The 144,179-nt window shown below is 37.1% G+C and overlaps 2 protein-coding genes and 1 long non-coding RNA gene across 3 annotated transcripts; 2 read left to right on the plus strand and 1 right to left on the minus strand.

Annotated features, from left to right (window-relative positions):
* Positions 1–1,392: 1,392 nt before the first annotated feature.
* On the minus strand, positions 1,393–4,702 carry LOC141362100 (uncharacterized). The gene is made up of 4 exons (XR_012368061.1): positions 4,173–4,702; positions 3,753–3,873; positions 3,563–3,632; positions 1,393–3,192 (listed from the first exon to the last, which is right to left on the minus strand). It is a non-coding gene; the product is annotated as an uncharacterized lncRNA (long non-coding RNA).
* Positions 4,703–21,906: 17,204 nt separating this feature from the next.
* On the plus strand, positions 21,907–23,602 carry LOC129426214 (monocyte chemotactic protein 1B). Its single transcript, XM_055182429.2, has 3 exons — positions 21,907–22,174; positions 22,300–22,414; positions 22,698–23,602. Exons 1-3 carry the CDS (start codon positions 22,105–22,107, stop codon positions 22,894–22,896), a joined length of 384 nt encoding a protein of 127 aa, XP_055038404.2. The 5' UTR covers positions 21,907–22,104; the 3' UTR covers positions 22,897–23,602.
* Positions 23,603–46,563: 22,961 nt separating this feature from the next.
* On the plus strand, positions 46,564–121,184 carry ek1 (eph-like kinase 1). Its single transcript, XM_073863695.1, has 17 exons — positions 46,564–46,813; positions 60,044–60,108; positions 61,726–62,395; positions 77,106–77,261; positions 78,203–78,556; positions 80,977–81,089; positions 83,217–83,379; positions 87,920–88,028; positions 98,423–98,490; positions 99,802–99,927; positions 100,461–100,646; positions 110,936–110,997; positions 113,926–114,134; positions 114,414–114,564; positions 115,445–115,638; positions 117,714–117,851; positions 119,652–121,184. The coding sequence occupies exons 1-17, from the start codon at positions 46,579–46,581 to the stop codon at positions 119,752–119,754; spliced, it is 3,102 nt and encodes a 1,033-aa protein (XP_073719796.1). The 5' UTR covers positions 46,564–46,578; the 3' UTR covers positions 119,755–121,184.
* The last annotated feature ends 22,995 nt before the right edge of the window (positions 121,185–144,179 follow it).

Here is a 144,179-nt window from a genome sequence, read left to right on the forward strand (position 1 = left end):
TGATTATTTTAGTGAGCATAAGCAATCAACATTATTATCCTAAACCTTTTTTGAGAAATCTTATAGATTGAATCAATGATATAAAGAGAATAATAATCGTCTTGATGGTACATTGTAACATTGTAGTACTGCAGTAACACAGAATGTTGGAACAGTAACTTTGGTTACCATGTCATATTTTTAATAAGAGCTAGATGGAGCACTATGCAATAAAATGTTTGCTGTTCTTTCAGAAAAAATTGAAATATAATTAAATGATTTTTTTTTGTATAATTTACAAAAATATTTTTTTACATTTTAAAACACTCAACCCACATTATTCCTTACATGCTGTTTATATAATGATGTGTCAAATATTCTGCATGAAAATGTGTTAATGATCGTATTTAACAAGACAACTGGTGTATGTCGACATCTGCTGGACATACTGGATTGGAGACCTTAGATATTGCTAGTACAAAGTGTGTGTGCCTGCATGCTTTAGAGGGAGAAGATAACATAGAAGTTTGGGGATACATTTGTCACATTATTTTATCTATAACACTGAAATTTTCAAAAGATATAGGATAAAAAGTAAATTCTGTTCTAAAATTTTTAAGATCAAAAGACTCGTGAAGGTATTAGGGTTAGCTAGTACTTGGCACTAATGGTCAAGTTATCGTTAACATTACTGTCTGGTAATAGCAGCGGTGACGTTGCTTGTGCTTCTATATCAGACTACCTGTAGGACCGCAAGCCCAGGTTTTCCCACGAACAGTTACTGTCCCGTTAGTCCCAATATTCCTTTGGATGGCTATTGCTTGACAAATCAGATTATTCATTATTCTTTTGACTTGGAGAGGCACAGTACCTGTGAGAAGGGCCGGAAAGCAAGATTTGATTTGATTTGAAAAACTTTTTTGATTTAATAAACTGATTTTGACATCAATACCAAATTTTGAGCAGATGTCATGTCAATGTAAATTAAGACTATTTAATATCTGCAGAAACTGGGCTGTCAAAATAAACGCGTTAATAACGCGTAAACGCAAATTCATTTTAACGGCACTAATTTTATTAACGCGCGATTAACGCAACACGCAATTTCTGTTTGACCCACAGCTGGATGAATTGAGACGCAGCAAGTGACCAGCGCTGTCTAGATGAGTTGGAGCTTTTCATAAAAATAAGAACATTAAGCTCTCGTCTAGCGAATCCAATGCTCTAAATAGTCGTTAAACATCTAAAATGCATATTTCTGCACGTGCAGTTTTCTTTATCTGCACGTTTTTTGTGAGGTGTACCGTCCCAAATCCATATAAAGCAAAGATGCGTCTTATTTCACTTTTTAGTTTCGTTTTTAAAGCATTCAGAAATTATAGAAAATAGACTGCAGGATTTTCTTGATGTTAAAATAATTATTAAGAGAGATAAAGTTCGGGACCTGATTGATGTTAAAAGAGTTATTAAGAGTGACAAGACTCAAAAGCGATGTCTGACGCAGACGTCTGAAGCGCATGCACACAAACGCGCGAGTGCGTGACCCTGATATATATAGACATCTAACACAAAATTACAGGTTTAAAATATCTGTTTTGACAAGAATTCACGCAGGCATGACCTATAATCTGTTATATCTGAAGTGAATGTTTGGTTAACTGTTAAGGAAAAGTATCTGTTGTGTCATTATATTAAACCCTTGCATTATCCATCTTAAAGTGGTCTGTCTCAATGTCAAAATTAAACAATAAAAGAAAAACATATATGTAACATATATTGATATTTTTTTGCTCTGCGTTAACATGTGTAGTTCTGTCATGCTTTGTCAGATTCCAACAATTGTTCCAATTGTTTTGAAGTTTCTTAATAGAGAATGTTAAAATATAAATAACACATTTTTGAAAATTTGCTCATTCCAACTCAATTTGCCAGCACAGGTCACAAATGATGCAGCAGCAAACAGAAATGGAGAAAGAACAAGGTCTTCTAAAGGAAAAAACATTTATAAAACTATGGCTGATGGTTGTGTTGAAAATGCATATAGCATATATATATGCATATAGCATATATATTATCCAAATCCATGCTGATTAGAGCATTAAAAACTTGAAAAATGTTACATTTAGGTAAATTTAGAACAGATAAAAATGTGCGATTAATCGTGAGTTAACTCATGAAATCATGCGATTAAATATTTTAATCTATTGACAGCCCTAGCAGAAACCCTTTAGGTTGTAAGCTAATATTTCATAATAAATGTCCACAGATCTATATACTGGAAAAAACATTTATGTTGTCCGATTACTGCATCCACTTGTGTCTGATTTTGATGTCAGATCAACCTCTGATTTTGATGTTGGGTGAATGTTGGATTTTTACATCAATATGTTGGGCAAATGTCAAGGTGAATTAAGACTATTTAAGACCTGAAAAAACCCTTTAGGTTTCTGAAACATCCTGTCAACATTTGATACACCATCAGTGCTGAATACAACATCACACACTGCAGTCCTTACACAAATGTACTAAGAAAATGGTTGTTGATAACAAACTACAGCTACAATAGTCAAAGGTTTTCACAAAAAGAACCTAAATAAACTTAATTTAAATTCCACATAAATCTAAACTCTTTAAAAATTCTTTTTTTAATCTTTCAAAATAAAAGTTGGGTTACAAGCTGATGCCAGTCGATGCAGACAGCAGAGAGAGAGCAAAAATTATGTTATCTTTCCAAAAAGGAATCTGAAACATATAATTTTCTGTTTTAAAAAAGAAAAATTTTATTGCATATCATATACCACACTATTTAGCAAGTCATAGCATATTGTTTCACCATAAATATCATATTAAATGTAATAAAATACTCAAATAAATAAATAAACAATTGCATGTTTTCGTTAAATAAAACTTCATCAATAAATCAAAATATATAAAAAAGGAATAAACAGATGTAAACTGCTCAGCATCTACAATAAGTGTGAAAGCAAAACATAGCTGGTTTCCTTTTTGCAACATATTTCAGTTGGCGTTTCCCCTGCAGTAAAGTCTTGTATGTTTACGGTTTGCTATATGTAATACAGGGTGTCTTGTTTAAATAATCGAGATCTTGCTGTTGTGGTTTGGTGAAGATTAAGTTCAGAAAGAAGAGCCGCATAATCCGTGCTGACATCAGGGTTTAAAGACTTTCCTTTTGTCGTGGCATATTAACTCTTTCTGTAGATTTAAAGAACAGAAGAAATTTATTGTAAATGTAATGTAGGTCCAATATTCATTAACATGTCTATATTTTCATTTGAACTTTAAAATATGTCCATATGTATACATCCTAAATTGTATACTCTTGAAGTGTTTTAAAGTTACACATTTTGCATACGCTTTATCTAAAGCTACTTACAAAGTATACATTTTCTGTCAGTATGTGTGTGCCCTGTGTTTAAAACCCATGACCTTTTATCCATATGTGTGTGTTTTCTGGGAATCAAACCCATGACCTTTGAGCTGTTAATGCAGTGTACATGAACACAAATATACTGTACATATTGTGCCCATTTATAAAGATTTTTATGAAAAAATAAATTCAAACCTTTTCCAGAAACTCATTGAGCCATGAAGCGTTTGGATCGATGCAGTACATCCTTCTATTGTCTGCTAATCTGTAGAGTACAATTTTTTTAGATTAAGTGTCATACTACATTTTGTACATGAAAGAGAGAGAAAGAAAAAGTTCAGAAGCACATGTATTTTCCTTTTTGAGATAAAGAGAAGAGACTTACATTACAGCTTCACGGCATTTCGGTGTTGCAGACACTAAGAAACACTTTGTGATATTGCTCTGAACAGGTTTCTTTCTGAGCACTTTACAACATATTGTTTTGATTGGGTCATGAGAAGTCACTGCAGAGCAAATCAAAAATACATCTGTTTGCCATTTGTCTTAAAATTAGTTGAATTAAATCTGAAATAATATTTTTCATTTGAATTGAACATCAAGTTTAAAAATGACACACTGCACAGTCTTTAAGTATTCTAGCAAATGCAATCTTGTATCCAGTGTGCACCGCCATATAAAAATGCCATTACAGTACATTATAAAATAGTTTACAGAAATACTGTAGGGTCCCCAGATCTGCTGGCCCAGTCCTCACCCCTCTACTGTATGTCTCTAGCAGTATATAATAGAGAAAAACACTCACCTCCCGATGTAAAAGCACAGACCAACATGACCAAACAAAAAAGAAACAAAATTTGATGAAATCCCAAAGACAGACGCATCTTTGCAGTAAAGTCCGAATGCTGTAAAAATCCTTAAATCGTATGCTGCTTGTCGACGTCTGTTGCTTTTTAAACGTTAATAAGAGGAAGCTTTCGCAACACCTTTGGTCATGCTTATGAATAAAGCGTTTGGAATAACTTACGCCATGATTAATCACTTTTCGATGACATGCACATTTTTTAGGTTGTTTATGAGTAATATTAAAGTGTGTTATTTTCACTGATCTATGTTTATGATGTGATGTTTGACAATTCTTCTGACGATGAAGCATTCACCTAAATGTAACAGAAGAAAAGGAAACTGTATTCAGTCATTTTGTTCTATAGATTACTTGAAAACATGCCTCTTTGACACGGGGTCCCATGGCGGTTCGTCAACCTGATCTCACAAATTTCCGTGGCATAGTCACGGAATTTTGTGCTCATTTTTCCGTGGCATTCTCACGGATCTCCGCATTTTTCCATGGCCCTGCTACGGACTGTCTTTTTCCGTGGCATTCTCACGGATTGGTTACTCAACTGTTTTGTCCTATTTTCTTACCATTTTTGCTTCGGTTTAGGGTTAGATTTACATGAAATGACATCCCAGCCCAAACCCAACTCTAACCCCAACACCAGGCAACAATTGTTTAAAGTTTAGAAAATATAAAATAATAAATCAGATAAAATAGTATAAACCAATATTTAAAGTGACATACTAACGCAAACACCAAATCTAACCCTAAACCGAAGTGAAAATGGTTTGAAAATAGGAAAAAGCAGTTGAGTAACCAATCCGTGAGAGTGCCACGGAAAAAGACAGTCCGTAGCAGGGCCACGGAAAAATGCGGAGATCCGTGAGAATGCCACGAAAAAATTAGCACAAAATTCCGTGACTATCCCACAGAACTTTGTGAGATCATGTTGCAACCTCGGTTCGTGGTGGTATAACCTGGTGTCCTTAAAAAATATGATTTTGAAGTCAAACAATATTTGATGAAATGAAATTAGGCATCAAACAAAAATGCATTAATAGGCTAATAATAAAAATAAAACTTTATAAAAATAAGGGTTCTTATTTTGAAAACTAATAATTAATTCAAGTCCCTGGTCCCCTTCTATCCATTAAGGGGTCCTTGGCCTAAAAAAGATTGAGTGCCTCTGCTTTAAATAATTCAGTAAAAAGTAAATGTTTAATATTAAACCCAGTAGTGAACATTTTTAATGGTGTCGTAATTTATGTTAAGCCATTTTTGTATGGATACATACATTTTGGCTACAAGAAAGCTTTTGAACTATGTCCTTTTTGACAACATGCCCCAATACCTTATATGGAACAAATGGTCACATGTAAGTAGTACCATACAAATAATAAAACAACAACATGTAATCAAATAAATGAGTGTATACATGGCAACCAGCCCTATAGTCTTCATTACACACTGTTACCTTATTTGGTTGTAAACGTGTTTGTAAGATTGCTAACATGTCTTGTCACATCCCCGTCAACTTCATGTATGGAACAAGAACCCATGACACATACAAAATTAGCCACAGGTGCAATATGTTCCAGGCATGAGTTATTTTTATGTCTAGTAATGGACCGTTATAGCTTTCGTGAGTTAGTCACAGCCAGGACAGGAAAACCCCATGGTCACATGACAATGTGTTGCAAGAAGTGTCATCACAGCTTTAACATATTTAAAATTGAGAAAGGCTTTATCTTTCATACCGAGACATAGACTGATAGGAGGTAACCCTCGAGTCACAATTAGCAATTACAACTCCCTCATTGTTTATAAAGGATTCATAAAAATACCAAATATATCCTCTTGCTCCGACGCTCTTAAAAATAAAGGTCTTGTGTGGTTTCATGAAGAACCGTTAACATCCAGAACCTTCCTGTTGCGCAAAATTTTCTTACAAAAAAAAAAAAGGGTTTCGAAGGGTGTACTCACATTATGCATACTATACCATACCCGAGTACGTTTGACCTCAAAGCACAGTATTGCTAGTGTGATCTCTCCGTACCAGTGGGCATATCCTTATTTTTAATAGTGTATAACACAAGATTATTTTCTTGTGTTGTATAATCAACAAACAAAAAATCCAATAAATAACTTCTAAATAAGTCTCCAACCTTTTTGTGAGCAAGGACTACCACAATTGATAAAAAAGCGGGCGATTTTTTATATAGTCTATACGCAAAACTTTTTTGTTTTACTTGTTGATTTTATATGATTTTATTTGATATCAAATAAGCTAATATAAAAAACGGGAAAAATAAAAATTATTTATTTATTTATTATTTAAAATTATCGCGATTAATTGCATACAAAATAAAAGTTTGTGTTTGCATATTTGTGTGTGTTGTGTGTAATTATATATATATATATATATATATATATATATATATATATATATATATATATATTAAAATCTAAATAAGTAAATATAAAAAAGCGAATAAAAAATTATATATATATGCAATTAATCACGATTAATCTTTTGACAGCCCTACAAAAAGTAATAAATACATTTTAAAATTGAGAAAGGCTTTATCTTTCATACCGAGACATAGACTGATAGGAGGTAACCCTCGAGTCACAATTAGCAATTACAACTCCCTCATTGTTTATAAATGATTAATAAAAATACCAAACATATCCTCTTGCTCCGACGCTCTTAAAAATAAAGGTCTTGTGTGGTTTCATGAAGAACCGTTAACATCCAGAACCTTCCTGTTGCGCAAAATTTTCTTACCAAAAAAAAAAAAGGGTTTCGAAGGGTGTACTCACATTATGCATACTATACCATACCCGATTACATTTGACCTCAAAGCACAGTATTGCTAGTGTGATCTCTCCGTACCAGTGGGCATATCCTTATTTTTAATAGTGTATAGCAAAAGATTATTTTCTTGTGTTGTATAATCAACAAACAAAAAATCAATAAATAACTTCTAAATAAGTCTCCAACCCTTTTGTGAGCAAGGGCTACCACAATTGATAAAACAGGGCGGGCGATTTTTTTATATAGTCTATACGCAAAACTTTTTTGTTTTACTTGTTGATTTTATATGATTTTATTTGATATCCAATAAGCTAATATAAAAAATCGCGAAAAATAAAAAGTATTTATTTATTTATTATTTATTTATTTATTATTAAAAATTATCGCGATTAATTGCATACAAAATAAAAGTTTGTGTTTGCATATTTGTGTGTGTTGTGTGTGTAATTATTAAGTATACATACATACATACATACATACATACATACATACATACATAAATACAATATATATTTTTAATTTATATATATATATATATATATATATATATATAATATATATTAAAATCTAAATAAATAAATATAAAAAAGCAAATAAAAAAATTATATATATATGCAATTAATCACGATTAATCTTTTGACAGCCCTACAAAAAGTAATAAATACATTTTAAAATTGAGGCTATTAATAAAATGTGCTTTTGCGGGCATCTCACAGACTCTCTGCAGGCACCATGTTGGAGATCACTGTTCTAAATAATAAGGGAATTTTGTCTCATTTTATGACACATCATCAATACTCTAAAAACGGATGTGTTAAAAACAACAATCAGTGATATTTTTAACACATTTTGGGTTGCTTTGACCACAACTTGTGTTGTCACTTTTATTTATTTTACCACTAAATCAACACAGAAAGTCACAAAATGTGTTAAAATGAAAAATAATGTGTTAAATAGCATAACACATTGCATAGGCGTCAGAAGAAAAAAATTGTGGGTGTGGTCCATAACATTTAATGGAGTAGATGCCCATTTCTTGTATTCTCGTGATGTTTAATTAAACAATTGTTTTTATAGCCTAAAGCTTAAAAGTTTACCTTGTTGTGTCACGGGAATAAAGCAGGCGAAAGTAGTAAAAACACGAAATGGACTTGAGTCAAATTTATGACATGGCTCACTCCGTAAAAAATAAAGATTAAGGGCTGCTCCTGGCTTATTTTAAACTTGCCTGTACATCTGCTACAGTATGCTTAAAAAAAGCAAAAATAACATAAAAATGATCACATAGTTCACATACCATAGTTGTGAACAGTACCTATTTCTAAAATTAAATAATTGTAACAATTTTTATTACTTTCTATGTTTTTTCTTGATGTCTCTGCAGTGCTTCTTGAAAAAAAAACAGATGATGGAAGATGTAGCCTAATGATTATAGTGTGAAGGGACACTGATATTTATCTTTTGTCTTCCTATTTATTGGAATTTCACAGTGTAAAGGTCAGTAGCAGTGGAAGTGGGTCACACTCTGGTTTACATATTTTATTCAGCTTTCTAAAGTGTTTAGTCATGTTGTTGTTGGGTAATATGCTACACCCTTAAGCCTGACGATAATGTCACATGGCCAAAAAAAGTGATGTTCTGGAAAAATAACATATCAGACTTTCTTAGTGAGTGACCCTTGTGTTTATCCGAGATGTAATGCTTCTTGGTAAACCAGCTGAAGTTTAGGTGATGCATGCAAAGATAGCAAGACAAGACAAGAAACCACAGCTCAGGAAGTCAACGCATTCAAAATGAAATCATTATAAATACTTTACTTACTTATAGGGCCCACACCCAATTTAACCTTATAGATATTTTTAAAGTGTTTTAAAGTGTTTGAACATTAGTCATCAGGTCTGTGAAAATAAATGTACGGTAACACTTTGTAAAAGCGTTGATTAGGTAACTAACAATGTTATTAACAATATTAGCGATTAACAGTGTTAGCAAAATACTTATTCAGCATGTTTGTGAATGTTATTTGATGCCAGTACAATTGTTCATGTCACTTCCTTGTGCATTAACCCATTTAAACATCAAACACATGTTACATGTGGCACAGCCAACGCATTTGAAAAGATTTTTAGATTAGTGGTTAGCACATCTACACCACAGATGAGACTGATGATAAGAAAACAGAAATATTCCTACATGAAAAAGACATGTCTAAACATGTAAATGGTGTGACTATGTATTCACAGGTTATATATTTTACTTTATTATTTTAGATTACCTAAAAGCTTTAGCAATCAACATTATAATCCTTTAATAATCATTACTATTATGACTCAATGGTTTAAAAAGAATAAGAAACAAAAAATTTTTTTTGTAATAACTGAAGAATACAGATCTCTATGTGAAACTAAAAAGACATCCACCTGTCGCATCATGCTGTGTTCATGTAAATGGATTTATTTGTATTGACCGTAGGTGGACGTAGTCTTAAATTTTGCATAGGCCTATGCTATACATTTAATCTGAGGCACCTTGTTCTTTATAAATATTTACCATATTTACTACAGTTACCAATAGAGTTATGGGTTCTTCAAATCGCATGTTTATTAGCTTGAATCTTTTTAATGAGTTGGGTAATACCAAGTTACTTCTATACAGTTTCAGTATTACAACGATGAATGTAGGCTACAGTAACCATGGTTACCATGTCACATGCACATACAGTAAGGGCTGTAAATGGAGCCTTATGAAATAAAATGTAGCTGTTCTTACATAAAAATACAATTAAATTATGTATTTTGCATAAGAAATACTTTTTGACATTAATATACAAAAATATTTTTTTAAATTTCAAAACACTCGACCCACATTATTCCTTAAAGGGCGTTTATGTTAGTATGTGTGAAATATTCTGCATGAAGGTGAATTAAGTCACGAACAAGAACATACTGTACTTTGTGACTATAAACTGTAATTTTTATCACTATGATGACAAATGTTCTCACCTTTAAAAAAATTGCTTTGCCAATTTTATAATTTGTGCAGAACGATGACCAAAATATTGAATGACTCAATATCGCCCCCTTATGGTCGTATTTACCAAGAAAACTGGTGTATGCCGCCATCTGCTGGAGACTCAGTGTCAGCATGAAAAATGAAAGCAAAAAATCTGTTATTTTTCACAGAATGTTCACAGAATGTGATTAAAAAAATGATGATTACAGCCACAGGGAAGCTAAACCTATAAATAAGTATATTGAATCTAATGAATATGTTAAATATTAGCTAACTTACAAAAAATCAAATCTACATTTTATAATTTGTCACCTTGTCATTTTTTAGTTTGATTAGTTTTTTGAGACTTTGTTTGTAACTGCTTATCTGATGATTTAGAAACAAACATGTTTTTTAAACAGTTTAGCTTTCTGTCTTATTCTGGAAGTAAGTCCTGCTTACTGCATATTGTGTTTTTTTCTGATAGATGTAGTTACTGTTGCTTTCGCATAATGACATATATACATCATAAATTATTATACATTTTGTTTTTTCCTTGCGGTCTGTGTAGAAGTGAGTCATGTGTGTCTTTAACATTTACATTTATTCAAAATTACAATGCAATAGCAGGTATACATTTTTTGTAAGTATGTGTGTTCATGACCTTTTATTGTGTTAACACAGTGCTTTACCGCTGAGCTACAGGAGTACATTAAGTGAGGATTGAGGGCTGTAAATGTTCCTGTGAGATTCAACAAAAGTAGATGTGGCTTTAAAGGGGCCTGCTTTTATCGCTGTGGGAAAAGGTTCTCATGTTTAAATTTAGTCAGTTCATACATTTGTGGTGAGCTACTGTATGAGGTATTACGCATCGAGCACACATGAGAGAAGGTTTTCAATGAGATGACGTTTTTTTCTGTTAGAGTGAATGAGTGTACAAGTCTGCAATGTGTGACGTGTATAGGCCTACATGTTAGAAACAGTTGGGGATTTAGATTTGGGAATCTGTTGATTTGTTTCTTTGGCCTCAAATTAATACATTGGATACTTCTGTTGCGATGCTGTATGTTTGATGTACTGAATCTACATCTACAGTATTTCTTTTTTCACTATACTTAAACAGTAGCAACCAGTCATCAAACAATCATCAATATATTTTAATTAATTACTATCAGATGTAAATGTGCATAAAAGAGTTGATACATTTTAGTGTAACTCCTCTGTGCTCACCACAGTCAGGTTTCAGAAGAGATGGGTTAGCTGACAGGATATCTTTGGTGAGAAAATATGGGGGCCCTCACAGTCAATCTGAATACTGTAGGTTGGTGGGCAATGTGTGTACATGGGTGTTTTCCATACAAAGTCGTTCTCATGGGGTCTCATCAAATTCATACTAGTACATTTTACTTCATTTCAGACAGTCCCAATTTACCTGTACCGGGTCGACCCTGTACCGGGTCGAGAATCAATTATCATGACTTAATATAAAATATTCCTTTAATTTTTAATGGTCATGGACCCAGTCCCACATTTGAGATACTGTTTGAAAGCTTAGAATCTCTACTTTCTGCAGATAGTAGAGATTCTGCAGAATATGCATCACTTTGAGATATATTTTACTGTAAGAAAGTTATTTACAGTTCATTTGCACTATCACACCCCCCCCCCCCCATATTTTTATAGCATTTAATATTTCATATTTTTCAAGTATGACAAACATGGGCAAGTCTTATATCAAATGAAAGCTCTCACTCTCGGGAATAAGTTCTTTTTTCTACATCGTTATTTTTTATCTATTTTCAACACATATTCAACAATCGTCGAATGAATAATGAGGTAAAAAATCTTTTGTAAACGTATGTGAAACTTGAGCGTGAACTGCCTCAGATATCACAGATAGCCATAAATGCCACACCATCTTTTATCTTAGGTCCTACTCTAAAAAATTAGTCCATTCACAGCATTTTCTTTGGTTGTGTGCATGAATAATCCTTTGCTATTTATTATATGTGCAAAACAAAAAAAACTTCAGTAAAATAAGAATAACTTTTGAAGAGATCATTCTTTTTTTGGGTGTTTAAGGTCTGCTGCTGGTAACAACCAGAACTGTCTGCAGTCTGCTAGAGCACCCAGAACCAGAGTTATTCACTTTCAAAGACAGTGTTTTCAACATAAAAAAAGACAATTTGGTGTTTCATCATATGAAAAACAACATAAATAACAATATTTGTCAAAAACAGCAGCTTTTTATGCAACATCAAAGGGTTTTCTGTAAAAATTATATAAAGATATTGCATTTATTCCACTGTATGTGCTTATGGGGACACTTCAAATATTTTTAGGCGGAAATGAAATACAAAAAGAGTATTATTTCTCCCTTCAGTTGGAATAGAATTACTTTTGCATAGATTATGATAGAGAAAAAAATCCTTTTTCCTCTGTAAGCTGACAATTGCTGGAATTAAACACACTGTAAAAAAAGTCCGTAAAAATTTCAATGTTATTGCAGCTGGGTTGCCGGTAATTTACCGTAGATTTACATTTATGTTATTTACTGGCAAGAGTTTGTTCAAAGTTAAATACATTTTAAACATTAACAAGTCTTTATCTTTACAGAATAAAACTATACAATAACAACCTCATGCAAAGCATTCTGGGAACCAGAAATCATCATCAACCTTTTTCAGTTTTTTGCCTTAGATTTTGTTTCCCAGAATGTTTTGCCTGATGCTGTTTTTTAGTTTTACTCTGTAAAGACAAAGACCTGTAAATGTTAAATGTTCATTTAACTTTGAACAAAATGTTGCCAGTAAATAACATAAATCCAAATCCACGGCAAACCACCGGCAACCCAGCCGCAATTTCTACGGATTTTTTTACAGTGCAAAACTGCGTGCAGGTTTTGTTACCACTCAGGGCCAGAGTTATACACTTTTAAATACATACATCAAAAAGTGCCTATTTATTTTTGTGCTTATTAGAGATCTGATGACACATACAACGATGTTTAGCACTTTCAACAGTGTTTTATGTAATTTCAAAGGGTTTCCTGTAAAATTATACCAAACTTTTGTATGTACACACCTCTGCATGTGGGTATGGGAAGCTTTTGAAATTGGGTAGGCCAAATTCAGGCGGAAATCCCTAAAATAGCCTCAGAGTGTAAGAAGTGTTCAACTTGTTATAAGTAGCATTAGATGAGAGTATTTCCTAAATCAGTGGTCTCAAACCCAAACTGGCTTTTTTATTGAGATGAGTGAGCTGCATACATTCTTTGGTCTTTTGCAATTTTTTTTGTCCTAATCTTAACCTCTGCATCCACACACTCTTGGGCACACATATTCTCTAGTTCTGCGTTGAGGGGTCTGTGTGTACTTGTATGCTTGTGCATGTGTGTGCGTATATAAGAGGAGGAGAAATATTGTGAAATATTAAGATCAGTCAGTGTCTATCAATGAAGCCCACTATCGGTCCTCTTGTGTGGCTTTAATCTTGATTTGTCTCAATGCAGGTGAGTCTCACATTGTTTTGTTTATATTCCTGATGCTTGGATAAAAGTTTTAATGTGCTTTAATACACATCGGAAGCATACATTCTGTAAAATATAATATTGTAAAGTTTGTTAAAAAATACAGTTTTTATTGACCACTGTTTGTTTTCTCACTGAAGAAAGTCAAGTTCCTATGAAAACAAAAGACATAATAATACCTGGATAATGGTGGATTATAGGATCCAGAAAGCCGGAATTTGCCCAATCAGTGCTATTTTGTAAGTTGAAGGTACAATTTGTAAGATATTTGCAGTAACATATCAAAAAAACCACAAGGCCAGTGTTTAAAAATTTATCCAGCTGATTACTTACAATATCTCTAAAATGAAGATTATGAGATTATAAAACAATTATGAGAAAATTGCCATTCTAAACAGAACATGGTGATCATAAAGGGATGGACATGGTCAGAAACAATGCTCTGGTAGGCTGTGGCATTTAAACGATGCCCAGTAAACTGTGCCAAGAAAACATCCCCCACACCATTGCATTAATGAGAAATTGAACAGGTGTTCCTAATAATCCTTTAGGTCAGTGTATGTCATTGTTATTATTTTGATTGTGTTTCCTCTGCGGATTCTACAAATTGCATCTTTAACAGATAATCAAACCTAACTATAAAACTAGTGCTCAGATCCTGGAGCTCTATCTTAAAGCAAAGTCACATCTAAACACTTTCCTCCTCTAATTGATTTTTTTCTACCTATCTGATTATTTTTTGTTTAATCTCTAGCTTGTTGAAAAGAAAGAAAAAGAAAATATGCTGATCCAGAGTCAGACGGCGTCAAAGGTGTTATGATAATAGTGGACACAAAAGAAAATACATAAAAATGGAACGTCAATGGTATTGTGTTAACCATAGTTTCTACAGAAAACAATTAGGATAAACTTAATATGAACCCACACAAACTTAATCTCCATTTACAGTTAGGCTATTATGAATATATCAGTTTCTATTATAAAAGTTTCCACTAGAGCCATTCAGGGTTCTAGTCTAAAGGGGGGCACACACCGGACGCGCAGCTCAGCGCCGTGCTGGGCTATTCTAAAAAAAAATCAAACAAATTGTTTTCTATGAGTATACGCACACCAGGTGTGCGCTGCCCGCGGCGCCCAGCTACGACTCAGGAAGTTGTTCAAATCCCTGTCGCGCCACAGACCACCACTCACATAGTTTAACATTAAATAACATCATATTTGTCCCAAATCCTTAGAGATTAACATTGGCGCTAACGTATATTTTGCATTTTAAAGTAGACGCTATCTGATTACCTCAGAGTTGTCCTAGACGCGACTCGACACAGCGCTGAGCTGCGCATCCAGTGTGCGACCCCCTTAACGCTGTAATGTATATAAAATATATAATGTTGTAGGTAACACAAAGAGACTTTTATAATTTTCAAATTTCAAATATATTATGGGGCAATGTGTTAATAAATTAATTTAGTTATTTTGATGTTTGGAGTGAATGGTCTTTCCCTCTGTCCTTGCCTTAACACATTAAACACTGTTCTATGCAAGTAAGACATTTTAAATTACAGTCGACAAACAGTTGGCATCTGCCATACTGATGCCATTGTGCAAGTTTTTTTATTATTATTATTTATAGACCGTGGATTAGCTATTTTAGTTCAAATCTCTCTGAGAGAGCCTTTTCTGTTGACTTAGGAAACCTTTCATCCTTTTCTGCTTTAATAAAGTGTGGGGTTCTGCAAGGGTCAATTTTGGGTCCAGTTTTAATTTCTATTTATGTGCTTCCTTTGGCTAGATTTGTCAGAAACATAATGTATGCTATCATCTTTATGCTAATGATACTCAGCTTTATTTGATAAATAAAAATGGGAGATAAATCGGCCTTACATGCTCTCTTTGATTGTATTAATGGTAGAAAGAAGTGGATGGCAGCTAATTTTCTTCACCTGGATGAATCCAAGACTGAAGTGATAGTGTCTTGGAATCTTGGAAAAAGTTTAAAGGTGCAGTGTGTACATTTTTGTGGCATCTAGTGGTGAGGTTGCGCATTGCAACCAACGGCTTAGAGCTTCTGTAGAAACATGGCGGCACAAAATGGTGACTTCCATGTAAGGGGACCTATGAAGATAAAAGACATCTCATTCTAAGGTAAAAAAAAAATAACGGTTCATAATGAAAGGTCTTTATACACCGGTCTTTAACACTGGTTTTATCATCCCTTCCAGTCAAATTTAGGACGCAATTGCTACTATTTCTTTTAAGGACCTAAATGGACTGGCACAAGGTTATATTAGTGATTTTCTTCAGCAATACTGTATACTTCTAGGCCTGTATGATCTAGACAAAGATTTCAACCAGTTCCCAAGTCTCGATTAAAATCCGAAGGAGAAAGGTCTTCTCAGTTGCAGCTTCTCATTTATGAAATAATTTACCTCTCCATGTCAGATCTTGTGCTACTATTGATGCATTTAAATTTCATTTAATGGCTTATTTATATTCTCTTGCATTTGGTGGAAACTAATTTCATCATGTTTTATACATGTTTTGATTATATTTGCCTATGTAAGGCTATGTATGTAAAGCACTTTGGTCAACATCTGTTGTTTTTAAAGGGACACCATGAAACTTTTGGCCACTAGGGGGTGCTAGACACGTATTTTTCACTTCTAGCGCCCCTAGAGCCCACAAGCACCGCAGCACTGTCGCAAAGGAAAGGAACTGGCCAACCTTAAAACTAAACTAAAAACTAAACATTTAAAATGCTTAACGATCAACATTTTGAGACAACAGGGAGAAACGCAGTCATGTTACAACTTTCTGATGAGGAACTCGTCGTGGCAGAAGCCATTTCTTAATCTGAAGGTTGCAGCCTCCGGATGTCGTATTTCTAAGCTGTATACGTCATCAAGACTGTCTTACTTCACAATATTAACAATTACAAAGTTGACTATTATACTTAGTTAATCGTAAATTTTTGCATTATGCTTATGACTTGCGAATGTAATGCTCAGTTTACCTTAATAACCCAGGCTTGATGACGTGTGCAGCCTGCATATTTGACCTCCGGAGGCTGCAGCCTTCCAATTGAGAAACGACCAGAAGTTTTTCCTTGCCTTTTTCCAAACAAATATTGTTGCATCCTCTCTCTCTCCCTCGCCACCAGGATTTTCCGCAATGGCGCTCGTTATTCCTCTTTTTTGTGTGAAAATCGCCCCAAATCCAAGTAAGCCGATGCGTTTAGGTCTGCCGCTTTGTAATACGTCACGCGAGTGACAGCGGAACGCAGCAAATGAGGAAGAGAGAAGAGAGAAACGCTCGGATCTGATTGGTGAATGAATAGGGTTTGGTTTTACACTGTGAGCAAGTTTGAGTGCTATAGCATCCTGGATTGTAATGTAAATATCATAGACACAGTAAAAAGAAAGGTAAATACGTGAACACAGCATCTGAATACAGGGAACTATATGCAATATAATCGCCGTAATTTATAAAGAACATCGCATTTATGTATGAATCAACAGTTTATATAAAAAATTGCCTTAAAGGGGAATCGAACCCAGGTCGCCCGTGTCATAGGTCCGTGACACTATAGACTGTGCCACAGAGTCACATAATAGAAACTGCTCTCTACACTCCTTAAGTAGCCTCCAGCAAAATTCACGTTAAAAACAAATTGTGTGGAGGAAGTGACGTATGCCGTAAAGCAGTCGAATTTTGTAGTTTTTTTTGTGCTCTGGTTACTACCAGAAACCCTAAGTTTTAAAATACGAGTAAAAGTGATACAGACCCCGTCAGGCTAGACATGTCATTCAACCTATTTAAAGTCAATGTACTATCACAAGGGTCTTGAAAATTTATTATGAAGGTTGAAAAATTACATGGTGTCACTTTAAATGTGCTACACTAAAAAATTTCCCCCTATTGAGTGTTTATAAAATTGCAAGTTGTGGTGGGCTATGAGTTATTGCACATCAAGCTTGTACGAAAGAAGGTTTTGATTGAGATGAGGTCTGCATCGATATTTCTTCTGCTGTGCATGGCAGCAATGCTGCCTGGCGATGTCCTCTGCCAAAGTAAGAAACTTTGCATTAATATTTTCATACTGATTTTCTTTTCTTCTCTTACTACTCTTTGAATAAAAAATATGATGTTATTTGAAATCGAATTCTTAATGAATGTTAACTGAAACTGTTATTTTGGTGTTTGTAGTGAATCCTTGTTCCTCCTGCCCTTGTTTAAAAACATCGAACACCGTTCTACGCAAGGAAAACATTTTAAGTTACAAGCGACAAACAAAATTGTTCTGCCGTGTTGATGCCATTGTGTAAGTTATGATATTTCATATATTTTTCTTAGTGAATTTTATTTTTATACTATAATCTGTACTGTACAGTATGCGTTGGTCTATGTCACTTTTATGTATTTACAGATTTATAATGGTTAAAAACAAAATTGTTTGTTCCAATCCACAAAATCCTTGGGTAAGAAATGCCATGGAATTTCTTGACAATAAGAAGGCAACTGAATCAACAGCATGTCCCAGATTAAAATTAAAAACAGCATCAACGCTGGATAAACAAAAGCCCTGGGTGAGAAATGCCACAGAATTTGTTGACAGTAAGAGAGCAACTGAATCGACAACACGTCCCAGATTAAAATTAGCATCAACGCTGGATACAAAATCACACTGGTTTACATCAGGCTGCATAAACGGCCACTTCACCTGAACTGTGCAAATTTGTTAATTTATAGTTTCACCCTGTGTTCTGTAAAGCTGTAATTTTGGATTACCTAACCTATTAAAACCATGAACAATTCATAGTAATTAAATAGATAAATTGGGTTAATTTTTAAGAGCACGTTTTTTCTTCTTCAGTTTTTTATTTATTAATAATTATGACAGGTACATTTTGAATGAAATCAACATCAGAATAAAATAAAATATATATAAATATATGAAAGTTATAAATATATGAACTGTGATTGTGCTTAGCATCAGGTCAACAGTTTATTAAATTATATATTGTATTAATGTTGGTTTATTGCTTGTTTCTTCTCTCTGGTAATGAATATGTTGTTCTTTAAGTTGGATTCAGAACAGCAGCAAGGAAAGCAAAAGACATCATAAGAACTTTACATAGAGCTCAATAAAGGTCAGGTGATTTCCCAAGAAGTCTAGACATGTGAACAGATGATACACTTGTATTATACTTGCTTCAAACTTGTCAAGTTAATCTGAAATAAAGCTCCTGATGATGTATAGTGAAAAATACCTTGCAGTCGTCATTATTGAAGAATACATCCCTTTCTTTATTATTGATAAACTATAAAACCAGTTTATTACTCAGACTGACCTAAAAAGTTAAGTTGTTGTATAATTGTATTTTAACATATTGTATTACATTAATTACTCCCACATAAAACTGTTCACCTATGGTGTATATTATTAAAAAATATTTTGTCTCTACATGGGAGTGATTTTTGTATATGTTTCTTTTGAATGTGCTGGTAAATATGTGCCAAATTACCACAGTTTAAATGTTATATTGAAATTTCAGTATTGAGACTTAAAAAACAGGCTAATTTAGTGTCCTTACATATATACAACAAAATATAAAGTGTGTCCTTACGTTTAAGTGCCATTAGTGTCAGCAAACAGAATTACAAGAAATCCTTTTTGTAATGTAGGTTACACTGCCTGCAACCAACACTCTAAAAACAAATGGTGCTAAATAGCACTAAAAGTGGTTCTTTGCTCATAATCATACAAGAACCATTTTTAGTGCCACATAGCACCAGTAAAGCACTGTGTAGAACCATATAGTGCTATATAGAACCATATGTGGTGCTATAGTGGTGCTATATGACCCCCGTACGTTTTTTCATAGGTGCTTCACTGGTGCTAAAAATGGTTCCTCTATGATTACCAGCCAAGAACCACTTTTAGTGCCATTTAGCACTGTTTGTTTTTAAAGTGTACATTAGGCAAATCCCTCTTACAAGACATAAGATCAAAACATACACAGTGAATTAAACTGTATTATTTTATCATTGACCATTTTTTTTACATTTAAAAATGTGGTCATTGAATGAATGATGATTAGATTTGTGCACTATTATGTCTGGATAGCAGCATCCATGAGTCCATTAGCGCCACCTAGTGATGTTTTATTTACCAAGTAGTTGGTGTATGTCGCCATCTTCTGGAGGCTCAGTGTCAGCATGGTGACATAACCTGTTGAAAACAATGAAACGTAATGAAAACAATGAAACGCAACATTTTCTGCCTGCTTTTGATTCATTCTTACAGTAGGTATAAATGTTTAATAGTAACAATTATAATCGTTAAGTATGAAATCAACACAATTTTATTTGAAATAATTTTAAAATTAATGTATTATATTAGGCTATACAATTTTAAATAACTACATAAAAAATTATCACACGACTAGTTTGGTGCACTAAACTAATAAAAATAAAATGGAATATAATTTATATAGTAAATAACATTTGGTTAAATAAGACATCAATAAACATGAAGCATTTTTGACACCTGCAGGCTTGGTTATTTTCAGTCCCCCTGACAATTAAATATTTGGACCTGTTGTAGTTTGAATATTTGGCAAAAATGAAATAGAAAATAAAGCTTTTTTCACTTTGATAAGCCAGGAACAACAGACAGGTGTCTTTAAGTTACTGTGTAGATGTTTTTCTAAAAGGTATGAGAAGTCCAAAACATCCTTCCTAATTCAATGAGTCAAGGTTATCTAGTTAACTGTTTGCACCTGCTGGCTGCATATTGCGTGTGTTGCTTCACAAGAATTTCCCTTGAATTGTCAATAAAGCATATCTATCTTTGGATCCATCAAACAAGCAATCGAAACCCCCGGAAATAACAGATCTGTGGTGGTGTTGAACTGTATCAGGCCTCACATCATTTCTACAGTTTAGATAATTGGTTGAATCATTGTTTGTTTGTTGCTTGTTTCTTCTGGTGATGAATATGTTGTTCTTACGGTTGTAGTCAGACGAACAGCAAGGAAAGGTTTCATAAAGGCCCATACAGCCCCCACCAGACATCGAGGGATCTTTACACAGGGCACAGTAAAAGTCATGTGATTTTGCAGTACACCACAATGACTTTCCCCAGCTTCTGTAGATGTGCATATGAAAAGATTTTTTTTAAGCTGTTAATGCACCCGCCTCACGCACTGCAGACTTGTAAGTGTTAGTGTGTTAAAAAAGGTGATGAACGAAAACAGAAAACACTTTTTATTCTGGATTAAAGGCCTTGTTGATGCATTATATAAGAAATGAAGGTCTAATAATGTTAGTGCATTTTAATGTTAAACTAAGAGGGTTTAGTTTTCTGGAGCTGATGCAACATTCAGAGGTGAAGGTGAACATTCATCATCACATTAATTATTTCCAAATAACCATCACATTAAATATTTCCAAATAACCTATCGCCTGGTTTGATTATTAGAAATTGTGTCCTTTGTACTTGGAAAAAGGCTGTAGGTTAAATACGTATTTCCCCCCACTTCACCGAATGACCACAATAAATTTTGTCACACAGCAGCCCCTCTCAAACGCTAACCACACCTTGCTACAGGAAACCAATGCTCACTTTCAGTATTAAAAGTCAAAATGAACACATAAAGACCACTTTTACAATGTTTACATGGTTACAGTATTGCTTTTAACTCTTTGTAACAATTATGTATTATCAATATGAAATCTTCTAAATTGTTTCTTTTAGACAGAAGTGAGATTTAATTGATGTTAAAGTAAATAAAGTCTTGTAGTCAAGATCCGGAGTCTCTAGAAAGAGATCTTAACCAAGTTTGAACCTTTGTCCCAATTAGCCTACATGCAAAATATTCAATTAAAAATCTATAAAGATTTTATACTACAGTTACTTCAAATATTTAAAAAAAATTAAATGTCAAATTATTTGATCCATACTATTTAACTTTATAATCTTAATTTATGTCAAAAATTGTTTTGTTATGGTCTATTTTTATTTAACATCTAAAAAAAAATGAATAGATGCATGCAATATGTTGAGTTTATCCACATTTATGCATTTGATAGACAATTTCATCCCAACTTACAGTGCATTTAAGATATGCATTTGATTCGTGAGTGTCTTTCTTAAATGCAATGCTTTACTAATGAGCCTCAAGAACAGAGCTAATTTATTCTATAATAAGGCTTTGTTTGTCCATTGTCATGTGTGAAGCTAATTTCTTATTCGTTTCACTGCACTGTGGTACATCTTGGTACTTTCCGTTGTATACGCCTATATTTAGAGTGACCTCATCCTCTCGATCAATAGTGGACCTTTAATCAAAATGATGTGTGTCTGTCGTTGATAGCGGAAGACTGTGAGATGGTGGTCGTGTAAGTAAGTGTAGACGTGGGGTGGCTATTGTTTCCATGCATACAGGTGACACTGCTGTGGGAGGAACTTCTGATGATTATTTTCCCCCTTGTGAGTGTTTATAAAAGTGCAAGTTGTGGTGGGCTATGAGGTATTACACATCAAGCTCGAAAGAGAGAAGATGAGGTCTGCGTCGATATTTCTTCTGCTGTGCATGGCAGCAATGCTGCTTGGCGATGCCAACTGCCAAAGTAAGAAGCTTTGCATTGATATTTTTATTACTGGTTTTCTTTTCTATTTTATTACTGTTTGAATTAATATTTGAAACTGATTTTTTAAGGACTTTTAACTAAAATTTTTATTTTGGTGTTTGTAGTGAATGCTCGTTCCTCCTGCCCTTGTCTTAAAACATCGAACACTGTTCTACGCAAGGAAAACATTTTAAGTTACAAGCGACAAACAGCAGGTGTCTGCCATATTGATGCCATTGCGTAAGTTATATATACCTTACAATATTTTTTGTTGTTGTAGACCTGGACTAGTCACAATCTGGGCAGATAAGTCTGCGTTCTTTTGGTCAAGCATTATGTTCAGTTTGATCATAATTTTGATACCAGAGCAGATTTCAAAACAATAAAGCACTTTGAGGATACTTCTGGAACCATATTAATGACTCACTGACTCAATAAATTAGTCAATTATTACATTTTGGTGCTATAATCTATACATTTTTTTTTCCTTCAATTATTAACTAATATTTTATTGTATTCACAGATTCACAACAGCGAAAAACAGAATAGTTTGCTCCAATCCACGAAAGCTTTGGGTGAGGAATGCCGTGGAATATTTGGACAACAAAAAGAAACCAGTTAAACCCACAGCACGTCCCGTAAACTCCACATCAACATTAAAAACAGCATTAGGGTTGAACACAGGATCACAAAGGAGTACAGCAAAGAATTGCAAGAATTGAGTCGTCTTACCTGAAATATGGATTTTTTTAACATATAGCATAAATAACATATTATTCGATATGATATATATATTGTGCTGGTGTTTAATGTATTTGCACTTGGTTAATTTAAATCATATTCATGAATGTATTTTCCCTTTTAGTTCTTTCAGTTCTTTTCTACATGTCAAATGTTATTAATAACTGATGAACATGTTTGTGGTGCATGGTGTCTGCAATAATAATGCAAAGTTATGTTATTTCATAATGCATTAATATATATATGCATTTATTGTAACATATATATTGTGCTGGTGCTTAATGTATTTGCACTTGGTTAATTTAGGCCATATACGTGAATGTATATTTTTATTTTACGCAAAAAAGTGAACACTCACAACCGGAGCAGTGGGCAGCTATATCTAGCACCCGTGGAGCAATTGGGGTTAAGATGCCTTGCTCGAGGGCATCTCAGTCGCACCCTGCCAGGTCTGAGACTTAAACCAGCAACTCTCAGGTTATAATCTGGACTTAATGCAATGTGCATTGAGCATGCCAGTAGATGTGTATTAGAAAATAAGATCAATTATTTTAAAAGAGTAAATGGATAACCCATAACTGGCTTTACAATACAATATAGTGTTCTTTCACAAACAACTTTGGCCTTGTTGTGTGTGTACAGTATGTGTTTTGTTTGGAGCTCATTCAATAAACGTTGTATACTCAAGCATCCTTTGTCGACAGTTTCTTTCTATAAGTGGACTACAACAGACACAATCGTTTTGAAGGACATTCAGGATGTCCTTATTTAAGAAAATGCTCTTTAAAGGGGACATTTCACAATACTTTTTTCTAATAAAACTTTGGTGTCCCCAGATGTATGTAAGTTTAAGCTCAAAATATGATATAGATAATTTATTATAACATGTTAAAATAGGTGTAAACAAAAATTAGCTGTTTTGGGTGTATCCTTTAACATGCAAATGAGTTGATCTCTACACTAAATGGAAGTGCCGTGGTTGGATAGCGCAGATTAAGGGGCGGTATTATTCCTTTCTGACATCACAAGGAGAGCCAAATTTCAAGAACCTATTTTTTCACATGCTTGTAGAGAGTGGTTTACCAAAACTAAGTTACCGAGTTGTACTTTTTCACCATTTCTAGGTTGATAGAAGCACTGGGGACCCCATTACAGCACTTAAACATGGAGTGTCATTCTGAGTTTAATGAGATGTCCTCTTTAAATAAAGTAAATTATGTGTTTAATGAGAGTTAGTTGACAACGGTTCAACATTTGACAGGACCCTTTATGAAGGTCATGTGTCATATTTTTTTATAGATATGTGAAGAGTTTCATTGCAAAACGAGATAACTCCGTTTTTTTTTTAATTTTTCAGAAATCTCGGTTTTTGGTTGTGCATTCCATTAATATCAATTCAACTACAGTTGGTTTGTTTTGATTTAAACCTTCATAACTTAAAAAATACAGCTAAGTAGCACCATAAAACAAAATAATAACATGATAACATAATAATAAACATGTGTTTGACAAAAATGTTAAAAACTGAGTTATCTCGTTTTGCAACGAAACTCATGTGGTGCCCTATACAGTATGTACCTTTAAGGTACTAACAGGCTTGACCATTGGTACAAATATGTAAACTTGTATTTAAAAAAAAAGTTTAAAACAGTACCTTTTCTGTCGCTGGTACCCTCAAAGGTTCCTTTTTGTACCTTAATGGGTACAACACATTAAAATGGTGTACAGGAAGGTACCTTTTAGGGGACAAAATTATACCACAAGGTCCTATTGTGTACCCTAAAGGAACCATTTTGTTGGTCATTCTACAAAAAAGGTGGAAATGCTTGTCCCTTGCTTTTGCAGACCCCTTAATCATTTAATTTGACCCAATAGTCCCATAATGATATATATTTAATAAATATAGACTGTCCTTAACATGATGAGAGAGTTTATTTATATAATTTTCTAATTTTTTTAAAAAAATGTCTGGTCCTGAAAATTGCCCTGTCCCTTTGATCATACATGGAAGTTGAACTGTGTACTTATTATTTAAAACCATGTTTTTTATAAAAACAAATCTAATTTACATGTACCTTTAACCCTGTATGAATTTACTACAACACTGAAATGGTAAAAAATACACTATTAATATGAATAATATCAAATAAATATTTGTCCCCCAAATTTATGTCATTGGTGTTACCCTACCCAAAGCACCTTTATTTTGAAACAATGCATCAGCTCTTTCAAGTTTTTCTTGGGTCAAGAGGTCAGTGAAAGAAATGCAGTGGAGGAAGGCAAAAAGTTTGTGAGATGTCTTACCTTATTTGTCTAAAATATCATGATATATCTAAGAATTTTGAGATAAGATTTTTTGGATGTCATTAGTGTTACTCTTTTTTATAGCTGGGAGTGTTAAGATCTTTACATAAAAATACATTATACTGAATAAATATGTGATTGTTACATCTCTGATGAAATAGCACATGGCTAATAGAAGCCATTTTGTTAAAATGTTTGTTTTTTCTGTAAATTGTCATTAGTGTTACCATCATTGGTGTTACCGTCATTGGTGTTACCGTCATTGGTGTTACCGTCTTCTCTATTGAGTACTTCCTAAGCACTATTCCCTTAACTGACCAACATAAAAACATACAAACAAAACAAGATGGAAAAAAATTTAAGTTTATAAGTTTTATCATATTCATTATCTATTATTATATTCTAATTTTGTCAGGTATCGAAGATACAACGTCATAGATTTTTTATTAAAATGTATTAAAAATTAAACATAGATTAAGCTCCCCGTTTTGCGGATTCGATTTGACAAGTTAATTAATGCTATTATAGAAGTTTTGGGTGTTTTGAAAGTTCATTTAAGCAGATTTCCATCACCCGAATTCCACCTTTTCTGTAGAATGACCCTTGTACCAGTTATGTTAGGGGTACAAAACATTGAACTGTAGGCTACCACACTAGGTCTTAGGTACAGTAATATATCCCAAAAGATACAACGTTATATTATATTAACAGAACCTTATGGGTTTTGTACAATTTTGTACATTTCTCTGTACCTTAGAAGTACTAATATATGAATGTTGGTGCAAACATGTACTTTTTGAAAAGGTACTGCCCCAGTGACAACTAAGGGACAATTTTTTTAACAGTTTATATCAATGGAAAGTCAAAGCAGACCACCAATAAAGAGATATTAAGTTTTCTGTTAGAGTGTGGGTTAGTGTACACTATGTGTGTGTGTGCGTCAGCATGTATACACACTTATGCTGTTAACCTAAGTGTGAACAACTGTGGGTTTAGGCGTATTAAACACCTCAATACTCTTTCCCTTTCATTCTACTGTTAATCCAACAGTTGCAACCAGAATTCACTTAAATAAATGAATGCATTTAAAATGTTTAAAATGCATTTCCAAAAATCAAATTCTAGCAGTAAATGCATAAAGAATTGAGCAACTCCTCTGCGAGGGCCCGTCCCCGTGTACGGTGCATGATGCTCTCCACAGTCAGGTTTCAGAAGAGGTGGGGTATGATGACAAGATGGCATTGGTGAGAACATGTGGGGGCCACTGAAAAGGTTGGTGGGCAATGTGTTACGTGAGTGTTTTCCATACAAAGTCATTGCTCATTGTGTCTCAAATGCAGTTGAACTTAATTACTTACAGTAGTGGTACATTTTAAAATTTGTGGTTAAACGCTTGCTCATTTGGAAGTGGCTTTAGCAAAAGCATTTTCGAAATGAACACATGTAAATTAAAGCATTATGTTAGCCTTTAGTCAAGTTAACAGTGTCTATTTGTGTATTTCTTTGCATGTATCTCTGTTTTACAACAGTATAAGGGCAAAAGTCAGTGAGGTTAATGAAAGCTAGGTCAGGTTTCTGTGGTCTGGGATGACGGTGACAAATCAAACCAGAAAAAATCTCTTGACATCATTCGTTTTTTTATCAGGCCTGATGATCTAACATATGTTTGCCTTGCTTTAACACATGTAGCCTAGTTTTTCATATTTTTAAAATAAAGCATTTTGTCTAAACACTACTGTTAGTTTAAAACACTTGAAAACATCTATACATCCAACCATAGCAAAATATATGATAAGAGATAAGAGATCTCTTGTTTGTTTGCTCGCTATAGTTGCAAGTACACAGTAAGAAAAACAGGGTCTGTGGGTCACTGGGGCAGCACCCTTTCAAAAAGTACCTAAAAAGTTCCTCATATTGGTACCAAAGAGTGCTAGTACCTCAAAGGTAAATAATGGTACCAGATCTGTACTTAAGTGGTACATATTAGGACATTTCTGACAGTGGGATCGCTTTTTTGTTCACTTTGTATTTCTAAAATAAATCAACACCAGAAACATTTTGGACCACATCCTCTTCTTTTATATCAAACACAGTCAAGGTAATATTGAGAAGCAAGGTATAATATTATCGGCAACAGTTTTTTATTTTTGTTCGCTTGGTTCGTATTTCTAAAATAAAGCAACACCAGAAACTTTTTGGACCACATCCTCTTCTTTTGTATCAAACACAGTCACGGTAATATTGAGGAACATCATGAAAAAGCAATAGATCATTAAAGAAGCACGCCCACATTTTGGGAATTAAGCTTATTCACCGTATCCCCCAGAGTTAGATAAGTCCATACATACCTTTCTCATCTCTGTGCGTGCTGTAACTCTGTCTGACGCAGCCCTTGCTAGCTTAGCTTAGCACAAAGAATGGAAGTGAATGGCTCCAGCTAGCATACTGCTCCCAATAAGTGACGAAATAACGCCAACATTTTCCTATTTATGTGTTGTGATTTGTATAGTCACACCGTGTAAAAACTTGGGCGGAGTGATGTGCACAACTCTGACCGAACTCTCGGCTCCTCACCAGGGGGCTTCTTGGGTGCTGCGAGCAAATCACTCCGCCAAAGTAGCAGTGCTTGGCCTTCTGAGAATATAGTTCCCAGTATGTATACTGTTAAAAGATGGCTGTGTCTCATATGAACTTGTTATTTGTACATGGTGTGAGTATAGAAATCACAACACATAAATAGGAAAATGTTATTTTGTCACTTATTGAGAGCAATATGCTAGCTGGAGCCATTTACTTCCAGTCTTTGTGCTAAGCTAAGCTAAGCTAGTGGGGGCTGTGTCAGACAGAGTTACAGGATGCACGAAGATGAGAAAGGTATGTATGGACTTATCTAACTCAGGGGGATACGGTGAATAAGCTAAAGTCTCAAAATGTAGGAGTGTTCCTACAAAATTATTACAAAATTATTTAATATAGTGTGTTTTGGTTCTTATTCTGCAGAATTTAATGGTGTTCTGTTGGTTCCCATTAACCAACATCCCACCAATATAACCCAACACATACCAGTAGAGACCAACATAATAATTTATAATTTCCATTACAACCATTTGCAAGGAATTAATGTACAGTACAGCATATTGAAGGTGTAGGGCCTAATGCTTTGTGTCTTCGGCCTTTGTGTAGAAGTTTTATGAGTCATTGACATCAGCCACAACACAAATTTAAATGCATGTACTCTTCCCCCATCTACAGTGCTGTTCTATAATTGGACGCGCATTCTTGCAATGCAACGAAATTCACGTCGATGCACCCACATTGCGGTGGGCTTCGGGGGTGGAGGACCACAGGCCGGGAGATGAATAGTGACGGCTTTTTCCGCTCATCAGATAGCTCGCCTCACTTTAAGACACACACATACTTTCTCCATTTTTGTGTTGAGGGTTGAGGGCTATGTGTGTGCGCACGTCAGAACAGAGGAAATGAAAGTGTGAAATATTTAGGTTGTGAAAGGAGTAGTTTTTAGTCAGTGTCTATCCGCTCGCTTCACACTTACAATGAAGCCGACGATCTGTCTTCCTTTCTGCGTGACGCTAATCCTGATTTGTCTACATGCAGGTGAGTCTAACTTTGTCCGCCTTGTGAGCTATTGATGTTGCCAGGTGTAAGTGTAAGAGGATAATACATTATTATTATTATTATTATTATTATTATATTACTATTCTTACTTTAATATTATTATTATTTTTATTATTATTGTTAAGGCACACAGACCTTAATCAGACCAGGAGTCAAAGTAAAAAAGTTATGTAAAGAAAATGTAAAATGAAGAAAAGTTGTTTGCAGTAAATAAGTCAACATGATTTATGCATAAATAATACTGTGACTTTTTTGAAACATTTTTTTAGTTTAAAAAAATACATAATTTTTTTTTCTTTTTGCCATGCAGTAACAAGCCAACATTCTTCAAGCTGCTGTTTAAAGACAAATAACAACAAAATACCCATGAGAAGAGTGAAGGATTATAGGATCCAGAAAGCAGGAATTTGCCAGATCGATGCCATTGTGTAAGTTAACAGATACTAACAGACATTATTGTAAAACTAGTGCTCAGATCCTGGAGCTCCGGATCTTAAAGTCATACAGAATGAAATGCTTCCCCTTTTAATCTTATGATTTCTTCATTTCTACCTTTCTCTTTCATTTTGTTTGGACTCTAGCTTGATTTCAATAAAGGGGAAAAAAATATGTTGTGATCCAGAGTCAGACTGTGCCAAAAATGGCATGAAGACGGTGGATAAAAGGAAAACTCGGACAACACAAAACCCAAAAGCCTCGCCGGACCAACGTCAGAAGAAAAATGGTAGAAAAGGCCGTAAACAGAGGAAAAACAAAAAGACATAAATAAAATAATATTTTTAAAGTATAGTTTGGTCTGTGTAGCTGGTTTATAATTGGACCTAAAATTATAATATTCTATATTAAATATTTAAAATATTGTTTTATGATAAAAGTTGCAGTTTTCTCCTTCCCTTATCTGAAATTAATATATTTTATGTTTTTTACATGTTTTCGGAATTAAGAGGTTGTTTCCCGGACAGAGTTTATCTTAATCCCAGACTAAAATGCATGTTTAAACTGCCTTAATTTAAAAACATCTTGCCATGTCTTAACATATATCAGTGCCATTGTTTTGTCTCAAGATGCACGGTTGTTTTTCATAAGTTATATTTGTAAATGTCCCATAACTAAGGCCTAGTCCTGGATTAATCTAAAATATGTTAGGGTAATATGCCACCTAGTGTTTTATGAAATGTCTTTTTTTTACGTATTGTATGTCATATATAATTATATTATAAGTTAATACATTTAATTTTGTGCAGAACTGTGCAGACACTTTGGTATTAAAAAAAATGTTTTACAAAGTCACGTTGTGTCGGGTCTGTTTTATGAACACCTGGGCAATACTTTTTAATTTAGGAGGACTCATTTAAAGCAGATAATGGATTATCTCTGGATCTCAATCGGCATTTCCGGCCTAAGACCTAAATAAGCAGAACAAAGTGCAGGGTTTGGACTGTTTATCAATCATATCTGAAAATGCTTTAATTTTGACCACTAGGAGGGGATATATGACAGAAAATTGACTCCCTTACCTAGTGTAATGCTATTTTATATCTCTTAACAGAGTCAAATCAAGATGTTTCTGTTTGGTACCACACTAATAGTTCATGATATTGATGAACATATTTTGTTGATTTTGTATGGCTAATAGATGTTTATAAAAAAGACTTTCATGACGGAGTGTAAACACATTTAGGATTGGGGAGTCAAAAGTCATAAGACCATTTAAAACTAAATATTGGGTCTTCATATCCCTGCACCAAGCCAGCCAGATCCTTTATAGTGTATAATGCATGCACTGTATCAGCAGCACTATCATATCCTATTTGACCGCAGTCAAGTAATACAGAAGTAATAAATGTGTTATAACAACTATTTCTTATGCTATGCAATAGCAACAATGTTATATAATGATTTAATGTTTGATTCAATTATGCCATAAAGTGTCAAAATAAAAGCCTTTATGTAACACATCCTTTCTCAAGTGGTTTCTGAGAAGACGTTATATTGAACAGGAAGTTAAAGCAACTCATGGTTTTTGTTTTGGTTTGTGGTGAGTTCTTTATGACTCAGGGCTATTGGCCTTTTGCTTTCCTGTCTGTCTCACTGTCTGCCTCCATCTCATGGTATATGTTCTTTAACCATTTGAAAGAAACTTGTATGGGTTTGGTATGGAAGCAGTGTGTGGAGCATTCACTGGTGTTTGGAGCGTGTGTGTGTGTGTGTGTGTGTGTGTGTGTGTGTGTGTGTGTGTGTGTGTGTGTGTGTGTGTACATTTATGTGTGTGCGTGTGTGAAGAAGGAAGGCTGGGTGAAATTAGACACCTGCTGCTTCACTGTGTTCTCGTCAGTGTGTGTATAATGCACTAGAAAACACACCTGCTCCCTGTCAGAGGGACAATATGGCCGCCACACTCAGAAATAAAGAAAGTGGATGGGCGATGGAGAGTTTACCATTGCAAGATTCTTTAACAATACCAGAAGGATTATACAGTACAAAACTTTTACTATAAGATCACTGTTATATATCTGTCTGTCAGTCTATCTGCCTAAAAAATGCTAGTTTTAGCGTTGGGTCATAAAGGGTCGAGCCAAGCAGTTGGGTTAAATTAACCCAGAAAATGTTTAGTGTTATGCTTTTTAAAGAATTAGTGCATTTTCTTAAAAAAATCCAAATCATTTACTCACCACCATGTCATCCAAAATGTTGATGTCTTTCTTTGTTCAGTTGAGAAGAAATTATGTTTTTTGAGGAAAATATTCCAGGATTTTTCTCACTTTAATGGACTTTAATGGACCCCAACACTTAACAGTTTTAATGCTGATTAAAATTAGAGTTTCAAAAGAGTCTAAATGATCCCAAACGAGACATAAGGGTCTTATCTAGCGAAACAATTGTCTTTTTGGCAATAAAAAAAGCCCTTTTAAGCCACAACTTCTCGCCTTCCTCCGGCTGTGTGACGCCCCAGCGCGACCTCACGTAATTGCGTAATAACATGGAAAAGTCACGTGTTACATATATGAAATGCACATTTGCATACCATTTTAAATCATAAACTGACACAAAGACATTAATTAGTATCATTCGACATACAACAACGTCGGAACGTTTCGATGCGTCATCCGTGCCTCTTGATGTGATGACGTATTACGCGAGGCTAGTCACACAGCCGGAGGAAGACGAGAAGTTGTGGTTATGAAGTGTATATTCATATTTTATTTTTCTTGCCAAAAATGATAATTGTTTCACTAGCTAAACACCTTATGCCTCGTTTGGGATTGTTTAGGGTCCTTTAAAACTGCAATTTTAAACTGCATTAAACCTGTTAAGTGTTGGGGTCCATTAAAGTCCATTAAAATGAAAAAAATCCTGGAATGTTTTCCTCAAAAAACATAATTTCTTCTCGACTGAACAAAGAAAGACATCAACATTTTGGATGACATGGTGGTGGGTATTTTTTTAAAGAAAATTCACTAATCCTTTAACACATTTTGTGTCATTTTGTGTTGATTTTGTGTTGAAATAAAACACAAGTTGTGTTAAAAGTAATAGTGATAGTGATGTGTGGATTACGGGGCAATTTATTTAGTGTGTTTACCTAAACTAACACTGATGTGTTGTTTTTGACACATCCGTTCAAAGAGTGTATCTGACCCAACAAACCCAGCATAGGTTAAAAACTGTTAAGCGTCGCTGTCCCGTATACGAGACACCTAAGTTTACTTCAATATTTTTAATGTAAATTTGAATCTATCACTACAAACTATATATCGTTGGAAAGGTCTAAGCCTCCAGAATAAACATTTCAACAGTGTTTTATAAAATAAATTATGTAGGGAGAGTAATTGATTCATTTATGAAGAGAGTGTGCCTCAAAACATTTATTTTCTGCTAAATGTCACTGTCCCACCAGCAGGACGACTAAATTTACTTCAATGTTTGCATATGAATTCTTATCTAATCATGACAAACGGTATATTGTTTGAAAGGTCCAAGAGTGTAGATTTAACTCAAAAGGGTGGGGTGACGCTTAAAAGGTTAAATTACATGTACACCCCAACGGTCTGGGTTGTCCCTTTTTGACCCAACGTTGGATTAAAAATAATCCAGCATTTTTAGAGCGTATCCATCCATCCATCCAGAGTTTGCGGTTATAAAACCCCATTTAACCACCACCATAAGGACATAGGTTGCCCTATTTGATATTTTAGACCCCAGAGAGATCATTGTCATTGAAGGTTATGAATACCAATCATTTATAGTAGATCAATACAGAGACCTTTCACACAGGCCAAAAGATGCAGTATAATCCAGTGCATATGATCTTCATCATTTTCTCCCAGCTCACTTAGGTAGAACATATAGATCTATGCATTTGTACCCCGGGAATGCCAAACCTATGCTTAAAGTGTATGCAAAAACAAAACTAGCTCAAAACCCCTAAAGTTTCCATTTCTTTGCCTAAACGGCTTCATTAGATGATGTTATACTTTAAGAGTCTCTCTGCTGCCATTGATTATGTTTTGGTATCCTTATCTTCTTTCTAAAACTCTTTTCCTAAGGCCAGCATTAAGAGGCTGCGCTGAAGAGATATAGGATAGAGTTTGCTTAAAGGATTTTCTGTGTTTTAAATAAAGAGGTTAACTGAGGTCAGAGGCATAAGGCCCAGCTGTGTGCCTCTGATTAGAAAACAGTCTATATGATGAGGATTTGGGGTTTGACCCGACTTCTATCCAGGGACCTGCTCTGTTTAGGAACCGAGGGCGTTAATAAAGTCAACATACGGCCAAAAAATAACATTGGCATCCCTGGAGAGGGAGTGGAGAGAATCCCAAATAATGTATGGTGAAGAGTTAAAGGGATAGTTCATTCAAAACCCCTCTGTTATCATTTATTTACCATCATATTATTCAAATCCTGTATGATTTTAATTCGACTGTAATACACCAAATAAGATGGATGCAATTTCTACACAGTGAAAGCAGATGGTGACTAGGCTGTCAAACTGTAAACAGGACAATAAAGCCCTATAATAAATCATACGAGTAGTCCATATGAGTGCCGTGCTATATTCCAAGCCATATGATAGATTTGTGTGCAGACCAGAGAGAGATTTATTAATATTTATACACTTTCATTGTATAAAATAAAAGGCAGCTTAGACATTCTGCTTTTAACTTCTTTGCGTTTCATGTGAAAAATTTAATTTATGGGTTTCAAAAGAAAAAATACACAAAAAATGCTAGGTTATTTTAATTCAACTCTGTCAAAAAGGGACAAACCTAGCTGTTGGGTTAAATTAACTCGTTGGGTTAAAATGTTTCGTTTGACCCAACAGCCCATCATTTTGCGTTGAAATAACCCAGCATACTGTAGGTTAAATTACAACCCAACAGGTTGGGTTTATCCCTTTTTTGACCCAAAGCTGGGTTGAAAATAACCCAGCAGAGCTGGATAAGTATACGTCAGGATATTTAAGCAGTAAAGATTGTATAAGTCAAAAACAAATACTTAAAAGACTACATTTACAGTATCCTACACTGTAAAAAATACTTTGCTGCCTTAAAATGCCTTAAAAAGTCATTTTAACTTATTTATTTATCTTGACTAGAGATGAGTTGTTATAACTACAGGTGAGTTGTTATAACTTATAAAATATAGTTGAAAAAAGTCAACTTCATTTTATAAGTTGTACCAACTCATCTCTTTTCAAGATAAATAATAGTAAGTTGACATGACTTGTCAATCTGAGTTGATTTAACAAAACATTTTAAGGCAGCAACGTTTTTTTTACAGTGTACATTTATGCATTTGGCATTTTCGCAACTTGCATTAAATATATACACTGTAAAAAATGCCCATTTCTGTCGAATATATTTTATGTTACTGTAACTTAAAAAAATTAAGTTAAACAATTTCAACGTGTTCCTTTAAGTTATGTCAACTTATCACAGGTCAAAACTTTGAATAATAGGTTGAATTGACTTGCAAAACCAAGTTGTTTTAACTTCATGCTGCATTTTTACAGTGTATGTTTTTCAGTAACATTTGTGTTTTCTGGGAATCAAAACCACAACCTTTGCCATGTCAGCGCAAAGCTCTACCAATTGAGTTACAGAGGAACAGTTAACACAAAACAGCAGCTGACGCAATATATCTAACTCTATTGCAGCAATAAAAAATTGGTGTTCACAACCCAGGCAGTACACAATTTTTAAAAATATCCCTCATTCTCCTGAGCATTTGAATCGCTGTAGTCCAGAAGCCTGTAGTTGCATAACACCAAAGGAAAACCCTGCATGCTGACCTACTTACAAAGATGGTTCGACTACAGCCAGTTTAATGTCTTTCCTCTCTGCGGCTGAACGCATATCTTATCTCTAAATATTGATTCAATTAGAGAGCAGCTGTTTGATAATGAGATCACAAATAATTGTAAAGACTAATCCATGCAGGAGCATTACGGATTGATTTGTGTTTGATCTATTTCTGTCTAGAAATGGAGAGAAGCAGGTTTGCGGTCTGTGCTCCTGACGGATGCAGAAACACGGCAAACCAGAGAGAAGACAACGTCAGTGTTGAAAAAAACACTCTCTCTAGATTATTATATAACCACACCAGAGGAGCGTTAGTCTTTTCTCTCGTCTGTGATCTCAAAGAGGCATCAAGTGCCCTCTGAAGTGTTGTAGAAGAAGATGTAGTTGGAGACATTACGAAATAAACAACTTTGACACTTTTCTGTTCTTCCAGGATTGTGCTTGTGTCTGAGGAAGTTGAACAGAAAGAAAAGAGTATAAATATATTCAGAAATTACTTAATGGACCATAATAAAGTGTTGAATTGTTTTCTTTTTGAAAAATAGCCTTAATATTCACAATACTTGTTTATAATACAGCAGTCGGTCATTTGTGTTGGTTGCTAAGACAAGCATGAGTATTTATTTTGCTTACACTCTAAAACGTCTGGGTTATTTTTAACCCATAATGGGTATATATTGAACCAAACACACACTCTAAAAAACGATTCGTTGGCTGAACAACCATAACTTATGAAAGTAATTGGATTAAACACAAAAAACTTAGTATTTATAACTTTTCAACCTCTACTTAACATATTTAGTATGTGTAACACAAAAATTTAAGTTACCAGGTGAACTTGAATGTATCCAAAAATAAAATGAAAAAACATAAGTAATGCTAACTACTTTAACAATTGCATCAAAATTAAGTAAATCTAGCATAACATTTTAAGTAACTATAGAGCCACGTGATTTCCCATGATGCCTTTCCAGCCAAAAATTATGACATCTGTCGTAGCCATTTTGTGAAGCACATGCCCTGTAAAAAAATCCAACTCATTTGTTGACTGGAGTTTTAAGTTTTTGTCCAATTTGTTTACCCAACTTGCCAAATTGAGTAATCTGAACAAGGTCTGAAAAGTTCCCAGCATGCATATGCTCTGTCAACCTGTTGACAGGTTGATGGCTGTAATTTCGTTGCACTTGTACAATGACAAATAAAGCTTCATTCATTCATTCATTCATGTTCACTTCTTTGGTTAATATTTACTAAAAAAGATGACTGTTTTAATGTTTGCTGGGTTTATTTATGTTGATATGTTGTTAATGTTAGTTATTTGTGGTATTTAGAGTTATTTTTAAAAAATTATGTTTGTTCATTGTTACCATGATTGAGAAGTGTGTGCTCAGTGTAGAGGGCAACACAGTGGGTTAGCACACATCTTTATTTCCTCACAGCAAAAAGGTCTGATTCAAGCAAGAGCTAAGTCAGACAAAGGCTTTGTTCAGGAGACCTTTCTGTGTACACTCCCACAGTCCAAAACATGCAGATTAGCTGAATTGGATATACTAAATTGCTCCAACTTCACTCTAAAATATGTGTTGGATTTACTCAAAATATATATGCACCATTTTTGCATAACACTTTTTAAGTAATCCCAACTTGGAATAATTTTACTTAAAATAAACAAGAAAATATGTGTTATATGAACTTAAATATTTGAGTTCATCAACATTCTTTACTTAAAAATGTAAGTACATAAAACACAGGTTTTCTTGTTAATTTTAAGTAAAACTATCAAAGTTGGGAATACTTAAAAAGTGTGATGCAAAAATGGTGCATATATATTTTAAGTAAATCCAACACATCATTTTTTAGAGTGCATGCTGGGTTAAAAATGACCCAATGTTGGGTTGTTGTTATGCAACCACGGGTTATAATAACTCAGAAGTTGCGTTAAAACAACTCAGCAATGGGTCAATTTTAACCCAGCGGTGTGTTCTGTCCAATATTTATACATGGCTTAAAAAAATAACCCAGCCGTTTTTACTTTACTAGTGTATACTTTAGGGGTCATACTTGTCTAAGCAATTAGATTCACACCTTTCAGCAGGCCAAAGGTAAAAATTTGTGAATTATTGTCATACAAACACATTTATATTAGTGCTGGGCAAAGATTAATTGCGATTAATTCCATACAAAATAAAAGTGATTTTTTTACATAAGATATACACTCACCTAAAGGATTATTAGGAACACCGGTTCAATTTCTCATTAATGCAATCATCTAATCAACCAATCACATGGCAGTTGCTTCAATGCATTTAGGGGTGTGGTCCTGGTCAAGACAATCTCCTGAACTCCAAACTAAATGTCAGAATAGGAAAGAAAGGTGATTTAAGCAATTTTGAGGGTGGCATGGTTGTTGGTGCCAAACGGGCCGGTCTGAGTATTTCACAATCTGCTCATTTACTGGGATTTTCATGCACAACCATTTCTAGGGTTTACAAAGAATGGTGTGAAACCGGAAAAACATCCAGTATGCGGCAGTCCTCTGGGCGAAAATGCCTTGTTGATGCTAGAGGACAGAAGAGAATGGGCCGATTGATTCAAGCTGATAGAAGACCAACTTTGACTGAAATAACCACTCGTTACAACCAAGGTATGCAGCAAAGCATTTGTGAAGCCACAACACGCACAACCTTGAGGCGGATGGGCTACTCATCTCCACTACAAATAGGAAAAAGAGGCTACAATTTGCACAAGCTCACCAAAGTTGTACAGTTGAAGACTGTAAAAATGTTGCCTGGTCTTATGAATCTCGATTTCTGTTGAGCCATTCAGATGGTAGATTCAGAATTTGGCGTAAACAGAATGAGAACATGGATCCATCATGCCTTGTTACCACTGTGCAGGCTGGTGGTGGTGGTGTACTGGTGTGGGGGATGTTTTGTGGCACACTTTAAGCCCCTTAGTGCCAATTGGGCATCGTTTAAATGCCACGGCCTACCTGAGCATTGTTTCTGACCATGTCCATCTCTTTATGACCACCACGTACCCATCCTCTGATGGCTACTTCCAGCAGGATAATGCACCATGTCACAAAGCTCGAATCATTTTCTTGAACATGAAAATGAGTTCACTGTACTAAAATGGCCCCCACAGTCACCAGATCTCAACCCAATAGAGCATCTTTGGGATGTGGTGGATGGGAGCTTTGTGACCTGGATGTGCATCCCACAAAACTCCACCAACTGCAAGATGCTATCCTATCAATATGGGCCAACGTTTCTTAAGAATGCTTTCAGCACATCGTTGAATCAATGCCAAGTAAAATTAAGGCAGTTCTGAAGGCGAAAGGGTTTTAGTATGGTGTTCCTAATAATCCTTTAGGTGAGTGTAAGTGTGTGCTGTGTGTTATTATTATGTATATATAAATACACACGCATTCATGTATGTATTTAAGAAACATTTACACACACACATATACATATATATATATGAAGAGTTTGGTTCCAAAACGCAATAAATCCATTTTGACAAATTTCGGTAAAAACGTGTTTTCTATACCAAGAAAGTGACAAAATGAAAACAACTATTTTCTGTTACAAACTTTCACATAGCATCTTTAGGTTATAAAAACATAAAAAATTCAAATCCATAACTTGATTTTCAAAGATTTATTATAAAAACGGATTCTTTTTTCCACAAAATGCAATAAATCCATGACAAGTTTTTATTAAAAATGCTATAAATCTATTGAATCAATCGCCTATATAAATGTGCATTCATCTTTGCCATGTTATATTCATTTAGTTGACTAGTTGTACACACTAATTAAAAATATAAACATTATTGTCATTAATCAAAACACTTACTTTGTGATATTAAGAAGTCATCGGTTATACTTGACGTCCTCGCTTAACGTTTTTCAAAGAGATCAGCTGTAAAATGTTTTGGTCCTGCTCGATTTTCGTTGACTTTGAGTAAAATTATGGAAAGTATTTCATAAGATCCCCTGGGGTCAATGTGTTATCATGACAGTAACTTGATGCTGTCAGCCCGGCCAAACAAGCACCGGTCTCCCGAGTTCCTCTGCGTAAATTATTACATGTTGATGGCTTACGTTTCTTTCCCGTCACAGAAAACCATCACAGGTTTATTAATGCTATTAAAGTATTATTTTGTTTTTGTTTGTTTGGTGATCACGAAGTACAAAGTAGATGAGGAAAACTAGGATTCCGTGTACTCAGCGCGCCGCCATTCTTTGTTTACATTGCGTGAGGTGCGCTGTAATCTGTGGAGGAGTGGATTTATGGCATTCTGTAGAAAAGGGGGAGTGGCGTTTATTGCATTTTGGGAAAAAAGGGAGAAAAGATGACAGAATAACACTGCGGAAATTGGATTTTGCATAAAATTAAGAATTTACTTTATAATACTGACCTGATATAATACTGATTCTGGCAGTAACTCATTTTTTTCAAAAATGGCGTTTATTGCGTTTTGGAACCAAACTCTTCATATATATATATATATATATATATATATATATATATATATATATATATATATATATATATATATATATATATATATATATATATATATATATATATATATATATATATACATTTTTATACATTCTATATTATATATAAACAAAAAAAATGGATATATAAATAAAAATGTTCTGAAATGTATGTGTTTGTGTTTAAATATACATAATTATTACACACAGCACAGACACATATATGATTAAAAAATTCACTGTATGCGATTAATCGTGATTAATCTTTGCACTAATTCATATACACAATTTACCTCCCCACAACCAACTTTTGAGATATGTACAAACTCACATCTTCTTTAGAAATCTAAATCAAGTTGTGGTGCTTTTATTAAAAACACTAAAGCTTATAGTACTAAAAGTCATTTAAAGCTGCCTTATAAACTAACTTATAAAAATGAAAAAAAAAAAGGATTTTTTTCTTTGAACTTGGTCTATAGACTGAACTTGCAGACTGTTTACTTGTTGTGTGGTGCCTACACAACAGAGCCATCTGGGACGGGTTAAGCGTGGGCCGTGCCACTTTGCAGAGATCCGATTCTGCCGGGCCCCACATACTGACCCTGGGGCTCCGTCTAGTAAAAGAGAGCATTGGCCTGTCTGCCACGGAGCGGAGGCCAGGTCCGCGATCCCTCCCTCCCCTCCAAACAGCAGGCATTGTGCACTTGCCTCTTCCCACACTCCTGTTCACCTCTGGTGGGTGGAGCCTAGGCCCCCGTCAATCAGCCAGCATGCGGTCGTCATACACCGCAAGCCAGCACAAAAGAGCTTTTTTCTTTTGGTTTGGTTTTGTGCCGTTTTACAAAAGTGTCTGGTGCAGAAAACAGACGGGGGTTCTCGTCTGTATGTGCAGGTTACTTAAAGTTGCCACGGTTTAATTTATGCAGTAAAGTTGCACTGAACATGCACTAAGCTACTTTAAATAAAAGGACTACTGGGTTGAAAACATCTAAAGCTTGTTTCGAATGTGTTGCAACAGAAAACAGAGTTAATCTTAAAGGCCAAAAACAAAGAATTTAGTGCAAGCAGGAAACTTGCTTGACTTACGATCGGTGGTTATGTTTATTTGTTTGCACTGGCTTTACCTGAGGCATTGTTGATGTTATATAGCTTTCTAAATGAGTGCCTGCTCACTGACACACAGGGACTAAATGAGCAAAATACAGGAAGCCTAAGGATAAGGGATTGTAATCACGTTTGTTGTTTCTTATGTTATTTTGGGGAGTCTTTGGCAGGACCATTCTTTAAAGTTAAGCACTTCTCCCTCACAAAACAGCAGAACTTAATTTTAACTTTTACATTTACTACAGAAGTATGCACTGAAATGTAATATTGTTGTTTACCAAATCTCCAAAAAATAAAATAAAAAATAATAATAATAGACTTTCAAACTGAATGCATTTGCTTTGGTTTTCCACTATTATATACACTCACCTAAAGGATTATTAGGAACACCATACTAATACTGTGTTTGACCCCCTTTCGCCTTCAGAACTGCCCTAATTCTACGTGACATTGATTTAACAAGGTCTTTATAAATGTTGGCCCATTTGATAGGATAGCATCTTGCAGTTGATGGAGATTTGTGGGATGCACATTCAGGGCACGAAGCTCCCGTTCCACCACATCCCAACGATGCTTTATTTGGTTGAGATCTGGTGACTGTGGGGGCCATTTTAGTACAGTGAACTCATTGTCATGTTCAAGAAACCAATTTGAAATGATTCAAGCTGTGTAACATGGTGCATTATCCTGTAGGAAGTAGACATCATGGGTACATGGTAGTCATAAAGGGATGGACCTTGTCAGAAACAATGCTCAGGTAGGCCGTGGCATTTAAACGATGCCCAATCGGCACTAAGGGGCCTAAAATGTGCCAAGAAAACATCCCCCACACCATTACACCACTGCATTAATGAGAAATTGAACAGGTGTTCCTAATAATCCTTTAGGTGAGTGTATATATGTATAACTTTGATCCTACTTTTCAGCCTGATCTCTTGGGAGAATTTGTACATATTTTACAAGTTGGCTAATTCGTATAAATTTGTATGAAGTGAATTGTACAAAAACGTATAATTATCAAACAAAAATGAAATCCCACCACTAACCACAACACCACAGGAGAGAAACCAAAACGTACAAAAATGTATGAGTGTGGTCGTACGAATTAATACAAATTAGCCACGTCCTAAAATGCGTGTGAAATGAGATTCATTGTATTTTATTTTTACTTTAAACATGCAATTTCATAATTTTCATTTCAATTTTCTGCTTCTAATTATGTCATTTTCAATCATTTCAATAATAACAGACACTTATTAAAAACGTCACTGAATCCAATTTATAGTCCAAGAAGCAGCATGGGTTACCAGCAGGAGGTTCGAAGCTTTTTGGAAGAGCTTACTCGACACAATTGAGCCGCTGCGACCCATTCATTGGTGTTTCTCTCTATATTAAACGCTCTTCCCATATGCGGCACCGGCAGGGTTCTAGAGATCCAGAGGGGCCGCTGCTCAAAGTTCAAGAGCTCAAACCCCCACCATGGTTACACATCCGTGATAGACAAATATAAAAGCATGTGGCTCTCAGCAGCAGTCGACACGATCATTGATGCTCTGTCTGGCCTCTGAGGCTTGCCAGCTACCCTCATTAGTCTCAGGCTATCTGCACTAACCAACGGGAGGTCTTAGGTTGAAGGTTGATATGTATTTGTCAGCCCTGTTACACCTGTCAAGTCCAGCCTGGTTCATTATTAAGACCAGGCATGGAGCTCATGGATTTAACCTTGCTTCTGGATTCACTGAGTGATGGATACAGACTCTCTCTCTTCTGCGCTGAATAATGAAATGGGGTTATGTTAGGGATGTGGTGCAGTTTGAGACATTGTGGTAGACCACAACTTCCCCAAATATGAAGTTTCAGCTGACAGGGCCACTGATGCATGCAGGTGAACGGGGTTAAAGGGGGTAATTTTAAAAATTCAGCAGGCACTTTGTTATTTACTAGTAGAGAGGACTGAATTTTAAATGAATGGTCTTTACTTCTATCCACTAGGGAACACAATCATACATGTTTACGTGAAAAAAAAGTCTTTATTTATCAAAATAAATTGAGATTTTAGTTGGTTTCTCACTTAAAGCTAAAGTATGGCTTCAAATGAGTATAAGAATGAATTTGGGTATGTACCATTTATAGATATGTACCTCTAAGGTACCAACCTTAGATGTACCAATATGTACCTTTTAGGTACAAAAGTGTTTCACTTTTTTTAAATGTTCATTTTTGAGGCATTAAAGAGCACCAATTGTCCGATTCACGATTTTTCTTTTCCATTTTCTTTTTTTCTTTTCCATTGGTGTGTGTATTGGTACATGTTAACGATATGCAAAAGGTACAAACCCCAAAGTAAACAATGACGCGAGTTATCGTCTCCAATGTAAATCTCTTTTCTTGGACTACAACAAACACATGGATTGTTAACTCCTGGGTCATTCTACAGAAAAGGTGGAATTCGGGTGATGGAAATCTGCTTAAATGAACTTCTTTCAAAACACCCAAAACTTCTATAATAGCATTAATTAACTTGTCAAATCTATGAATCCGCAAAACGGGGAGCTTAATCTATGTTTAATTCTTAATACATTTTAATAAATAATCCATAACGTTGTATCTTCAATATCTGACAAAATGAGAATATAATAATAGATAATGAATATGAGATATTTTTCCATCTTGTTTTGTTTGTATGCTTTTATGTTGGTCAGTTAAAGTATTAGTGCTTAGGAAGTACTCATTAGAGAAGACGGTAACACCAATGACGGTAACACTAATGACAATTTACAGAAAAAACAAACATTAACAAAATGGCTGCCATTAGCCATGTGCTATTTCATCAGAGATGTAACAATCACATATTTATTCAGTATAATGTATTTTTATGTAAAGATCTTAACACTCCCAGTTATAAAAAAGAGTAACACTAATGACATCCAAAAAAAACTTATCTTAAAATTCTTAGATATATCATGATATTTTAAACAAAAAAGGTAAGACATCTCACAAACCTTTTGACTTCCTCCACTGCACTTCTTCCACTGACCTCTTGCCCCAAGAAAAACTTCAAAGAGCTGATGCATTGTTTCAAAATAAAAGTCTTTGGGTAGGGTAACACCAATGACATAAATTTGGGGGACAAATATTTATTTGATATTATTCATATTAATAGTGTATTTTTACCATTTTAGTGTTGTAGTAAATTCATACAGGGTTAAAGGTACATGTAAATTAGATTTGTTTTATAAAAAACATGGTTTTAAATAATAAGTACACAGTTCAACTTCCATGTATGATCAAAGGGACAGGGCAATTGCCAGGACCAGACATTTAAAAAAAGTTTAAAAAAGGAATAAAAAGAAAATTACATAAATAAACTCTCTCAGCATGTTAAGGACAGTCTATATTTATTAAATATATATAATTATGGGATTATTAGGTCAAATAAAAAGATTAAGGGGTCTGCAAAAGCAAGGGACAAGGAGCAAGGAGCTACCCAGTCTCACAAAATTACGTACCTATAGGCATGTAATTTTTTTATTCTTTTTCGTGATACTGTCACGAATTTCCGCGTTTTTTGTGATCGTATCACAAATTTCTGTTTATGTGTCATTGTCATGTATTGGTTACTCAAATGCTTTTTCTTATTTTTAAACCATTTTCGCTTCGGTTTAGGGTTAGATTTGGTGTTTGCATTAGGATGTCACTTTAAGTATTGGTTTATACAATTTTTTCAGATTTTTTTAATATTTTCCAAATTTTAAACCATTGTCGTCTGGCATTAATGTTAGAGTTGATTTTGGGTAAGGACGTCATTTTATGTAAATCTAATCCTAAATCGAAGCGACAATGGTAAGAAAATAGGAAAAACAGTTGAGTAACCAATACATTACAATGACACATAAACAGAATTTCGTGATACGATCACGAAAAAACACGGAAATTCGTGGCAGTATCACGAAAAAGAATTAAAAAATTACGTGCCTATAGGTACGTAATTTCGTGAGACTGGGCTGTAAGAAGCGTCACATTTCCGGCTGACGTCAGAGATATTCAGGCCAATAACAATGTACAGATTAACTGGCCAATCAGGGACACAGAGCTTTTAAAATCTGTGCGTTTCAGTAAGATATTGAAATCTGTAGCTACAAAAATGTACGGTATGTGGAAAATATTGCGTTTTTTGAACCATAAACCACACTAACACATTGTATTATACCAAATACACAAATAACGTTGTTTGTTAGCAATGAAATAGGTGCTCTTTAAAACGTCCTATTTATGTGATTGCATAGGAGAAATTATATCTATCAACAATTGTGCTTTTGTGTCTCATGAAAGACAGAAAGTCCTTGAAATGACATTAGGGTGAGTAAATAATGACAGCATTTTCCTTTTTTGCCTTTAAGATTCAAGCAAAAGGAAAATATAAAGGTGTAGGAAGCTTTCCATTTGTTGCATTAAAATGTATATCCTTATAAATTATTCACTTTTACTTATGTCAGTTACTGCATGCACAGAGCGGGCAGATATTCCCCGAAGATGTCCTGTCACCAGAGATGTGATATATAAAGAGAAAGACAGAGAGACAAATACAGACAAAAAGATGGAGGGAAAACGTAGTGAACCTCTCCTGCATTTCTATTTCAGCTCTTGTGTGTACAGGCAAGCCATCACAAACACCCCCCCACACTTCTTCACACACCCCAGGCAGTGTGCCTGATTGTCTGTCAGCCATTGTTGGAGGCGGCTTACACAGTAGAGACATCTCATTTACACTCCCTGCCACCACATTCAGACATGTGAAATGTAATGTCATTTTTTGGTAGGCGACACGGTTTATGCGAGCTCTTGCGTGGGGAGGACCAGCTGGCAAAGGGGAAAAATGGTGGCCTTTTTCCAAACGCAGTAAGAGTATTGATTTGACCTTCATCTTCAAATACCAAACATTGGGGTTTGGTTTAATGGGGCCTGTTGTGTTTGTTCAGTTTGTGTTCCTGTGTCCGTAACGCGACTTCCTGTCTGGCGGAGTGAGGTGAATGTAGCACCATGTGACTTTGACCCACCTCTCCGATCCAGTTGAGCACAAGTAATTGTACCTGACAACGGGTGATGTAATCCAAGGTCTTCACTGGTGCAGAAAAATTGCACTTAACTCATACGCTAAAGCAAACTGAAACATTCAACCGACTGCTAGTCTACACACAGGTTGAGGAAAACAAAAGGCTCTTAAGCCACTATAATGCGGTACACTGGGAATCGATGCAAAAAGCCAATAATGAACAGTCACAGGGACAATCCACCTGAAGCAACCTGGGGTTGAGTGCCATATGAAAGGCTTAATATGATGTGCTCTATATACAGGTCTTGAACCTGTAACCTTCTGGTTAAAGGCCCTGATTTAAAAGAGATGGGTTCACAGAAACATTTAACATCTTTTTTAAAATGAATGCATAAAGAAAATTTAAGGATGAAAAGAGCCACTTGTTTTATAAAAAGTATGCATCTCTTTACGCATCATTAGCCCATATGTGATATTATTAATCTACGTATAAATTAAAGCCATGCAGGTAGGCTATAAACAACATAAAAACATTTTTTGTACTTAACTATCCCTTTAAACTATTAATCACCACCAGCCTTGATGCATAAAAGTTCAACAATTTTATAATAACCTAGACTGCTAAGACTACAAGTCTGCTTATTTACATTTGCACCCCTGACGCACGGCTGCGCGCGCGCACAGCCTTGACACACGCACGCACGCACACGCACGCATGCTTGCACACGCGTGACGCCCCCTTCATCAATCGTGCATGGACACAGATCAGCTCTCTCACTCACTTCAGTATCTGACTCTCGTGCTCGTAGTCGCGCTGTTTCATCGCTCCTCTCCAGCGCGCTCTCCGGCTCTCCAGCCCAAGTTTACGCACAGGGATGCGGGCGCGCAAAGCAGCTTGAATATGGGTCTCGTTAGGATTTATTCATTTTTTATTCATCTTCACTTATTGGTTTTGGGTCAAGCTTTAAGGACTTATCCGGATAATGAAGGTAAGCTGTATAACATTCGCTGTCATATAGATATAGCTTTGGATGCGTACGCTGATCGCGCGTGGATTGCTGTGGGATATGAGGAATCTATTAATGCGTTTGACAACATGTGCGTTTGTCTATAAAACTGAATTCTTTAAGTAAATTATATGTTTTAGAGTTAGATTTAAACATTTATCAATTAAACACGAAGTGCTGAATTCAACATGCTCATGGAGATCTTCTGTTTGTTTTTGTTATGCTGTAACGATTTTACAATTCCTTTGCATTGTAAATAATTCAATAATTTGTATCTACATTGCTAAAATTGAAATCTACGAGTTGAAATTAGTAAAAACAGGAGTTTTTTACTGGGAAAAACTGTTCTTGACCTCAGTTTAGGGAGTTTGTCAAGGACGCAAGTGCTGAAAACACTCAATGTATGTTTGAAATAATTAAATATGCAAAAACTTTTAACTTAAATGAGGCTTTAAGTAGTTTCAGGACATAAAACAAGCTTTATTTGTAAGCAAGTGTACTAGTGTTGAGTGGGTTAAGGTTTGCGAGTCGTTTTGGAGACCCATAATGCCAAATGCATATGACACCCAAAATGCTTAATAAACAATGAATTATAAAAGATCAAAACTCCCCAAAAGACTTCATAAAGCACATTATTAAACTGAGGGAAATCATTTATATGAGCAATTATAATCTTTATTTTCTTCTAAAGAAGTGACCGGTGAAATGAATAGGTCAGGGACAGTAAAGGTTTTGGAATGTTATGTCATGACATCAGATGCAATAATACAGTAATTTATGATTGACATGGCACCTGACTTTATAAGATAAAATTTACAGGATGACTGAATTTTAGAAACACAAAGTGAGCCCTCAAATATCAGACAATAAATTAACCTCACTGGATTAATATGGGTTTACTTCACATTGTTTCGAGATTAGGATTAAGTCATGTATTGTGCTGTTGTCAAAAGGACTGTTCAATGGTGGATTTAATACACATTTAGGCAAAATGTCTGATGGGATTTTGTATAGAGTATTTAGTGAGGATGTCTGCGGGTAAAGAAAGAAGTCAAAAGTCCTGGTTTCACAGAGGTTTGGGGTTTGGTTTATGTACAAGTGTAACTGGGATTGCGCTTATGTTATATGCACTTCCCATAAACACCAGCTGGTGGTATCCCTGAGGTTATTTTCACTACAGGTTATGTGACTGTTGGTGTACAAGTTAATATCTATGTATGAGTGTCTGCACATTGTTTATTAACTTCTTGGTCTAGCATTTTTGTGCCTTGTAAGCATTTTCTATAACGGCGTTAAAGATCCCCTATATCGACATATGTTTGATTTTTTTCCTCTGGCCGAACTTAAAGACATCATCTCAGATCAGCACATGTTTAATGCTAATGCCCACATTGGTTTTCCATTCCGATTCCAAATGACCGACAGCGTATTTTCTGCTCTTGGGTTACATTACTGCAATGCTTGGATATTTACACCCCTCGGGATTTCATAAAGACCAAGATGTTGCAGAAATGTGTTGACACTTATTTAATAGCCAAAAGCATGATTTTCCTTCACATCCCAAAAAGACTACATTTGCAAAAAAGATTCTTGGCTGTATCTTTATGGATTCCTGTATCCTGAGGAGACATTTGGGAGGCTGTGATTAAGCTAATAAAAAATACGCTTAATATAAAAACTTTGGCTTTAAATGATCATATTTATCTGAAAGTAACATAACAGTGAGGTGAATATTTTACATGCTATTTAAAATGCATGCTATGGGAGCAATGCAAAGGTTGTAGGTTCAATACCCAGAAATCACACACTAATAAAAAGTCTTATGAAATTATTTTAATCAAAAAGTTACTTTGGATAAAATTGTATCTCTGTTGCATGAATGTAACTGTATATTGAAGTGTCATATAAGCATTTGTATTAAAAGCTTCAATGTGTTATAAATGCAATAAATGATTAAATTCATGTTCCAGCTCTTTTAAGGTATAATTACTTGTATAATTATATATAATAATTAATTATATATATGCATGGCATTCAGCATTAAGAATTTGGGCTGTTTAAATTTTTTTATCTGTTTAATAAGCACCTTCAGCTGCCCTCGTGTTTTGCTAGTTAGCACTAAGGTTCCCCTCATTAGCGCCTTCATTGTGTGCGTTCCTACTGCATTTAGTGACGGTTTCTCATCTGCTTTTGTTTCCCTGCCCGCCACTCCGGCAGAGAAATTAGCATGAGAAAAACACTTTTTATGTTTCATTCAGCTGCACTCAAAGCCTCTGTCTCACGTTCTTGCTCCGTTCCTCTCACCGTCCCTTACAGCTACTGAAATATAGAGAAGTCTGGATTTGCATGTATCTTGTTTGAGGGTTAATGAAGTCTGTAGATTAGTGTAACCTGTGGCCTTGGTTTTGTTTTCTAATGGAATGAGCTATTTTTCCCTCTTGTTAGTTGAAGAAGGTTTAAAACGTGGATATTTCAGTCTTTAGGTGCTTGTCTTGTGTCTTTAGTTGTGAAAGTTGTGTTCAATTTAAAATCTGCTAGATGTATGTGGTGTATATAGTATATTATACCACGGGGCTCTGGAATGCTTTATTCTGATTGGCTGAGAAATGTTCCATCAGTGTTGATTATTTTTCTGTAAACCACACACCCTACCTGTTAAAAGTCTTAAAAATTGACACCAGAGCAATGTTTGTGGTAACCGTGGTATAAGCGGAATAATTGTGGAAAAATTGCTTTGCGTCATGGCGCATTACCACCTTGCGTGTGCATTATTTTTGAATAATTCAACATCCTCATCAATTATTCCTTACCAATATTATTGTTTTCTGCTATTTGCAACACGATTCATATATATTTGATCTTTTTCAGCGCATTCGAGCCATTAAAATATGTAAAATAGAAATTTACTTCCAATACTCGACACAGCATTTCTGCTTCCCACCATGCAAGCTTTGCATGAACGTGTTGAGTAGAGTAAGTACATGTTAAAGGGTTATTTTCAAAAAGGAGAGATGTGTGTTTAATATTCTGTATGTGTATTACTGTATGTTGGGTAAGCTTTGACTTTTACCAACGTGATAAAGAGTGGTGCTTAGGTTGAATATGTAAAATATACGCTGTACCGTATGTTGTTTAACTCAAAAGGCAATACCTGTGCAAATGCAAGTGGAGTTATCCATCTCTTCAGATGGCTCATGACATGAGGTGGGATGAGATATGTGGGATGAAATGTCATTTTTAGAATAAAGGTTTTGAGTGCTTTGATTTTGCTTTTGTGCTACTAAGTTTTGCAAACCTGATGTTTTATTCTGTAATGCTTTTTTCGGATTTAAAAGGGTACCTCCCCCTGTAAAAAAAGTATGCTTTTACACCTAAAGAGTTCGTATGAGGACAAAATGGTACCAAAATGAATCAAAATGCTTTAAATCTATTGAATCAATATATAAATGTGCATTCATCTTTGCCATGTTATATTAATTCAGTTGACTACTGGTATACACTGATGAAAAAAATGAAACATTAATGGCGTTAATCACAACACTTACCACATATTAATAACACAGTCTTTGTTGCTGTCATCCTTGAGACGTTGTCGTTGAACTTTTTTGACAGCGATCAGCTGTAAAATGTTTTGGTCCTGCTCGATTTTTGTTGACTTTAAGTAAAATAATGGAAAGTTTTTCATAAGATCCGCCGGGGTCAATGTGGAAGCATTGAACAAGCAACAACCGAAATTTTTCTTTGCCCGAGTGCCTCTCACGTTAATTATTCGATTTTGATGGCTTACGTTTCTTCCCCACCACAGAAAATCACCACATGTTTATCAATGCCATCAAAAGTATTATTTTGTTTTTGTTTGTTTGTTGATCATGAAGTACAAAGTAGATGAGGAAAACTAGGACTCTGTGTGTATTCAACGTGCCGCCATTGTTGTTTACAATGCGTGGAATGGTGCGCTGTGATTTGTTGAGCAGATTTATTGCATTCTGCAGAGAAGGAGGACCGGCGTTTATCGTGTTTTGGGAAAATATCATAATAACACGGCGAATATCGGATTTTGCGTAAAACGAAGAATTTACTTTTAAATACTGACCAGATACAAATACTGATTTTGGCGGTTACTATAAAAAAGGTGTTTATCGCGTTTTGGAACCAAACTCTTCATATATACATGTACCTAATGGTACTTATTGCAGTCTAAAAAAACTGGGTTATTTTCAGCCCAGCACTGGGTCAAAAAGAGACGCGCCCAGCAGCTGGGTTGAAATTAACCCAGAAAATGTTTATATTTGACCCAACAATAGGTTAAAACAACCCAGCATTTTGTTTACCCAGCATGGGTTAAATAACAACCCAGCTGTTGGGCTTATCCCTTTTTGACCCAATGCTGGGCTGAAAATAACCCAGATTTTTTTTAAAGAGTACCCCCAGTGACAGCTACGGTAGGGATAATTTTTTCTCATATTTTGTTAATCCCTGCGCCTGGAGAAATGTTCCTTGTTACCTTTCAATTTTATTTATCTAACCTGCCATTTGCGTATCTATTTTGCATAACCGTCAGATTCTTTTCAATACCCAAAGTACATTTTTCCTCCATTATCTAAATCTCCATGTCAAACTAATGCCTCAGTTGGAAGTAGAGGATCGATTTAAGTAGATATCTCACCTCTCCATCAGCGGGTCACAAGGCATCATGTTTTATCAGCCGCCCTTTTGTATGAAGGTTTTACGTGTTTACTTTTAAGATGCTTCATCTCTGTCAGGTAATAAGACGTGATTAAAAAAACGGATCCCCGGCGTGGACGTGTTCACAATGCCCTTTTAGCCGCAGACAGCTTTGATCTGTTATTATTGTGCTTCACCTTCATTTACATGCTCTCTGTTCATGCTGCTGGCCCGATACTTAGCCTTAATGCGGTCTAATGTATGAGATGGTGTGAATTTTGTTGTGCACATCTCATTAACAGCGCTGTGCTTATCGCCGGTGGTCTTCTCTCATGGGGGTTTGCAGCTTGGCCGCTCTGATTCCTAAGAGGTTTTATTGGATCGGACCCCTGCAAATAGTTAACGTTGGGTTTAATTGCTTAGAGACCTATTAAGAATTTGATTGTTGGTTCACGCATATAATGCCAAGCTTTTATGCCCAGAAAGCATTATGTGTTGAGAATTCTTGTTTAAAAATTTCTGTTAGGAAGAACAGCCGCAAAGGTCATTCTTTACCAATGCGACCCTGTTTAATCTCCGTAATTATGACTACTGTTGTGTTGCTGTTACCTGTTGCAAAACCTCTTGAGATCTTGTAGATCATTACAATGCTTGTGAAGCTCGACTACTGGGTGACTGCGCAGACATACATGCAGCAGGTGTGGTCTGTGCTTCTAATGAGGCATCCCAAGTGTCTTTCATGCTGTCCTTTGCTAACTAACCCACACGGGTCATGATTTCATGCCCTTTCTGCCAGTAACCTGTTTACAGCTCTCATCATTAAACAGACCTCGGCGTGGCCCGTCATTCGTGTCTGACACATTACACACGTTGTTAGGTTGCGAAATGGCCCTGGGGTCCACGGCCTAATTCGCAAGCTGATGTGGTTGCTGGGTAAAGGTGATGGATGCGATTATTTTTCTGTGTTTGAAGAAATTATAAATACTGTGACTCTTATAGGGGTACTGTCAGAATATTGAATAAGTGTTGGAACCAACCGGACACAGTAATATTGATTCAACCAATGATGTGAACCTGAGTAATTGGTGGTGGAAAAATGACACGCTTCACCTTAAAGCGACGCTCCACTTTTTTGGAAATACGCTCATTTTCTAAGCTCCCCTAGAGTTAAACATTTGATTCTTACCGTTTTGGAATCCATTCAGTTGATCTCCGGGTCTGGCACTAGCACTTTTAGCATAGCTTAGCACAATCCATAGAATCTGATGAGACCATTAGCATCACGCTTAAAAAAATAACCAAAGAGTTTCGATATTTTTCCTATTTAAAACTTGACTCTTCTGTAGTTACATCGTGTACTAAGATCGACAGAAAATTAAAAGTTGCAATTTTCTAGGCCAATATGGCTACGAACTATAGTCTCATTCTGGCGTAATAATCAAGGACTTTGCTGCCATAACATGGCTGTAGGAGGCGCAATGATATTACGCAGCGCCTGAAAATAGTCCCCTGCCACTGAAAGTTCCTAAGGGGACTATTTTCGGCTGCTGCGTAATTTTTACGATGTAACTACAGAAGAGTCAAATTTTAAATACGAAAATATCAAAACTCTTAGGTTATTGTTTTAGGCACGATGCTAATGGACTAAACAGATTCAATGGATTGTGCTAAGCTATGCTAAAAGTGCTAGCGCCAGACCCAGAGAGATCAGCTGAATGGATTCGAAAACTTTAGGGGAACTGGAAAATTAGCTTAAAAAAAGTGGAGTGTCCCTTAAAAAAAGTGTTTTGGATGCTCCCACAAATGTATATTCCCAGTTACATCTTACTAATAACATGCTAGCTTTGGTGTGCACATGATAGAAACTTTATGAGATGCAATTTTTTAATTTTGTCATGTAAAATGTCTGCTTTGAGTGTATTTATTCTTTCTTCTGAGTTGCTGTAGCACCATTTTCCTCAACTGAGGTTACCCAGACAGCAGACGACTCCGGACCCGCATCAGAACTGCTGACTTTGGCGCGGATCCAGTCTGGAGTCTTCTGCTGTTTGGGTATTATCTGGAAATATTTTAAGTGTCTGGAGGTAAGATGTAATTATCTGTTTGTTGTAGCTACAGAAGAACAGCTCTGCACGGTCCCTCCAGCTTCCAAACTGTAGGTCATAACTTCTTGTCAGTAAACTCTCCTGCTCATTAATCTCCATTTGTACGCTTGGAGGCCGAAACTACTATAACCCAGATTTTCCTAGAACATCCTTGAATGTTTGAAACTCGCAAGAACATCTTCATTGAGTCGTCAGTGGAGATTAGATCAGTAAGAGCTGTCAAGCTAGTATAGTATGGGCGGTCTCTTATTTGGACATGAGTATATGACTGTGAAGGTTGTGCAGGACGGACTGGATCTCTGTGACCTGTTGAGACCGAATATAAGGTATTTTATCGGCCTCTCTGTAGAGACTCACACAAGCAGTGACTGACAGGACCTGCTGACTGCATATCAGATATGCCCACTTCTGCCAGGAGAGCTGTACGATACCAATCTCTTTCAATAGATTTGCTTTTTCTGTGCTTGGATTAGATACAGTGAAAATTGTAATGGCTTGGCAGGCTCTGTGTAAGCAATCTTGTCTTTTTATTTGAACTGTAAGAAATCTGATATTCAGGAAACTTAGTAGAAGACTGAAGTGTGTAATTTTTGATGTTTAATAATTGCTGTTTGGTAAATTGCTTGTGATGTTGCTTTTTTTCTAAGTCATTTTGCATAAAAGTGTCTGGTAAATGAGTAAATGTTGAGTACTTTTTCCTAGTTCACCTTAATATGCCAAGACAACTATAAGTAAGCAATTTGTCGTTTGAAATAATGGTAAAAAATAAAAATTTGTCCCAAGCTGTTACTGGGCCCCTGTTAAGGTACAGATGTGTATACATTTGGTACTAATATGCAGTGTTGAGGGTAACGCATTACAAGTAACATGCAATACTTAAAGGGGGGGTTTAATGGTATTTCAAGCATTCTGACTTATTAACACAGTTATAGAGTTGTTTCCTCATGCTAAACGTAGGCAAAGTGTCAAAAATGCAGTTGGGCGTGTTTCAGAGTATTTCTGTCCCGAATGCACTTCGCCAGGGTTCGTACAAGTTTCGGCTATTTTTTGTCGATTACGGTACTAACTGACGTTTCAGGGGTTTTCGATACGTATCACTTCTTTATATGGGCTTCCGCCGGAAAACTTCCCCCGGAAAACCCCGCCCAGCCGTCAGTCAGCGGGAGACGCTAGAGCTTGCTAACAGCTTATCACGCCACTCAGCCTTGTTTAATTTCAAAAGTCAACAATGAAGTGTGTTTTTGGATGTAAGGAGAAGACATCCAGCCTTATGGAAACAATGGATATAGTTTATTATCCGGATGAGCAGCGGAGTTTTGCGTGTGTGTTTGATGCGCTGGATTTTCAGAACCGGGTCATGACGAGTTACACGTGGTAAGTAAGACTTCTGTCTTATGTTGGAAATAGGCGCGTGTATATTATATAAATGACACGAACATGTAGTGAATCATAAGTTAAAACAGTGTTGTATAGTGTTGTATGACTCGTACTCGCTCCTCCCGTGTTATAACTCCTCCTTCTGCATTTTTTCGTACGTTATCGGAAAGATTCGTAAAGCTAATCTTTTTTTTATAAATCTGATTAAACTAAAGACTCTTCAGAGATATAAAGGATGTCATACTACCCCATAGGTACTCCAGATTAATATCAGAAATGCAGAAACAGCGTGTGTTACGTGAGCTTTAATAATATTGCTTTTCTGAAGTAACGAGTAAAGTAACGCATTACTTTATGAATGTACACATTAAAATTTGAGTTACTTTTTTTTAAAAGTAATGCGAGTTACTTTTCAGTTTAATAAATTAGATGTAAAAACAAGGTACTACATTAAACTGAACGTATTAATGTAGAATTACACACTATATGCGTGAACAGTTTCAGTCAGAAATGGAGATGGCAGACCAAAGCTTGACATTTTTGCGATGGAAATATGCAATTTCTGAATTCAGAACTTTTCAGTCATAAAACACCTGCAAAGTAAGAAAAAATAACGCAAAAGTAACTTGAAAGTAATGTAAGCATTACTTTCCATCAAAAGTAACTAAGTAACGCAATTAGTTACTTTTTGGGGGAGTAACTTAATATTGCAATGCATTACTTTTAAAAGTAACCTTCCCCATCACTGCTAATATGTACATTTGAGGAACTAATGTGCACTGTTTGGTACCAATATGTAAGGACAGTACCTCCTGAGGTACTAATATGAACTCTTTTGGTGCGAAGGTGTACGCCCAGTGACGAGTGTGGATAATTTTTTTTCTGACAGTGTGCAAAGAGTGTAAACACGGCGTAAAAAATCAGCAATTTTGCAATTTGTTTAAATGTCTTTACAGACACATAGATGACACACCCTAACTTTAAATCTCTAATAACCTGATTAAAATACACATAATATATTTACCATGCTTTATTTTTTGGTGTAAATCAAAAGTGAAAGCAGGTTTAAATTTTGATTTTAAAGGAGACATATCATGAAAATCACACTTTTTCCATGTTTAAGTGCTATGATTGGGTCCCCAGATCTTCTATCAACTTAGAAGATGCGAAAAAAAACAACAACTTAGTAACTTAGTTTTGATTGACCATTCACTACAAGCATGAGAAAAAATAGGTAATTGAAATTTGGCTCCCCTTGTGATGTCAAAAGGGGATAATACCGCCCCTTAATCTGCACTATCCAGCCACAGCACTGCCATTTAGTGCAGAGATCAACTCATTTGCATTTAAAAGGACACACAAAAGTGGCAATTTTAACATTAACATTTTAACAAAATTATCTATATGGTATTTTGAGCTACATATGTACTCTGGGGACACCAAAGATTTATTTGACATCGTAAAAAAGTCTTGTGAAATGTGCCCTTTAATACAAGAGAATGTGAAGTTTTCATTATTATTTTACATTTAGGAGATTCTTGTATTAAGTGATACAAAAACAAAAAAGCGATTTTATGAGAAGTGCTATCCAAATGTACTTTCTGCCTGCAAGGTTCTGATGAGTTAAAAATAGTATCTGATTAATTTGCCATTAGAAATTCAAATGTAAAATCAATCATTCTTTCCCCATATGCTTCCTGAACAGATTTTCTGCTTAAAGAGGTGATACTTGAGCTTAACAGTGGCTATACGTGGGTGAGAGTGACCTCATTGTCCTCTCCTAATCCCTCAGGACGATTTCCCAGCTGCTTATCTATCCATCGCCTCTCGCTTTCTTGACCCCCTCCATTTTTTTATTCTTGCTCACCCTGCGTCCGGTGTTTATGTCGGAGGTGATTGCTGACCGCTGCACTATTCCTGGTGTTAATGGTAAATCTCAACTTTTCCCTTGAGGTGTTGAGTTCTCGTTGTCACCCGAGGGGATTGGATCTCCAGCATCCAGAGCTGCACAGCTGAGAGCTAATGATGAAGAAAAGACCCCGGCCTCTCCGCTTTTCAACCAGCTGCTGTCATAGCAAACATAACGGTGTTGCAAAAGCCTATTACTGTATACTCAGGTGTGGTGGCAAACAAACCACCAGAATATTTTTTTTATTAAACGTACTGGCCGACCACTAAATTGAATGTTGGCTCTGATTTGATTATATCCTCCATTAAGTAACTCCAGGTTTGTGAAACACACTCTCGCTCTGTCCTCACTCTCTCTCTCTCTCTTTCTGTCCCCTTTCTCTTTTTGGCAGGTAGATTAAAGGAATCTTTTATATTTTGGATGACAAAGAATATAAAGGCTTTCTGTGTGTATCTGTATAAGAGAGAGAGAGAAGTAGACTCGACCATTTTATCAATCCTTTTCTTCAGGTGTCAGATCTCTAGAGAGCTAAATCTATACAGGCGTTGATTCACTTCCCCTGCTAAAAAGACCAGCTTAGACCAGCCCGAATTTTCATGCCTGTCCAGTCTGGTTTATGCTAATGTGACCAGTTGGCTAGCAAAATTTTTTTATTTAAGACATTTTAGCAGACCAGTTGCTTGTGATAAGCATACAATGTCACACATGCTGGGACAGCAATGCCAGCTCTTAAAAAATGCGTTCCACGCAACTATCAATGTTTTCAGCACAATAAATTCTGCCTCGCTGTGAATTAAATGTTACCTGCTGTTTAAATAAATAGGCTGTGGCATGGAGCTGTATAAATTTGTTTGTTTTATTAAATCTGTCTAGGGAAAATGATTTCCAGATCGTGTGTAATGATATATTGGCCCGTTGGGCTTTACCCCTTCATCAAAAAACAGCCACACATGCACCAGCGGTTAATGGCATCATAATCTGTATTCAGTTAAGAAGTAATATCCTGCTTCGACTCTACAAACTGTTTGGTTTTTCCTCCAGAGTGTCAAGTCATCAAACTGGCTCAATTGCTACGTATTCGACCCATAAAACCAAACACAAGCCCCGTTTCCCATCAACCAAACATCAAATAGCGGTTTGAAAAAAATGCAGACTGTTTGTATGTCACACAAGCCCATTGACAGTCAGTTTTAATTAAAATTTGGATCCAGATGGTCTTTGATTTTTCAGTTTTCCTTCCCCTTTCTTCCAAAATTGTCACAAAAGGGGCACACACATGTGCCAGGAGAGGGAGAGATTGATATTCAGCGTGAAAGAGGAAGAACATCTGAGGTTTGGATGTGATTAAGAATTAATCACCCGGGTTGCCAGGGCTGTAATTGGTTTGGAACGGAGCTCAAAGTGGGAAGTTCAGGCTATGACCACTGGGAGATCGAAAGACGGTTATAAATAGCCGCATCAAACTCAGAAAAAATGTGAGAAAAATTGATGTGAGAACAGATTTCCAAAAGATTGCTGGAGCTGTCAGTCACATGTTTGTAATGATCAAAGCTGAATTTAGACCTGTTTTAAAAGCACATTTAAGAGTGTAATTTGTAAGTGGAATTGCATATGAAATTACTTTTACTAAAAAAAGGTTTCTGTCCACCATTGGTTGAATAAATAGATAGTCTAAACTCATGCTATTGGTTGAGCCAATAAATACGATAGACAGCATGTTTTCACTTCCAATGAAAAAAATAAGCCAAAATATCCACTGACATCTTGTGCCGATGACATCATGTGGAGCCAGAGTCTGCGCAGTAGTGATCGTGAGGTGGAGACGTGGCATCAAGGCCCCGCCCATTTTCTTGTTTTCCTTAATCACTAACACACAAAAGCAGTTGAGATATACCAGGGGTTCTCAAAGTTTACGTTCAAAGGTCCAAATCTGAATTTTCATCATTTTCATAGGTCTGGAAAAAATTGTCAAGCATGGTAATAACTTTATGTAAATCATTTGTTTATATAACAAATCAACACAAATTGTTTGGAAAAAAAGTATTTTCTATAAAAGTACATTCATAACAAGTGTATTTTGCATTTAAAGTAAAAACTCATTTAAACATGAAACACAAGAAGTATGCCAAAGGTAACCAGGTGCAAAATACAGAGCAACTAAATTAGAGAAATGGTTTTTCATCAGATGCATAAACCGTGGCAAATGACACTGACCTAAATTAGGGGTGAACTATAAATTTGCTGATGATGCTTGCTATGCTTCTCAATGAATTACGATGAAATGCCGCTACATCCAAAAGCCAGAGGGCGCTCTCGTGCAGAAACTCAATATGCGCTGCAGACGAAGAACCATATACACGCAGCTCCAGGAATGGCTTAAGGATATATTTATATTGCTGTTCTTTACATTTTTCAGGTATTTTCATGATAATAAAGAATATGTATGATGATTATGTTTGACGAGTGTTGCTTTTTCAAATGCATGTTTTAAAAGACTCAAACCAACAGTGATTTCAAAGCCAGCGTAGTACACGAAGTAGCTGTATCTGGGTGTGATGGCTACAGCTTGTTTTATTTTCGTACCATGAATACTCTTAAATCTAAAAAGAAAAAAAAACTAAACGAATGGTTTACAAATTTAATATGCATTTTTTAAGTAGCAAATGCACACATTTAATCAATCACATCTAAATTAATGCACTTGTAATATGAAGTGGACGCGGGTCCGGATCAAGTTCCCTTCGGGTACGGATCCAAACCGGAGTCCGGACTTTGAGAACCCCTGAGATATACCATCTGTTAACTTAAACCAAACTTATAAGAAACTTAACACATTTACATGATATTAAGAAATGACAACAGAAACAGAAACCATGTTTGGGAATTTTTTTTAAGTGTAATTTGTTTTTTTAATATGCATATGCGAATGGCTTGCAAATAGTCGTATGCATATTAAATGCATATTAAACAGGACTATAAGGGCAAGAAAACCTATTTACATATCAAAAGTACCTTGAACTATGTACACTTGCAAGAACTAATTCAGTTCCCCATTGTTGTTTAAAATACCCAAACCATTATTCTTATTGTGTTTAGTGCCACTGCAACGAGCACTATGACTTTGAATAACTTCATCTTTTACTTTTTATTTTACAGTTACTTTGCTTGACTCGATGTCCGCCCCAGGTGATCTGGGTTGGGAAGCGTATCCTCCAGAGGGGGTGAGTACCTGTCAAACTCAGTCTTTACTCTGCCTTGACAAACAGATTGGGCATCCAAAAAAACAGCAAACGATTAAGACCTCTATTCTTGTGCCAGCCGCCCCAGGCTTTTCTCTCAGTGTTCGTTTGCCAAAATGTTAAGGAATCAATCTAGTAAGGAAGTCACTGTCCCAGGATTTCAGTATGGATCCTGATAAGAGAGCATAAAATGCTAAATATTTTCCAGGTTGCTTAAACATCTAGTCAAATAATACTTTTCAACTTTAAGCCGTGAGTTATTAGGCTGGTTTTGGATTTACTGTAGCCTAATTTGATCAGACACTTTTCAGACTTAACTGTATTATAAAAGCAACACTTTTGACAAAACATTAAATAAAATATAAACGTAATATTATACTGTGTAATGTGTGTGTATATAACCTTATTGTATCCTATATATTGGCAATTTATGGCTGTCACAAGATTAATCGCGATTAATCGCATACAAAATAAAGGTTTGTTTTTGCATAATATATGAATGCCCACTGTGTGTAATTATTTATAAATAAATGATGTATATATATTTATAATAATAATAATAATAATAATAATAATAATACGAATGATAATTATTTATTTTTTTATTTATTTTTACACAGAAATATATTATACAAACTTTTATTCACGATTAATCTTTTGACAGCCCTAATTGGCATAGATTCATTTAGTCCTGAAGTTAAGTGGCTTTCTAAAGGCTGCAGTACAACAGGGTCCACTCATGGGCCTCCTGTGTGGGTTTTGCACCTACAACCTTTTAATTACCAGTTTAGATCTTTAACCACTACCCCTGACTTTCATTGAGTATAGTATCTGATCTTCTCCTCACTTAACTGTCCTTGACCTTGACCGGCCTACAGCTCTGCTTTGTGAGTTTTTAGTGCCTTGACTCTTCAAAGGTTCCTGCGGGGGCCTGCAAGAGTCGCTCAAACAGCTTTGCCAACCCGCTGCGTAACGATCAGCTTTCGTCTCCGGTCTCCTCTGTGGGAGTTGGTCCATCATCACACACTTTCATTTCATTCATTGCAATCCATTTCAACAAGATGAAGATGGAGTGTAATGGTGGCCTTGGCACAAGTAGTCACACTTAGATTACGAGCGCTTAGCTGGAACAGTCATGTTTATAATGTGGCACTGCTAAAACTGAAACATGCACACATCTGGCAACATGCATGTTGCAAGATTCTGTGAAACGTAAGATTTGTGCGCAGTAAAATATTACGATTACAAAGTTTCTGCCTTGAACGAAAGCTGTGGGTAAGGTTTTCTTTAGCCTTCGTTGGTTTTAAACCACTTATGCTAAAACAGCTGACATATCCAAGCACAATTATATGAATTTCACTGCACCAACAAGACAGGGTGTATTTGAGTACTAAACATCCGACACTAATGAGTTTATAACTTCAGGCTGGTTGCCTGTCAGACTCACTTCTCTCTAGATGACAGCTAAATTACGCCGTAATGTACTTTATCACTCAGCTATAATTTTTTTCGTATTTGTGAAAGCCTGTAAGTACACATGAGCATTTGGATACATCTTTTTCTTTATATTGATCATTTTGTTATCTGTGTGTCTGCCAGTGGGAGGAGATAAGTGTCATGGACGAGCGCAACATACCTATGAGGACGTACCAGGTGTGCAATGTAATGGAGGCCAATCAGAACAACTGGTTACGCACCGGCCTGATACAACGCGAGGGGGCCCAACGCGTGTACGTGGAGATCAAGTTTACTCTACGCGACTGCAATAGCTTGCCAGGAGTTCCTGGAACTTGTAAGGAGACCTTCAACGTCTACTACCACGAATCCAACAACGCTGTCACAGCTCCTTTGCGGCACATACGCGAGAGCCAGTACGTCAAGATCGACACTATCGCGGCCGACGAGAGCTTCACGCAGACCGACGTCGGGGATCGTGTCATGAAACTAAACACGGAAGTGCGGGACATCAGCGGTCTCAACAAGAAGGGCTTATACCTTGCTTTCCAGGACTTGGGCGCTTGCATTGCTCTGGTGTCGGTGCGAGTCTTTTACAAGCGTTGTCCGTTGGCTGTTCTCAATTTAGCACGGTTCCCAGACACGGTGACGGGTGGAGATTCAGCGTTGGTGGAGGTGCGTGGTGCTTGCGTGCAGGATGCAGAAGAACTGGAGGCACCACGGATGTTCTGCAGCGCTGACGGAGGTTGGCTGGTGCCCATCGGCCGCTGCGTCTGCCGTCCAGGCTTCGAGGAGGTAGACGGTCACTGCCAACGTAAGCATTTTTTTCTTCCTTAAAACATTTCTTTAAAAATCAACATTTTGTGTTTACACATGTTGTCCTTTCATTTCGGAATGTTTTTTTAAAACCCGGCCGTTCATCACCCTATTTGAAGAACTTAGTCATGCCATCTTAGGTCTGAGCTTTTAAATATTCATACATCCATTCTGGACTGTTTTCTAGTGGGTGGAAGTGTAGATCAGGGGTAGCGTTATAAGAGAGATGTGAGTGGCATGACTAAGATGTGTGTTAGAGAGAGAGATGAAGAGATGGGGGTTGGATTCATGCTCACTGGTCTGGACCACGGCTGATAGAGTTGTACAGATAATGTCAATGATGTTATCTGTTAATTAGGCTATGGCGGTTTTGGTAATCCTTCTTAACTTGATGTCTGTGTGTGAGTCATATTAACTGATTTGTTAAAGCCGAATTGTTGGGCAAATAATAAGCTCAAAGTAAAAGACTGAAGTGAGAGACTGATGCATTTTAAATGAGCTCACAAACACATTCATTGCTGATTGGCTTCAGCAGCTCTGTATGAAACAGCACCCTGCCATGTGAAATTACTTAGAGAAGCATTTGGCCTGTTTTCACCTTGCGGCCTCGCGGTGGGTTCTGGAAATGCTGGAGTTTTCATACTGTGAGAGCTTTTAGATTCTGTGAAAAACAACATTAATAGTCTTTACACATTACATAGAAGAGAATTACATATACAGCTGAATTCAGGTCAGTGTTTGGAAAGCAATGTTTTCAAAACTAGCAGTTTATAAGCCTCTAAGTCTTCTTCCTTCCTTCCTTCCTTCCTTTGTTTTGTTCTGTTCTTTTCTTTCCTTCTTTAATTATTTCAGTTTGCTCTTTCTCCATGTCTTGCTCTCTTTCTATTCTTTCTGTCTGTCTGTCTGTCTGTCTGTCTGTTCTTTCATCTTTCAATCTTGCATAATTAATGTCTTTCTTTCTTCTGTTCTGTTCTTTCTTTCTTTCATTATTTTGTTCTTTGTGTTTGTTCTCTTTCACTGTCTTGCTCTTTTTCTGTTCTTTCTTTCATTATGTCTGTCTGTTCGTTCTATCTCTCTATTCTGCCTTTCTTTCGTTATTTTGTTCTTTCTGTTCATTCTCTCTCTACCTGTCTTGCATTCTTTCTTTTTTATTTCTTTATTTTTCTTCATTTCTTCGTTCTATTCTGTTCTTTCCTTCTTTCGTTATTTTATCCTTTCTGTTTGTTCTCTCTCCCTGTCTTGCTCTCTTTCTGTTCTTTCTTTCTGTATGTCTGTTATTTCTATTTTTCAATCTTGGACAACTACTCTCTATCTTTTTTCTTCCTGTCTTCCTCCCTTTTTCTTTCTTTCTTTTTTCTTTCTTCTTTCTTTCTTTCTTTCTTTCTTTCTTTCTTTCTTTCTTTCTTCCTTTCTTCCTTCCTTCTGTTCTTTCCTTTTTTCATTATTTTGTCCTTTCTGTTTGTTATCTCTCCTTGTCTTGCTCTCTTTCTGTTCTTTCTTTCTTTCTTTCTGTTTGTCTGTCTGTCTGTTCCTTCTAATTTTCAATCTTGCAATCTTTCTTTCTTTCTGGTCTATTCTGTCTTTTTTCGTTATTTTGTTCTTTCTGTTCATTATCTTTCCCTGTCTTGCATTCTTTTTTCTTTCTTCTTTCATTCTTTCCTTTTTCTTCCTTTCTTTCTGTCTGTCTGTCTGTCTGTCTGTCTGTTTTTTCAATTTTTCAATCTTGCACAATTACTTTGTTTTTTCTTTCTTTCCCTCCTTTGTTTCTTTCTGTTCTATTCTGTCTTTTTATCGTTATTTTGTTATTTCTGTTCATTCTTTCTCTCTGTCTTGCATTCTTTCTTTCTTTCTTTCATTCGTTTCTTTTTCTTCCTTTCCTTCTTCCTTTCTTTCTGTCTGTCTCTCTGTCTGTTCTTTCTATTTTTCAATCATGCACAATTACTTTTCTTTTTTAACTTTTTTCCGTCCTTTCTTTCTCTCTTTCTTTTTTTTTCTATTTTGTCTTTCTTTTGTTATTTTGTTATTTCTGTTCATTCTCTCTCCCTGTCTTGCCTTATTTCTTTTATCTTTCCATTTTCTTTCTTTCTTCCTTCCTTCATTCCTTCTGTTCTGTTCTTTCCTTTTTTCATTATTTTGTCCTTTCTGTTTTTTTTCTTTCTCACTGTCTTGTTCTCTTTCTGTTCTTTCTTTCTTTCTGTCTGTTCTTTCTATTCTTTCTTCCTTCCTTGCTTCTGTTCTGTTCTTTTCTTCTTTCATTATTTTGTCCTTTCTGTTTGTTCTCTTTCCCTGTCTTGCTCTATTTCTGCTTTCCTTCCCTCCTTCCTTCCTTCTTTCATTATTTTGTCCTTTCTGTTTGTTCTCTCTCCTTGTCTTGTTCTCGTTCTGTTCTGTTCTGTTCTGTTCTGTTCTGTTCTGTTCTTTCTTTCTTTCTTTCTTTCTTTCTTTCTTTCTTTCTTTCTTTCTTTCTTTCTCACAAGACAGAAAGACAACACAAAATGGCTAAAAACAGCTACCGTTTTAGCTATGTCTTCTCCCACAGCCTCACCTCAGTGACCTGCCTCGTATATTTATCTCTTTCATATTTATCTCTTTTATTCTTGTCTACTTTTCTCTAGCTTTGTTCTCGACAAAACCCCGGTCCGACTCTCATGTTCGCCTCTGTTCTTGTGTAACACTGTTTGTCACACTCTTCCCAGATTCATCCATCTTCACTGCTTTTTTTGTCTGTCCCGTTCTCTACATCCTCGCTTAACCTTTCACGCTTTGATTGTGTCCTTAAAACCTGTTTCTGATATAAACCCTCTTGTATGAAGTCCCTTCACAGGGGCCACTCATTCTCACCCATATCTTCCAGCCTAAAGCGCTTTGCTGTACAATCATAGTTCTTTTGTTGGATTTGAATGGCATTTGAGTGGTCCGATGGATCACACTAGTCTTTGAGTTTGGGTCTGGCATGGGGTCTGACCCAATGGCCCCCCAACTGTTATCGCGCCAGCTGGAGATGGGCACTCTCTCGTTCTCCCGAGGCATATTTTACACAGCGCTAAGCTCACACAGTTGTGGCTGAATGGAGTGCTTTTCATCGGGACCGAAGCTGGAGAAATGAGCTCTTTGTGACAGTAATCTCACCGCAAGGAGCTCTGGAGTGTCTACATCCATAGGATTTGAGCTGGGAAAGTGGGTCATGAGATTGTCAGAACCCCTGGTGGAGATTCACAGTGGGGGTGCTTTAAGCAATGAACGTGTGTGTGTGAGCTCTTGTGTTTTTAGTTATTTAAAACTAAACTTGGAAGTGCAGATTGGTGAGTTTAACACAGTTACTAGACATCGGTTTTCCACTCTCCGGTTCTGTTCGTCTTCATAGGGAGCTTTGCTAAACGCATGCTAAGACCTTTCGTTGGTTTGCAAATGTGTAATCTTCAACACGTGATGCTTGCATGCTGGGTTGACAGCATGATGGTGGAATTGCAGGGGTTTATGTTCAGCCAGGGATTTTGTTAAATGTAACACGTGCACAGCTCTAACCCCATAATAAACCATCTCTAAAGCTTTTGTTGGCTACATAGTGAATGGACATTAGGAATTGAGAAAATCACAGTATTTTTTATTTGATATTTTTAGGTTTTTGGGCTTTCATACATTAGCAACAATTTCCATGTAAGAGCAAATGCTTATTTAAAATAGCACTTTGCAGTTCAGGCGGCCCGCCTTAGCTGGGAAACCCTACCGCCTTAAATAGGTCGTCCAAAAAATTGCTGCACAAAAGGCCGAGGATAACAAGCCAGTTAATAAAACATCTTGGAGAATAGCACGGACACGCTTCACACCGCGAGTGTGCACGCGCGCCACATGGCCAAAATAATTCAACCATTTATTATTTACATGCTACAGTAGTTACATTCCCTTAAGATGATGTAATTAATAGTGGGAAATAATCATTTTTTTTTACAATCTTCGTGCTTTGTTCGCCAGACGTTCTACAACATCTGCTTCAGTTTGTGTTTATTAACCCTTTAGTTTCACTTCATCACGCAGCTATTCCCGTTAGAGGTATCTAGTATGTGTTCATTTTCTTTTATAGTTTCTTCTGTCATTATAAAATTAGTTATATTTAAGTGTTTTTAATAAAAAATATTTTAATTTTCATCATGACGTGTACGCCCTGCCCCTTTGATTACCACAAACCCCGGCCCCACCCACCCGGCCAACCCTACCACCTTAACTAACAAATTTTCTGCTGGAAACCCTGTTTATGCATATGACAGAACATACTGTGTGTATGTATACTATATATGTTCATGAGTCAATGGCCTAATCTTTTCTATTCTCAGTGTTTTTAAGCCCTCAGTGGCATATTGCTTGTTATCTGCCAGCTTCTCCTTGCCAATTTGGAAGTGTATGACTATAACCTTGCATTTAGTCTAAGTTCTTCCAACCAAGCAGTTTTTACTGGCCACGGCAGATATTTTAAAACAGAAGACATCTGCAATGGCCATTTGATTTACCCTTGATAGTAATATTACTCCTGGAACAGACGTTTTCAGTGGAAGAACTACCAGTGTGGACACACTTGGCTGAATTTAGCTTCTCATGGGGCTTAAAAACCGTTTAACCTAAATGCTCTTCAAATGCTCGAAATTGTTTTTGTAGGCAAAGAGTAATTGTGCTTGTTAATGAATTTCTTGCCAGAACTAAAACTCAAATTTCTTTCTCCTGAAATGGAGGAGTTGGATTAGATAGTAAAGAAACAAAGCCAAGTGTCCAACAAACATCCAGCATCCCAGATGGAGACCTCATGAGGTTTAGACTAGAAGATGCCAAGATTGTACAAAAAGACTTGTTACTTTAAAGATGTTGAAATATAATAATTTTGATTTGTTGCTCACATGATTTCACATGTACGTCAATATGTGTACGCTGTCAAGGCATCACTGATGCTTTCAAGCAGTTGCAGTATATTCCCAGATGTTACTTTTAAAGTCATATCTTGTTAATACGCTGCTCTCCATCATACCATCTACTGTATGTCATCTGTCCATTTGTGTCTCCAGCTGCCACCCGGATCAATAACACTTTAGCAGCCCGATAGTAAACATCATGTAGAAACCTGTCAGCAGATGAAGAAATCACAATATGAAATTTAAGAGCGCGGCACAACTGTCACAACACCAGAGAATTCGCGATACTTGTTTTCATTTCCGAGCAGACGTCACGCTGGAAACCGCAAAATGTGTTACAGTTTCGCATTGCTGGCGTGTTGAGACCTGGTGGGCAAGTAAAATATAAATGACGCCCAAATCAAACGCTGACAGAAAACAAGCGGTGCCATCACTAATGACGATTACACGGCGCATAGCTGGTATTAAATTGAGGGCGATTCCTTTGTGAGCGTTTACAGACACTTTGGGGCTTTCTTTCTCAGAAAGCATTGAAATTGAGACTGCTGTGAGCGCTGTTGGAGAACGTCACGATGGCTACCAGATGTAGGCAATGGGGTTCGTCTCTGACGGCTGGGTCCTTGGGTGTGGACGCTTGTAGGGGAAATGGGAACGGGAATATGGTCTCCATAGCCAAGGCGTTAAAAACAGAGCGCCATCAATTATACAAAGACATTGACAGCTAACAGAACTCATTTGCTCGTTTAAGTGTTCATCTGACGTTTCCAAGATACATTTAGTTATTTTTTCCATGTGTTTAGTAGTTTAGATTAAAACTGATGGTGACAGACAGTGAGACGCTTACACTAGAGATGAATGGGTTTGGGTAATAATAAGCACTGTTCAAAATTTACATCTACAAGGCATTCAGACAAATTTAAATGATTTGAAGAGACAGTTCAGCCAAAGTTTTGTCATTATTCACTCTCAAGTTGTTCCAAAACTGAATTAATTTCTTTGTTTCGCCTAACACAAAGGAAAATATTATGAGCGTCTGTCACCAAACCGTTTTGGAGCACCTATTATGGTGCTCCAAAACTGCTTGATTACAAACATTTTTCAAAATATCTTCGTTTTCAGCGAAGCAAAGAAATGTATAAAGGTTTTGAACAATATAAGGGTGAGTAAATGATGACAAAATTTTCATTTTTGGGTGAACTATCCCTTTAATGTTTTCACTTACTAAACCAAGTCATTCCCTGTAACTGCATTTCGCTGTCATTTTGTCATTGCAACCCCTTTGTAATATTGAATATAACTTGTTGTATATTAAGATACTGAAGTGAAATTGGTTTTATAATCAGTTCTACTGTTTTAAATCTACCTCGATGTGTTTTCATTAGGGTGTGTGTGTGTTTTGTGTGTTGAGGAAGAAGACACGTGTCCACACCTCCACGTGTGGCATCCAGCAGTCAGTTTTTTATTTTTTTAACTCTCTCAATAATTTAACCACCGAGCTGCAGATGACGAGAGCCTTCCGAGAAATAAGACTCTAGATTTCATAGTGAACGTAATATCAAGATTGACTTTATTTTGGTATTACTGTGAGAAAAAATCTGATAAAGTACAATAGTTTCGCATTTAGTGTAGGGGATGAAGTTCTTTGAGGTCGGAAAACTTCTATAGGTTGGCTGCTATGTTAAAATGTGATTATGCCATGTTCATTATAAAGGGTTATTCCCGGATTTAAAGCAGACAGCGCCACAGGAGAGTTGGGAATAAAATGCCAATAGCATTTACACATGTGTGCCACCATCAATAAAATGGCATACGGTCTTTTACCAGTTACTTGTAACTCAAAGTCTGGCACTGACAATTTTAAGAGCCTGATGCACAGTTTGTGATTATAGACCAACAAATCTCTCATGCATATCTGGATTTCTGCTGTTGACCTACTGTAGAAGATTAAGGATGAGAAATGTCAAGCAAACTAAGATTACAAGCAAGCAAAATCTTACAAGACTTTTATCAGATGCAAACAGATTTTAAAAAGAGGAAAGTAAGATTGTGTTTAAAAAAACTGTGCCATGATAAAGATGCCGTTCATCTGTCTGGAAACCCTAAGGTTTCCTTTTATATTCCTATCGTTTTATATTGATATAGTTAGGCTGTACCCAGTTTGCTCACTCTGAAATTTAGTTTTTACTGTGACTCTTTGTACGTGTAATATGGATAATGTCTTTTTTATAGATCTCCACCCAAACGCTGCGGTCGGAGTTGCCCTGCGAGCTCCCTCTGTAGCTCACCCCACTGAAATAACAGCAAAACCGCTGGTCTCCAAACACACCTGCTTTTCATTTTAGCCATGCTGATTATAGTCTCTGTGAAATGAAGTACTAAGTTGAAGCCCTGTGAGCTTGAAAAGAACTTGAAACAAATCCAAACATGACGTTCCTCGAGTGTACTTTATTTCTATACGATAAAAAAAATTATGCTGTTCATAATTACTCCACATTATTATCAGTGCCATAGCAAGTGCCTTTTATTAATGATCTTTTATAAGAGATTTGACACATAAAACACCCTAGCAACTGCATAGCAACACAACATCATCTAGTGCTGCACGATAATGAAGAAAAATTAGATATACGATATGCAATACGATAATGCTTTACGTTTATTGGATTCATATTAAATTATATTAAAATTGATATAACAACTTTGAAATATGAAAGCATCACTCTGTCTTGCCAATCTCTTAAATATATTTATTGATCTAAAATTATATACATCATTTTTTTAAGTATTAACATCATTCAGTTATCGGAAACTATTGCGATATGCACATTTGCATTATTTGCAATACATTCAATCAACATATCTTGCTGACCTAGGAAAAACACACATTTTAAAATCTTTTTTACAGTGTACAGTACTTGCTTGCATAAAAATTTTGTTGCTTTGACGTAAACATATTAGTTGACTGAAAGTATTGTGTCAAGTAATATTTTCAAATTGAATTAACTCACAAATTTAGGGCAACTAGGTAACTTACTTTTTAAAGTTGAACCAATTTTTTTATTGTACACTTATGGCCGGTTTCCAGGACAGGGATTAGACTAGTCCTAGACTAAAATAAATGTTAGAGCTGTCCAAACTCAAAACAGCTTGCACTGACATATCTTTAAATACATCAGCGCCCTTTGTTTTGCCTCAAAATGCACATAAGTATGGTTTTTAGTAAGGTATGTTTGTTAAAACAAGTTATAGTTCCCAATTAAACTCAGGTCTAGTCCTGGTTTAAGCTAATTGCTGTCTGGGAAACCACCCCTTACTGTAGCTACAGGCACCATTCAGACCACCCTGGCAACCACCAAGCAAGTGGTTGTAAGTGCTTGCAAATTCATTTGTGGTTGATTCATCTTAAAGGTTAAAAATCTGTTGTGATGGGAAATCAATGTTGAAGGACATAAAGGAAATTGCGGCGCTCCGCTTTCAGGTTATGATAAAGTTGTCCACATTGTCTCCGTTGTTTCATGGGATTAAACTGACATTTTATCTCTGGCTCAAGTGGACGTCATATGCCACCAAGGTTGATAGGGGCTTCGAGCTACTAGTAGAGGCAAAGTCTGCAAGATTGGCTCTGTCATCCTTTGGGTGATGGATGAAAGGAGAGAAATAGCCTTTGGAAAGAAAGGGCACTCTTGGGAGATCGAGAGCAGATTGAGACAAAGGAGGAACCCAGAAGTGAAGATGTTTTAATCCCTCTCCTGACACATCCGCAGGAATTGGACAGGTATTTTTCATGTACAAGGGATGAGTTTGAGTTTAACAGGTTTGTGCAGCCGTTTTGTCATTTGATATTGGAAAAGACAAAGTGCTTGACTTCGGATTTCCAGGTTTGCGTGGCCCAAATTGCATCTGGCACCATGAGTGTCTTCTTCATTTTGTGTGTTATAAAGGGTGATTTAAGACATGCTGAATTGTCTTAAGAGTTTATTTGTGTAAATATTGTGATTGACCATCTAGCTACTGTACAGTAGTCTAAGTGGGAACATCTGGTCTGGTTTTGCATTGTCCTGTCACCTCCCTCAATGGCCTGCATCGGTTAGTTTGTTATTCAACTTTCATTCAAAAACCAATTCTGTTGCCTAATGGCCAAGGTGAAAATGGCTAAACAGACTTTAAAATGTCTGTACAAAACTATAATCACCAGAATACCTTCATTCATGGGGAGGAGATCAAGTTCTGAAAAAAACTTGTTTACTTGAAAGTCAAAGCGTTCTGTAGGTCATCGCTTACATGAATATTGAAAGACATGGATGTACCAGAAATAAAATGCTTCAAAGTTTATTTTGACAGTTAGTGTCAAGACTTTTAGAGGAAAGATCCAAGTCTTTTGGGAAACCTCTTGAAGTTTTAGTTTTTAGAGGTTTAGAGTTATTGTAGAAACATTTGTTTTAACCATCAATTCCCATGTAAACGTATGAAAGGAGAATTCCTTATGCTATGCTTCAAAACATTTTAACTGGCTAAAAGTAAAAGTTGTAGATGAATTAATGTGAACTTTGTAATGTCTGTTTCAAGGCTGAGCACATGAAACGTGCCGCTCAAGGTTGGCCGCAAGAATTAAAGGGAAAAAAGTAAATGAAGTGAGAGTGTTTGTAATGAAGCGCCGTGTAATGATTTCCAAGTGTTTTCCTTTGCCGAGTCCTCCTTCATGTGTGGATGAATTTCGTTAAAGGAAAACATAACTGTTTTTCAATATTTTACTATGTTCTTACCTATCTTTTTCAATGCGTGCACTTAATCTTTGTTCAGCGCGCCGTGAATGTGTTAGCGTTTAGCATAGCCCCATTCATTCCTTAGGATCCAAGCAGGGATGAATTAAAGGCTGCGTCCGAAAACTCTGAATTGCTGCCTTCTGAGGCAGCTTTCCAAGGCAGCAAGGCATCAAGGCATGTCCGAATTCAATGTTTGGTTTACTTCCTGTCTCCTGAGATACCTATGCGTGGACGTACATTAAGAATGTGATTGGTCGAGTCCGGTCGAGTTCGAAAAAATAAAATGGCGGCCAAGGACGCGACTGAACTACCAATTTAGTGTAAATAAAGGTATATTTTCACTTTTTACACCTTTTAATTGCATTTCTAGCGAGAAATTATTATTGTAGTTTTCAAATATGTGATTAGTTATCACAAAGGCGCTCTCTGTTTAAATTTCAAACACGCTGCCTTAGAAGTGTGTCCGAAAGTCTTTCTCTGAGCTACCTTCATGCCTCCGAAGTCATTTCCTCATGAGGCAGCGAGGCAACGAGTCACTGCCTTGAGTTTTCGGACGCAGCAAGAGCCACCAAACACTTCCATGTTTTCCTTATTTAAAGACTGCTACATGAGTAGTTACACATTTAAGTATGGTGGCCCAAAATAAAACATGGGAATTTTTTAGGCGGATAAAAACGTACAAATATATTGTATGGCAGAAGAGCACTTTGTTTGCAGCACTTCGACCTCGGCGCGCAGTAACATGATCACTCCTGACCACTCCCCCTCTCGCTTAAACTTCCGTCAATTTTACAAAACCGTGGTGTTTTCCTTTAACTATTCAAGTCTTGATTCACACTCAATGAAGGAAGCATTTTGGTATTATGTTACTATGGCAACTAGTAAGCCTCTCTCCTAATATAATGCTGTATTTGTGTGGGGACAGTACCCTGAGGTTGCTCGGCTATCTTACCTTTACGGCTCTCCCTTTTATGAGCGAGTCTGCGATTCTGCTAAATTGAAAAAGCCCCTGAAATGCTAGATGTATGGATGTCACTCGCGCTTTCTCACACTTTCCCCCGGGGGAGAAAAAAGTCTTCTCGCTGGCTGCTTATATTTGAGAAAAAGCCCTTCATCTTGTTCGCCGAAGACTACTGAGCATGTCATCTAACTGGAGTGACAAGGTTTTCATTTTCTTACAATTTTACACCAAATTGAATCATATGTAGGGTCTGCCCTCATAAAATACACTGGCGATGGCATATTGCTGGCAGATGGTGGTTTGGTGACATGGTGCTGTTTGGTAACCCAAAAAATTTGATAGATCATAGATGGATTTTTATTTGCTCATGTTAATGTTTGCTCATGTCGGCTTTGTCTTATATGTGTACCTTAAATAAAATAGAAATGACAATACATTGTTAACAAACTGCAGGAGTACAGAATTGTATTATTAATGTGATTGTATAGCTCAGATATATTGGTCTGGAAAGAGTTTGAGAAATGTTTGATATTGTTTTTAAAGCAACACTCATTTTCCAGCTCCCCTAGAGTGAAACATTTGATTTTTACTGTTTTGGAATTCATTCAGCCGATTTTCGGGTCTGGTGGTACCACTTTTGGCATAGCTTAGCATAATCCATTGAATCTTTCTATTTAAAACTTGACTCTTCTGTAGTTACATTGTGTACTAAGACCGCCTGCTGCAACCATGTTACGGCAGCAAAGTCCTTGATTATTACGCGAGAATGAGAGTATAGTTCCTAGCCATATCAATCCTGAAAATCGCAACTTTTAATTTTCTGTTGGTCTTAGTACACGATGTAACTACAGAAGAGCCAAGTTTCAAACAGGAAAAACATCGAAACTCTTAGTTTTAGCGCGATGCTAATGGTCTAATCAGATTCAATGGATCATGCTAAGCTATGCTAAAAGTGGTAGCGCCAGACACGGAGACCAGCTGAATAGACTCCAAACTGGCAAGAACCAAATATCCAACTCTAGGGGAGCTGGAAAATGAACATATAGATTTTGATCTGGCAAATGTGAGACATCTCCATTGAGATGCTATCTGTTGCAGCAGACTTTGCCCCATTGCACTTGATCTGTAATGCTGTCTAGAGAAAACAATTGGGGTATTAAAGAGATAAAGGTTTTATGTATTTTTTAATGTACCCTAAAGTATCATATTCATGAAGCAATAAGTTAATACTATAAGATTAGTTTGTCTGCATGCCAAATCCTTCTTGATTTGGATAATATTGTAGTAACAGACTCTTCTGTTGGTGGGTTGGTCTATAGATCTGCCTTATTCAATATGAGCCAAAGACTGCAGACGGAATATAAAAATACACTAACAGCAACCATTCGTCCCCACGGTCCAGAGCATTAAACACACTCTCCAAACACGCCTCTCATCCGCCGCCTTTCAGGGAAAAAACTATACAAGCTCTCTGCTGCTCATTTTTCTCTCACTTGCTTTTCGCTCTTTATTCCCATGATGGTGCTGCTCTTTGTCTGAAGGTATCATATATAAAAGCTATTGATTATCCAGAGCCGAAGGGACACCAATCACACCAATGTAAATATTTGATAAGGGTGCCATCTTAGATCTTGCTCTCGTTTTTTCAGTTTTGCTCATGGTGGGGAGATGCAGTCTAATAAGATGTTGTGTTTTGACATTGATTCTTGCCTTGTTTGCCCATAAATAATTTGTTATGACCTTTTCTTGCATGGTGTACAAAATCCCATAATGCATAGCAAAACAGTGCTTTATTATTGGGTTGGCTTTTCTGGGATGGCTATTCACTAGTGTGTTTTTTTCATGGGGATTTATATGAAAGATTATCAATTAGGTCAGGTACTGATATTGAACTGATGGGACCTGCCTAACATCGGTGTAGGTTGTCTTTTGCTATTCCACATGAACCAGACTATATGAGATCAGTATGGGAATTTATGGTCTTTTTTCAAAGCTAGACTATCATACTTGCTCTCCTTTTGTTTTTATAGCCTTGTTGGAGCTTGAAGGCTCTAATGGTCTCTAAGACATATATTATGACCAATTATGACCTTTTTTAGTTCTCCACTAAGGGAATAATTGCTTCTTCTGAATAGGTCCTTCAGTACAATGTTTCCATAAACTTATGGTCGTTCGTTTGCGGTTAGCAACTGCAGTCACAATTGCCTTGTTGCCAAGTCCCTGGCCAGTTGGGTTCCACAAACGTCCAAGGGCTCTCTGGTTTGGCAGTGAGAAAACTTGGAGACGGCAAAACCGCAGTATATATACACATGTGCGCACCGTTTCAATTTCAGGCCTTGTTCCAGACCACCACGGGGTCCTCACAGCACTAGCCATAAACTGACCACCAGAGGTGATGGAAACAACTGCCATGTTGTCTGAGATGTGTGCACCGCATGTCTTAGTCTGTTTTTATACACCTAGCAGCGTTGCATTACCTAATAGCCCTGAGATTAGAGATTTGTATGTTTAAGCTAAGAATAATTTAGGTTGGTGAATGCCAAATGCACCCAAATATACTTCTGGTCAAAGGGTTTTGCACAGACTTATTTCACGTCACATTGACTCGGCTCAGGAACAAATCAAATCGTGTGACATGAGTAACAGACTCGCTCATGATGTGACCTCATGTTGTGACCTCTTTTACACCTCTTCGTATCAATGTGGCAATAAAGCTCAGTTGAAGATGCTGAAGAATTCATTCGGAGAGACAGCTGTCCTATTGATCACGAAACATTTAGTCATTAATTAATGCTAATGTGGCGGTAAATCAGAGCAGCGGTTAATGGATTGGTGAAGATGGATCTGCTTGGAAGTGTAAATTATAAACAGTGTGCTGTAATGCATATTCTGCCCGTATTGATTATTTGTGCAATTGTCTGGCTGATGCGTTGCAATGCTTAACAGTGCATTTTAGCTTGTGCAAACAGATTTTGTATTTTAATCGTTGCCTTTTGTCGACCAATTAAAAGGATAATGGAATAAAGGACATGGGATGAAATGCTATACCTAAGCACAACAACCCAATGTTTTCATGCATGTGTGCAAGAATGTGTTTGTGATGCAGACAGGAAATTAAATGCATACATGCAGTTCATTTTTCTAATTGGAATTAAATTACAGTCTTATGCCTTCTAAAACGACTACACTCCAAAAAAAAATTTGCCATTCTTCCCAGACGCGTTCTGGCCAGGATTGGGGGTTCGTCTTCTGGAAGTCGTATTTGTAGACCGCATACGTCATAGAGGATTATTATTATTGTTACAGAAAAAAAAAACATTACATTTTAAGGTAAGAATGAAACTATGATTGTATGTCTTATGTTTTTAACTGAATGGCGTATGCGGTGAACAAATACGACTTCCGGAAGACGCACCGAAATCCTGGACAGGATGCATCCGGGAAGAATGGCACCTATGGTCATCCTAGCTTAGCATGACTTGCTGTATCTAAACGTTAAGCGACACCTTTCAAACCCTGCTTCCAAAAATAGCCTTGACTCTGCACTCCATTAGCACTGTCCAAAGTTCAGCATTAGTCGCTTGGAAAAAGCCTCTCTCTCTCTTCACCTTTGAGGGAAATATGTTGGAGGCATTGTGCTGTGGCTGATCAGATCTGACATGTTTGGGATGTGTTTGCAGAAATATGGGGTTTGCTTTTAGTTCAAGGCCAACATGGGAGTCTGGCACAGCGTCCCAGAGGGGAAGCGCTTTAATGCACATACACCAATCACTGATTCACTCTGCTCCAACATAACCCAGGCCATGCACACACAAATGCGACTGCCACGTGCCTACGGTTAGTCTAATGCTGCGGGCCGATGTTTGTTATGCCTCGCTGGAGAAGCTGACGAGAACCAAAGGGAAACCTCCTCGCATAACATCCAGGCCAACTTCCCTCCTTTTCTTGATTGTTCTCATATCTCCTCTCCTATCTCTACTACTGATGTCTCCATTTTAGAAATAGACTGCTTTTGCTTTCTTTCGATTTATTCTTTAGTATGTGTGCACTTAAAAGTCTAATCGAACTTTTCTTTCTTTTCACTAGCATGTCGGTCAGGTTTCTACAAAGCTTCTGCCATGGATGCATACTGCGTGAAGTGTCCTCCACACAGTTACTCCCATCAGGACAAAGCATCCGAGTGTGTGTGCGAGAGAGGCTTTTACCGGGCCGAAATGGACCCCCGCTCTATGCCTTGCACAAGTAAGCAAAGCTTCCTATGTATGTTAGCAAAAAATAAACAATTTCTTTGCAGGTCAATCTTACCGTGGGTTCACACCAGCCGCGTTTGAAGCGTCAAAATCTTGTCTACCACGTCTAGTTTGCCGCTCAAACATTTTGAAAGCATTTGCGGGTCTAGAGCAAACATTTGATGCGCGTCAGAGGCAAAATCCGCTTCTTGTGGGAGGGACAAGTGCTATGCAGTTGTCTGTTTGCAAGATGGCTGATGTTGATCGTGCATTAATCGAGAGAGTTACCGGTTTGTATTTGGTAACCTTACTATAGGGGGAAAATAGTTTAAAAAACGGCAGGAATGTTTCGGGTCGATAAACATCACATGACTCAAAAGTGAAATGTGCATTTACAACTTACCAGGTTGCCTAATGTCCTCACTGACACTTTTCCAACCGAGGTCCTTTTTATTCCTGTCTCTATAGAAATAAGAACTTGTGTCGTATAGCTCCGGGTGACTGCTCACAGACAATATCAAGCGACTCCGGGCGGGGCTGCCGCCACAGCAGCAAGCAGGCTCCTGATTGGTTAACGCGGAGCGAACATCCGCCAAAGTTCCAATTTTTCAACTTGGACGTCAGCCGCAAATCCGCGTGAAACGGAAATTGCACAAAAAGAACCATTCGCGCATACCGCGTCAGACGCTCAATTCGCACCATTAGCGCAAACTAGACCGGCGAATGAGGCGGAATCATGTCTACCACGCCGTGCCAAACGCCTCATTCGCGCCGCGACACCTCCAGACGCACGTCAATGCGTCTTCACATTGACTTAACATTAAAATCACTCGAGTTTGATGCCTCTACCATGGCTGGTGTGAACGCAGCATTAATCTTTTTGTTGGGATAAATAGTGGTTATTTAGGCTCTTATGAATGATAACTGTACAATTCCTATGTGCACGTTCATCAGGACCGCCCTCTGCACCCGGCAACCCAGTTTCCATGGTGAACGAGACTGCGGTTACCCTCGAATGGAGTCCACCCCGTGAAAACGGCGGCCGTGGAGATGTCACCTACAGCGTCCACTGCCGGAAGTGCTCCGGAGAGACAGGCATGGGGCGAGATGTTGAAAAGTGTGTTCCCTGCGGAAGCGGGCCACGGTTTAACCCGAGGCAGTTCGGCTTGATGCATCCCAGAGTTTTGATCACAGAACTGCAACCCCACACCAACTACACCTTCAGTATAGAAGCCCTAAATGGAGTGTCGGATCTTAGCCCCAGTCCACGTCAAATGGTGTCTGTGAACGTCACCACTAGCCAAACAGGTGAGATGACATGTGTTGCAATTCATGTTTTTCACGGAGGAATGCTCGGTTTCATAAGAATGTCAGTAATGATTTTTACAAAAAAACATCCTTTTTTTGGCCTTTTTCATTTACACAATTCTGTACGGCATGATTCGCAAAACAGAATGTTTTTATGTCTCTGCGAGAAAGGTCCGGGGTTTATGTAGCACTCAAGGTCTTTAAACATCCTTATGTTACACATTCATCTCGCCCACGCTTTTAAATCTCAGGCTTTAGTCACGAAATATCTTGTATCCTTTTCTTTCATTGAAGTGTAGTTCTGTATAGCTTCGAGTGTGTTCAGTTTTACCTCACGTGACCTTTAAACACGCACTTATTTTTTGCACCGGAGCCTGTCATTGGTCGAGAGGATGGACAGGCTCTTCATCCGTAGTATACAATGATTCAGCTCCTCATCAACACAGAGAGAGAGCGAGAGAGCAAACAGGGGTGAAAATCTGAAGTCCAAGATGAGAGCCGCACAGGATGCCTAGATCAACAGCCTCTCACTCTTATGAGACTTGACAGGGCTGTAACCATGGTAACGACACCAGAGGCGGGGACATCTCGAGGCATACGTGACCGTGATTGGCCTACATTTCGAGTGCTTGGCCTCGGGTCCACTCTGCTTGAAATATTCAAGAGACTATTCGCCATGTGTCAGGAGGGCTCTTGGATGATGTAGTAGTTGTATTTGCATGTTATGTGCGGTGACGGATGTTTCGCCGCACGTGTTTCATCAGCAGGTGTGTGATTGATGGCAGACTGAATATTTATAAATGCAGATTTTGAGGTAATAAAAAATCACTTGAATACATCAAAAAAGTCGACAGATGTGTGACTTCATAAATGACAGACAGAAAGCAGATGGGTGATTCTCACGAAACCCAGACTTGGGTGTCCAGCATCAGATTTTTTTAAAAAACCTTGAAGCCATTTTTTTTTGCACATATAGGATTAAGGTCTGAACTTACTATAAATTATTTTTAGAGAATTATTTACATTTTTTAGTTTATTATTATCAAAAAATATCATTACCGCAACATGATATTACATTAAATATATGCATTTACAAACTCATGTTTCGGTAATGAGAACTAAAAAGTTGTCTATGTACTATGACAAACAAAATTTCAACTTTGATCTGGAGAGAAAAAATAAGAACTGCTTACCTGGTAGCCATCTTGAGTGTCACAGTCAATTATGTCCCTTCCAACAATTATTTTTTTTTTTTTTGAAAATGTTAGTTCTTTGAGGGCTTAAACATTGATTGAAAATTGTTGCGGAGGATGAGGTAAATTTTTCTTGGACACATGTATATTACTTATTATTGTCTCTGCATTTACCAATGATTACCAAATATCACATGTTTCTTTACTGTAGATGTTTATATTATAAAATGCACTGAAGCTTTTTATTTTTTAGATTTTTTAATTATAAATATTTCCATGTCAAAGAACCCAAATCCAGTCATAGACACGTTGCGGTAATGACAATTTTCCCCTTAAATGTAAAAAAAAAGTTTGTATGATGTCATTTGAAATCATGTGCAAAATAGTACATGAAGAGATGTTTGTACTGTATGCTTCTTATTTTGATACTCTTACTTTGCATTTACTTTTTTATCAAAATGTTTCATGACACCTTATAAGTCTAATTTCGCGAGAATCACCCAGAAGCCACATTTAATTCTGTATTGGTAGAGCATTGCGTTAGCAGTGCAAAGGTCATGGATAAGAGTACTGAAGCTAAAAAAATGCACTAATATTTGTTTTGAATAAAATGTAAATGCATTATGCATTATGTACTATTATACGGTCACGCGTCACGTTCTGTATTATGATGTTTTTGCTTTCCACTCATTACTGCGAGTTAAAGTCTGTCTTTCGTCTGTGACGTAAACAAATGTTGAAGTGTCAGCGTAGCTATTTGTTTATCAGTATAAGAGTGTTTGTTTGTGTACTCTAGTTCACAGTGTCACTGCTTAAGTGCCGCAAGGCAGATCGGAGTATTGCACGGTTAAGACTTTTTCGTTTCTCGCTCATTAAAGATCGAAACGTCAGCGCCTTCATTCATCACGGGCTGCCGGGGCCCAAAACGGGAGCCTCTCGTTTGTACTCACAATCTGACACCGTCATTAGCACCTCTGCTTCTCTGTCGGCTCAAAGCGGGTGAATCTACTGCTGCCGTACCGATAGAAATGTAAGGTGCCCTGGCTTCTTGCCAGCTACGTAGTACGGGTGAAAATTACTCTCGGCAAACACAGAATAATTTATCACTCCCCCCGAAAAATGACGCTGCCCCGACGCACCTCTCACACTCTTTAATTAGAAGTGTAATTAATCCTTTTGCATAGAACATCAATCTTAATACATCATCTTGCTCTTTCTCTTTTTTAGTGAGTGTCATCGTAAAGGAAAGAAAGGGCACCGACAGTGTAACGCTGGCATGGCACGGTCCAGAACCTTCTGATGGGACCGTTGTGGAATATGAGGTCACCTATTATGAAAAGGTTAGTAGCTTTGGGTTTTTCTCCCGGCTCTCACTAACAACATCATCTCTGTGACCTTTTGGCCCTGTGTGGATCTTATCTGCACTGATTGGACATATGGCACACTGGCTTTTATCAGACCCTCGGGAGAAGCTGTAATGTTAACACATAGACAGGGTCCGTTTGGACCCAATTATTATTCATGGCTGTCCAGTCTCTCCCGAAACCCTTCAAACGTATAAAATTTGACTTGATGACATTATTTTCCAGGACACTTACGTGTGATGCCTGACAAATTCGTTTTGTTTTTTAATATTTTACTATGTTTTTACCTCAATTTAGACAAATTAATACATACCTATATCTTTTTTCAATGCGTGCACTTTTAATCTTTGTACAGCACATTGTGAATGTGTTAGCATTTAGCCTAGCCCCATTCATTCCTTAGGATCCAAGCATGGATGAATTTAGAAGTCACCAAACACTTCTATGTTTTTCCAATTTAAAGACTGTTACATGTGTAACTACTCAAGTAAGTATGGTGGCACAAAATATGTTTGGAGCCATAGGAATGAATGGGGCCATGCCAAATGCCAACAAACTCAAGAAGCACTGTACAAAGACCAAAAAAGGACGCACTGAAAAAAGATAGGTATGTATTAACTCATCTAAGTTGAGGTAAGAACATAGTAAAAGTACATAGTAAAAAATTGAAAACGGTGGTGTTTTCCTTTAATGCTGCGTTCACACCAACCGAGGTAGAGGCGTCAAGCGCAAGTGATTTTAATGTTAAGTCAATGTTTGTGTGCCAATGATGCGTTTAGTATGGCGCAGTAAACGCGCGAGTTAAAACGTTTGCGAAAAAAGTGCGCTTCAGGAGCTTGCTCTAGTAGTGACGTGATTACAGAAAGCGAGCGGAGTCGCAGAAGCCCCTCCTATGACGCGAATTTCCGCATGAATCTCTTGATGACTAAAATTTCACGCACGGCTTCCACGCGCAAATGAAGCAGGTAAACTTAAAATGTTGAAGCGGCAAACTAGACGTGGTAGACGTGAATTTGACGCCTCAAACGCAGCTGGTGTGAACACACGGTTAGAAATCTGACAAAAGTCCAATTTTCTAGGTGTGTTTAACTCAACGCAGTTTTGGTAGCCCAAAGATAAAAAAACATAAAACGTGATCCGTATATGTGCTTTAAAATCAGATTTGTTACTATAGTAACATGTGAAGATATACACCAGATGCTTGCATACACTGTCTGTAGAAACAAATCAGATTTCATTACTTGCAGTATAAACAGTCAATAAAAATGTACACATCATTTAGACATCATTCACGCTTACTGCAGTAAAGTTAAAGCAGATAAGTGATTCAATGCTTTGCAGTATTTTTTTGTTTACAACCTCCTGTATCGTATTATTGGGCTATGTGGCAGACAGGGTGACTGATAATTATTATGATTTATTCAGGTGATTATGGGCTATGTGACTTCGAGCTTACAGATGGACGCGCTTAGCCGCTGCCGTGTCCATGACTGTTTGATGTTGTCTGTTTGGCTCGTATTGGATTTTATAGCACCATCTATAAGGCCATCCCTCCACAGGGTGTGACATTTTTGCCATGAACATTTATTTAAGTGGTGCACCATGTGCATTTTAAGTGAATAGCTTACGTGCAAATTCGTGAAATATGTGCACACTGTATGGGATTCTCCAGACAATGAGGTGACATTTCCCAGTCAATGGGATTAATATCATTAATCTGGATTAATTCCAGTTAATAAAAGCCGAAAAGCTGTTAGGTCCCTAAAAATGCAGAGATCTGCTGTTTCGTTTTAGTTTCATCAGACGAAATGCGAAAAGCATTGTGTTTAGCAATTGGCAAGAGCTGCTTGAGTGAGCACTAAATTCCAGTGAAACCATCCGAGCTAATTGCTAATTGGCAATTGACTGATGTGAATCCAATCTGCATGCTTTGTTCTCTAGTTCTTCATTTGTTTTACTGAATGTTAGCCAAATCCATGATGGATGAAGTTGGGTCTTTTTTTGTACCGCAAGGGAATTGTTAAGTATTGTTGTGATAGAGATCGAACCAGGACGTTTATCAGAACTTAATTGAAGAAACTTCTTTGTTGTTACCTGCATCAGAACCAGCATGACCAGAACTACACGGTGCTCAAGACCAAATCTAACAGCATGACCGTGGATGGACTCAAGCCAGGAACCACATACGTGTTCCGGGTTCGAGCTCGCACGGATGGTGGCTATGGCAACTACAGGGGGGAGATTGAGTTGGAGACACGCCATGAAGGTGAGGTTTATTTTCTCCAATTGTGTCTCAAATGTTTCTTTTGTTCATCTAACAGTGAATAGGGTGACCATACGTGCCATTCTTCCCGGAAGCGTCCTGGCCAGGATTTCAGTGCGTCTTCCGGAAGCCGTATTTGTTGCCTATATACGCCATTCAGTTGAAAACATAAGACATACAATCGTAGTTTCATTCTTACCTTAAAACTTAACAGTTGCCTTTCTGTAATAATAATAGTAATAATCACCTACGACGTATGTGGTCGACAAATACGACGTCCGAAAGACGAACCCGAAATCCTGGCCAGGACGCGTCCAGGAAGAATGGCATGTATGGACAGTGAAGTCATCACTTTGTAGGCTTTTATCATCAGCTTTTTGGAGCTTCGTCAACAGCTAAAGTTATGGGTTTGATTCCCAAAAAACACAAATACTTATAAAGCACGTACTTTGAATCGCTTTGCATAAATGCCATTGCCAAATACATAAATTTAAATATCTCTATATAAAACAAAATGGCCATAAAATCTGCATAAGCTACATTTATAGTTGCTATAAAATAGCAATTGAACTGAATCAAATGAATCAACTGTGCTGAAGTGTTTGTAAGCTGTTAACAGCCTGCCGTTATGCTAACAGACTTGGCAGATTATTCGTTTTTTTTTTTTGCGATTTTACTTTGTAAATAATTACTTTTAAACATAAGGGTCTTGATGTTGTTGCCTTATTTTATTAAAGCAAGCCACTCAAGTTTGTGCATAAAGTCATTTTTAGACCCTTAACTTCTTGGCTTATTGTTAATAGTAGATCCAAACAGAGTTTTTATAGTTTCCTTTGAAATGTCTTAATGTGCAGGTGCCACCAAACCCACCAAATTTTCAAGGCCGTGCTGGAAATGGGCTTTCGATCAAACCCTAACCTGTGTCAGTTCCATCTATTTCTCTTTCACACAACGCTGATTGAATTTCCAATCCGTTGTGCACATAGAAAGAGGCTGTGAAATATTCATACGTGTGAACACGCTCAATTAGTCCCCCGAGACGGATGAAGCTCCTCGCTCGCTGTAGTTTTCTCTTTTGCCTGGATGTTTGAAGTATGAACATGTAGATGTTCTGTCAGCGTTCCTCTGAAGTGTGAGGAACGTCATCTGAGAGTCGGCAGATGCCCCGCTGTTTGTGTCTCATAGTTTCTGTACCATATGGTACATGGCACTATTCTGTGTGCATAATTAGAGAGGGATGCTTTCTTAAATCTTTTATTTTTTACTACAGTGTCTCTTGAGATTCAGCTTAGATTACATGCGTTCATTTTGTTTTTGTGTTGAAAACACATTAATAATGTATATTTTTGTTTGCGATAGCACATTGTTATTGAAGTCAGTAAATGTAGGAAAAGTATGACAATAACTAAAGGAACTGTTAATCGGGGTCCTGATCAACGCGTCGGGATTTATTCTGCAATAACAACCGGGTGGCGGTATTATCCTGCTTATTACAAGGCTACTTGCCATGAGTAAATGAAGAGTTTGGTTCCAAAACGCAATAAATCCATTTTGACAAATTTCGGTAAAAACGTGTTTTCTATACCAAGAAAGTGATGAAAACCACTATTTTCTGTTACAAACTTTCACATAGCATCTTTAGGTTATAAAAACATAAAAAATTCAAATCCATAACTTGATTTTCAAAGATTTATTATAATAACTAATTATTTTTTCCACAAAATGCAATAAATCCATGACAGTTTTTTATTTCAAAATGCTATAAATCTATTAAATCAATGTATAAATGTGCATTCATCTTTACCATTTTATATTTATTTAGTTGATTAGTGGTATACAATGATTAAAAAATAAACATTAATGGCATTAACCAAAACACTTACTTTGTTATATTAAGAACACAATGTTTTAGCATGAGAAGCTTGATGCTGTCTGGAGAGCAAGCAACCGAGTGCCTCTCGCAGAAATTATTAGATGTTGATGGCTTACGTTTCTTTCCCGTCACAGAAAACCATCACAGGTTTGTCAATGCTATTAAAGTATTATTTTGTTTTGTTTGTTGATCACGAAGTACAAAGTAGATGAGGAAAATTAGGATTCCGTGTACTCAGCGCGCCGCCATGTTTGTTTACATTGCGTGAATGGTCCGCTGTAATATCAGAAATGGATTTATTGCGTTCTGTAAAAAAGGAGAAGTGGCGTTTGTCGCATTTTGGGAAAAAAGGGAGAAAAGATGACAGAACATCACGGCGGGTATTGGATTTTGCGTAAAATTAATTATTTAATTTTAACTACTGACCTGATATAATACTGATTTTGGCAGTAACTCATTTTTTTCAAAAATGGCGTTTATCGCGTTTTGGAACCAAACTCTTCAAATATACAGTATGTACACTAAATATATTAATTTTATATGTTATTAGCTTATTTATAAAAAATGCAATCCTTCTGAATGGAATGAAGATTTCCTAGCAGCTTTATACTGAGACTTCAAAACAAGTTTAAAGTCCAAACAAGATGAGCGTGCATTATTAACTGTAATATTTGTAAATAAAATCAGTATACAGTATGTTATTGATTATGCATATTTAAATTGAATTTATTTGGAAATATTAAATTGGAACTCATGATGACTCACTGTACCTGGATGAAGCTTGGAATATTGGAATCAGAATCAAGCATTCCAGAGAGCCGTGTAACAAATTGCGGTAAAATTGCGATCCTTTTGGTGTAGGGAATTTACTTTTTAATTTCTTACAACTTTCACAGTTTAGGCTATTGTTTAGCACATACTATAGTTTGATATCAGATGCAAAACCCTCTAAGTGCGTCTTACATGTTTTCTTGTAAATTAGCATTTTTAATGTTAAATCATGTTTAATCATGTTGTTTAATGCTAAATCATGTTAGCTTCATGCTAAAACATATTAGCATCATGTTAACTTCATTGTAGCCTAAATCATGTTAGCCTTATGTGAAATCATGTTAGCATCATGTTAGCTTCGTGCTACATCATGTTAGCTTCGTGCTACATCATGCTAACATCATGCTAGCTTTGTTTTAAATTGTGTTAATGTCATGCTAGCTTTATGCTAAATCATGTTTGCTTAATTATAAATCATGGTTACTTCATGTTAAATCATGGTAGCATCATGTTAACTTTGTGCTTAATCATGCTAAATCATGCTAACATCATGCTAACTTCATGCTCAATCATGTTAGCATCTTGTTAGCTTCATGCTAAATCACGTTAGCTTCATGTTAAATCATATTAACATCATGGTAACTTCATGTAAAATCATGTTAGCTTTGTTCTTAATCATGCTTGCTTCATGTTAAATCATGTTAACATCATGTTAGCTTTATGTTAACTCATGTTAGCTTCAAAGAATCATGGTAGCCTACCATCATGTTTGCTTCGTGGTAAGTTGTGTTAGCATCATGCTAGCATCGTGCTACATCATGCTAACATCATGCTAGCTTTGTTTTAAATTGTGTTAATGTCATGCTAACTTTATGTTAAATCATGTTAGCATCATGTTAGCTTAGTTATAAATCATGGTTACTTCATGTTAAATCATGGTGGCGTCATGTTAACTTTGCTTAATCATGCTAACATCATATTAGCTTCGTGCTTACTCATGCTAAATCATGCTAGCATCATGCTAACATAATGTTAAATGGTGCTAGCATCATGCTAACATAATGTTAAATTGTGCTAGCATCATGCTAACTTCATGCTCCATCATGTTAGCATCTTGTTAACTTCATGCTAAATCATGTTAGCTTCTTAAACAGGCAACGTGCAACATGGGATACGCTCTCTTCAGTGTCTTGTTTGGGGCATAAAAAGATTTTTCAATCAAATCCTTATATCACTTATCAAACCTTGGTCTGTCTTGAATATGTGGGTAACATTCTAATGCATATCTTCTACATAAGTCCAGAGGATACAAAAAATGATTTTTTGCTCATCGTTTTCCACTCTTGACTGTTTAAGGGTTAACATCATGGTAACTTCATGTAAAATCATGTTAGCTTTGTTCTTGATCATGCTTGCTTCATGCTTGCTTCATGTTAACATCATGTTAGCTTCATGTTAACTCATGTTAGCTTCAAAGAATCATGGTACCTTCGTGTTAAATCATGATAACTTTATACAAAAAAAATGCCAGCTAGATTACTAAACTAGACTTCTTAAAGACTTGTGTTAAACCGTTTAAAATGTTCAGGCCAGGCTTTCTCAAGCCAACATCAGTTTTTCTGACAAACTTATCTAGCTAGTTTTTTTTTATTTATATGCTTGCAGTAATCTTATAGAAATGGAGACAAAAAGTTTTTTTGACCATTTTTCTTCTGACAGTGTACATTAAACCAAACACAATGAGAAGCTACCAACGATTTTACTGCATTTATTATGGTCTAACTAAAAATACCACTGTTGACTAAACACTGTCCGACTCTGAATTTTATGTAATAGTGTAACGAATCTGTATCAAATATACTGTATTCTCTAACCTTCTTTTTTCCTTCTATCTCTTAGATATGTTGGCGGTCGGAGACCCCAACCAGCAGACCATTTTGGCTATTTCTGTAGCTGGTGGTGCTGTGCTGCTGGTCTTACTAGTGGCCTGTTTTGTCGTAAGTGGACGGTAAGAGTCATTTACTTCTTTAAACTTTCTCTTCTTGTAGATCAAGCTGTAGTAAATTTTATTCCATAAAAACCTAAACTACTTGCAGTTGTAGAATCTTATATAAAAAGACATTCATTTGTTCGACCAATCCAAGTTGGCACACTTGGATAAACCAGCGGTAATCAGGATTGTTTTACCATCAACAGATTCATATGATATCAATCAGGCATCTTTTATTTAATCAGAAAGAAATCACAAATACAGAAAGAAAGAATCGACCAGATAAGATGTTTTTGTTGTGTCTGTCTGGGTGTGTACGCTTTTATTTGTTTGCATGTATTTACGCAAAATCAAAAGGACACAAAATTGTTTAGCCCTTTGATTCCAGAATGCCAGATGAAGAGATGAAAGGAGGCACTTGAGAGAACAATTGAGAGACATGTCGGCAGAAAGAAAGACTTGAGCGTTTGTATGGCTGGAAATGAGGGATCTAATGAAATTGAAATGAAAGGAAAAAGCGGATCAGAGAAAAACAAAAAAATAAAGCGCTCTCAATGTCAAGAAATGGTCAGGTTTCAATGACTAAGAGCTGAGCTTCATATAGGTGGGTGTGCTTAGATTGTTATATTTTTTCTGTGCTGCTGAGGAAGGGGTTATGAAGAATCGAAAAAGATGATGGATTGGACATCTCTAGACTGTTGGATGCTATATGATACAGTGTGTTCTCACACAGAATGAGATTTCAGTCTGCTGTGCAATTTGTTACCCATAATGCACTATGACAGAGAGGTCCCGCAGGATGTGTCATGTCGGCCAACTTAATGCCTGTGAGCCAGAACCTTAGTGCTGCAACATCATATCCATGGTTTCCCTCTCCTCGATGTACCGTATGTGTGAGTGCTTGTGGGAAGACCCTTATGGAGGTAATAAAAACAGATTTGATAGTGATTTTGTATGACATGCTTCTAGTGTAGTGTGGACACCAATGTATTGTAATGGGGAGTGAAACTTTCATCCCATGCAGTCATTGCCATGGCATTGGTTTATGTTGTTGCATGGTATTAAGTTTACAGTACCATGGGTTATTTAAACCGCTTTCTAAGCTTTTAGAGGGCAACCTTTACACTATTTAGGTTTTAGATCATTAAAGGCACACCATGAAACTTTTTGGCCACTAGGGGGTGCTAGACATGTATTTTTCAAGCCTAGCGCCCCTAGAGGCCACAAGTGCCGCAGCACTGTCGCAAAGGAAAGGGACTGGCCAACCTTAAAACTAAACTAAAAACTAAACATTTAAAACGCTAAACGATCAACATTTTGAGACAACAGGGAGAAACGCAGTCATGTTACAACTTTCTGAGAACACATCTGGGGATTTTATGTGAACTTGGGCTTGAAGCGAACTTTGAATTGGAACAGTACTTGGGCCGCGACTGATGACGTTTCACAAGTCCACAAGAACGCAAGTACAGACAAGAACGCATATTGAGAAACGGCTCAGGTCTTGCAGTCTCTACTAATGAGCTGAAGATTTAAACCAGGTGTGTCTAATGAGGGAGACATGCAAATTGTGCAGTACTAGTGGTCCTCCAGGACAGGTTTGAAAACCCCTGGCTTAGACCATAGATATACACTCACCTTAAGGATATTAGGAACACCTGTTCATGTTCTCATTAATGCAATAATCTAATCAACCAATTACACAGTTGCATCAATGCATTTAGGTCCTGGTCAAGACAATCTCCTGAACTCCAAACTGAATGTCAGAATGAGAAAGAAAGGTGATTTTAGCAATTTTGAGCATGGCATGGTTGTTGGTGCCAGACAGGCCGGTCTGAGTATTTCACAATCTGCTCAGTTACTGGGATTTTCACGCACAACCATTTCTAGGGTTTACAACTAATGGTGTGAAAAGTGAAAAACATCTAGTATGCGGCAGTCCTGTGGGCGAAAATGCCTTGTTGATGCTAGAGGTCAAAGGAGAATGGGCCGACTGATTCAAGCTGACAGAAGAGCAACTTTGACTGAAATAACCACTCGTTACAACCGAGGTATGCAGCAAAGTATTTGTAAAGCCATAACACGCAAAAGCTTGAGGCGGATGGGCTACAACAGCAGAAGAACCAACCGGGTACCACTCATCTCCACTACAAATAGAGCTCACCAAAATTGGACAGTTGAAGACTGGAAATATATTGCCTGGTCTGATGAGACTCTGATGAGACATTCAGATGGTATAGTCAGAATTTGTCGTGAACAGAATGAGAACATAAATCCATCATGCCTTGTTACCATTGTGCAGGCTGCTGGTGGTGGTGTAATGGTGTGGGGGATGTCTTCTTGGCATACTTTAGGCCCCTTAGTGCCAATTGGGCATCGTTTAAATGCCACAGCCTACCTGAGCATTGTTTCTGACCATGTCCATCCCTTTATGACCACCATATACCCATCCTCTGATGGCTACTTCCAGCAGGATAATGCACTATTTCACAAAGCTCGAATCATTTCAAATTGGTGTCTTGAACATGACAATGAGTTCACTGTACTAAAATGGCCCCCACAGTTGCCAGATCTCAACCCAATAGAGCATCTTTGGTGTCCTAATAATCCTTTAGGTGAGTGTATATGTACATAGATGCTACATTCTGCAATTCGGCAGACACATAGCTGCTAAGTCCGGTTTTGCAATGCATACGTGAGCTGTGTGATGTTAACAGGTTAGCATATCAAAAACACCACATAGACATATAAACAACAAAGACTTTCTTTTCATCACAGGGGGACTTTAAAAAGCCTTAACATGAAGGACTTAAGGTAATTATTCAAAAGGCAATGCAGCTTTTTTTTTCTTTTGGCACACTTAAGTTTAGGTTAGTTTGAGGTATGTTAAGGTACTGTCTTCATCATCTTTGTTTTATTTTGTACTCTGTTGGACTGGCAAAGACGGTATCCGGCCAAGTTTCAAGCGCTTGATGAAAAACTGATCTGATGGTGGCAGATGGTCCTCGTTTGTTTTGTTTTCCCTTTTTTCGTGTATCTGAAAAATGCAATTAAAAATGGCGGATGTATGTTAAAAACATGATGCACTTGATTATTTCTCTGAAACGTTCCCGCACAATGACAGATGCCACCGTACCTCTAACAGGTGCCTGCTAACCGCGGACGTGCACATTTGCAAGTCTGACAAGCCTCGTATGCCAGCAGTAAAAATGGAGCAGAGCCGAGGACTTCAGGCGATCCCTTTATTTGCTGTTGGACGACTACCAGACCATTCTCTAATGCCATGCTGCATGAAACGATTGAAGTTTAATGATGAAATCTTGAAGACACATGGCTGTTTGCTGCAGAAATTATGAATTGATTGTTGGTTATCGAATTAGGACAAGAGATTATGTTATCAAGAAGACGTATTGCATTTCTGAGTCTTTAATGCGGTCATTGCATTTCTGTGTGTGTTGTTTCAGGAAGCTTCTGGTTGCTTTGTCTATCAGTTTGGCACAGAATTAGTGCGGTAAATCACTCAACAAAAAAATTATGATTTGCGTTATGAAATGTATTTGCAGAAAACAATTTAGCAGCTGTCAATAATTCAATTGTATCAAATCGTACAAACAGAAAATTGTTCCCCGAGTAATAAAGTTTGAATGACAAGCATCATCACAGAAAACATACTGGAACCAAAAGGTGCACAGATTAGTCTGTTCCTCACTTTCTGTAAAAGCGTCTTGTAGATGCATGAATGTAAATTATGTTGGATCAGTGCAGATCGTGCTTTCGAGACAGAACTGAAGGATTATTTTGTTATAATTTTAATGCAGGTATTACCTGTATAACCTCTAGGGCAGGGCTCCCCAAATCCTACCCTGGAGGGCCGGAGCACTACAGAGTCCAGGTCCAACCCCAATCAAACTTACCCACCTGTGATTTTCTAGTGATCATGAAGACCTTGATTAGCTTGATCAGGTGTGTTTGATTAGGGTTGGAGCTAAACTCTGCAGTGGTCCGGCCCTCCAGGGCAAGACTCGGGAACCCTGGCTCTAGGGGATCGTCCAGTCCACCTTACTCGTGCTGCAAAATGTGTATGCGTGTATGCCCAGAAATAAGGCAATGCGTGCACATGCACACACAAACCAGAATTATCATGCTGTTATGAAATGGTTGAATGACTGTGGTTGGCTCTTTCAGGCTTATTTTTTCCACATAGTTCCATCTGGACTTTTTCACCGCCTTGCCTAGCAGAAATCACTGCCTGCTGAACACATCACAAATATCTCACTCTCAGTACACGGCTGAGAGTCAGAATTTCAGTCAGAATCTCATAGCCATCCATGTGATGGCGGGCCAGATGTGTCCAGATGTGCCATTCCAGTATATAGAGGTGGCTGATATGTTGGTTGCCTTATACTGTACTACGAATGTGCCATAAATAATGAGATGGGCAGGCTGCAGCGTCCATAACATACATTTTCTCTTGATTTTTAATTAGTGTAATGAACCAAGTGTTTTTAAAACAGCTGTCAGAGGATCCCAGAATTTATGAACGTCCGTTTCCTCCAAACATAAAATCATTTCCTGCTTTTAGGATTAGCTCGACTGTAGTAAATCTCTTCTTGGATGACAGAGGTGTCTCTAAGGACCACATTATTATTTTGTAGGTAAGAGAGGCAGAAGAAATAATGATGTTTTTTGTAAGCACTTCAGACTTTCGTTTTATTTTTTGCATTCACTGAATATTTTAGCTTTAATCCAGAGTATGTATTTGAAGTTCTAGCTCAAAATATCATGATTTATTATAGCGTGTTAAAATTGGCACTTTGTAGGTGTAAGCAAAAATTTGCCATTTTTGGGTGTGTCCTTTTAAATGCAAATGAGATAATCTTCGCACTAAATGGCAGTGCTGTGGTTGGATAGTGCAGATTAAGGGGTGGTATTATCCCCTTCTGACATCACAAGGGGAGGCAAATTTCAATGACCTATTTTTTCACATGCTTGCAGAGAATAGTTTACCAAAACTAAGTTACTGGGTTAATCTTTTTCACATTTTCTAGGTTGATAGAAGCATTAGGGACCCAATTATAGCATTTAAACATGGAAAAAGTCAGATTTTCATGATGTCTCCTTTAATATAAAAATAGTTTATCTGAGTAATTTGGGTGAACTGTTTCTTTAAGATTATAAGACATCATCATTACAGCAGAGATCTTGAATGGCTAGAAATGTAGTGGTACTTTTTATTTTTAAACTGATTATTAATACATTTTTAATCATCATTCATCTTTTTCTTTGTATGTGAGATGCATCAATATTGCCTTGTTGGGATAGATCTCAGCAGGCTCTGAAAACTGGGCATAAATCGATAAGAAACCATGATATTGACCAGCAAACATCACGCCTCACAGATGCTTCAACTCTTTGTTTGAACTTTTACTTGATAAAATGCATGCTTCAGTGAAGCATGGCAAATTAGCATTGTCCTTTAGGAGAACTGGAACGTGGCAAGGACTAAACATTGGAATTTTGTTCTGTGATGTGTGCCACCCCGCTAGGATGTACTGACCGTGCCAAAGGCTTTTCATGTCTTTGAGGCAGCCAAAACTTATGACTGGCTTGCCGGCTATACTGCATGCTGATCTGATCTCCCAGCTTGAATCTTCATTAGCTCAATGAAATGGAGGATCATTATGTAATGAACTAGTTTAAGTGACAGCGATGCCTCATTAAAAAGTCATGTTATAATGTTTAATGTTCACACCTCATCATATCATTATGTTGAAATGCTACTCAACCAATTCGTACTCATTTATGATGTCTTTGTCTAATGACATCTAGTAAATCAATAGGTTTCTAGATGGAGAACGCAGAAGGTTACTCATAGATGGACTATATCAGGTCTATACTTAACATGGACAGTGAAATGATGGCTATTGCTTGCTGGAAAATAATTTAGACTAATTAATTTTACTTTTAAAATTATTTTATTCATTAATACTTAAGTATGTCGGTAAGATAATTTGGATATAGATTTTTTTCTTAGATCTCCAGGCATCTTATCACAGTTCTTATGGATTTAGGCTGTCACAGTTTTTTTTGTCACCATTTATTCCCAGACTAACTCTATGACGGTGAAACACTTTTCTGTGTAGGCCGTACCATCTGTTATAATGCATTGTTCATACAAACATCTAACTTTATTATTATAGTTAGCAGAGAATGTTTGTATAACTACATTAATATTTACTTCTGTCACACAAACATTTTTTTTAAAGATTTTTAATAGATTTGATGTAATTAAGACCCTAAATGATACATTAGGGATTACTTTTTCTCTTCTGTTTTCATGTCCTGTATTGTCTGACATTAACTTTTTGGTCACTGGACCACAAAACCGGCCATCAGGGTAAATTTTTTGAAAATTAGAATTTTAACATTTTTTGAAAGCTGAATAAATCTGCTTTCCATTGATGTAAGCATTTGTTTGGGCAAAAAAAAATTTGCGCATAGTTAGACGCTTGAACATTTTGAGTTTACTCGCTTCATTTGCGCATGAAATTCTAGACATTCGCACGTAAATTCGTGTCATGGGAGGAGCTTATAGACGGTTTCATCGGACGCACGTGCGGTCACGCGATTGCGCGTCTGGTCCGAACTTTACTTTCGGTTTCTGTTTGTTTAATGGTCTGACTAGTTGCTGAAACTGAACTCTTAAACAAATACCTCGTTGAAAATAACAAATGTTTTGGTTTCCTGTGTAATCTACGTGTTGTTTATTTTGTTTGTTATATAAATAAACTACTTTAAAAGGACTTTGTTGTTATTTATTCTTAGCGGAAGTTGAAACCGTCTATATAGCTCCAATTGAGTAAACCTATCAGATTGTTCGACCTCTTCACTCACTTTCGTACAAACAAGATCCTTTTAATTCCTGTAAAAGTACGGAGATGTCTCTTGTAGCAATGATGATTGTCCTCTGTTGGTGTTTTGTTTTTCTGCCTCCGCCTGCTTCCTGTGATCAAGCTCCTGATTGGTTAACGCGGCGCGAAAAGCCGCCAAAGTTCAGATTTTTCAACTCGCGCAGATCACGCGGCAACACACAATTTGCGTGTTCCTCGCCATCCGCGCCACGCCGTTTGCACTTACAGCGCCGCAGTATGCCTATTCGCATCTTTGCATTGACTTAACATGTAAATCACTCGCGCTTGCCACCTCTTCCGCATCTGGTGTGAACGCATCATAAGACAATATTTTGTCGAGATACAACTATTGAAATCTGTAATCTGAGGGTCCAAAAAAATCAAAATATTGAAAAAAAAACGCCTCTAAAGTTGTCCAAGTCTGTTGCAGCACACATTACTAATGATAAAACATTTTTGATTTTTATGGTAGAAAATGTACAAAATATCTTCATGGAACCACAATACATCACCTGCAGATACACTCAGTGAGAGCAAAAAAAGACAGAAGAGGAGGAAAAAGAAACTAGGTCAAAGACAAAAGGCTTCCAGCGGTAAAAGAGCTGTACAACGCCTTTATCACCACACAAAAGGGATTTTAGGAATGCTTCAAGAGTTGAAAAATGTGTTAATTGCACAGTCCTAGACATTAGTCTGTCGCTTTTTTTTCAATAAAAAGGAATATGCAAATAGCAGCACCTTGCACCATTGCATTTACAGTGAGGTTGAAGGGTGGGATCACACTTCACTTTTAGAAGCTCCGGGAGTCCCGAAACGAGAGGAAGTGTTTCATCAGCTTGCCGAGCTGCGCTAAAGCAGGTGCAAGGGGGTGGGATCAGTCTGCGGCACCTCGAGCGACAACAGGGGAGGTTAGGGAGCAAACACGGCCTTTTTCAGGAAGCTCCTGATTACCACATGCTTCAGACAGGCGGCTTGCTTCCTCCTCACCCCTCTAAACCCCGTGCAAGCTTGTTCCGCTTAATGTACCGTGTGTGTCGCACATGGGGCAGTTTAAGATCGAAGGCGTAGGGGGCTTGTACCTGCACACAGATGCTCGGTAGGCCTCGAGCATTTATAACATGGTGGGGGATATGTGTTGGGTGGCTGATGAACAGGTGGGGTCTCTCTTGAGACCCCCAGTCTCATTAAAAGCAGCAGAGAGGAAACAACGCACATGTACCCCCAAACCCCCCACCAGACGGAGCTGAAAAGGAAAGATTTACCCCCCGCTGCTCCGTAGGGAGACGCAACAGACCGGATTAAAGCGGACATGAATGAACCCAGCAGTCTTCCTATTATGTAATAGACCCCCAGGTCTGCTCTCGCCCCAACCCCGGCCTCGGGCCCCGGCGCTTTGACTGATTCCGGGGCAGCTGAGCATGCTGAAGCTCTTAAAGATGCACTCGTGTCCATTATTGATCTGTAATGTTAACTGTGTATAAAATCAATATTCAAAGCTAAATACCCTGGCATGCGATCATTTCTCGCAGCTGCTACAGGAGTATTGCCAGCTTTGTTAAAGATCTGATGGCATGTTTTTTTTAGGATAATTTGATCTGATCATAAGCACTGTATGTGTTGGCACGTATCTGGGTAATGCTGTTGGTCCGGGCTTTAACTACATCTTCTAACTTGCCTATATGCTATTTACTAAATTTTCAAGTGTACTAAGCTACAGGATGTATTGTGCTCATTTGTGCCGCACAAAAGTTATGGTCCGATACCCAGGGAACCCACATACTGATAAAAAATTACAGATTGAATGCCTTGTAAATCATCTCAGATATCTCCAAATGCTTAAATGTAAATGAAATATGAGGTACATTGTTTGTCCATGTCTTTTATAACACTGTTATGGTGCGTTCACACCAGACGCGGTAGAGGCGGCAAAATCACACTAATCGTGTGTAGTTGGACGCTTGAACATTTTGAGTTTACACGCTTCTTTCGCGCGTGAAATTCTAGTCATTCTAGACATTCACGTGGAAATTCGCATCATGGGAGGGGCTTCTGCAACTCTGCTGACACTGGATTTCCACCGACTGCAGAACGGCTGCAGATCCGCTGCGGAACGGCGACGCAGGCAATCAGTTTCCATTCAAGTCAATGTACTTCCACTGACTGCGTTCCGAATCCGTCACAGCTCCGGCCATCCGCAGCCTTCCGGAACAAATACGCAGAGCTTCTATTTTTGACGGATGCCGGACAGTTCCGCAGGGTGGAGCCATGACTATATCGCGTGATCATACCTGAATTCGCGAGATCTCGTGTCATGATATGGGCTGGTCCAGCAAAACGTCATAATTTAACGTCATAATGGGCGGAGACAGAACTAGATGTTGCGCGATCATCACGTGAATTTGCGAAACCTCATGGGTCCTCGTCACTTCAGCACGCAGTCGCTCTGCAACAAATTCGGAACTGGTGGGTATTGGCGGAGTGCGGAGCCGTGAAGTCGTTCTGCAGCTGCTCCGCAGTTGGTGGAAATCCAGCTTGAGACTCCGCTCGCTTCCTGTAATCACGTCACTACCACAGCATGGTCCTGATTGGTTATTTCATTTCCTGTGGCAACGCTAAATTCGCTCTGAATGCGCCATCCACGCCTACCGCGCCGCATAATGCTTAATCACGTCTTTGCATTGACTTAACATGTGAACCATCCGCGCTTGCTGCCTCTACCGTGTCTGGTGTGAACCCTCCATTACACCCTCTGTAACGTTTTCTTATTCATTTTTTTGATTAACTCTTTTCTATGCATATATTTCTTTTATTACATTTCCATGCACTTTACTATTGGACAGATTTATAGTAAAACACTTTTTTTTAATCCACCTGGGTCCCCAGCAGATCTCCCAGTCAATAGACATCCACCTGACATCCTCCAAATGGATCTTGTCCCGATCTTTCCAATTTCAGCATACCGCATAATTACTATACTGGTTAGTCAGATTTTGCCATCACAATTTTGGTGAGACATGGCATGAAAAGAGTGTGTATGTGCGTACGTGCGTGCGTGAGTCAAAAGAGGATTAAATGAATAATGAACATAATTATCAGTCGTACGTCGGCCACCTTTTCTCCTCAGTGTATTGGATTATTCACTATCTGGGGCATTTCCTTATTCGTGGTCCCACTGTGAAAGGAATAATGTAGTTAATGATAAAGTCAGAGGATTGTCAGGATTGTATTTTCCTGCTCTTTGGCATGAACTGGTGCTAAAGAGAGGATTAGAGCAATGGATTTCCACACCGGGGGAAGAGAACTGGACTCATAAGGCACATAACTGTTAAACTAAGCTGTAAAAAGATGAAAGTGGAATATATATTTATAGCCAGACCAGACCTATGGAGATTTGATTTAACATTTTCTTTGTCTGAGGGAATTGTTATAGTTGAATTTATGAATCTGAATGAGACTGTGTTTTCTATTGTGTTGGTGCTTATTGTTATATTATTGTTTCAGGCGCTGTGGATACATAAAGGCAAAGCAAGACCCAGAGGAAGAGAAAATGCAGTTTCAGCATGGACGAGGTAATGCATGCGTTATTTAAGTCTGCATAAGAAATCACATTTTATAATTTTTAAAGGTATAGCACACTAAAACTCCAATTTGTCATTTGCTCAATTCGTACCAGACCGTATGTCTTTCTTTTGAAACACAAAAAGGAAGATTTTGATAAATTGTACTGGTTGTTTTTTGCAATGCAATTATATTATATGGAGACTGGGGCTTTTAAATGTTAAAACATCCAATTCATCACCCTCTTCCAAGTTTTCTGAACTCATATGTTATTATTAACTGAAGAACAGAGATTGTTTTTCACTGGATAAGCTATTCCTCAGAGCTCAAGGCGCTAACCACTGCATGCACTCACATTAGCGTCTAAATGCCCTCGGTCGCAATATCTAATGCAATTCATCAAACATTTAGAAAAATGGTTAGATATTATCTTAACAAATGAATGTGGCATTTCTTTTGGCCAGCGGTATGCACTCGTAGGTGCACGGTTCTGTTTGGATGGATAAAAAAATGCATGTTTTTCCAGCAAGTGTTCTAGTTATCGGTTAGTGAACGGAGTCTCTGCGGCTCTCTCTGCTTATAAATGATGTCTCTGATCGCTCTAGTTGCCTAATGTGTGTTTTCTCTAATGACACTTTTCCTGCCTGCCAAAGACAATGTTTAATGGGGTTGAAAATGTGGCACCCCCTCTCTTTAAGGAAAATTGATGGTTCATTCTAAGCAGCTACTGTAAAGTGACTCTTGGTAGAGCGTTGGTAAAGCATCGCAAAAGTTTCAGAGTTTGTTTACCAGAAAACACAAATGCACTGTAATTCGCTTTGGATAAAGCATCTGCCAAATGTGTAAATGTTTTTTATTTATTTATTTTTTATCAAATGCATAAATGTACATGTGACCCTGGAAAACAAAAAAGTCACGGGTAAATTCACCTGAAAAGCTGAATAAATACATTTTCCATTATTGTATGGTTTGTTAGGATAGGACAATATTTGGCTGAGATTCAACTACTATTTGAAAATCTGGAATCTAAGGGTGCAAAAAATCTAAGTATTGAGAAATTTTCCTTTAAAGTTGTCCAAATAAAGTCCTTAGCAACACATAGCCTATTATTAGTGATAAATACATTTTTGATATATTTACAAAATAAATAAATTCACAAAATACCTTCAAGGAACATGATCTTTACTAAATATCCTAATGATTTTTGGACAAAAAATGTATCATTTTGACCCATACAATGTATTTTTGGCTATTGCTACAAATATACCCATGTCACAAATGTGCCAAATAAGCCAACTGTTTTTCTCACCATTGAATTGCAGTTAAACTTCCTGAAACGCGGACATACATTCACCCGCACACGTATGAAGACCCAAACCAGGCGATACGAGATTTTGCCAAAGAGATTGAAGTCAACAACATTCGAATTGAGAGAGTTATTGGGGCCGGTAAGTCAAAACCCACAACTTGATTTATTTTTGTGACCTTTTGCTGTTTTAGGAGGAGCATTCCTATGATTCAATCATAGTTATACCCTACTTTAACATCACGGCTGTCACTTCATTTTATGGTATCCAGGGCATTTGTTTTATAGATAAGTCCCAACTAATACACAAGATGCATTATCGCAATGCTCTCTGTTGTGCCCTCGAACGTCGTCCTTGACTAAAATTGAAGGGCATTGGTTGCCTAATAGGAATGCTCAACAACAAAAGATGTTAAACCACTCTCTAAAAAAGCTTATTTAACCTGGCCTTGGGTCAGAAAGGGTAAAACCCAGTTGTTTGGTTAAATTCACCAGGAAAACGTTTATATTTGACCCACAAATGGATTAAAAACCAGCATTTTGGGTTAATACAACCCAGCATAGGTTAAATTACAACCCAGTGTGTTGGGTACATCCAACGCTGGGTCGAAAATAACCCAGTGCAATAAAACATGGTATTGTGGGTAAAATCCATGGCTGTTGTTTAACCTCCAGGTGAGTTTGGAGAGGTGTGCAGTGGGCGTCTAAGGCTGCCCAGTAAAAGGGAGATCCAAGTGGCGATCAAGAGCCTGAAAGCTGGATATTCAGAGCAGCAGAGACGAGACTTTCTGAGTGAGGCCAGTATCATGGGTCAGTTCGACCATCCCAACATCATTAGACTGGAGGGAGTCGTCACAAGATGTGAGTACTTGCCTTAAATCACAAAAAAAACCTCGCTGTTTTATATCGTCGTAGGAACCTAACACGTGATGTTTGACTTTCATTGTTCTTAAATTACAGTAAAGTAATCCCTTGATAGGCAATTATTTAGTTTCTTTATAATTCATGGGGGCCACATTGTAGTTGCTTGGGTGAGTTTTACTCTCTTTGTGGGAAACTTTTAGCTCAATTTTGTCATATTTGTTTGTACGTTTAAAAAAGTATATTGAAAAGAAAAACATGGTCTTCTGTGTTTTTTTTTCATATAGATACTCGATCTTGCATGCTTAACTTCAGCAAATGCAAAATAGCAGATTGTGAATATACTTATGAATATATTTAAAGAGCACCTATTTCATTGCTAAAAAAACGTTATTTTGTGTGTTTGGTATAATACAATGTGTTCACATGGTTTATGGTTCAAAATACACATTATTTTCCACATACTGTACATTTTTGTAGCTTCAGATTTCACTCTCTTCCTGAAATGCACGTATTTGAAAAGCTCTGTGTCCCTGATTGGCCAGCTAATCTGTACGTTATGATTGGCCTGAATACCTCTGACGTCAGCCGGAAATGTGACGCACCTTACCATGTTTAAAAGATTCGGTCGCAATGCTAACAGGAGTGCAATGCTAACTTATACACTGCAAAAAAAAAAGATTTTTAAGAAAAAATTCTTAGTATTTTTGTCTTGTTTTCAGTAAAAATATCTAAAAATTCTTAAATTAAGATGCCTTTTCTTGATAAGCAAAATGACCCAAGAAAACAAGTCTAGTTCCTAGACCAAAAATATCAAATTTAAGTGATTATGTGCATAATACAAGCAAAAAAATCTGCCAATGGAGTAAGCAAAAAATCGTGAAAATTTTTCTTAAACACTAAATTCAAGAAAAATTTGCTTACCCCATTGGCAGATTTTTTTGCTTGTTCTATGCACAAAATCACTTAAATTTGATATTTTTGGTCTAAAAACTAGACTTATTTTGCTTTAACCACAACAAATTACCATGCAAGAAAATGTGTTAGCATCTGTGGAAACACATCAACATGGACTGAATGTAAGCGTGAATTGTTCTAAGCAATAAGAAAGGGAAAAAAACAGTCATTCTCACTGTTCTGTTCAAACGTTGCATTTTATGAAGGTGTATTGTACCTGTAGTATTACACTGAACCTCTCTAAAGCACCTGAAATTGATGCTTACTGCTCCCACATGATAATATTGCATGCAAATATTGGTCATGATTAAAATAGCTCCACTGAACCCAGCTTATTGAGTTTTCTATTGCCATTGTGTGGGTTTCAAGGCTCCCATTGTCTGAAAAGCAGTGTCTTGCAACAGGTGTGTTGGTCACTATTAAGTGGTAATTTCCTCTACAGATCTGTTTTTGTGGTTTCTAACCTCTGTGGATTAGACTGACAGGCTCTTTAACAAAAGGACCATCCATATTCATGCATGCTGCATGAATATCGATAATTCAAACATGTAATTGGATGTGGGTTTTGGGGGATCATGAATATTCAATTTCAAGAACATTAACATTAATCCTATATTGACGTTTCGTGGCACTCTGACTAGCGAAATGCTAATAATGGCTTTTCAGTTGACTCTGCTTTGCACGGTCAACGTTATTAACTATTTGAACAAATAATTTTCATTTGATGCTGCTGTAAGATCATTTTAAAGTGTGAATTTACATAATTAACAAGTATTTGGGTTAAAAGCTATTATAATTATTTAGGGCTGGGAAAAGATTAATCGCGATTAATCGCATACAAAATAAAAGTGATTTTTGGCATAATATATGAGTGTGTGCTGTGTGCAATTACTATGTACACATAAATACACACACATTCATGTATGTATTTAAGAAACATTTACATGTGTATATATATTTATTTATATTTTTATATATTCTATATTATATATAAACTAAAATGTATATATAAATAAAAAATTGACATGAATATATGTATGTGTGTGTGGTTAAATATACACCATAATTACACACAGTACACGCACTTATGCCAAAAATCACTTTTATTTTATATGTGATTAATCGCGATTAATCTTTTCCCAGCCCTATTATTATTATTAATATTATTATTATTATTATTATTAGGGGTTTGGCATGTCCGAACTCACCAATAAGATCTCAGTGCTTTTTGTTGCCCTCACGTTGGGCCATATTCAATAATAACTGTTGCGTTCTGGCACAAAAGTGTTTTTATTTTCTCGTAACAATAATATAGTCTGTTTCAGCTTATTTATATAGCTATCATGTGCAATTAAAAAAAAAATACTTTTGCGATAAATGTAAGCACAAACTTATTATGCTAATTTAATTAATTATTAAATACAATTGAATTAACTTAATGAATCCTAATTTATGCGCAAACATTTTCCAGTACCAACATCTGTATTGTATTTACTGTTTGCCAGTGTGACCTGTGATATTTCGTATTTCTTATCCTTTTGCAAAAATAGTGTAACATGAATACACTATATGTGCGCGCATGAGTGTGTGCGCTGCTTTCGAACACATCCTGGTCCTCCCTTGATTGGATGAGATATGATAGCTAGAGTAATTTCACAGGTCACGGATCAGCCTGATGGCAGAAGAACGGGGACAGGAGAGGTCAGCGACCCTTCGCGCTACGTTATAGAAGCAGCTGTCAATCTAACCCCCTCCACGCACACAGAGACTAATCACATCGCTGATGGGGCCGGGTCGAGATGCATTAAAGAGGCTGCCGTACGTTAATGCTGCCTGAATGAAGCGCCGACGAGATAAAGACAAAGACTTTCACGTTCTGATACGAAAGCATCTGTCACGTAACTCGGCTTTGGGTGCGATGCTCTATCATTACCACCTCAGACGGAAAAAATTAGACCGTGATTGAACATTTTGTGATGCAAATGTCTCGGGAGCTCAGAGAAAGGAATCAGAATAGACCTTAACGCCTCATTCAATTCTTTATCCTTTCATCTTTAGGAAAACACAGAGCTGTCATCGTCTCTATTATAAACTCATTGTGTAGCTAACCATCAGATTGGCGTACTGTAGTCTACAATCTGATAATGCACTGCTGCTGATTTTGCCCGTTACGTGTTTTGAGGTCTTTTCCTGCTGAGCGTCAAGAAAAAAGTTTTACTTTGTGGTATCAACAGCGATAATGATAGATAAGAGGGCGAAATTAGAAATGATTGTACGAATTGCTCTGTTAGAAGCAGTTTCTGCTTTAAAATAGCCTGAAACACGGCACACTTTAAGGCTACATTCACACAACAATGATTTAGTAAAAAACAAAAAAGTTTCTCATGTGCACACGACAGCACTGTCAAAAAGATCCACATTTACACGGATCTGTGACAACGACTAAAGTCGCTGTATTATGCCCGCCAAGCATATGGCAATTTCACTTCGTAAAAAAGAACTACATGCCTGCACACATGTGACACTTGCTGACAAGACTGCGCACGGCTTAATTTTGAGCTGCGGGGAAAAGAAAGTATAAATGTTGATTTTGGTCGAAATTGAGGTTTTCATAAAAATAAGTACTTGTCTAGCGATCCGAATGCTATAAATAGTCATAAAAGATCTCAAATTATCTTTATTTGTTCGTTTTCTGGGTGTACCGTCCTAAATGCTAAAAGGAATAGTCCATTTTCGTAAAACAAAAATCCAGATAATTTACTCACCACTATGTCATCCAAAATGTTGATGTCTTTCTTTGTTCAGTCCAGAAGACTTTTTTTTTGAGGAAAACATTGCAGGATTTTTCTCATTTTAATGGACTTTAATGGACACCAACTTAACACTTAACTCAACACTTAACAGTTTTTTTCAACGGAGTTTCACTTGACTATAAACGATCCCAAACGAGGCATAAGGGTCTTATCTAGCGAAACGATTGTCATTTTTGACAATAAAAATAACAAATATACACTTATAAACCACAATTTCTCGTCTTCCTCCGGTCCTGAAAGCGTCAGCGTGACCTCACGCAATACGTCATGACGTCAAGAGGTCACAGAGGACAAACGCGAAACTCCGCCTCAGTGTTTACAAGTGTGTTGAAAGAGGACCGTTCCAAAATTGTTGTATGTCAATAGATACTAATGAATGTCTTTGTGTCAGTTTATTGTTTACAATGGTCCGCAAATGTGCGTTTTATATATGTAACACGTGACCTCCCTACGTCACTACGCATTTACGTTAGGTCGTGCTGGACCGGACCGAGACGAAAAGTTGTGGTTTAAAAGTGCATTTTTTTTCTTGTCAAAAATGACAATCGTTTTGCTAGATAAGGCCCTTATGCCTCGTTTTGGTTCGTTTAGAGTCCTTTGAAACTTCGTTGAAAAAAACTGTTACGTGTTGAGTTAAGTGTTAAGTCCATTAAAGTCCATTAAAATGAGAAAAATCCTGCAATGTTTTCCTCAAAAAAAAACATAATTTCTTCTCGACTGAACAAAGAAAGACATCAACATTTTGGATGACATGGTGGTGAGTAAATTATCTGGATTTTTCTTTTAAGAAAATGGACTAATCCTTTAACTTATTCAAAGATATGCGTCCATCCACATGCACATGACATTTTGGTTTTTGTTTTAAAACGTGGAATGAGAAAATAAAGTGCAGGACTTGCTTGATGTTTAAAGAGTTTTTAAGAGAGATAAAGTTTGGCACCTGATTGATGTTAAAAGAGTTATTAAGAGCCATAAGAGATGACTGACAGTTCCGCATGCACACAGGCGTGCGAGCATGCGACCCTGATACATCTTCACAGAATTACAGTTTTAAAAATATCTGTTTTGACAAGAACTCATGCAGATATAATCTGTTATATCTTACAGTAATTGTATGTTTGGTTAACTGTTGGCAAAAAATATCTGATGTTTAACATTATATTTGATCCTTGCATTACAGTTTTTGTCCAACTCCATTGACTTGTATTAGATGTGCTGTGAGGTACGGTATTACTTTGTGCCGGGAACGTTGTTTGTATTCTTGCAATTGGCAAAGGTGGATTATCTCCACCAACTGGGCTGGAGTGTTTATTATTCAAGCTCTCGGCAGAAGAATGTACGGGTGTGAGGCGTTTGGAAAAATAGGTCCACAAGTTTACAACGAAAGGCTTAAACATCTTTTAAAAGCATCTTTTGCGGCGATTTTTGTGTGAGCATGTCGGTGACCACCCCTGGCCGCTCGGTGAGTTTCACGTCTTTGTAGGCGGGGGTTTGGTGCATTTTGGGAGGGATTGTTTTTGTGCACCTATACAGCCATTCTAGAGGTGGGAGGTGTAACAAACACCTGAAAATTCTCTGGGCAGCCGCATATGTCGAAATTTCAGTCAAAACCGTTCTATTTCATCATAAACATTCTAAAAACAGGGCTTTAAGTGTAAAATACCGAACTTGTCCTTTAAAGCACTGAACTTCTGTTATAAAGTGAGTTTGGAGCAAAAACATGGTTTTAATCCCACTATTTGTCTTGTTTTGATGGTGTGCTAAGCTAGCATAAAGCTAACTTGCACCTGCTTACATAGTGTTGTGTGTTTTAGATATGAAAAATAGGTTTTAGGAATTATTTCAAATGGTTCATTGATATGTTTCCCTGCTGAAAAAAACAGCATCAAACCACAACATACAGTATGTTGGTCTTGCAGCATGGGATGCTGGTGCTAATGCTGGTTTGGTGGTGGTTTAGCTGGGGCTAATGCTGGTGCTGATGCTGGTTTAGCTGGTGTTCACTAGCAAACCAGCACCAAAACACAACATATGCTGGTCTTGCTGGTATGCTGTTTTTTTCAGCAGGGTTCTGTTTGTTAGAAAGGCATTTGACACAAAGCCAAAGAAAAAAAGGATTAAAACACTAAATAGTTTGTATAGTTCAGTAATTATATACTAATAACAAAAGAATGATAATTACACGCTATATTCAGTCTGAAGAGATGTGAATGTTTATTCCCCTGAACATTCTTACTTAATGGGGCAGTCTGACACTAAATAATAGAAACGATGCATTCAAAGAATGCAATGCAAAGATGTGAGTAAAAAAAATCTCATGGTTTAAAACATTCAAATCTGAAAATGATATCTTTAAAACTCTGAAATTTATGAAACACATCAAGGTCAGACATGTGGCTTTAGCTGCAGTTCATTTCTAGATTATTTTAGGGCCAATTTCAATTAGTTTTTCAGAAAGATCAAATGTATTTAGTAAAGTTATTAGAAATAATTTTTTAGCCCTTCATAACTAGTGTTTTCATTATCACTAAAAATAATTGTGTTTACAAAAAAGTCGTGTCTGCTTACAAATGAAACCAAACTTATACGTTTAGTGCAAAGGCTACATGAACTGTACCTAATTTTAATGTGGTATGACTTTTTGGGGGGGTTTTCATAAGCGGAGTTGCCGGTTAACTGGACGCACGGCAAATTATGTAATTATAATCAGATATTTATTCAATATATTCATTTAATATTCAAAATTACGTCATTTACACAAAGACGACAAGGTGTCGGCTTCAAAAGTTTGCGTTTTCAGGACCCCAAAACGTTGTTGTCTTGCCCCTAAAAAAAATGCTGTTTTTAACCCAAAATATGTACAGACCCAACCACTGGGATCAAATTAGCTTATCCAGGTATTTTAAACACATGTTTGGGTCAAATAAGGTCATTTAAACCAGCTGTTGGGTTTGTCCCCACAAACAATGGGTTTTTAAGAATGTAGCAATGGCATAGCAATGCAGTAAAAATTACACGGATCACTTTAGCAACTACATAACTACACCCTGGCAACACCCTAGCATTGTTACTTTGACTTTGCTTGGGCTTAAAACACTCTCACGACGTCCATGGACGTATCTTTTGTAGTCTATCCATTTTCATTGGCTGTTCGTTAATGCTATGATAATCACTATAATTACAAAGGCGGCTTCATTTTCACTGCAGTTGGACATTTAGAGAAGATCGGCTCACCGTGGGGTGTAATCTGCTCATCACTTCATTTCAATCATGGACCTTTGAGTGTATGTGAATACTGTCTAATTGAAGCACTCATGAAGCCACTGGCCTGTTGATTGTGCAACATCCATCACTTTCAAATCTGCATGCATGGATAAGTAGCTAGTTAATTTTAATAACAAGCTTCTCAAAAGGGCCATCAGCCACTTTTAAAACCACAATGTTAGCCTGTATAGCCGTTGAGTATGAAAACAACTGTTGACAGCGAGAACAACTGCATTTCATATTCGGCCAAAATGCGATCAAAGCTTTAAAGGTTGAGATACGAAGGCCGGGCTGTCCAACTAGCTCACTGTCAAAGTAATTTGTCCCATGACGGTAAGTTAGCATGTGATCCGTTTTGATATCCCTCGCTACGCTTGTCGAGAGATTTCGTTGAAGAGTGCGACGAATCCACTGGTGATTTACTTACAGTGACAGCTTGGACAAACACTGCAAGCCAGATTCTGTTCGAAACCACAATATCTAAGGGGTAGGTGCTATAAATAGCTCGAAAGGGTTAAATGGGGTTTTATTGGATTAAATAGGGTTTCCTGTCCTCTGGTGAAGAAAAGATTATAACTATAATGAATTCATTGACTCTCCAACAATTCTCCAGTCCGTTGCCTGCTGGTTTACATTGTATGTAGAAATTGACGGCAGATGTGTTCGTATAGGACCTATGTCCTTAAGGGCTTCTGGTCTCTCTTCCTGTAGACTTCTAGTATTACAGCACTTATTTACTAAGAGCAAAGAGTTTTTGGCATTTATCAGGGTAGCAAGATCAGTGACGTGTGAACGTGCCTTTTTGTATAGGTCAGAGCAAGTGTGAAATTGCATTTCATGTGTAGGGGCCAGTGAGCATGCAGTCTATACATTAAAAAGTTGCTGCCCTAACTAAAAAAAAGATTAATTCAATTTACTACATTTTTTAAGGTAAGTGGTTGCAATCAATTTATTTTAGGTACATTTAAACAAAAACGATTAGTAAAATAAAATAAACTTTTGTTTAAATGTAGCTTAAATAAATTGATTGCAACCACTTTCCTTAAAAAAAATTAGTAAATTGAATTAATATTTTTTTTCAGTGTAAGATCAAACTGGCTGTACAAGTCATTTGAACTTATATTCTTAAGTTTTGACTAGTTATGAGTTGTAATATAACTTTGAAAATTAGTTGAAATTGCGCATTTACACATTTTAATTATTAACATATTTTGATTAGTTGAAGTATTAAAACAATTAATCATTTAAAATTGTAAGTTAAACATTACCTTTAAAGTCAATTTAAAATCTTACTTAAACATTTAAGGTAATAAAACAATTTTTTACAGCGTACATTTAAAAAAAATGTTGCTTCCTTAATTTTTTAATTAAAAGTTTTTAATTAAGATATTTTATGGTATAATTTTATATTTCGACCAGCAAAGTTGAAACTACTTAATTTGATATATTAAAGTAACATAACAACATAAATTGATCTAACTTATCGATCACATAATTTTATACATTGTATAAAATCACGCGTTAATCATGATTAATCGCATACAAAATAAAAGTGATTTTTAGCATAACATACAAGTGTGTGCTGTGTGTAGTTATTTTGCATTATTATACATTCATGTATGTATTTAAGAAACATTTATATATTCTAGGGCTGGAAAAAGATTAATCGCGATTAATCGCATACAAAATAAAAGTGATTTTTCGCATAATATATGAGTGTGTGCTGTGTGTAATTATTATGTACATATAAATACACACACATTCATGTATTTAAGAAACATTTACATGTGTATATATATTTATTTATTTATATTTTTATATATTCTATATTATATATATAAACTAAAAAAATGGATATATAAATAAAAAAATTTGACATGAATATATGTATGTGTGTGGTTAAATATACACCATAATTACACACAGTACACACACTTATATTATGCCAAAAATCACTTTTATTTTATATGCGATTAATCGCGATTAATCTTTTCCCAGCCCTAAATATTATATATTAACAATAAAAATGGATATATAAATAAAAATTTTCTGAAATGTATATATGTGTGTGCGTGTTTAAATATACAAAATAATTTCACACAGTACACACACTTATATTATGCCAAAAATCACGTTTATTTTATATGCGATTAATCGAGATTAATCTTTTCCCAGCCCTAAATATTATATATTATATATTAAGAATAAAAATGGATATATAAATAAAAATGTTCTAAAATGTATATATGTGTGTGCGTGCTTAAATATACAAAATAATTTCACACAGTACACACACATATATTAGGCAAAAATGCACTTTTATTTTGTATGCGATTAATCACGATTAATCTTTGCACAGCAAAATAAATAAAACTTAAAAGTTGGGTGTAAAGGATTATGTCATTGTTATGCTGAAGGTAAAATTGTACGACTTGTATAGAACCGTAGATTTGAAGAAACGTACAGGGGTCTCTAAGGCTTTTGTGTTGACGTGTGTCTGGTGCCCTGAGGTGAAAGCGTCTGCCGTGAGTTACATCCATCAAGCATGTCTGATAATCAGGGCGGATTAGCGTGCACTCTTCCCTGTCACATGCAGGTGGGGTGAAGGGGGTGTTTCTGACTGACAGCATGTTATTTGGTGGAATCAGTTGAGAATTTTTAATCACATTGTGCAACGCAGGTGCGAATCCTCCGCACCCCCGCATCACCTCTTCTCCCCCCAAATGTGTTTTGCAGCTGTGTCTGCAGCATACCGTAGAGGTGAATACGTCACCCGTTTATAGATCTTTACACCCCTCTTCTTCATCAGCACCACCCCTCCAGGCAATTAAACACCCACCCCCTTCACCCCCTCCATCAGCCACACTTCTAAAGGAACTCATTACCATTTTAGGTATTTCTGGACAAAGATATTCTCAGTGGACACCTCGCTCTAATTATCAGCCTGACTGTTATTGAGAGCTTTGATTAGGGGCTGTCAGTATGAGTAACAGGCAGCAGGTAGAGGAAACCGAAAAACGACAGAGGGTCTGTGAAGTAGGGACGAGTGGGGGGTGGGCCGCTGCTTTTCATCTGCATGTTTTTCTCTGTCAACTCAGAAATGAATCAAATATAGGACACAAAGCGTCAGCCTTTCTCTGCCTCTCTGCTGTGTTTTTTCTTATTCGCCTTTAAAAAAAATGACAGCCATTTTTTTCTCCTGCCTCCCTCTCTGTGTTTTCACACTTTGTCTTTTCCTCTCTCTCTGTCCCTTAGGTAAGCCTGTGATGATAGTGACTGAGTACATGGAAAATGGATCTCTGGACACGTTTTTGAAGGTGAGCATGCTCTATTTCGCTGTGGATGATGAAGGCCAACTTGCACCGAAGGAAATGCTGTGAAATATCACAGGAACACAAAGCGAACGCTCCCTTCTGCCACACTGGGCTTGACAACTCGCATGTTGTTCGGGTTCACACCTCCCGCTGCCTATTTTCTTCATCTTTCTTAGCGTTTCATAACTACGGCAAAAGAAAATGAAAAATCAGCAAGCAAACATAGTTGGAGATCAAAACATTTTAGTTTTTCTGCAGATGGTGTGATGCAAGTGTGCCAATTGGTTACTTGGTAACTAATGTAGGGGATAGCATGGTAAACTGTGACTTTTTATTTACTGTAGAGTAGGGATGCACCGAATCCAGATTTGTTGGGTTTGGCCAAATACCGAATCCACTGTTTAAGATTCGGCCGTATACCGAATCCTACTCGCTACCTTATTCCATTAACACAGTAAAACACATTAATGAAGTAAACAACGTCCACAGCAGTGTATTTTTCATTTTATTTGATTTAACTGTAAAAAAAAGGATAAGCAACATTATGCCAGGATGACAAGTGGGAAAAACAATTTTGACAATGACCATAAGCCTATGCATAATGAAAGCGATACGGAGCAATGCGCTAGTTTTTTCCAGGTGCGTCCACGAAATGTGAACCGCCCCTAAGGCTCACCGAAAAAAACCCCCGCTTATCTACACATCAGCACCCGATGTGTGTTATCAACAGCCGCGTGATGTTGACCAGCGTAGCGCAAGCCTAAGGCTCGGTTCGGTGGAAAAAAAATCTAAGATTCGGGCGAACCCGAACCCCGTCAAAAACCCCAGTATTCGGCCGAGACAATGACCCAACAATGGGTTAAGACGACCCAGCATTTTGGGTTTAAAAACCAGTGGCGGCTCATGACTGCTTATCCGAGGGGCGCTAATTCAAAATAAGTGTTCAGAGTGTCATGTGTGTTGCTTGAGTTTTCAAAATATATGTTTGTTGCGTCATGTGAACCATGTGCATCATGTGTTTTGTCAAAACAAGTGCCTGCTGCACACGCGCCAAAACCGTTAATGACAAAAGAGACGCTCAAGTTCCCAAAATACACACAAGACACTCCCTTAACAGTAAACTCTGATTACTCATGAGATTATGCGAGTATCTGGCAAACGCAAGCATCTCTTTTATCACAAACCCCTTAGACACATCTGCAGCAAGCACCTACCCTGACAAGAGACGTGATGCACATATGACCACTCGATGCACAGAACACATATTTTGAAAAAAGGAACCACACACATGATGGGCTACATACATGTTGTGACGAACTTCGCATTGAGCGCCCTCGAAAAAAGAAGTCAACGGCCGCCACTGTTAAACATAGGTTATATTACAACCCAATGAATAAAAGCCTTATAATAGTATACCACCATAAGAAAAATAGGGCTAAACTGTGTGATGCCAAGGGCCTTTTTTGAAAAATTATGGAAATAAATATACCGTATTTTCCGGACTATAAGCCGCACCGGAGTATAAGCCACATCATTCAAAATGCATCAATAAGACAAAATAACGTATATACATCGCAGTGGACTAAAATTATTAAAAATTATTTCATTATTTATTATTATTTCACAAAATCCAAGCCGAAGAACAGACATTTAATCTGAAAGGCGAGTTATTCAACTAAACAATAGCAGAGAGAACAGCAGGCTGAATAGATGTCTGTACGTTAAAGTAATATAATCAGTTATTTAAACGATAAACCATAGAATACAGAACTTGCTTGGAAGTTTGAATAGTCTAAATTAACCGAACAAGCCAGCTAGCGTGAAGTTCGTAGACTCGTCATTCCGCATCACTGAATCCGTTAAATTACATAAATACAGGAGCAGCATATAGCGGACTCTTGCGGCTGTAGACGGTAATGATGTCTCTTGCCTCATAAATGTCAAAATGTATTCATACTGACTTGCAAGGCGCACCTGACTATAAAGGGGGTCGCACACAGGACGCGCAGCTCAGCGTCGCGCTGTTCTAAAAAACTTGAACACATTGCTTTCGTATACGCACACCGGCGCCGACAGGTGGCGCCTGTTCGCGCCGCCCAGCTATGACTCAGAAAGTTGCTCACAGAGTGCCACTCACATAGTGTAACATTAAATAACATCATATTTGTCCCAAATCATTAACAATTAACATTGGCTGCTAACGTATATATTGCATTTTGAAGTAGACGCTATCTGACAAAGCTTGCGCTATTTAATGTGCACTTCCGTTTGACGATACCTCCGAGTTGTCCTAGACGCGACGCGATGCTGAGCTGCGCGGCTGGTGTGCGACCCCCTTCAGACGCAGCACCAGCAAAGTTATGAAAAAAACCGCTTATAGTCCGAAAATTACAGTAAAATATTTTTCAGTACAAATGCAAACAAAAACAAATTACTAATTTGTAGTTTATTTCAAAGGATTTTGGTGCACGTTATTCAGTTTAATAGTCAATATAGTAGTGCAAAATTTCAGTGTTTAGCAATGTAATCGCATTTCACACACCTTAGTCCACAGCTACCGTGTCCATGTTTATCACTCAATTACAGCCATCTGTATACGACAGGCCATTTCTATACATATGGTCACATGACAAAATTACATTAGAGTTACTCGCCCAATCATTTTACCTCGCTATAATGAAACATCATAATATGGTTAGTCGCTTACTTGTTTCCCATTGCTCGCATAAAAGGGCTGAATGATCATACATTCACTGCGGTTAATAGCTCGTGCCCCGCAACACATTTAATTAGGAAGTCAATGAATTATGTTATTACTCACGAGACAAATACAAACCTGACCAACTGTGCCAGAATCCACAGGGGTTGCACACGACAGAAATATGGCTGCATGGAGCAGATTTTGACACAAGAACTCTTTGTTATTTGAAGAAACACGACGGGCAGTTCACAGTCATCCAGCTTTTGGGAATGATGCGTGGCATAGCTGCAGGGATGCAGTATCTTTCCGAGATGAACTATGTACATCGGGATTTGGCAGCACGTAACATTCTGGTGAACGGAAACCTGGTGTGTAAAGTGTCCGATTTTGGGCTTTCACGGGTGCTGGAGGATGATCCCGAAGCGGCCTACACAACACGGGGAGACACAGAAAGTACCTCGGAGTCTCTATTGAATAACATATTATAAGAAGATTATAAAATGTACTTGTTTCGGTGATGATAATTAATTGTCATATATATTGTCATGCATGGTTTTTGTTATTTTTTCATTAATAATTGTCTTTGATACTGTCACTGAATGTTAAAGCCACAGTATGTTTTTTAAGGATGTGATCTGACTTGAGATTTAAAGCTTTGTATGTTTGTGATCCATATGCGATGTCTTATTCTTACCCTGATTTTGTGATTGTTCCCTCAGGGTGGTAAAATTCCCATTCGATGGACAGCCCCTGAAGCAATCACTTATAGGAAGTTCACGTCAGCCAGTGATGTCTGGAGTTACGGCATTGTCATGTGGGAAGTGATATCCTACGGGGAGCGACCGTACTGGGAAATGTCCAATCAGGATGTGAGTAAACGCTGGATTTCAATACAACCGCACTCGATAAACCATTACAGAAACATAAGTACGCTTGTGAGGTAACGCTTTTCATTGACCCCGCTTTAAACGTGCAGATCTTCATCCGTTTGTAATAAAACGTCTGCTGCTGGAAGTGGGAGGAAAAAAAATAACGTAGTTCTCATCTCACAAAGGTATAAAGATTAAACGCGTCTGTAGAGTGAACATTTCCAGATTTCAAATAGGGGAATTTGAATCCGTGGTGGTCGGCTTGTGAACGATTTTCCACTTTGGAAACCGTTTGCATTTATTTATTTTCACCTTGGGAAGACTTAGGATTTGGAAAGAAGCTGTTGGAGAGTGTACAAGCTAGGGAGAAATTGAGACATTCGGGAATGATTTGGGATTGTATACTTTAAGCTGGAACACTGAAATGTTTGCATGCTTGTTACCGAATTCACTTTTATTGTGTCGGGCAAGCACACTGAAAGTTCAATTCATGGCACAAACCACAAATCCATCTGTCTTCCTCCGTTCGTCATGGTAACGGGCACTCATGCATTTCCATATTTACAGTCTCCCAGGCAAGCGTTAAGATAATGGGAATGTTTGCATCTAGCTAGTTTATTCTATTCCTTACAGCAGAATCGTTTCATAAAAGGATAGGAATTAAACTAGCTCTCCATTGCCGTAACAAAGACGGTCTCCTATAAAATCTCAAGCTTATTTCCGAGTCGCAGATGGATAAAAAATGAATTAATCTACTGTAACCTTACACTAAAGCTAAATGCATTAAGTGGACGTATAAAACTACTCAGTATTCATGAAGCGTCTGTGCTGCTAATAAAAGTATGATTTTTTTATATAGATGGTTTTCTCGTCCCTTCAGGTGATAAAAGCTATAGATGAAGGCTACAGGCTTCCGGCACCAATGGATTGTCCCGTAGTTCTTCACCAGCTCATGCTGGACTGCTGGGAAAAGAACCGCAGCGATCGACCGAAATTCGGGCAGATTGTCAACACGCTGGACAGGCTCATCCGAAATCCTAGCTGCCTGAAGCAGCTGGCCAACACTGCGGTCTGGTGAGTCTGCTTCGCTGTGTGGATTAGATTTCAATAAAGTTGATCTGTTTGTTTGAGTATGGTGGTTTGTTTCTTTCACATGCAGTATAATAAACAGTCCTTAAAGGGACACTCCACTTTTTTTGAAAATATGCTAATTTTTCAGCTCCCATAGAGTTAAACATTTGATTGTTACCATTTTGGAAATTCATTCAGCTGATCTCCGGGTCTGGCGCTACCACTTTTAGCATAGCTTAGCATAATCCATTGAATCTAATTAGACCATTAGCATCACGCTGAAAAAAATGACCAAAGAGTTTGGATATTTTTCCTATTTAAATCTTGACTCTTCTGTAGTTACATCGTGTGCTAAGACCGACGGAAAATTAAAAGTTTAAAATTTTCTAGGCAGATATGGCTAACTATACTCTCATTCTGGCGTAATAATCAAGGACTTTGCTGCCGTAACATGGCTGCAGGAGCCGCAATGATAATATTACCCACTGCCCGAAAATAGTCCCCTGCCATTGAATGTTACTAAGGGGACTATTTTCAGCTGCTGCGTAATATCATTGCGCCTGCTGCAGCCATAGTATGGCAACAAAGTCCTTGATTATTACGCCAGAATGAGAGAATAGGTCCTAGCCATATCTGCCTAGAAAATCGCCACTTTTTGAATTTTCTGTCGGTCTTAGTACACGATGTAACTACAGAAGAGGCAAGTTTTAAATATCAAAACTCGTTGGTAATTTTTGAGCGCAATGCTAATGGTCTAATCAGATTTAATGGATTATGCTAAGCTATGCTAAAAGTGATAGCGCCAGACCCGGAGATTGGCTGAATGGATTGCAAAACGGTAGAGGTAAATTGTTTCACTTTGGGGGACCTGGAGAATTAGCATATTCTCAAGGAGGTGGAGTGTCCCTTTAATGTGGACTCTTTCTTTTTTTAGAGAGTTAAAACTTATTTTTCTACTAAGGCCTACGTGTAAATATCTGTAAAATGGGCATCTGAATAAAAATAATAGCGTTTTGGTGCTTGTGCATAGAAATGATCATCTTTTGAGCGTGTGATACATTACTCTGAATAATATATCCTCTGAGTAATGATTTTATGATGGTTCATGTAAAACCTTTTAGATTTGGCTGTTAAACTTGGCTGAGAATCTGATATTTTCATGTCGGGCGTTTTGATGTTTCTCAGGTGTGCGATCAAAATCTGGATTCATTTTCTTTTGCGGTAATCCAACAAGTTCAGAATAAATGAAACAGATAAGACATCCAAAGAATCTAGATTGAAGCCAGATGTAAGTCTGAACGAACAATCACAACTCTGGTGTCTGGTACTCTGCATTGGGAGGGGTTAGGGGTGGTCTTGGCAGATATCTGATTGCCTGTCTGTCCCACTGCCGCATTTCGAGGGCTGCCAAAATGGGAGGCAGATGGAGGACTGGATTGTTTAGCCAGCGCTGGCCACGATTAAAGCAGAATCCGCAAGCTGCATTTTCCCACAAACCCCTGGGAAGTCCCTGTCCTGTGTCTCTGCCATTAAATAAAATGGGTTTAGATCTAAATTACTTGGTCTAAGTGCTTGTGTGTGTGTTTGTTGCTACATAGAGGCAGTGATAGAGATGTGGTTTGTTCTGCTATCTGGCTTCCTTCTGGATCTGGAAAGCTTAACGTGTGACATCCAGACCCATATAAACTACTGATAATATGTGACACGCACACACATGCTAGAACACATAAGGGAAGTCATTTATCAAGCTTACGCTTATGAAATCATTATTGTGTGTTAATTTTGACAAATGCCGGTACTGTAGAGCAATTTATTTATCTACTGATGTCAGCTTATATTAAGACTTCTTGCTCCAAGAACAGCAATTATTTAGTTTTATTGGCTATTTTCCACCTTCTTCCTCTTACTCTTATAATATGGGCTGGTTGTGCTACTGTTTATTTTTAATAATTATATGTGATAAATGATTGGATAACCTGTTTGTACCATTTATTTGTAAACGTCAAGCTTACAAATATTTTTGCAACATTATGCAAAAAAAAAAAATTTAATCCTGACTTTTTTATCCCTTACCACAGGGAGGATCCAGTGACCCCTGAGGCCGGGGTCAGTACAGTAGGGGACTGGCTTGACTTAATTAAAATGGGTCAGTACAAGGAACAGTTCTCCAGTGCCGGTTACGTTTCCCTGGACTCGGTCCTGTACGTCAGTGCCAGGTAAACAGCTGCAGGTCTTTGTTTGCTACGCTTAAAATGTTTGGTGGCATTTCTAAATTCCTGTGTTCGCAATGCAATGATAGTGCATACTGACAGTGTATACGCTGCACTGCCAACTATTGTTTTTAAAGATAAAACAGGAAATGGCACACAGTACGTAATGATAAAAATAATTTTTCTCGTTCCATTTTAGTTAAAACTGAACTTTAGACATTTGAACACAGTTGGATCAAATAACAGATGCAAAAATGTTGAAAAAAAGATTATACTTGAAATTGCCAACTATTGTTTTTAAAGATAAAACAGGAAATGGCACACAGTACGTAATGATAAAAATATTTTTTTCTCGTTCCATTTTAGTTAAAACTGAACTTTAGACATTTGAACACAGTTGGATCAAATAACAGGTGCAAAAATGTTGAAAAAAGATTATACTTGAAATTGCCAACTATTGTTTTTAAAGATAAAACAGGAAATGGCACACAGTACGTAATGATAAAAATATTTTTTTCTCGTTCCATTTTAGTTAAAACTGAACTTTAGACATTTGAACACAGTTGGATCAAATAACAGGTGCAAAAATTTTGAAAAAACATTATACTTGAAATTGTAGCCGAACCCCCCACAAAAAATGTAAAAATCTATTCGTTTCTGGGGTATATCGATTAGGGATGCACCGAATCCAGGATTCAGATTCGGCTGAATACTGGGCATTTTGACTGGGTTCGGGTTCGGCCGAATCTTAGATTTTTTTCCACCGAACCCTAGGCTTGCGCTACGCTGGTCGACGTCACCCGGCCGTTGATTACACACATCGTGTCCTGACGTGGAGATAAGCGTTTTTTTTTCGGTGAGCCTTAGAGGCGGTTCACATTTCGTGGACGCACCTGGAAAAAACTAGCGCACCACATCGCTTTCATTATGCATAGGCTTATGGTAATTGTCAAAATAGTTTTTCCCACTTGTCATCCTGGCATAATGTTGCCTATCCTTTTTTTTACAGTTAAAGCAACACTATGTAGGTTTTTTACCTTTAAATAATGTCTCTAAAATTATTTCAGTGATAGAACAACTTTTAACTGGACAAATTGTACTGTTGCTGCAACCTGAGCAGCTTCCTAGCTGCTACAAGCACACTCTGAAAGTGGCGGTGGAGGGAAGGAAACACAGCCCCGCCCCTCCCCCTGCCTGCAGAAGAGTGTCTGACACCAGGCACTGTTGTGCTTTTCAACCACATGGGGGAGCTGTAAGTAATTTTTACATGGAAACTACATAGTGTTGCTTTAAAATCAAATAAAATGAAAAATACACTGCTGTGGAAGTTGTTTACTTCATTAATGTGTTTTACTGTGTTGATGGAATAAGGATGCGAGTAGGATTCAGTATTCGGTTTCCACCGAATCTTAAACCCAAAAAATCTGGATTCGATGAATCCCTAATATCGATTGATTTATCGATATTTAGTTAGTGTCTGACAGCAGACACAAAGTTTTTTTGCGTCTGTCTTTTTGGTGCTACTACCGGTTTTTTTTTGTTGCATCACAATCTGACGCACAGACGTACATAAAGTGAACAAGTGTACGCGTGTCTCATACCGATATTTTACAGATTGCATCGATGCATTATCATGATCGAAGCATTGTCTCCATATAGATGTATTGTTACACCCCTAGCTTGGCCAAGCAGTTATAGCTAATGAGTCATTTGCCTAGCTGATCTAAGCTGTTGTTTCTTAGCAGGTTTCTCCTCACAAAAGCATTTTTATTTCATCCCCTCTTCCACCTTCCCTTCCTTTTACAGTGAACTGGATCAGATGGGTGTAGCACTGGCGGGCCATCAGAAAAAGATCATTTCTAGTATCCAGTGTCTTCAAGCACAACACAGGGCTCAGGTTCAAGTATAGCCCTCAACTTCCCAGACCCATTTCACTTCTACTGAGGAGGAGCATTCGTGCCACATGGAGGCATCTTGCTGCAAAATGACTCAATGTCTTATTTCTCTACCAGCACTGACGTTCATCCGCCCTACAGGAATACGAAGTGATCGGAGACTGTGGACGTTCACACCACTTAGTATTGAAGATCCAGCGATTGGAGGGAAATTGAGAACCTACACCATGTGACATCACAGCACTGTGACATCACGCTCCACTCCTCATTGTATGTACAGAAGACCTTGAAGAAACACCAACTGTGTCTTGTGAATCTTGAACTGTTTTGCAAGCGATGCTAGTTTGATGTTGTGGTGGTCATGAAGGCATGAAAGGGGTTCATGCAGACTTGTGTACATGGTAATAGTTTAGCAAGACTCCTCATCAGTTGCATAAAGCAACGAAACACTGATTTCTCACAAACACACACACACACACTTTTATACAGAACACATTTATACTCAGCCAAATCTACGTTCGCCAGCATCTGTGGAAAATGTCACATCCACGGTGGAGTATTCGGAGACCCACCTTCTTGACCTTCAATGTGCAGCAGCAGAAAAAGCGAAAGCTTGGAGATGAAGTAATCGTTGCAGACTCTTAAAAGGACAGATGGGCAATCTCACATAAAAGACAAAAATCTCAAGCAAGATTTTTCCTTCACGCTGCCTGCAACTTTTGTTCCTCTTTTTCAACACGGCAATGTGGAGAGCCCTGTCGTTTGATGCGGGTTTTCATTACATATTTTACATCATCAGTCCACGCCTCATTGCTTTGATTGAAGGAGACGGGAATATTTTTGTGCAGTTAATCAGAGGGATGGCATCTCCAAAACCTACTGGTGTTGATGGAGGTACACTTGGTGAACTGTACAAACTATATTTGTCTTGGATCCTGTTTAGTGTCAGTCCGCTGGTTACCGAGCAAGTGATACTACTTTAATACATTTCCAAATGGTCTGATAATGACTGGAGAGGCTTAAACATACAATTTTCACATCATTTCATGCACAATGTTTTAAATCCTGCGTGTCAGTAACTGATATTTCCATGTTGCCAGTGCTTCGAAAATAAATCCGTCAACCGTTTTCCCATGTTTATAGGCAGTGCTTCGTTTTGCACTATGAAATGGCTACGTGTAACAGTAATAAGGAAGAAGATTGTACTGAAGTAAAAATTGAGACTTTGTACAGTGTTGGTTATTGTATTTGTACAGTAATGACTTAGTGTTTTAAAGGTTTGTCAGTTGTAAATTAAGGCAATGTCGTAACTCTTATTTTAAACCTTCAACTTTAGCTTTGGACAGACGAGGATTGTGAGGCTGTAGAATGTAATGGATATATTAGCTTTATGGTGTTGGGAAAAGCTAAGCATTCTCAGGATTTTAATTTTTCACTAATACACACTTCATTTTTAAGAAAAGTACTAAGAATTTTTTTTCTTGAAAATCATTTTTTGCAGTGTATTTTCTTGGGTCATTTTGCTAATCAAGAAAAAGCATCTTGATTTAAGAATTTTTAGATATTTCTACAGAAAACAAGACAAAAATACTAAGACAGTAATTTTTTGCAGTGTATGTTGGTAAGGACTTCGTTTGGACAACTTTAAAGGCGACTTTCTCAATATATTGATATTCCTGCACCCTCGGATTCCAGATTTCCAAATCTCTGTCAAATATTGCCATATCCCATAAATCGTACATCAATGGAAAGCTTATTTATTCATCTTAAGATTATGTATATACATTTCAATAAAAACATTTTTTTTGACTGTTTTTTGTGGTCCAGGGTCATATTTAGGTACTGTAAAACAGTATTAAGTAATAGCACAACTCCAGCACTCTGGTAAGGAAACTGTTAAAATAAATTGATTTTAATTTTAGTATCTTATTTATAGTCTCAGAAGACAAAGCGTCAGCGTTAAACTTTCATTTTGTGACTTCTGTGGTAAAGTTTCCCTTTGGCTCATTAAATTAAACAAAGAAATGTTTATTTCTTCAAACTATTTATTTGTGAAAAGTCAAAAGTTATTATCGTAATAACAGGCACGTCTGCTTTGCCCTGTACTCATTTTTAATTAAGAGTTATTCCTAATTGTCAGATTACTGAAACATATGCGCCTATTCAAATCTGTAATTTCCCTTGCGGCTACAATAAGAGTCAATAATTTAATAAGACGTTCTAGCCCAAAACTAATAACACTGCTGCAGGTTTCATTTTTACATTTATTTTACTTTTCATAGCCACACTATCAATAAATACACCCATACACAAATACGCACACACACTTTTACAGTTCAATGCAGTAAACATTGTATTTTTATCTTCAATGTTAACGTTTTTGAAATCAGTTTTAATTTTAGAAACGAATAATGCAGTTGTTTGTGTTTTAGTATAAAGTTTCGTTATAAAGTTTACACATTGCCAGTTGCTGGGTTACCTGCACATTGCATTAAGACATTTTAAGCCAAAAATCACATGCAGACTTCAAACTTTTAAGCACTGCTTTCCGGGTTTGTTCTCACTCAGCAGTCACATAATGCAGTGCTTTGTAAAGTATATTTAATGTCTGGATCAGTTAAACTGGGTGAGAACATTTTCTCCTGTGTCTAAAAAGTTAATTTGATTATTTTGCGCTTGGTCTCTGTAACCCCACCAGGTATTTAGCTAATCAGGACTTTTGTTTTGTTGTATCTGTGACAAAATATGTTTTAAAGCATTTAATCATATCTGCTATACTGGTTATGTGGGTTCGCACATCACATATTGTCACCCACCTCTAAACTAGAATAATTTAGACCTGAGTGTAAAAAGTGTTGGTTTGTACAAGATCAGTAATGGAGACATGATCATAAAGCTCTATTAAGGGTCACTGAATCAAAGACTTAAGCAAACTAAGCCCTCCATCAGTATCTGAATACAGTATGTTACCTCTTCTTTATGTGTATTTTTGATTTGAATTTTAAACATTGTGATCATTGTTACTTTATGAAGCTCTTGTTGAATTGTATGCATTTTAAACATTGTGTCCAATAAATATGTTAATATTTTTAATTTTGTGTGGTTGTCTGGTATTCTCAACAAAATGTAGCTTAAATGTACTGTAAGTTACTGTAAGATAAGGATTTTTTGAATCATGTAACAAAATATTAAACTGGGATTTATTTTAAACAGATTGAAAGCAGTGTCATTATGGTAGCCGTGATTTCATAAAGTAAGATGTGATTCTGGATCAACATTTTTGTTAGTCCAAAATCAATGGTTTATCAAAGAAACCACAACTTACCTTTAACTTTTTTTTATCCCTCAAATTACTGTGAAAAAATAGTTTGGGAAGATTTTTTTAAAGCCCCTAAACATTAAAGGAAAACATCACAGTTTTTCAATATTTTACTATGTTTTAACCTCAACTTACAAGAATGAATAAATACCAATCTTTTTTCAATGGGTGCACTTTTAATCTTTGTACGGCGATTCGTGAATATGTTAGCATTTAGCCTAGCCCCATTCATTCCTATGGCTCCAAACAAAAGTTTTATTTTGTGCCATCATACAGTACTTACTCGTGTAACTACTCTTTAAATAGGGAAAACATGGAAGTGTTTGGTGGCTTCTAAATTCATCCCTGTTTTGATCCTAAGGAAAGAATAGAGATTGAAAGCATCAACACACTTTCATTTAAAAAAAACATATCTGTTACTATAATTGTGAAATGTTTTGCCTGTAAAGGCACAATATGTGGGTGATTCTCACGAAACCATTGAAACACCACGGCACTAATGATTTTAGCTTTAAATTGTGTAATATAGTAACATTAAAAAGCATCAGAATTAATACAATACTGTGTTCTACCTTGCACAATGTGTGATTTCAACATAAGAATTTATGATTGTAAATTTTATCTCATTTTCTGCTGAAATTCTCATTACCGCAATGTGTCCGGCTGTGTTTGAACATGCGTTATGTTGTAATTTAATCAAAATAATACAAAAATATTAAGAAAAAAAATAAATGGATGTTTTGCTAGACTACTTTAGATGACAGAAAAAATATTTACTGAATATTCATGTATAATAATAATGAGGAAAAATTAGGAATATGATGTGTCCATGCCTGATGTTCTCATCCTCCGCAACACTTTTTGAGAACAGTTTAAGCACACATACAGAATTTTAATAAAGTTTGATTTTAAGTGACCAAGCACATGGACCAGTTACTTCAAGATGGCTACCAGGTAAGATAATTTTTTTACAGTTAATTTGAAATATTGTCTGTCTTGTCAGAATGCTTACACGACATTTTGATTATCATTACCGCAACAGATGCTTATTAAATGTTAATTTAATTAATAGAAGCATAATACTTTGATTTTAAATGCATGTGCAGAATCTCCAAATTATGTTCTTTCAGGTTTGTCATGTCATTTTGAAAATATGTCAGTGTTGATGTTTTCTGACTGTTGCGGTAATGAGATTTTTTAGGACGAATTTTTTAAATTATGTTACAAAAAGTGTTAAATGATAAGTAAAAGTTTTTAAATTAATGTTCCCATTTACTCCAGACTTTGTTTTTCAATGTCTGGTGGGAAAAAAGTAAATTTAAACAATTTTTACATTTTCATGCTTGACATTTTTAAAACCAAGTTTTCGTGAGAATCACCCATGTAGGATTTCACCATTAGAGCTCAGACTTTCAAGACCGTAACTAAGACAAAGTTTAAAGAGATAGATAAAAAATGAAAAATTACTCCTCCTTGAGCCATCCGAGATATATATGACGTATATGACTATCATCTTTCAGACAAACCCAGTTGGAGTTATATTAGAAAATGGCTTTGCTCTTCCAAGCTTTATAATGGTAGTAAATGGTGCTACTGTTTTTAAAGCCCAAAAAAGTCTATCCATCCTTAACAGAAGTAATCCACACGCCTCCAATGGGTTAATAAAGGCCTTCTGGATGTAATCAATGTGATTTTGTAATAAAAATATCCATATTTAAAACTTTTTCAACTTTAAAGGAGACATTTCACAAGACTTTTTTTAAGATGTCAAATAATAAATCTTTGTTGTCCCCAGAGTATGAATTTGAAGTTTTAGCTTAAAATCCCCTATAGATCATTTATTACAGCATGTTAAAATTGCCACTTTGTAGGTGTGAGCAAAAATGTGCCGTTTTGGGTGTGTCCTGTTAAATGCAAATGAGCTGATCTCTGCACTAAATGGCAGTGCCGTTTTAGTAGTGCAGTTTAAGGGGCGGTATCATCCCCTTCTGACATCACAAGGGAGCCAAATTTCAATTACCTATTTTTTCACATGCTTACAGAGAATGGTTTACCAAAACTAAGTTATTGGGTTGTTCCTTTTCATATTTTCTAGGTTGATAGAAGCACAATTATGGCACTTAAACATGGAAAAAGTCAGATTTCATGATATGTCCTCTTTAATAGTTTCCAACTAATGTAAAAAAATTAAGTCTTGTTAAATGTAACTCTTATCATACTTCAGCTTTTTAAAATGATTTTATAAAAGCAATAATGTACTTAAGGTTAGTGTTGTGTATGGTGAATTAATTACGGCTAAAGGGGCTGCATTGACTCCGCTTCGCATCGTGCCTAACAACTCCCTTTAGCCGTGATTTATTCCACGATACAACACAACCTCTCGTACCTTATTGCTTACATGCAGCATTACCATACTATAAATATTGTGCACGAAAGGTCAGTTCTCAAGAAAACATTGAACATCTGTCACCAGAAAACCGTTCTAGAAGCTAGACTCCCCAGAGCGACTGTGAATAAACACACAGGTAAACAGATTGTCAGACGCTTGTCTCTCTCCAGTCCCTTTTGCCTCTTCCAGGAGATGCTCGTGAGATTCATTCAAACCGAAAACAAACACAGCTCAGGTCTTTACTATTCCCCTCATGCTCTGCTCAAACACTGAGCCACCATCTGGAAGGGCTTCATTGAATGGCAGCGAGTCTTTCTCTACCTTAAAAAAATATCCTGTTTAAGCTTCTCCCCAGCTGTTCCAATTTTTTCATTTCCCAGATATTTCTGCCAGAGTTTTTTCATGATAACAGCCATGTATTAATTCCTGGCTTGTTTCTTTATAATCAGATTTGAGCAAACATTGACTCATGCTTTGGTATATGAATAGAAATGTGAGTGACCGCATGCTTTAGAGATTCAAAGCGTAAAGCGGCGTAATCAATGCAATGATGACCTCAGCAGAAAAACCACCAACTCTTCACACATTAAAAGCTCAAGGGTCCACAAAAAAATGTCCCTGGAGAATTAAAAAGATGCAATGTTTTCCTCAATGCCAACCTTCAGTGTTCCCTACAGTTTTGAATATTGGGATGTTTGTTATTGAAGAGGCTTCAAGGACAAACAGTTATGAAGGGCAAGTAAGCAAAGTGATGCTGTACTTCCAATGTTTGCCAAATTGAGTCAATAATGATTTACCAAGATTTACTGGCTACACTCTAAAAAATGCTGGGTTATTTTCAACCCAGCATTGGGTCAAAACATGACAAACCCAGTCGAGTTAAATTAACTCAGAAAATGTTTATATTTGACCAAACAATGGGTTAAAACAACTTAGCTAGAGACATTGAAGATCTTATTTATCTTAGGTGACTTATTTTGTAATTTTGTGTTATAAATTTCATTTATGTCAGTATAACGGGTAACAGATTTGGGTTTGTGTCCAAACGCATCTGTCTGTACTATAACACGCAGAGTCCCTGTCAGCATGTTAACAGCAAGACATACAGGTTACCATGGTTACAACAAAGACACCCGAATGTCTTGTCTTCAAAACAACCCCATGCGGGTTAAAAACCAATAGTATGCATTTGGTTTGTGATTACACTGGTCTACAAGGAGAAAGCTTTGGAAATGAAAGTAGCTAAAAAATGTGACCAAAATTTGCTCACATACCAATACCAATACTATAACTTTCCATTATTTATTGTTTTTTCATGTGACATTTTCATACTTTTTTTGAGGGAAAATATCCTTGAAAATTTTTGGCAATGACACTTTCACAAGCCTCCAAATGTAACTGTATTATTCATAGAGCTGGCTAAGACAAATGTAGTCTGAAAAAAGACCAATAGATTATTGTTGGGTTATAATCTTAAAGGAATAGTCTACTCATTTTCAATATTAAACTATGTTATTACCTTAACTAAGAATTGTTGATACATCCCTCTATCATTTGTGTGCGTGCACGTAAGCGCTGGAGCGCGCTGCGACACTTCGATAGCATTTAGCTTAGCCCCATTCGTTCAATGGTGCCATTTGGAGATGGAGTTGGAGGTGACCAAATACATCAACGTTTTTCCTATTTAAGACGAGTAGTTATACGAGCAAGTTTGGTGGTACAAAATAAAACATAGCGCTTTTCTAAGCGGATTTAAAAGAGGAACTATATTTTATGGTGTAATAGCACTTTTGGGAGTACTTCGACTGACTCGCCTGAAAAGTCCGCTCCCCTTCTCACTCTCATAATGGGAGAGGGAGGGTGTTACTGTGCCGAGTCGAAGTACTCCCAAAAGTGCTATTATGCCATAAAATATAGTTCCTCTTTTAAATCCGCGTAGAAAAGCGCTACGTTTTATTTTGTACAACCAAACTTGCTCATATAACTACTCGTCTTAAATAGGAAAAACGTTGATGTGTTTGGTCACTTCTAACTTTATCTCTAAGTGGTACAATTGAATGAATGGGGCTAATCTAATGGTATCGAAGTGTCGCAGCGCGCTCCAGCGCTTACGTGCACGCACACAGATGATAGAGGGATGTATCATATCTTCTTAGTTAAGGTAATAACATAGTTTAATATTGAAAATGAGTAGACTATTCCTTTAAGTCTCAAAGTGAAGAGACGTTTTCATTTGTCAAACACAACTATGCAAAAAAGCATTTTGGCATGAATCAACATTCGCATACAGAAGATATAAGCATTTAAAGCGAACAGTTTAGCACGTGTGCCTAAAAGGCAAGATTAAAGATTTTATATTATTGTACACTATAGGGAATAATATGGATTTTTTTGCCTAAAGTAGATTCAAACTTGCACAAAGTGTGAGATAAACACATTTTTCAAGGATGACACACTAAAATAAAAAAATACTTATTTCCATTGTGGTCCTTAACATGTTTTATCTCGGAGGTTGATCATTTTCCAAAATTTGTAGACCAGTGTTACAGGTGAATGAGATTAGCTGAAAACACAGCTTAGACTTGTGATTTATAAAATAGTTTTTTGTTTACAGTGGGATTTAGGTTACGTGAGAATGAAACACAGTGTCTGGGATTTAAACTGTTATCACTTTTCTTCCAACAGTGAGTCAAGCGGTACACACAGGTTATGCAAACAGAACAGCTCATATCTTTACAGAGACACACACATTAACAGATATGGCAGACTGATGCAATACCATGCAATGATTATTGTCATTTATATATTTTCTGAGAAAAGAATATTAAAATGAACACTAAAATAACAATATTGTGTTGTCGTTTTAGTCAAATAAAGACTTTTAAAGGGATAGTTCAGCCCAAAATGAAAATTCTGTCATTTACTTGCCCTCATATTATTTTAAACCTGAATAACAAAGGAAGATATTTTGAGAAATGTTGGCAGTTTGACTTTTATAGTAGGATAAAAATACTACGAAACTCAATAGTTCTCCAAAACTGCTCAAAATATCTTCCTTTGTGTTCAGCAAAACAAAAAATATATACAAGTTTGAAACAACAGAATTTCTTCCTAAATGACTTGATTTGTAACACTATACCTGCCGCACCTTTACAGTATCATCACATCAAAAACGTCTAGACGGTGAAATCCCTGATTTTTTCCAATTTTTCTGTTAGGTGGAAATGTTTCCCATGATAAGTATCAAATGAAAGCTATGAACACACTTGTAGCTTTCATTGGCAACATATTGTGGTTTAGCCTGCGTGCCCTTGTAATCTTTCATCAAATTGAATAGCGCTGCTATATACGGCGCTGTATAATGTAAACAGTCTGTTAATAATTAATTACAACATAGTCTTTCTGTCTTAATCTACTTATGTTGTGGTTTCTTTTTATATTATGCATCTCCTCTCCCACACCAATGTAAAACAGCTGAATATTTGTGGCTGTGCACCTGCATGTTTTGTGGTCTCTGACAGCGGTTCGGCTACATCTCATTTCTACCTGTATGTGACTGGGAGGCTTTGTGTCTACAATGCCTCAGGCTGTCTATGTTTCTGTTCCCGGTAGGTCTTGGCAGGATAGTTGGCAAATCCAGGCTGGTTATGCAACAACGAACTGAAGAGGTTACATTTTAAAATGTTAAAAATCAAAAAGAAGTGGAAAGAACAAAAAGGGTTAAAATAAGTTATGCATGATAGACAGCTGAAACGGGATAATAATGAAAATGTAGCCTGAGCTATTAAATTCTGCTTAATTAATATTGACACTGATCTCAATGTGGCTTTCGATTCAAATTTTAAGAAACGCATCAATCGCAGTTATTCCGAAATAATTAAAATGTGAGCCGGGGGCTTGACTCCTGTCTGTCAAGAGATTAACAATGTTAAGAGAGGAATACATTAACAGGATATGACCTCGGTCTATTAACCTTCAAGAAACAGAGACACGAGACGATGATGCGCCACTTAAAGTGATAATGAAGTCTTAATGACAGAACTCAAGCCTACTTGATCTCTGACCTTTTACAACTGATCAGAGGCCAAGAGGTTGTAAATATTGATCATATTTTTCTCTCATTACACTCATTTTTTCAACTTTGGCTGTCTCAGTTGATACAATGGGCTCAACAATATAGGGCTTATATAACGCTTTTTGGTTTTGGCTCAATCATTCAAAAAATATTTGATTTTGATTAATTATATCTTTACACAAGCAACACACACATCTCTGCTACAAATGAACATTTGAAGTTTGTAGTACTTACCATTCTTGGACAATTACACCAAACGTGACAGAAGTGCAAATGTTACAACTTACCCCATAGGTGGGGTTAATTGTAACAGGCAGGGGGTTAGTTGTAACACTTGCTAAAAATTAAGTTTGCAGGCAAATATTTCAATACAATTTGTCTATATACTTGAGTGGATATTGTATAATATAATAGACAGGTATCCACACTGTATTCATCCATCCAGCCCTTTTCTAACAATAGTTCAAATATAAATGGATACAGATGTCTAAATATGTGAGAAAAAGCAGCACATTTATGACAAAAACATTTTTTATATGTGACCCAGTCTGTATTAACCATACTACAGTTTCAAAAACAAATTCTGAGATAATGAAAATCCAAGTCTGATTTTAGCCATTAATTTCATTATGATTTCAATCTTTGACGTGACATTATTCAATCAATATTAAAGATATGAACAAAAATAAATTTGACGCACAATTTTTGATAAGACAAGCACATTTATTTTTCTTGACAGCCAGCAATCATTTATGTGTAGTCTATTTAAAACAACGTCAAGAACTACGCTAGCATTAGCTGTTTTGATATTGTAAGTGCTGAGGAATTAGTTGTAACACAGCATTACAATTAACCCCGCTGGGTCAAAATATTTTAAAGCCCACCAAAAAAAGTTGCTAAGAGCTGCAGACATATTTCAAAATGATACTATGTTTTAGTCAACAAGACACTGATTAATATGACATAGCATTGGATTTGGTATCTTACACACCCAACTTAAAAACCGATAAAAACATATGATGAAAAAATTTCCTTACATGCCACCAAAACACTCGTTCATCAATAACTCTCTGGAAAAGCATTATACATTTCCAATAATTTGCAGGAATAATTTTGCTGTCTTTTGGCAGCATGAAAAAATACCGGAAAAACAAAACGCTCAACCTTGTGCAACAATGTAAACAGTCCGTGTTACAACTAACCCCGCATTAGTTTTTTCCCTGCGCACCCCTACTTCATTTTTATTGTATTAAATGGGCATTGCGTTGGCAGCACAAGGTCTTGGGTTCGAATCCCAGGGAACACACTGACAAATGCACTGTACTGTAAGCAACTTTGCATAAAAGCTTTTGCTAAATGTGTAATATACATTTTGGAAGTACTGTAACTTCTCACAGAAGTCAGCTGAGTTTTATGTTAAACCATTTTTTTCACAAGAAAAGTAATTAAATTGGTTCTTCACAGTGATGCCATAGAAGAATTATTTTTGGTTTCCCAAAGAACCAGGATCTTTGTGAACTTTAATATTTAAGAGCACGTCTGACTAAAGCTGTGTCCTGACCTCAAAAAGCAATGCAAATGTCTGGATCTCATTTCACCTCAAAGAAGTAACGTTAGTCAGACATATCGCGGAAGGAGGCCACCATTTCAAGCATCATTCCAAAGTCATAGTCTGCCAGGATAAACGAAGATCTCAAGATTGATTTTCTTGGACAGGAAGGATTAAAATCCGAACAGGTGTGCCTCTTTAGTCCAAACTGGCCACACCGGCCAGCCGACGAAGCGCCATCCATCATCCTTTAGTTTGTATCTGCAACAGCTGGGTGATGGAGAGAGCGTCACCCTTTAAGAATCAATCTCTATTTCTTCTCCCACAATGCACTCCCTCTGCGACGCGCCGCTATGGCAAATTGATTGACTTCTGGTAAATACAACATTACCACAAGTCAGAGGCAGGAATTCATCATCGTTTGTGTCTCGTCCATCTGAGAATTCATTTTGAAGCCTAAATGAATAACAAAGAGACAGAACAAATGCTTGGGATTCATGTAGGAGCGCTGGAGAGCATCTCAATAGGGTTGGAGAAGATTTAATCCTCGCTGGATGGCTGTAAATTATAATGTTTGGTGTCTGTTAAACTGTAAACACATATATTTCAGTTTGCTTGGGAATCGAATGTTCTGCTTTTTGTTAGGGCTGATGTACAAATCATTGGGTTATATGATAAAAAATGGATGTAATGGAATAATTAAAGCTTCTTTACATTAAACACGTCTCGTCTTTTTAGCGTTTGATCTTTTTCCACAAAGCGTCATTGAGCTCTGCATGCTGGTGAAGGATTTGCACCCACCGGAGTAAAAATATTTGTTTAATATCGGTGACGGTGTGCAGACAGTGAAAGCAAGAGGGGGCTGAATTACACTGCGGCGCCTTCCGATTTAAGCTTGATGTCAGTTTAATGAAATATTTGAGGTCTGATGCCATGCAGGAGCTGTTTTCACAATACTAACAAATTAACAGATTGTGTCTCTGCATAACAATTGAGACTAAGCTTTTGAAAACTACTTTGAAGAAAGATTTATAGTTTTAATGCATTGTCAAAGACAATATGAAACCAAGAGTTACTCTACACTCTTGAAGATAACGATGCCACAAAGAACCAGAAGAACCTTTTCTAGATCCTCAAAGAATCTGTGTTGGTCACAAAAAAACCCTTTCCCTTGCAACAAAAATATACATTTACACTCAACTAAAAATTATTAGGAACACCTGTTCAATTTCTCATTAATGCAATTATCTAATCAACAAATCACATGGCAGTTGCTTCAATGCATTTAGGGGTGTGGTCCTGGTCAAAACAATCTCCTGAACTTCAAACTGAATGTCGGAATGGGAAAGAAAGGTGATTTAAACAATTTTGAGCGTGGCATGGTTGTTGGTGCCAGACGGGCCGGTCTGAGTATTTCACAATCTGCTCAGTTGCTGGGATTTTCACGCACAACCATTTTTAGGGTTTACAAAGAATGGTGTGAAAAGGGAAAAACATCCAGTATGGGGCAGTCATGTGGGTGAAAATGTCTTGTTGATGCTAGAGGTCAGAGGAGAATGGGCCGACTGATTCAAGCTGAAAGAAGAGCAACTTTGACTGAAATAACCACTTGTTAAAACCAAGGTATGCAGCAAAGCATTTGTGAAGCCACAACACGCACAACCTTGATGGGCTACAACAGCAGAAGACCCCACCGGGTACCACTCATCTCCACTGCAAATAGGAAAAAGAGGCTACAATTTGCAAGAGCTAACCAAAATTGGACCGTTGAAGACTGGACGAATGTTTCCTGGTCTGATGAGTCTCGATTTCTATTGAGACATTCAGATGGTAGAGTCAGAATTTGGCGTAAACAGAATGAGAACATGGAGTCATCATGCCTTGTTACCACTGTGCAGGCTGGTGGTGGTGGTGTAATGTTGAGGGGGGGATGTTTTCTTGGCACACTTTAAGCCCCTTATTGCCAATTGGGCATCGTTTAAATGCTACGGCCTACCTGAGCATTGTTTCTGACCATGTCCATCCCTTTATGACCACCATTTCCCCATCCTCTGATGGCTACTTCCAGCAGGATAATGCACCATGTCACAAAGCTCGAATCATTTCAAATTGGTTTCTTGAACATGACAATGTGTTCAATGTACTAAAATGGCCCCCACAGTCACCAGATCCCAACTCAATAGAGCATCTTTGGGATGTGGTGGAACGGGAGCTTCATGGCCTGGATGTGCATCCCACAAATCTCCATCAACTACAAGATGCTATCCTATCAATATGGGCCAACATTTCTAAAGAATGCTTTCAGCACCTTGTTGAATCAATGCCACGTAGAATTAAGGCAGTTCTGAAGGCGAAAGGGGGTCAAACACACTATTAGTATGGTGTTCCTAATAATCCTTTAGGTGAGTGTATCTTGAAAAGTGAAGCCACTGGCTCTTTGATCGCCCCCTGGTGGCTGGCTGCAGTACAAGACATAAACTCTGCCCTCTCCATGCAAACGAACGGGATTCATCTCTAAAAGTATAAAAAAAATAATATTTTTTTAATAAATTAAAAATTATTTATAATTCCAATAAAATACTAAAAGATGGTTTTGATCCTTTTAGGTAGTTTTTATCACGCAAGCATTTAGGTGGAAGTTTGATTCCGCGGCTCCACCTCTGGCTCCACGGACGATTCTTTCTGCGCATACAATTTTAAACGGCATTGAAACTGTAAACTGTTGAGGTCCAATAAAGTCTATTAAATTGAGAAAAATCCTGGAATGTTTTTCTTAAAAAAGAAAGAAATTAACATTTTGGAAAACATGGGGGTAAGTAAATTATCGGGATTTTTTTTAAGAAAGTGGAGTAATCCTTTAAGAAAAATAAATCTTAATTTTATAATATTTCTAACTGAAATGTGAGTACCTCGATAATGTATGTGGTCTAGAAATGCCTAGCCGGGACGTGTCCGGGGAAAGTGGCACGTATGGTCACTCTACATTTTAAAGATAAAAAATGTTATCTTTAATTCATTCCTGTTACAGAAATGAACCGGTTTTGAGTACATTTCATGTTGTCTCTAATCCAGCAGATTAATATAAATGGAATAATGGGCTGGATCTGAGCTAGATGAGTTGTTTGTAGCTTCTCACCACACCGTGAAAAGATCCCAGTCGGATGTTGTAAGAAAAAAATCAGTGTAGCTCATAACAGTGTTTTTACTTTACCAGATAGTTTGCACTGTTGGAAGTCAAAGCTGTTTGGTCTTCAGAGCAGCATCTGGACAAATTAGCTTCAGCAGATACGGTTTGATGGAAGCAGGCAGCACCAGAAGGTTCTCGCAGAAACCTCTCCAGCGATGTGTTTACACCTCAAGCGTCTAGTGCATATAGCCATGTGCGGTTAAAGTTCAAACGAAACTTTCCGGGGAAGAACTCGAATCAAAATCCTTAGATCTCCCTCTCAAACCTTCTTCCCACTTCGCGCTCCCTCCAAGACGTTCTTAAAAGTGTTTGTGTGCCATCCTGCCCTAAATCTCATTTCTCCAAGACTATGTGTCCATAAAACAGCAGGCTCCATATCTTTATAAATAGAAAAGCTATTCACGAGCCATAGGTGGGCACAGCCCCGCGTCGCCCACGGCTGTACTCACAGTCAATCACGGGCAGGCTGGCGAGGGCACTTTTATTATGTGCATATCTTTTTACATCCCAGGGAGCTTGTTACAGTCTGGCCCCATGTAATGGTATGCATGACAAGTCCTGCTATGACAGCTTAAAGAGAGGATATGAATTGTCCCATTTTCACATTCTGTGCCTCATGGTGCCTGAAGACTGACAGTTGACCTTATCAGCTCTCCGCAGAGGATATTTACCGCCATGCCCTTTTTAAAGTATGCATTTTAAACACTCTTTTCGTGGAGCTACTGTGTGGCTTCCTTCGCTTTGAATGTGACACGCAACGCCGCTTTCATGATCTAAGGTCCGGCTAGGTGCAGGGTTGCTGAAAATCACAAGCTGTTGATATCACATTGAAGAATAAATCATGAGCAAATATCATGCTTGTTTACATCCTAACTGTCCGTCAAAAATCAGATCTTACAGGTTGTGGTGGTGGTGGATACAGATCTAAACCTTGTTCAGTGTCCCAAAAAATGATATCGAAGAGGCTGTTGAATGTGCATTTGTAGAGAAGGGGAATTTGAGCTTAAAGTGGGTGCATCAAATGTCAAAGAGGCTTTCAGATCCAGAAATGTAAACGTTTTAGATTGTTCGTGCATTTGTTCTACACTGGGTTATTTTCAGTGACTTTTATTGTGTTTTTGAACTGTCTGTGAAAGTTTCAAAACATAATTTGATTTCAATCTTTGACATGACCTTACCCAGTCAATATAAAGATATCAAGATTATTTTTCACAGAATGATCTTTACATTACATAAGATGATTTTATATAAAAACAATGCGTAAACCAAGACTTTAGCCGGGCTTATACAGACTGGGTCACATTTGGCGAATAATTGTGACACTCTCAGAAAAAAGGTACATAAATGGACAAAAGTTGTCTCTGGGGCGGTACAATTTCAAAAAGTACACTTTTGTACCTAAAAGGTACATATTGGTACCTCTAAGGTACACGCTGGTACCTAAAAGGTACATAATGGGACCTTTAAAGGGATAGTTCACCCAAAAATGAAAATTCTGTCATTTACTCATACTCATGTTGTTTTAAACCTGTATGAATTTCTTTTTTCTGATGAACACAAAAGAAGATATTTTGGGAAATGACGGTGAACACACAGCGGATGGTGACCATTGACTTCCATAGTAGGAAAAAAATATTTTTGAAGTATTGTGATAAATGATAATGAAGATATTTTGATAAATGATGGTAAGCACACAGTTGACGGTACCCATTAAATTCCATCATATTTTTTTATTCCTACTATGGGAGTCAATGGACACTATGCTGTGTGTTTACCATCATTTCTCAAAATATCTTCTTTTGTGTTCATCAGAAAAAATTAATTCATACAGGTTTAAAACAACATGAGGATGAGTAAATGATGACAGAATTTTCATTTTTGGGTGAACTACATGCTGTATTTGGACCTTTTTAAAAGGTACCATCCCAGTGACAAAAAAGTACAACTTTTGTACTTTTTTATGAGAGTGTGACACCTCAACAGCATTTAGCTTTCAGCGTAGACAAATTACTTGTAGCCGATAAATTTTTTTGTCAGCGGCCGTTCTACATTTTAATTCACACTCATATATTTTCTCTTTATTCAGTATGACGGGAACCCCTTGGAGAAATATTTATAGAAATCAAAGACAGTCCTCTTGTAACCGCTGTAAAATGCAATATCTGTTCTTCTAAGTCCTCTGAAAGCTGTTTTGAAAAAGTCATTGTCCAAGAATCCCGAACAGCAGCGGGGTTGAAGTAGCTGCTTTGTGATTTTATTGTCTCGGATTTGTTTGTTTTTGTCTGCGTCTATATTCGCTTTATTGCGGTCGTTGTGGAAGGCAATTACATCTAACGGAAATAAATAAATAAATCTTTTCTCATAAAACTTCAGTCACGCTCCCGGTGTGTGGCACAATATTTGCCTTTTGAGAATAGGTGTAATAAAGTAAGGGTGTACGTTTAGAAACTCACTTTATTGATCTCCTCTCAATAACATCCTGAGCTCCGTGAATTATGAGACAAAGCTCATGCTTATAAGACTTTGTTTTGCATTGTTGGTAATGGTCTTCAAAAATGAAGTCATGCTTTGCTGTTTGACATGATGCTTGTTTACTATAGTTATAATTAATGGTATTATTACTACACTTTGTTAATGTTTTATACAGTCAAAATAAAAGGTTCAAAAGCACTGAGTCGTACCCTTTTAAACACGTCCTATTATGTACCATTTGGGCACAGATATGTTTCTTTGAGGTACTAATATGCATACTTTAAGTACAAATACATACTTTTGAAAGGATCAGTGAGCTTTTGCCCTCCTTTTCTCTGGGAGTGTATTGCATTCAGTATAGTATGGGAGAGCAGGGGCGAAAGTAAAATTTTTCAGAAAAACGTAATATTAAAAGATAATGTTCCAGACCAGGGGTGGGCATTCCTGGTCCTGGAGGGCCACTATCCTGCAAAGTTTAGCTCCAACCCTAATCAAACACACCTAAAAATCGCAATTAAAGGCTTCAGTATGACTTGGAAATGACATTCAGGTGTGTTTGATTAGGCTTGGAGCTAAACTTTGCAGGGCAGTGGCCCTCCAGGACCAGGAATGCCCACCCCAGAGATATTTTTGCTGTGGTCAATAACTCACAAGTGTGGTCTATCAATACGAGGTGAAATTTAAAAAAAGTAAAACGACTGGAACTCCTGAAATTAAAACCCGATTTACTTTTACTTTGAAAAACTCTGAGAAGTCAAACTTCAGAATGTGTTAAGCACTAAATAACCTGTAGCGTGATCAGTACTTTAACACATAAAACCAGAAACACAACGTGTTATGAGGAAAAAATGACCGCTTTAGGAATTTACTTATCATGGTCGAAACAGCTTTCTGGACCTAGACACACAAAACGGTAAGAAAATAACGCCATATTTGCCAGCTCTGTCAAGGGTTGTGTGCTAAAGATGCTGTCATAGTTTGGATTCAGGGTTCCCACACCTTAGTTAACTTCAAATTCAAGGACCTTTTAAGGACTTTCCAGGTGCAATACCCTCAAATTCAAGGACTAAATGTGGGGACACATTTCAAGTGAGAGCAAGGTTACATTGTGTTACTTTTAAAATACATTGTTAAAGTTTCCTTTCGAGGGAACTAGTGCTGTGTCACTGTATTGACACTTTGGGGACGCCTCCAGGGGTAAGTGCGTCTGAATGTGTATATCAAATTCATCCAATGGTGAGGCTTAACGACAAAGACAGGGTGATGTGGGAGCCAGGAAGTATATCGCTATCTGTTATATTGCCAAAGACGGCGTTACAGGGATGCAGGAAGTATGGCAAGGGAGACGCAGCGCCTCGTTCCCTTCTCAGGGAACCACAGTTACATACGTAACCCGAGACGCTTTCATGTGTCAAACACAACTATACAAAAAAGCATTTTGGTATGAATCAACATTCGCATACAGAAGATATAAGCATTTAAAACGAACAGTTTAGCACGTGTGGTTAAAAAGTCTAGAATTTTTATGATATTATCCTACACTTAACAGGGAATAATATAGATTTTTTTCCAAAAAACTTTCAATGACCTGTATCTATTCATGTATATTTTCAAAAATTTCCCAGGGCCTTGATTTTTTCCACCCAGATTCACAAACTTTCAAGGATTTCAAGGACCTGTGGGAACCCTGTGGAATGCAAATGTTATCAGGGCTCGGACAAAATCGTTTTGCTAATTTCGTCCCACGTCACTTTCGTCCCGGTTCTCCACTATTATCTATTGTGAATTGAAAAACATTAACTAAAAATATGGTACACTTTTATATTTACAATGCTATGGTTTACACTGCCAAAGCAAACGTACAAAAGCTGTCAATGGGATGGTACCAATGGGAATGAAACCAACACAGAAGTGACTTAACAGCAATTCATCGACTGGCCACTAGAGGCAAGCTCCAAAAGGGAGTGAATCCCATAGACCCCCATGTTAAAATGCCCAACTTTACACCAGAAATAAGCCTTGTATAAAAAGTGATTTTGGTCTATATAACTAATTTTGCCCTTCATGACAACTGCGAGGGGGTTGAATTTTTTTTGTAATTCCATTTAAATTATATTAAGCCTTAAAGTTCTGCATAAGGGCATGGTGAATTGCAGCATCTGTCAGTACAGTCGAGGTAGGCCGCCGTGGTTTTAGCAACCAATCACCTTTTGTCCACCCACGTCCTGCCTCTTTGGCGAATTTCTGTTATCCGTGAATGACGCGCGACCAAGATGGCGACGTCAGATTCTGCCTACTGTAGGCTTCAAAAATGCTCTTCACAAACACTACGTCCATATTTTTACAGATTATGGATGGTACCCTTTAAAAAGTTCCTAATATGTACAACTTAGGTACAGATATGTGCCTTTGAGGTACCAATATGTATCTCTGAGGTCCTTATAGGGGGCAGGGTTTTTCTCTCAATAATGGCAGATTTCAGGTAATCTCCTGGCTTTCTATGCCATTTTGCACCTTGTTATCTTCATGTGTTCAATACTTATTCCCTGTGTCATTTCACTTTATTTATTATGACTCAACTTGTATACTTAAATGTTCTGATTTCTTTGTATGAATTCAATATTTGGCTTGATGGCTACATCTGGTGGAAATTTTGTGTCAATAGCCCACTTCGAAATCCCCTTACTGATAAAAAATGCTGATGTGTCAAATACTTATTTTCCCCACTGTATGTACCCTTTAAATACAAAGGTATACTTTTTGAAAGTTTTTTGCACTTTTTTTCTGAGAGTGCAGTATTTTAGTAAAATTGAAGTTATACTAAAATGCACTACAGTATTTTTATGTGGGTGCTTTTTAAAATAACATAAAATGTGACTTATCCAATCATATTTTAGTGTCAGAATTACGTATCACATTCAAAAAGACTAATTGCATGGTAAACTAAGTGTAATGCGATACAATGTAGATATGGAAAGCAACATTTGAACACTGGAAAACAACAGCTGACCGCTCAGAATGAAGTATTTTAAAGTGCAATGTAATAAGAGACATTTACCGACAGTCTTCTGTTCATGACATCCAAAACTATAGCCTACTTTGAATTACAGCAATTTAAACTTAGATGCATATACCAACTACCATCACCCTCTCATTCACCCTGTGCCTTTTTTAGCATTACCAAGCCAGGATGCTCTCCCCCTGTGACAAATCAGAGTTAAGCCCCTTCAGAAATCCATCATCATAAGCTTTTAATGATTTACTCTATTCCATTTCTTCTAGCAGACTTTAGCCAGATTAATGTCACAAGTCATTCACCGCAGCAGAGCGTGGTGACTGTAAAGGTCACTTGAATTTCTTCGTGCCCTTCCACAACTTCCCGAATGCCCGGCTAATTTATTTGGTATTTCCAAAAATAATGAGAATGTCTCGGGTTTCCTCGGCCCATGAGAAAACGGCAAATGTATGTCACATCTGGGAATCTCATCCTCTCTACATCACCGTAGACTACTCAAGTCTTTAGAAAATAGAGATAATGTAACGGGGCACCTAGGGTGGTAACCCCCCCACGCCGCCCCGACTGAGGAATTATGACCACGGATGAAAGTCGAGTTTACCGGCGTTCCATTTTTCTTAGTAAGACACGGCGATTATTGGCTCGCATGTTACTTTGAGCTGAATTTGTTCAAGGTGACCTGCTCCTTGTAGGGCAAGGAAAATTGAGACTAAACTTAATTTATGTAATACGCCCACTTCAGCGGGACACTGCTGACCCACGGGCTCAGAGGAGAAAACTGATTTTAAATGATAGACACTTTTCTCTCCTCGCCCTGACACACACTAAGGAAAAGGCCAGAAGGTGGAAAACATTGAGAAAATAATCAACACTCACCTTGAAGCCATGAAGTATTAAACGCAGCAGCGGATTGGATGGGGCGTAATTGTTCGGATTCCATTATAGCGGGATTAACCCCTCGGGTGCTGGCCAATTAGAAAAGGGAAATAATCATCTTTATTCTTGACTGATATTTGACGTGTAGTGTGCAGGTATTTAATGTAACAGCCTGCAGGGCAGAAGGCAATTACCCAGAAAATCAAAGAGAACTTTAGGTGAGCTAATCTGTCTTTAAATAAATGTACTTAATAGTTCTTAATAGTGTTAGTTAGATGCAATACAATTGAAGTTAGACATTCATTAATTAGTTATGTCAATGAGTTTGATTAATCATACGATTGAGCTTCTTTAAACAAAAGGTCAGAATGGTTGAAAAGGGTGTAACTGCCAGCATAAGATCTCCAAATGGGACTTGGAAACTCAAAATGGGTGTGGCTTCCCCCCATTGACTGACAGACGTCCTGATCTCATGAATTTCCGTGGTATAGTCACGGAATATTTGGCTAATTTTTCCGTGGCCGTACCACAGACTTTCTTTTCCGTGTCATTGTCACGGATTGGTTACCCAACTGTTTTTCCTATTTTCTTATAATTGTCGCTTCGGTTTAGGGTTAGATTTACATAAAATGACATCCTTACCCAAACCTTACTCTAACCCTAATGCCAGGTGACAATGTTTAAAATTTAGAAAATATAAGAATAAATCAGAAAAAAATAGTATAAACCAATACTTAAAGTGACATCCTAACGCAAACACCAAATCTAACACTAAACTGAAGCGACAATGGTTTAAAAATAGGAAAAAACTGTAACCAATCCGTGACAATGACACAGAAAAGAAAGTCCGTGGTATGGCCACGGAAAAATGTGGAGAACCGTGACAATGCCACGGAACTTTGTGAGATCAAGTTGGACAGACAGGACATAATCAACCCCCCACCCAAACTTAAACCTAATACTTCCCTCCCCTCCTTTTCGAGGTAGCACCTTTTTGCCTCCAATAAAGCACACTTTGGCACATCCTCAAATCATTCAGTTATGGATCATCAGGTTTTTCGTAAACGGAGTTTATGCCAGTTCGAGCGCATGATGCCATCTACGATTAGCAATAAATCACCTTTCCAGCAGCTACTATACACACAATTACTGTCACTTATGTGATTGATTATAAACACGATGAAGCCTAAAATAATTGGGTTACCTCAATGGCAATATTATTTCACATCAGCAATATCAATACAGTCCTGAAAGCAAACCAAGATCTTTGACAGGTTGGTTTGCTAAATTTAGGTGCTGGCTGTGTGTGCTGGAAAAGAGGACAGGTATTCATTCTGTCTGTTTTAATGAGAGAAGATGGGAAGTCTCAGGAAAGGGTCAGTGACAGGAATCTCTCCACAGACCATTAAAGGTGATTAGAAAAATGCTGACGGCAATTAAAGGGCCGACACATGAGGCCTCTGGCCCGGTACAGCTCAGGTCTCTGAACATTTACACAGATATCTGTATATCAAACTGATTAGCTATAGAGACTGAATCTTAATCTGAATGTGACATTTATCACTTCTGTCTACTTCTAATGAAAGTTCCTCCCACAAGTAATCGAAAAGAGTGTGCGGCCTGCCTCATATTTCAGTTTTAAAGGATTAGTCCATTTTCTTAAATAAAAAATCCAGATAATTTACGCACCACCATGTCATCCAAAATGTGGATGTATTTCTTTGTTCAGTCGAGAAGAAATAATTTTTTTGAAGAAAACATTCCAGGATTTTTCTCATTTTAATGGACTTTATGGACCCCAACACAAAGCAGTTTAAAAATGCAGTTTCAACAGAGTTTCAAAGGACTCTAAACAATCCCAAATGAGGCATAGGGGTCTTATGTAGTGAAACGACTATCATTTTTGACAAGAAAAATAAAAAATATGCACTTTTATACCACAACTTCTTGTCTATCTTCGGTCCTGTGATGCCTCGAGCGCGACCTCACGTAATACGTCATCACGTCAAGAGTTCACGGATGACGTATGCAAAACTACGCCCCAGTGTTTACAAGTGTGGAGAAAGAGGACCGTTCCGACGTTGTTGTATGTTGAATGATAATAATTAATGTCTTTGTGTCAGTTTATTGTTTAAAATAATCCACAAATGTGTGTTTCATATATGTAACATGTGACCTTTCCACGTGATTACGCAATTACGTGAGGTCGTGCTGGCCCGTAGACGAGAAGTTGTGGTTTAAAAGTGCATATTTTTCTTGTAAAAAATAACAATCGTTTAGCTAGATAAGACCCTTCTGCCTCGTTTGGGATCATTTAGAGTCCTTTGAAACTCTGTTTGCAAATTTAAACTGCATTAAAACTGTTACGTGTTGGGGTCCATTAAAGTCCATTAAAATGAGAAAAATCCTGGAATGTTTTCCTCAAAAAAACATAATTTCTTCTCGACTGAACAAAGAAAGATATCAACATTTTGAATAACATGGTGGTGAGTAAATTATATGGATATTTTTTTGACTAATCCTTTAACTGTACAGTTTACCTACTGCAAATTTGTATAGCACTTCAATGATATAGTATGTAATAAAAAAAGATTAATTTTGTCGGCCTCAGCTACTCTATCTCTGTGTCTGTTGCCTGGTTTTATCACTCGAAGCACATGAGCCACAAACTAATGTCCTATTTTCAGATCTGATGGACACGGAGCTGCCCAGTTTATGCTGTTGCTGCTTTCCATCTGGACCAGATACATTTTGCTTATTTAAGCCAGTGAATACAGACGGACACCACATTAAAACATAAATGCAGGTTGTAAATGGCTGTTCATGAAATTTAGTTTTTGTACACTATGATAAATAAGGAAATCTGGACAATATAGGTTGTATTTGTTAATATTAGTACTGTAAATATATGAGCTAACATAACCTAACATTGACCAATATAGTTTTTCAGTATTTATTTATTTTTTTGTTAATCTTTTCAAAAATTAAAAAGATTAATAAAAGTTGTATAAGTATTATTCATTTTTAGTTTATGTTAGCTAACGCATTAACTATTAAATACAACCTTATTGTACCAAAGTATCTTTTTAGGTGGTTGGCTAACTGGCTAACAAATATCCATATAGGCCGAGTGTCCAGGTTATTTCAGGAGGGAGAAATTCTCATTCAGTCCTTACAGTATTGGCAAAAATCACCTTGAAATCTCACCAGGACACACTGTAGGATGTCAAGACAGCGGCTGTATGTCAAATATCATTCGACTGCTTTTGTCGTCCGTTTCATCATTCACCACCCAGATTGACTGCTGATGTACCGTCTCTCCCTGTCAGACCACCAGCTTGATAAAAGTATTTTCAGAGAGCTGGGAGGAACCTCATCATCTTGCTGTCATCCAGGTTGGCATTTCATCAAGTTTTTGCTGAACAATGACATGACTTTAGCCTGGGAAAACCCAGACAACTTTCGGCAAATTTAGATTAGAAGTCTGGCAAAGAGCCCATTTAAGCCATTTCTAATCCGTCGAAATTGCGGCACCAATCAGAAAAATGTGGAACAT

Source organism: Misgurnus anguillicaudatus, chromosome 25 (genome assembly GCF_027580225.2).
Source record: "Misgurnus anguillicaudatus chromosome 25, ASM2758022v2, whole genome shotgun sequence".
NCBI classification, from domain to species: domain Eukaryota; kingdom Metazoa; phylum Chordata; class Actinopteri; order Cypriniformes; family Cobitidae; genus Misgurnus; species Misgurnus anguillicaudatus.

What these genes read in the sequence shown, in the direction of transcription:
- LOC129426214 (XM_055182429.2), top strand. Translation starts at nt 22,105, where the DNA reads ATGAGGTCTGCGTCGATATTTCTTCTGCTGTGCATGGCAGCAATGCTG. An exon ending in TGGCGATGCCAACTGCCAAA is followed by an intron (nt 22,175 to 22,299) that starts GTAAGAAGCTTT and finishes TGGTGTTTGTAG; the next exon opens with TGAATGCTCGTTCCTCCTGC. An exon ending in TGCCATATTGATGCCATTGC is followed by an intron (nt 22,415 to 22,697) that starts GTAAGTTATATA and finishes TTGTATTCACAG; the next exon opens with ATTCACAACAGCGAAAAACA.
- ek1 (XM_073863695.1), top strand. Translation starts at nt 46,579, where the DNA reads ATGGACACAGATCAGCTCTCTCACTCACTTCAGTATCTGACTCTCGTG. An exon ending in GGAGGGAGTCGTCACAAGAT is followed by an intron (nt 100,647 to 110,935) that starts GTGAGTACTTGC and finishes TCTGTCCCTTAG; the next exon opens with GTAAGCCTGTGATGATAGTG. An exon ending in GGGAAATGTCCAATCAGGAT is followed by an intron (nt 114,565 to 115,444) that starts GTGAGTAAACGC and finishes TCGTCCCTTCAG; the next exon opens with GTGATAAAAGCTATAGATGA.